Raw genomic sequence first — 121,896 nt, 5'->3', positions numbered from 1 at the left:
GGATCGTGTCTGCATTTTCCATGCAGGACATTTCTTTGTGGTCTCTGCAGTTGAGACAGCGGCTACTATTCAATCAGATACTTAAGGAAAAGAGCAAAAGCTTTCTGAAGAAGTGAAAGTAAATATTTCAACATCATATTCTAGTTAAAACTTACCAGGTACGTGATATTGTGGTTCTGTGAGAACTGCAAGACAGGTGTACATACAAAACTGCTGCTGTAGACGTTTCTAGACAGACCTGAGGCTGATACAGAAGCAAGCAGGAAAGTTAAGCAGGGTCTCATTTTGAGATGAGCTTCTGCTCAGAGTCAGGGGCGTTTTAAATATTAGCCTGATAGTGACAAGCGCTTGAGGATGGCTCAGTTCTGAGGAAGGACAGCGCTCTGCTTTTGGTCCACACAGAATGCTCAGCTCTGCAAGTGCTACCAAACTGATGTTAATTCAGGATAAATCCCTTCATTCGCTAAGCCATGCTCATGCCAGGTGCTTTTCCTTCAGATTTTGACATGCTGTATCATCTCCAAGCCTTAGCAGACTGCATTAAGCTGCAGTTTCTTTACCTTGAGCCATGATAACTATCACCTGAACTCAAACAGTTTAGGCGAGATGAAGTGGAAATCTAACTCCCTCATACTGATGCATGAGCCTATTTCCAACACCTAACACTACAACGTCTATTTAACATTCCCGAGGTAGATGAAAAGCTACCAAACTCTGTTTAACTTTTGTTTTTAAACACAGCTCCTACATCCGCTGCCAGACGGCCTTTCACACAACTAAGCAGGTCTCCTTTCTGTACAGTAACTTTATTTAAACCAGGTTAACCTTGTTTGTACACTAACGCCTCAGTGCATCCTTTAAAAGGAGAGGAAGTCTTCGTTAAAAAGTGTTTGTACATAAGACAACAAATCATAGAAATTAACACGGTAACATCAACAGTCCCTAAAACATGCACAATTGTACACTGAGCTGTAGGTGGTTGTAAAGATCAGGAGGAGGAGAAGGGCTCTCCTTCACATCCACTTCCAGGTAGGACAGAGTCTTTCTCTGCCTTACAGTGGATTAACACAGGGTACAAGCAGACTGCAGTGCTGATCAGTTGGCCCTTTCTGGATATCAAGGTTTAATTACCATTGGTTTTAAGCCTCCAAGTCACATCCAAATAACCATGCAAGCTTATGGGAAAACTTTATCTGACAGCTGCTGGACAGTGTAACACACCAGAAAAGTCATATGAAGGAGCAGCCGCTGAATGTCACCACCCTGCCCAGCAAGCCTGTGTTGCATGACTCAGGGAACCCATGGCACCAAGTGCTGGAGTTTAATCACCAAATTGAACCTGTTTCCTGTACCTGCACAGCTTTCACTCACCATCAGAAGTCGCTTCCCCAAGTGGTGGGGTGCAGCTTCCTTATCAGACCATCTGATATTTGTACCAGATTTCAGCTCTTCCCAGTCTGCTGGCACTTCCAGCCACTGTGCTGCCCTACACTCTTGCTGTGCAGCCCCTTCCTGAGGGTGGCCTGATGGGACAGAAACATGGTAATTGCAGCTTCCAGCACCAGGCACAGTAGGCCCTGTATATACCTATATACCAGAGTTGATAATAAGCCTTGGAGTTTTGGTGTTGTTTTTTGTGTTGTTTCTTTTTCCCCCCAGCATTTTCTGCTTCAGACTATAGAGAAAGTAACAACCTATTTAACTTCAACCTTCTGTCCTCATTTTAGCACAAACCTTCAGAGTAAAAGCACAAGCAGCCAATATATGACACCTTTTCAAGCCTGATTAATAACATCAGCCTCGATCGGCTCCCATTTTCACTTTATCAAGTGGTAATGTTAGTATTCGTTTTAGTCCACCCTCAGAAGAACAGGAGAAATAACATGACAAAGGATAAGCATTACTGCAACCTTAACTATACAGAACCATCTCCTTTACTGTATTGTTTTAGCCACAAATTAAAGGGGAGGAAGGAGAAAGAAATGATGGTCAAGAGGAGGCCGTTTGGAAATGCTGAGGTGACCTATCACCCTCCTACCAACTGCTGAAAGACCACCAGGAAAAGGGAGATTTCATACAGAAGCAACGCCTACATCTTACAGTGCATAAAGCCCCAGCCCCAAAGCCGTTCTTTTTATTACCACCAATATTGCACTTGCAACCCCTACATGTTGAGCCACTACAAGAGGCCAGATGTGCAGGGAGGGGCACCTGATCTCCATGGTCTGTGGAGAATGGAAATACTCACACCCATCTTGTGTCTCTTCCATTAGTTTGGCTCAGCCCACCCCAAACTATCCTCCAGTGTCATCCTCATGGGTAGGACAGTTGCTAGCAGAGCTGTTCTCCACTTGCACACTCACATAAAAGTGCAAAGCTGCATGGACACATGGACAAGCATGCGCGTACCCTCCAGAGCTGGCGGTACCAGCTTGCTGAGAAGGTTGTAGGTGGGACAGAAAACAAAAAAAATCCCTTCAAGTAATTTAAAACAGCCCATTCTTGAGGTTACAGCTGCACGGAAGCAGCGACCGGCTGGGCCTGTTTGGGGTGATAAGGCAAAAAGTCTGAAGTCCTGGAGGGATGAAGAATGAGAAGGTGTCAGTAGTGAAAGATTAAGAGTTATTCTGTAGGTTGCTTCTTCACACTGCTGTGATTCTCATCTCCAACTGACCAGCACCAGCTGTCTCTGGTTACTTCTGCACACAGCTTGGCCACGCAAGCCCACCGCAGGCAGCAGAAACGATGATATAGATGATAACCTGGGGAAAGAAAACAAGTTTCAATGGAGAATTCTGTCCTTCAGAAGTCAACTGGTGACATGGCCTGCTATCAAAACACAAGTCTGAGAACCACAGGTTATAAACACCCTAAATCTTTCTCCATGTCCATCCAGCAACACAGGATGAGAATTTTCCTCCAGCAAAGGCTTCAGTGGTGATAAAGTACTTCAGCATCCTCATGTTAGTGCTGTTCATATTCATTAGAGGCTGGAGGTATGACCATTCCAAGGTAAGTAACAAATACCAGAAGGAATAAGGCCTAGAAAGCCAATGCAGGTAGAAGAGCTATAAGCTCAGTGCCTTAACTTCTAAGGAGTTAGCAAGGCAGCTGTCTACAGAAAGCATTTGTGAGCTAGACAAAATCATCAAGAAAACTTTTGCTATCACCTTGACAAGAAAAACTGCCTGGCACGAAGCTCCTTTCTTCATACCTCACAAAAGACCTTAAAAACTCTTGTTTTAGAGCTAAGACCTTAACAAGTGTGAGTTAGTGCGAGTCTGATGACAGCAATACACTATTAGCATCTTCCAGTAGTTAAGCTGGGCATAAGAGCTGAAGGTTATTATGCTCCATACTTACAATTGATACAATGATGATAATGATGGTAAGCTTGAGGTTCTTCATACACATGGCTCTAGCAAGGTTCCTGCTGGTAGTTTTGAAAGTGACCGACTAGAAGAGAAAGTAAAACAGCTGTTTTATTCCGTGATCTACTGCAGAGAAAGCTGCATCCCAAGAAGCCAGATGAAGAGGCACATACCCATACCACCCTACTTCCCTAATAAGCCAAGCAGCTGCAGTTATCTCCTCCAGATCCATTTAACTCCTGCAGTTACAATAATGCAAAGCTAACTTGGCATCAAAGAAAAGTGATCTCCTATGCTACTTTAAGGGCAAGATTAATAAAACCCAAATAACAGAAGTAATACTGAATCCAGAACCAGCACATTAGCACAACTCTCCCCTCCACTTACCCCTTCCCCAAACACTTTCCCTGAGCAGCTCATGCAAAGAGATGCCTGCACAGAGAAAGGCTGCAGCGTCCAGACTGAGCCAACTCAGCAGCACACCCTGCTGGTTATTTTCAGGTTTTCCCCACAAAGCACCTCCCAGACTTTTCAAGTGAGGCCACATGAAGCAGAACTGCATCCCTATTAATGTAACTTTGACTCAACGCTGATTTCCATGCTAAGTTACCATCTGAACTTTGGAAACATTTCTCTCACTCAGCTGCAGTTTCTAGGTATGGAAACAGATTATTGGCTACTGATAACTGTCCTGGTGCAGACACTGCAGCAACATCCCTCAGCCCAGCCCAGTTCTCCAGAGGACAGGACTGCTCTGAGTACAGGCTTCTTCAGACCTCCCTGCCAAAAGGAAGCCCTTGCTGCTGCTGGAAAGAATCCAATGCACTTTGGTTTATGTACACTGCTCTGGTAGTGAAGACTCATGTGGGAGCGATAAACTGGTTCACTTCACTGCTCTTGAAAACTTCAACCCTGAATTTCCAAGGACTCTCTCACCACTGAGCTGTAAAACATTCAAACTGGCACCACATTCCAATCATTCATTCTCTGAATTGTTTCCAACAACAAACATTCACAGTGAGCTCATGTGACTTCAGACTAACTGAAGAAGGAATTCCAGTCCTTTTGTCTGAGGCATTACCTGAGCTTAGACCGCTTACTGCCACCACCTGAAGAAGTAATAAGGTTCACCTCAGTGCAGGAAGACAGTATTCCCAGCTGGGCAACTGCAAGCATCCCTATCTCATTTCTCTAAAGCATGACAACATTTCTGCCAGCTCTGAGATGTCTACATATCCACAAGATCCCATACAGGACACACAGGAACTCTATAGGGTTGAAGAGTGAATCTGAGGGCAGCAAAGGAATTAGGCCCCAAGCAAGGACCCTGAAGATGTTGAATCAGGTCTAGGGATTTCCAGGGATAGTCAGGAAAACTTCCCAACTATATGTAGGCCACTTGTCTAGACAGCATATGCTTTACAGTTACATTCAATGTGACAACTTAGTCATTTCTCACTTACTTTACCCCTTCATCCTGTTAAGGAGCTGCATGTAGCTGGCTAACAGCCATACAGAGGGGGGCAGTAAGACAGGACTTGTTTCTACCACAAGGAAACGTTTACTCTGAGATGCTTTATTGTCTGTTTCAAGGTTGCTTTAGATGCTGCTGTTTGCCTCCCCTGCTCTTTAATGAGCACAACAGCTGCAGAACCATCAATTCCCCATTTTAAAGTTCTTCCCCAAACTTACAGAATCCACGAGATTCTCTGTTTTATCGATCAGCAGCTCCAGCTTCTCTCCTCTCTGTGCCACGAGGTCTGGAGAAAGAGAAAAATCCCAGTCTGTAAGTAGAATCCCAGTGTGAAAAGCTGCTTCTAATACCCAAAGCTCAGCTGGAAGCCACAACGAGCTCCTGGCAGTGGTTTCTGAGACAATAAGTAGCCCTCAGCCTTTCTGAGATTACGAAGCAGTGGCACTTAAGGAGCAATCTCAAATTTGGGGACTAAATCAACTCAATTTCAGTCAGTTCCAGATCTAGGTCTTTATTTTGCCATCAGATTTGTCCTGAGCAAAGGACTGGACAAAATGCTGAGAAGCAATTTCCTCATAGCAGCTGCAGGAAGGCAGCAGTGGCAGGGACAAAACCCAGAGCACGCTGCACCTCAGTGCAAGCTCTACAAGTTCCCACCAAGCTGTGCTCCCACCATGTCCAACACAATGGACTGCAAACTCAGAGCTCCCCAGCCCCTTTAACCATCATCAGTTCTGTCAGGAGTGGACAGCCCACCACCAGCTCCACTCTCAGTATCTCTCCCTGCAGGCCCACCATTCTGGCTAAATAGAATGCTGCATGCGTGGCACAAGAACAAGCAAGATACCTATGTTTCGAACCATGATTCCTTTAAGTTCATCGACTTGGGCTTGTGTCTCTGCTACCTGGTCAGTGCCCTTGCTCTCCGAGTGGTATTTCTGTAACAAATGAACAGTCAGTGAGAACAAGGATCCTCAACGTAGCACTTCACAGAAAAAGGGAATCTCCTGTTCCATACTAAGCAGAGCAGAGGGCATACACAGAATGTGTCTGTATCTATAAGTGAGCATCAAGGGTGAAGGGTGTCCAGCAAGGGTGAAGAGGGACTGCAGAATGGAAGAACCACATGAGGCGTTTAAGATGGTCAGTCTGAGTTGCTCTTCCTGTAAAGACATAAGCAGCTTTTGGGATCACAAGTGAACCTGTGGTAACTATCTGACTGACTCAGGCTGGTAGGTGGGAGAAACGCTAACCAGCATCCCCGGATTAAAAGGAGTCTCACAATGGTTTCAGAATCAAAGGAGGGGAATTGAGGTGAAGTCAGTATCGTGTATCTCAGTTCTGCTATTCTGGGACTAAGTCTGCTATCTTCAGAGGTCCTATGAAGTCAAGCATCACCAGCCACAGCTCCAACTGTCCTGCTCCCTGCATCACCTCCCCCAAGGAACAAGTCTCTCTCACAAAACTCACGGATGAACTTTTGTCTTGCTTTAAACTTGTAGCCACCACACTTGTACCTGAGGGCTTCACAAATTACCTCCTAAAAAGAAGCCATCCAAACAGACTTGCTGACAGCCGTGTCCAGGACTAGATTGTCTCTGCTGTACTTTGTTACAACCCACATGGCTTCTTAAACCCCAATCTTCTCCTAAATAAGCGTTCACTTTGCATAAATTTCTGACCACATGGGAAGCAAAAGCATAGTGCTCTAACAGCATTCACATACTCATGTCATAATTGATGGATATAGCACTGGAAGTAACAGTTCCTTTAAAAAAATGCAAAACAAATTCATTTGGTTTTAGGAGAAGCTGCAGAACTGGCACAATACCTGAGCTGGTCACTGGTTGTACTGGAAGCAAAGCCTCCCTTTTCAGTGTTATCTGGGTGATGTGCTTAAGTAACAGCACAATCTCTGAACTGCCACATGATCTCTACACTCAGCATCACACCAGTTAAACTCCTTCAGTTACATCTGTAACCACCTTGATAACAATCCTGTTCTCCCACTACACGAAGCATTCGATCGTTAGGGCTCTAATCTTCAGAAGCTGGAGGAGCAGCTTTTCTGCCATCGTTTAACTTCTGTTAAGAATTATTAGATGCCTGGATTTCATCGATATGCAAAAGCTAAAGTAAGCAGCTCTACTTTATGCTTTAGAGAAATGGAAATGCTGGGATTTTTAGAGGAATAACACCACCAGGGCTCTGAAAACCGCCTGGCTCTTCTGATAAGGCAGAGCATTAAGCTGATTCCAGCCAAAAACTGCTTACATTCTGATGAATCATCACTTTGTGTAGTTTCAGTCTCCACACATCAAGGGCTGGTAGAGGAAAAAGCCAACTTCCTATCTGTGATGAGACTGAATCTAATTTATTATGCACGATCCATTGAGCTTTTCTGAAGACATGCTGGCTTTATTATTCATTGCTTTCTGCCTACAGCATAAGTTGAAGAAGAGTTTTTGCAGTGAAGTATGTGCAACCTCACAAGCTATGAATCATCTCTGTTCACCATCGAGGATACCAGCACAATTGATTCCTCTCACAACATCCAGTACAACCTTCAGGAAGCAACAGCACAAGCGCGCACCCTCCCTTCACCTTCCCCCAGCTCCGCCCTGCACCCCAAAACACAGCTGTTAATGCTGGTGAGCATTAGAAGTTTGCCTAGTTTCTGCCCTTACACCAGTTGTGCTGCCAGGTGGCCAAAGGACCCTCCCTCCTGCATCCAAACCTGGCATCTTTAGTAGATGAATAGGAAAAAAGGAAAGCTTTGAGGGCAGCAGCCTCAGTGCTTACACACTCATCGGCCACAGCAAAGCAGACTGAGAGCCTCCTACACATCTTGTGTACAGTGCCAACTGTAGCTGTCCCAGATACAGTCTGCAAACAAGCTCTGAAAACCGAGGTTCCAAGGCCATCTTCCTTTTAATTTAAGGCAGGTCTCAAAAAATAGCACCACTTGAGTTATGAAATTGTTGTCAATTAAGGACTCTTAAAAAATGTGATGAATTTTAAACAGAAGATTCTAAACACTCTATCCTCTTCTTTTTTTTAAAGCTACTGTCTGTGTGGATGCAGCAAGGACTTCCATTCCCAAGTGACTCTGTACACAGAACCTGCCCGTAACCCAGGCTCAGTGTTCTGGCCTCATGAAAATGAAACAGCACCGTAAACAAATACCCTACCACACCCCAGCAGCGTGGCCACAGATATCCATGAAGTAAGAAGGAGAGAAGTGAGGGGTAGTTTGGAATTACTAGATACTCAAATTTTGAAGTTTAGTTCAATTGAAAGAGTAGCATCTGTTTATCTTGCTTGTAACAACGGTGAAGTTATCTTGGAATGGAGAGCCAACTGGAGCTAGCTTTGAGATTTCAAATGCTACCTTTAAGATCTAATCTCAAGTGCAGCTCTGCAGTGCAAATAATGAACACCTCACTATTAACCCCAGAAGCAGTAAAGCAACTCAGCTGTAGAGAACATACACGGAAAAGCAGTAAATTCCTCTGCCGTCATATCCAGACTTAGTGTGGTACATCAGGTACAAATGAAAAACAGAAAGACCCTGCAGGGAGAAGTTTAACTTGCCAAAACAATCCCATTTAGCAACAGAACTCACCAGCTGTGCAGCTAAGACACTCGAGAACTCGCTGTTCATTGCATAGGGAAGGGCCGTCTGTGCTCTTGAGCCATATGTGGTCTGAAACCTCTTCTTGATTTCATTCAGGAAGTTGAAGGCTCTGGAACGTTCAAAGTCCTAAGAGAGAATGATCAGACCACATCCAGAGCCAGTCAGATCATGGAGTGTATGTAGCACACAGCCAGTCCAAAACCCACAAATACCCATTTTTAGATGGGCATGTTGAGCATTACAGGACTCGGCTGGTTATCCTGGGTTTTTAGCAGCCAGATGCCAGACATATTCCTGGACATCAGCTGGAAGCAGATATTACTGAAGCATATGTAGATCTCATTCTGTGCCTAGTATCTTTTCCTGCCAGGGAGATGATTTTGCTTTAAATAGGAACTTAACCTTAGAGATACTTATTCACATGCATTTGAGCTTTAGACTTCAGAACCGTGTTCTCACTACCATCAGTTATAAGCTCCAATGGAATAAAAACCATCTGCAATTAGCACCCATTATTGATTTCTTGTTGACATACACACAGAAGAAGCTAGAACTCATAAAAAGCCAGTATGTGCAATAGATGTAACCAAAATACTTACGTCATCTGTGATGCAGAGGTATATAATCCTGTCTTGGCAGATGTAATGAAACAGATAACTGCAAAGAGGGGAAAAAACAAGTCATTAGAAGCTGCCACAAGACATCCTCTGCCAGGAGAAGAGAGATGATGGAGAAGATGCTACTGCCTGCAGTGAATTCAGGGGCTACAAAAAGTAGAAGAGCAAATTCCAGTCAGAATCATAGAATGGCCTGGGTTGAAAAGGACCACAATGCTCATTTAGCTTCAACCCCCCTGCTGTGTGCAGGGCCACCAACCACCAGACCAGGCTGCCCAGAGCCACTTTCAGCCTGGCCTTGAATGCATCCAGGGATGGAGCATCCATAGCCTCCTTGGGCAACCCTGCTGTCTGCACATGAGCACCCACATACAGTGAACATGTGAAGTTCTGCAGTTGATTGGAGTGACAAGGAAGTTAATGCTTCAGTGAACCTCACTGGTACATTGACTTGCTTCTTTAGCCATGTTTGTATGAACACTAAGCTGCACTGCTTTGGACTACAGAACAAAAGCAGCCACATAAGAAAATGAATTTAAGAGAACAATCAGGCTAAACAGGCTCCAAGCACGTGCTTGCATTCTCTTGTTCACATAAAGATGCTTTGAGAGGTGCTGAGCAAACAGATGTTTGTTAAATGCAGCTCTCAGTAACCTGAAAGACAGTGCAAACCAGTTCGAAGCCAGATCTTCCTCTCAAAGTAAAAACCAAGCCGTTATTTCCAGTTGCCTTCTGCAGCCTTAAGGGCAGAACACAGAAGCTTTACAACTAAGTGTGAAGCTGCTCCTTATCTACAGCTGCTGTTCCTTTTCCTGAAGGGAGAAGTAAAGCTTATTCCAGCACTGACTTTAAGTCTCCCCAGGGTAGAAGAATCTAAAGGGCAGAGACAGAAGAACCCCAAGTACAACTTATGCTAGAAAGCTGACTTTTCTTGGAGATTACCTGAAAGGCCCAGAAGTTCTCAAAAATAAAACAACACCAAAAAAAAGACAGATTCTGACCAAAGAGACTGTTCTTCAAATGCACAGCAAAGCAATGTCAACAGAAAACCTGTCAGATGAGACTTCAGCAGTGGAAACTCTGACACCAAGCTCAATGCCCAAAGCTGCAGAATGGCACCTACTGACTTTTAACAACGCAATGCAATGCAATGCAATGCAAAACAATCACGGTACAAAATGCAGTGATCTTCTGCCATGTATTTGTAGCAGAAATGCTGTCATAGCCTGAACCAGTGATTGAACACCTGGCGGAAAGGCAGGGCCAACCCAGGGGAGCTCAGGTGCATGCAATGTACCTGAATGACCAGATGGGATGGAGCCAGGATCCACCCCTTCCCAGACCTCATTTAAGGGTTGGCAGTGGAGGTAATGGCACCTTCCTTGAGATTTCTTCCTATCTGAGGCCTTCAAAGGTAAGAAAGCATTTTTCTTTTGTTTCTGTGTTTACAACTGCTGTATTTGGGCTTGTCCTCATTTGCTGTAGCCACGGACTTCACCACCCCACTATTATTGCTATGTTTTTCATCACTTTATAGTATTACAGTGTTGAATTCTCATTAAGTCCTTAAAACCAAGCAAAAGACAATCCACTTCACAGCATGCTTTGCAAACATAAATGCAGTGATTAATTACCTGTCAGTGTTCCTACTAGTGAACCTCTATCACAATTCAAGTTTTCAGCTGTAAGAACACTGTGGCACTCCTGCAGCTCAATTTTGTAAGTGGCTGAACAGCACTCAAGGTGAAGGTAAAACAAAAGGAAATGACTTTGCCCTTAAAAATGATTCAGTATGCAAAGTATTTTAAAGAACAGGCAGCTTCCTCTGAAAGCTCTTCCCTGGGGTCTCTTAGTGCTTGCAAGCATGCAAGAAGACTACCTAAATTGTTATCTTTTGAATCTTCAGACAGCTAAAATGGCTTTAACACAACAGCATGGACAACACTGACTGAGAATCCAGTCACAATGCAACTCAAAAGAGAGCTGGAATAGCACAGAACACTGCTAAATCAGCGTTCTCTGCAGTTCTGTTGTTAGCTTGCAGTGCATTAACTTCTGTATTCCACAAATGCAACACAGAAGCACGGTGCCATGAGATGTTGCATTCAAATGTTCTTTTTTAACAACCACTACTGAGGAAAGGTCAGAGATCTGCATAAGCCTGAGATAAAAGCTTCTCCCCCAGCAGCATTTGTGGTACCTCAGGATGACTCTAAAAGACACTGCCTGAAAGATTTATTTTCAAGCAATTGGGATACACAAATGATCTGAGGAAAAACTGAAGTTTGCTACATCCCTTTCCTCCTGTCCTCGTGCGTGTTAGCAAGTCTCTGCTCTGATACCCAGAAGAGCAACACATCACTCACTTTCCATGTGAATAGGTCAGTTTGTTGTTTTCAGAAGGTATCTTTGCCAGGATCTGCTCGGTCACCTCCAGGAAGTTTCCTCCACACCAGGCATGTTTGGCAAGGATGGTTGTGCCCCTCGCCACAACAGCAAAGAGAATAGCCATGGCTTCTCACTATCTGGAAATAAAAACATCATAAGAATTAGGTTTGTATTATTTATCAGAACATACTTAATCAGCTCAAGTATCATCACATTAATCTAATGACAGACTTAAGACTGAACATACGAAACCACATGTCACACCACAGCTGTGACATCTGCTTGGTTGATTCAGTATATCCATAAGCCTCTTTTCTACTTAGAGAAGACTTTTGACCCTACCAAGAAAAAAAACATGCCTCATTTTCCCCCTGCATCTGATTACCCTGATATTGCCTGATTTGTACTGTGTGAAAGATCACACACCAATTTCACTGCAAGCAAATAGCTCAGAGACTTCTCTAGAAATTAGATACAACAGATTTAGCTTCGGGATCCAAAGACTTCAGGCAGAAAGGCTGAATGTAGGCTATTGCCAAACTTTCTACCCCTCTGGTGTTAAAGGGAAGTGACTGCACTGAAAGATCTGTCTGCTTTCATTTGGACTGAAGCACAAGAGAGTACAGCAATAAGGGAAAAGATGGACCAAGAAATGCTGGGATGTTAACAAGATCGTGAAGTTAAGGTACAATCACTGCTGCACTGGGCTTACAGTTCTGCTGCTTGACAGACTCAGGCTTGAATGGCAACAGGTACCTGCAGGTATAAGAACTCAAGACTGGAGAGAAAAAGAAAATGAACTTGTGGACTGATTCAAGACATTCCTTGATTTTACTGTAGTCTTTAACCTAATCACCTGAGAGAACCTGCAAGTTCAGAACCAGCACCATCTATGGGGACAGAAGGCAAAGGATCAGTTTGACAAGAGAGCAAAGCAAGCAGGAAGCAGAGCAGTAAACTTCTTCAAAGAACACAGCTCCAGAGCATGGCACCCAGCAAAGTGCTTTCTAGAAAAACTGAGAATTTGTTGTGTCAATAAGGGTGAAGGAAGAACACACTGAAAGGCTCATGCTACATAAGACAAGTCTATGCAGATGATCTTCCTGACAGGCACCACAAAGAGACCAACAGCTGAAGCACCAGAGCACTGCAGAGGGGCTGCAGACCATCTCAAGCAGGTCTGCTTCTTTCACTTCCTCTTGGCTTGAGATTTGCACCTTTACCCATACCACATCAATTCTATCAGAGATACAGGGAAAGCCCCTTGGTCTGCTTTGCATGGCAAGTTTCTCATTTATTTCATCTCACAGCAAGCCCTATTTTCAGAACAAAGACAACTTGTTGCATTTACCTACCGTTCTTTCCAAGATCACTTCCTTCGCCCTTGCTGCACTGCATCCAAGTACTTGTACCCCACCTGTTTCCCCTCCCATCACCCTCACCTGAAGGTGGCTCAGGGATTTAAACCAGATTTATACCCAGCTGACGCACGAAGATTGTTAGGAAGGAAGAGGGTGAGGGGTGTTCATACCAGCAGTCCCTTTTTACTGCTGCTGAAGGAACTGTGTGTGAAAACAGCTGTTTGCCTGACTGATCACTATCCCCTCCAAGACAGAAAGACTTAAGAGTGCCAGTAGACAGAGGTGAAAAACAGCTGGGTTTGTGTTTTCTCCCTCAGTGGCAGCTAAACAAATGCCCTCTAACATCAAGTTTGCCAGCATTACATTAAATAAGTCATTATTTTATATCTAAGAAGCTCTGCAGATGATGACCTTTGAAGGCAGAAACAGATGGTGCTTATTATGGTCAGTCAGTGTCAGTATCCTCTTAAAACTCTTGAAGACAATCATAATACAGAAAAGCAATGCTGGCACAGTTCTTCCCTACTTCACCAAGTTCAACTGGAAAGCACATCATATGACAAGCAGAGAGCCACGTCATTTGCAAAGCCGTTGACAAACCTAACCACACTATTTCCTTCCAGCATCACTGAGCCAGCCTGCTGGATCTTATCTTGCCTAGAGTGCTTTAGGGCTTCCCCTGTAAAGAAAACCTGAACCTCTCTCCAGAAAACTGCACCTAGAAGAGCCTAGAGAGTGCTGAACACACAAAAACACCAATGCAAAATACCTGAGGGCACACCCAGCACTGAGATCTCTGACTTCCTGCCACAAAAGATGGAAGGTACCAGATCAGAACATCATCTCTTCAGGCCTCAGCCACACAGAGAATGACAAGTAGCCACAAATTTCAGTGACGTTTTGCTGACCTTGGCCTCCAAAAGCTTCTCAGCACATTGCTACAGACACACAAATCAGAGGGACAAAGTGACAGCAGGTCAAGACTCACCTATGTGTAACTAAGCACAAACTGAGTGAGTTACTGACCACAAGTTTCCCACCCCTCCTGCAAATTTGGAGGCTTTGCTATTACTTGTGTAAGATAAGAACTGAACTGAATAGAAAGGGGGATTACTCAGAGCTAAGGCACAAAGGAATAAGTAACTTCTGGGAAGCTTTCTGCAGGAGCCACCACCTCTATCAGAGAATACTGAAGCAGAAGAGAGGACAAGCCACAAAACATAACTAATGAGTTTATAGATGGGGATGAAAAAACTAAACCTTTGATACCTCCAATTAAGTGCTTATCCCATCAGAGACAAGAGCAGCCACACGACTGATCCTGATCTTGCAAAAAGAAATGATTAACTGCCATGTAGCTGTTCTTTGTTTCTCCTGATTAAAGGAACAGCAGCTCATTACCTTCTGACAGGGCCGTGGAGAAGGAACACAAACATTTTCCTAGGAAAATACTCTTTGGCAGCTACCACAAATCAAACGATTTGTGAGCAGCACAATGATCTGCAACAACAATAGCTAAAACAAGAGGAGTTCATATAACCATGCCTGATGATACCCACCAGCATACACAGACACCTGCAATACTTCATCCAGTTCAACAAGAGAACCAAGACTGTGCTGGTATGTGGAAGAACAGCCGGTCACAGGCAGGGCCAAACAAACACAGCTAAGCCTCTTGAGCAATCAGGTGACTGACAAAAAATAATCTAGAAACAAATCTGTTTACAGCAAAGCCACTCAATGAACAGGACGAATACAAAGGAGCAGTTGCAAAACCCCCTGAATTCACAGCTCTCTACCTGACTTAGGAGTCAGTAACTACCTGCTTTGTAAGTCACGTTTCCTCAGCTTTCAGCACAGTGTTTTGCTTAAACAGATTAGCGGTGAGCATATATTTTTCTCTCCAGTGTCACATCCAATCCTATAGAAACTATCCATTACTTCTGTTATTAATAGAAATCCATTGCGATGCCAGAAAACAGCTTTTCTTAACAGTTACAAGAGAGTCAGGAATCAAATCCATTAGAACACAATTTCTTTTGGCCCTTCATACAGCCTCAACTGGTTTCTAGCAGAGAGATGGTTGGAAATAACTAAACCTTCCTAAAGGAAGGAATCAAACTCACTCAGGGATACCAGGGAGGCATTGCATGGAAGGGCTCCAAAATAGGAAGGAGAGGAGAAGGAGGCTGCATTCCTCAGCCAGAAAACATCACAGACCCAAAGAGCTGCTTAAGCTGCTCCAAAAGCATCAGGCTGACAGTGGAGATGTACAAAGGTGAGATGAGTGTCTCACTCATATCCCAATGACTACTGAAGCATTGCAAGTCATGCTGCAAGCTGCTGCTTATGAGTTTTCTCTCCTAACATTTGACATAAAGGCAAGAAATTCCTGTAATATCTTACAGAATGATAATTACGCAGCTTCAATCCTCAATGCAACGTTTAACATTTCAGCAGCGAGGCCCATGAGCACAGCAGGTGACGTGTTATTTTCAAGCGAGATGGAAACGACTTGTCTGCTGCTCTGACCTCATGGAAGATGTGGAATAAGCTATTGGATGCAGTCAAAAAGTCAAGGGAGAGAAATGGTGCCCAGCCTCCATCACCCAGCAATACTGCCCTTACCAAGGGGAACCGCCAGTCCTTCTTCTTACACAACACATTCACAGCCTGAGCTCTCAGAGGGATGGAGGAGGTGACTGTCTGTACGTCCAGGAATGCTCTGTATAGAAAACAAGGGGCAGCGCGTTACTACCGCCTTTCAATGTGAAAGTTCCTACCGCCTTACAAACGGTAGGTGTTGTAATTCTGAAAGCTGCAATAAAAAGATCGTTTAAAGCCCGGTGAATTGAGCAGAAAGCAGCTGGAGCTTCCCTTTAACCCATTCCTGGCTTCTTACGTGTTATTTCTTTATCTCAACCGGCATTCGAAGCCTGAGGAGCACCAAGTTCAAGCAGTGCTGAGGTAGTTCAGCTCCCTTTTGGAACATGCAGCTTATTAGTGAGTTATTAGGGTTGGAACTACATGATCCTTGAGGTCCCTTCCAACCCGGCTCATTCTATGACACCTCGGTGCAAACACAGCGCTGGGTGAGGATAACCCCGCTTCAATCCCAGCCCTACTGGAAGGCAATAGGGCTAAAGCAGCGACTACAGCACTATAACCAGCCCTGTAACCCCAAGAACAGCCATTTACCCCTCAGCACCCAACCACTACAGCCCCCCACCGTCCTCTGCCCGTCCTCAGGGCCTCACACAGCCGGGCCGGAGCTCAGCCCTGCCCCAACGTTCCTCCCCGCCCCCTCCCGGCCGTACCCTGTGCTGGGGGCTCCTCACCGGGCCTCACTCCGTCATAGCGGCCTCCATAGCAGGAACTCAACGCGGACCGGAGCCCACCGCCCACCGCCCACCGCCAGGTACTTCCGGCGCATCGCCTTGATGCCTGCTGGGAGTTGTAGTTTCTCGCGGGGGTGTGATGGGAGTTGTAGGCCGGCACGCATGGCGGAGGGCAGCGAGAGGAAGGCCGCGCTGGAGATGGTGAGGGCAGAAAGGGCGGCGGGGAGAGGGGTCGGGGCATGAGGAGACGGCATGGAGCTGAGACAGGGGGGATATTATCCCCCTGATAGTGCTGCTAGCCAGCACTAAGGGCTGGGTGAGCCGAGCAGGCCCTTCAGCTCGGGGTGTTCGCTGGTTGTACGGCCGCACTGCGCGCAACAGCCGCTAGGGGGCGCTGTACGTCACGGTAATGGGCTGCAGGGGCCTATTACAGAGTCACAGAGTGACCCGGGTTGGAAGGGACCTCAAGGATCATGTAGTTCCAACCCCCCTGCCTGGCAGGGCCACCAAACATACACATTTACTAGATCAGGTTGCCCAGGGCCCCGTCCAACCTGGCCTTGAACACCTCCAAGGACGGGGCATCCACAACCTCCCTGGGCAGCCTGTTCCAGGGCCTAACCACTCTCCTAGTCTTCACTTATTACAGTGACTCTATGTTAAGTCCTCCCCAAGCTCTCGGTTTGCAGCCTCTGAACTTCTAGCAGCAGGAGGACAAGTTGTTTTGATGCCGCTTGTGTACCTCAGTTGTAAAGATTTGCTCTCAGCCAGCAGAAACATCTTTTTGTTTTCATGTATGCACGCTTACACCTGAGCTAAGGTGCAGCTGAACGCAGGGAACCTGGGGAAATATCAGGGGATCAGCAGCTCTTTGGTAGCTGAGCAATTAATTAGGTGGCTCACTGGCTTTAGAGGGGATCCCAAACTGGGATTCTTAGGAAACACTGCCTAGTTTCATGCTTTTTGTGTGCCTGAAACATCAGAATGAGGGGATTGCTGCTAGTGTTAAAGGTTTCTAGTAATGACTCTTATAGCATCCCCCAGAGGCAGCCCTTGCACAGGGAAACAAACACAGTTCTTTCAGCCTCTTATAACTCAGAATCAGCCCGATTCTTCACTAGCATCCTGGTGTTTATTAGCACAGCAAACATTATGGCATTTCTTTGCTTTCAATTTGTGGCAGGTCCAGGCAGATGGGACAGATGGAAACTGCGTCACTTTTGTCATGCATGATGAGGACCACACGCTTGGCAACTCCCTCCGATACATGGTCATGAAAAAGTAAGTAACGCTCCTACAGTGTCTGGTGCTGCCGAGAGCACTTGTCTCCTATCCTAGCCATCTCTTTATTACCCATACCTCAGTGGGTGTTAGAATGAAACACGTAATCAGAAGTCATCTCCTTATACGTTAGGGTCTCATAATATCAAAGATTCCTTACCTATGACTTCTGTTCCCAAAATCAGCTGCTTTTTTCTTTTTTCTTTTTTCTTCTTATTATCAGCACCCAGAGGGCACTTGTAAGCCTTAAGGAGCCTGACAGGTCTCACCTGGAATCTCCATACCCTGCCCATTGGTTCAGGAGCCTCATTTGAGCTCACAGCTTCCACTTGTTGCCTGTATGATAGGAGCATTAATTCCTAGCTTAGCAGTAGTATTGCTTGTACTTGGCTACAGACTTTACAGACCTGGTCACCGTCCTTTCTTATCATTATAGGCCTATCTAGTGATCACTCAGTTGTGTTTAACTTGGGTTTCTTTCACTTGGCCTTTGGATTGACTTTTTGACCTGACCTTGGATCTGTTTTACCCCCTGCAGACTTACCTGATGACCTTTAGTTGATCTTGGCTCCCATCTCTAGGGCTACCTTATTCTACCACTTGAGTGCCATAGGAGGGGGCTGGCTGATGAGATGACTGGTCTGTTGGCTGTCTTAACCTTCTTGGCTTCCAGCTTTCCATCTCTTAGGTAGCAGCTAGTCCTTACTGCTCCTTCGTGGTTAATTGTGGAAGAAATTTTGTGTCTGAAATGCAGAGAATGTTGTAGTTTCTCTGGCCTGCCACTGGACAGTTGGTGGTGCCAGGAGCTTGCCAGACATATCGTACCTTTGCAAAGCTGCAGTTCAAAGGTGGAGAATGTGAATAAAGTTATTCAGGCTGTTTCCCTTCAGCATATCCCTCCTGGGAGCCCCTTGATGATTGCAGAAGAATCCTGAGCCCCAGCAGGTCTGAGATGGTCTGGAATTCTGGTCTGAGCTTCCACTGCTCTTTTTCTCTCTCTCCCCACCACAGCCCTGATGTGGAATTTTGTGGCTACTGCATCACGCACCCATCTGAAAGCAAGATCAACTTCCGCATTCAGACCAGAGGTATGGATGTGCATGTTCCCTTTGTGTCTGGGCTATTTCTGTGGGGTTCACCTTGCTTGTGTCAGGTTTCAGCCATGGGTTGTTCAAACAAAGAAAAGCACTTTTCTCTCTCTTCTCTGTTAGCCATCTGCAACTTCTGTGCCCTGTTGCTTCATTGGGCTGCTCCGAGCTTTGTGCTGTAGCTCTTCTGTTTCCCAGCTGTAGGGCTGAGCAGCATCTGCCAGCTGAGGCCTGAGGATCCCATGGCCTTGCCTGGTCCCAGGTGTCCGAGTTGGCTGGCAGCAGGCCCTGAACTGTAGTGCTGGGGGTAGAATAGCTCCACTGTTCACTGTCAGAGCTGATCTGCCCTTAAGTCAGTGTGGTGTTTGGTAACTGTGCTGACACACCTAACTGCAACGAGATAGTTCATTTTTCTTTCAACTACTCAGCTGTTTTGCAGCTTTGGACCTGAGGCTGTCTTGAAAAGCCTCATCCCACTGGCTCCGTGTGCTGACCCAATGACTTCCCTCCTGAAGAGGACTTTGTCCCCTGACAATAGGTAGCACTGACAGCACTGAGCCTCTTGCAGTCACCCATTCCTCCCAACACACCTGGTCCTGTGTGCTCTGCAGCTTTGTCTGGTGCCTAGAGAGATGCTGTTACTACATTCCTTCCCCACGGGGCTGATCCCTTGAGCATCAGATATGTAGAAGTCAGTTCCTGGAAGCAAGTTGCTTCCTTATGCTTGCTGACTCTTTAACTTTGTAAAAATAATTGCTGCTCAGCCTTTTGGCTTTGCCAATGTGAGACTAACTGCAGGGTAAGTAGCTGCTGCTCCTGGGCCATAGCTTAGAGCACTTCACTGATCTCTGGGCTTGGGCTGTTAGTTTTAGGCTGGCAGGAGCCCACATATTGCTGTGTGTCCTGTGAGAGCCTCTACCCATTGTGGGGACAGCCATGCTGGCTTGCAGTGGTGAGGGAAAGGTCCCCAGCCACCTCCCATTTCACTAATGCATCTGCTTTTCTGAAGGGTCCCTTCCTGCTGTCGAACCATTCCGCAAAGGGCTGAACGACCTGATGGGTGTTTGCCAACATGTACTCGATACCTTTGAGGTGAGACTGTTGCCTGAAGAACTCAGGGGCCTTCTTGGTCAAGAGGGACTGAGAACTTTTGACATGGAAAGCCCAATAGCTTTTTCAGGCATTCTTTGCCTGACTTTGGTTTGTTTGTGGTTTTCCAAGTCCTAAATCACTACTTCAGCCATTGGGGTTGGGAAGAGGAGAGGACAGTCTGTCCTGTTGGTCAGTCTTTCAGAGCCCCATGTGTCCTCCAGTGGAAGGTACCACTTGAGATCCAAAAGAGCTTCTGAATGTCCCATGAATGTTTCTGCCTCTATTTTTGCTATTGCTGGAGCATTAAGGAGCAGAAATTCCTGCAGATAATGGAGGAAGGAGTTCTCAGACTTTCTATCCTTTAACTTAAATGGGAATACCTCTGAACTTGCTTCCACGTGAGAAGTGCCAAAACACTCACTAAAGGTTTTGCCTGAGCTGTAGGTTCCCTTCTATGTCCTGTAGCCAGTCTGTGGGCTGCCCAGCTCTGAGTGCTGTCTCTAAGCTGTACATTTCAGCTTTGCATTTCAAATGCAGCTGGACACAGCAGCATTGTATTTGTACTGTGGTGACTAAAGGCTCAGTCTCTTCTGGAAGTGCTTGGAGCTCTGTCAGAGCATTTTGTGGTTCCCTCAGCTGTTTCAGGATTCGGATGGGGAAATCACAGCACAAACTGATGTGATGATACTGGTGTGTGAATTGCTCAGAAATGTTACTGTTAACATTTGTCCTTTGCTCTTGCTTGCAGAAGAGCATGAGGAAATACAGGGCCCAGAGGGAGGAAGAGATGCAGTAGCATTTGGGAATGGTGGTCCTCATGGACGTTTGTAATGTTCGTGTGTTGAATTCCCCGTGTCAAGAGTTTTTTGGTTTTGGGGTTTTTTTTATAACTACTTTCATGCAAATGTGTATTTTCTCTGATAATAAAGCATATGAAGTTTGATGCTGCAGAGGTGTTGCTGCGTTCAGCTCATGCAGGTACAGAAAACGACAGCTGCAAGGCAGCTCTTTTCACACTTCCATTTTATTTCATCCCCTCTCCAAACATCACTGTTTTCTGCCCAAGATGTTCAGATTAGGTTCACCAGTTATGCTGGTGAAGGTAGTGTGGTGTACAGAGCTGTAAAATCAGGCTTTGAGAGAGGTTATAGCCTCCCCGATCTAAATCCTTCTGTTACTGGCCCCAAGGCCAAATGCCTATTGAATAGTGACAGTCATGGGGCATCAGCCACCTTGCTAGTGGGCCTATTTCAGTATTTCTTCATATCCAGTCTGAAACTTCCCTGAGACACCTTTCTGTCATTTCTCTGCATTCTGTCATTGATTACCAAGGACTTGTGCATCGTTCCTCATTTCTCAGAAGAAGCAGAGAGTAATGTGGCTGCCTCAAGGCCTCCTGACTGGACTGCCCAGGTGTCTTCAGGCTCTCCTTGCAGAACAAGTCTTCAAGCCCTTTCACCAACTTTGTTGCCCTCTGGATGCATTCAAGTTAAATAATCAGCCTTCATTATTTCATAATCATTTCACGGTGAGATAATTGGAAAAAAAAAAAACAACAAACAACCAACAAAGCTTGTCTTATTTCACCCCCCTGAAGAATGCAGACAGCCACAAGCCCAGACCACTCCTTGTGAGCATATCTAGAGAGCAGCACAATACTGGCACCCCCCGGTATTGTTCAGATGTGCTGGCGGTTAGCCAAGGGAAAGCCTTTCATTGAGTGTAATGTGGCATGAAGTAACAGGAGTTCTTTCTGCTCCGTGCTGGGTGCAGGAGTGTGAACCTTCCCAGTTTGCTCTGCCCAGGGGGAGCACCTTTGTCTTTTCGATGGAGGTCTGCAGTTACCAAAAGAACCTGCTGGCACTCAATTAAGTATTTAGCAGACTTTGCAGACCCCCTGCTGCTTAATAAGAAACACCCAGAGACTTTCCTTTCAAACACCAACATGTTTTATTAACATACAGAGGAATAAGAGGATGTAAAATGTCAGGTTTTCTCAATAAAATTGTTCTTTCAAATACAAATTGACAGACTTGGTTTCTGGCAGGCTGGCAGTGGGTTTGTGTTCACAGGCATTAGGTCCCGAAGCCATCTGAACCCTGCATTTCATAATAAGGCTCTTTTGCTTCAGATTGCTGCAATGGATTCATCTTGCCCATGCCAATGGGTTCCCACATCTCTACAGGTGGCTGCGGCGGCTTTGATTTTTGGCTGATCCTGTCTGGCTTGGCTGAAGGGAAAAGGGGCAAATAAACAAGAACCTGACTGATACACCTGGGCTCAGTCCTGTGACTGTTAAGCCCCAGCGGCACGGAGAGTAACTTTAAAAAGATCTTGGAAGGGGGGAGCTGTGTTTCTATTTGCAATTCCATGAGCAGCTAAAACCTGGCTGCATGTGCTCTCCATTTCTGATGCTCTTTGCTTTCTCTTTGAGCTGAAATGTGTTTGTCCTGGTCTTGGTTGTAGCCTAACAGAGACCTTTGGGAGCTAGGAAGGTGCCAGGTGAATGCCACCACTGTGTAATAGTTTTAAAAGGATACTGTTTGCAGCTGGTAGCTCTCTTCCTCCTCTCTCACACTTAGTCAAATTTTATTATGGTGGTTTTAATAGGAGACACACGGGAGGAAAACACAAGGGGAAAGAAAGCAAAGGAGGCTGAAGTCAGTGTTAAGCAGCTGTGCAGCAAGTTGTAGCAACGTCCAGAGTTGGGATGAATTCATGGCAGTCTGTTGCAATATTAATCATGTGCAGATCTGAGACTGGTTTTGAACCATTTAAGGTGAAAAAGTTGATCTGAGTGTAGCTAATGCAGGAATGATTAAATTTGCTGTGGAGCATAAGGAGGGATGTTAGCTATTAGGGGTCTGGGAATTTAAGCAAGGTAAAAAGATTCCCCTGTCTGCCTGTAATTGCTGTCTGTCTTGTGAGTATGAACAGGTCGTGGCTGTCCTTAGGAGACAATCACAGATCTTAAACATTTGGGGGCACTGCTCCTTATGCTATTACCAGGGGTCACAGCTGGGGAATCACTCAGATGCTTCAGTCTTCACTGAGTTGAATGGGAACTGTGTGTTTAAATCTGCTAGTCCCCATGCAGTGTGCAGGTAAGAGAACAATCATTGCCCAGCTGGTGGCAGGCAGCACTCGGCTGTTCCTATTGCTGGTTTGGATAGAGCTGGAGGAAGCCAGGCTTTCTATGAAGGAAGCAAGACACAACTGAGGCTGTCCTGAATGGAAGAGGACCTTTGAATGCTTGTTTCAACGTTATAAAGGTTGACCCTTTACAGAAACATGTACAATCCAGATTACTGTTGTTCTAATGAGCACAATTGTTTAAAAGCCCTTCCACTAAGATGGAGCATTTCATTGCTATCAGTTTTCTCCAATGACTTTTGTCTTCCAGTGAAACACAGCCAGCTCAGAGCCATCAGTGCTCTGAGACACATACAGACAAATCTACTCTAGTGGGTAGGTAAGATTATGTAAAACTTGCTGGTCTGGGTATCCCTCAGTCCTTCTGTTTAGATTTGAAGCCTAATTGTTCTTTCAAAAATATGATTTGTTTCTAAAATATTTCTTTCTAGCTTTGCTTTCACTAAAATACAGTGTCACCTGGAAAGGGTTCCGCTTTATTTACAAGCCTTTTCTCCCTCTTTTTTTATCTTTTTTTTTCCCCCATGACAAGGTAAAGGGGAAAGAGGAAAGGAAAAAGGGGCATAAGAGAGAAGAAAAATACAACAGGAAAATTATCAAAAACCTGGTAAATAACACGTTCTCATGCAGATTTTCTTGAGGTTTTGGCAAGGGGTGCAAGCATGATTGTTAGAAAGTCATGCTGAAGAAGGCATTTGGGGTCTAATCACTTTAAATTGTAAATTTGTGAGGGCTCTTTGCCATATTCTGGTTAATTTCAGCAGCAACTTCAGCTGAGGGCAGGTCTTCCCCATTGTATTTTCCACCTTAGCTTGACCCTGAGGGTCAGAATCTGCATCCTCCTTACAAATAGCCTGAACCTTGGTGTCACGGAGCTGTGGCCAAGAAGTGCTGGGGTTCCAGGAACTGGGGAGGGGGAATTTGGAGCAGGTGGTTTGGCTGGATGCTGCCACTGGCTTCTGCCGAGGATACCTGGACTCCTAAGCTGTGCTGTCCCATGCATTCAGTCACCTTCTTGTGCCATAGACAGGCAGGTTGAATGCCATCCCTGAGTGGAGAGCCTGGAGCAAATTTCCTGAGAACAGGCAAAGAGGAGAGGACTTTCAGGGCTTCCCAGGTCAGGTTGATTGTATTGTGATGCTGGGTTGCTGCCCATCCCTCCATACCATCGCTGGGGGAGATTTCAGGTCACTGATTGTCTAGAAGACCTACTTGATACCTGGGTCTTATCGTGGTGCTCTGCCCAGGGACAAACTGTCCCAGCAGAGGGAGCTCATAAGGGACAATGCTTTGTTTTTTTTCAGCTGGAAATTGTTGCTTGGGTTCCTTGCCCTCTCCTCCCTGTCCCACATCCATCTTCAAACGACCACATTTCAACTTTCCTTTTCTCACCCATATCCTCACCCCGTGCTTCTACACAAGGCAAATGACCATAAGTCACTTGGCTATCCTGCAAGGAACAGAAAAAATCCTACAAGGAGCTGGATCCCATTCTTTTTCCTGCAGAGGTGACTTGGACTGAAGGATGGACAAGCAAAGCCCTGGGGCTGTGTTCAGAGCTAGTCCTGGGGCCAGTGAAATGCTACAGCTCTTACCCAGGTGGGTTATAATATGAAGGTTAAAACAATTTGAGCCCAGCCAGGAAATAGCTGTGCAAGGGAATCTAAGTTGTCCTACCATCTTGTCACAGTGTCTTCTCCTCTCTGCTTTAGGAAGAGCTGTACTTGTTGCTCAAGCGGGAGCTGCTCCGGTCCAGTCCAAGCTCCTGCCCATTGGCTTTCCACTTCCCCACAGAGCCCTTCTCATCTGTTGGTGTGATGCTCAGAGCAGGTCTCTGGCACCAGCAGCACAAGCAGGACTGCAAGGAGACAAAGAGGGTCAAGGCACAAATGTTGTATGTGTGGGATATGAAGGAAGCGTTGGCAGGTCAACCTATGCGGTGCCAGGTTATGCACTGAGCCAAGCTCTCCTACAGATTTGATGGGAATAGGTTTGTCAAGATAGGGCTCCAAGTTTATAGCAGCCCCACTTCCTGATTTAAAGGCATGTGGAGTTGATTCTGTTTCAGAACAACAGACTTCTCTGGGGCTTGTCAGAGGCCTTGCACTGGGAAAAGCAAGGCAGGAAGCTCTATTGTGCTTGAAGCTGGGAAGACAGACACTTAGCAGGGTGAAAATTTAGGAAGAGGATTACAATGAGCAAATATGGGCATCCTGTGGGCTGTTGGCAGGCCCCACGTGTACCTGATGTCTGCTTTTCCCCTCATTCGAAGCCTATGGCAATGGGGGAACCATCCCTACCTGGAAGCAGTTCTTGAATTTTCGGCTGACAAAGTAGAGAGCCACAGGATTGATGCAGGAGTTGAGAGAGGCCATGTTGATCCCAAAGTAATCCATTACGAGGAGGAAACTGTGGCAAGAGGGGAGAGAAGGGGCTGGTAGCTCGCTGAGTGGACAGCTGAAGGAGTTTCCAAACTTCCAAATGTTTCTCTGCCCAGAAGACATCTTTAACTCATTAATAGCCTGCCTACAGAGCAATGCCATCTAGGAGAGGATTTGGAAGCTGTTTGGAAGGCAGCTCCCTCAGCCTGTTCTGAGCCCAGTGAGCCTCTGCAGGTGCTCATTGGGGCTTATGGCACAGTGCCCTTCTGCTGTTGCTCTTACCTGAGCAGCTCACATCTGTTGGGGTCTGTCTGATCATAGATGGTCTTTTTGAGGATGCGGCTGAGGTGGAGCGGCAGCCAGCAGAGTGCGAAGATCACCACGAGGCAGAAGACAGTCTTGGCCACCTCCCGACGCTGCAAGGAGAGGGTGGGCAGGGGAGGTGTACTCTGGTTGAGTGTCTGAGACTAAGCACCCTCTCCTCATTCTGATCAATGGCCCTTTCTGTCCTTTCCATAACTTGAGGAGGGCTGGGCACCCTTTTGAGTCCAAAGCACAGCCTACCAGTCCCAGTTCCTACATAATGAGGATGACTTGTGAGATCCAGGCTGCAGAAAGCAGTAAGGTAGCAGTAATGCAATGTGGACCAGGGTAGAGACTCCTTCTCCCTATCCTACTATCATTTCTAGTCACTTCGCTGATGTGACCTCATCCATCTGCCCTTCCTGCTGTGTTATTGGAGCAACCAGTAGGTCACCCAGATATGGGAGAGAACAAAGGCAGATATAAATGACCACAGGAATTGAAAAGCAAGCTGGTCCATAGTCATAATGCTAGTTGTTTGAGTTGTCCCTGAAGTGGAAGACTGTAGAGGGGAGAGCCCTTCTTCCTATTTAATCCACGTATCTGCATCCACCTGTCAAGAAGCCATTGACTGCTGTGAAGCTATGTCCTTTAGAGGAACTCATGTTCTCCCATTCTATATCGTTACCCTTTGTTTAGAGAATGAGGTTTCTGCCCTCCTGGTTTTCTTACCCGTTTCATGTGGTCATTCAGAGCAATTCTCATGCCATTTCTCTTGCTCAGCATTTCACATGACATGAGGGTGTAGAAGATGCCAGTGCATACCAAGGGGAGGCAGAAGTAGAAGCCAAAAAGCCACCAGTCCTTCACATCACGGTAGAACTGTATGCAAAACAGAGAGGAACTGAAAACAGGGAAGAACAAAGGTAGCGGATGCATTGCTCCCTGACACCAATGCTGTCACTTATCAGACCACTCTGACACTTCTGAGGTATGAAAGTCTAACAGCCCCTGGGCTAAGTGTACATGGGATCATCGTCCCCTCAGGGCTTACCCCAAAGTGGGGAAGTCTGGTTTACACCTGGCTGCCAGTCTAGCAAGACAGTACAATAAATGGCAGCAGGATACTTGTTTAGACAGACTTGGGGTGAGAGGCAAGTTGTGATGCTTTACAAAGACCTTCATCTCCTTGCTCACCCTTGGCTGGCTTTGTGCAGTCTGGTTTTGGAGATGCTCCTTGGCGTGTTTTGACAGCCTGGCAGCTTCTTGAGGCTTCCCAAGATTGGTCATGACTTTTTGATGCAGGCAATGAGGATGCAACATAGCTAAAAGACATTCTGCGTGTTTCCAGGCCTCACATTCAAAGCAACTTTACCCCATGTTGGTATTTCCTGCATAGTCTGTGCTTTGTCTAATTTCTCCCCACATTCTCCCTGTGGGCTGGAAGTCATATATGGTTGCATCTAACCCTCTAATCAAGGAGAAGCTAAGCCCTGTTTGCCTGTGTCTTCCTCTTCCATGCACTGCAGCTGGGATGGGTCAGAGTACGTACCATCATGAAGCTGGATTTCTGTTCGGAGGCAAGCATGCACACCCACAGGTCTCGGTCCCAGTAGTTGATCTCTACCATGTCAAAGGCTATGGCTTCAGGGACTGCAAGCACAATGGCCACTGCCCAGATCAGTGTCACCTCCACTGCTTTCCACATGGGGATTCCTATGCCCTGGATCCGACTCCAGGAGGCCACTGCTCGATACCTGCCCAGTGCACAGGATTACAACAAAAGTGGAGAGGAGTAAGAAAAGCCACTATCAGAAAAAAAGCTAAGAAGGTAAGTATTAGAATTATCTCCAGAGTCCCTTTCCCTCCCTCCTTCCTTCACCATTGCTTTGCCTGCTCCTTCAGCAGAATGGGAAGGATCAGCAACAGGGCCTCAAGGGATAAATGTGAAGGGAGATGACCCTGACCAGTATGTCTACCTCCTGGTGGCAGAGGTGCCATCCTTCCCCACCAGCCTAACAGTTATTCCTGCATGTTATGCCCCTCATGCTCCTCCTGTCTTCCAGCACAATTTACACTTCATCACAGAGAACAGCTGGTTCCCATTGGTTTTTAACTCTACATAAAAGCTCCCGCTCCCCTTCTCTGAATTTGGCCTGGAACCAAGTCACTCTACAGTCTTCTAATTGTAGGCAACAGAAGGATATACTGTGGTTAAATATGGGCCAGGTTGGGCAGGGCACCTGTGGAAGTTGTTTCTCACCTGTCGATGCTGAGGGCACAAAGGCTGAGGACTGTGATGCCCACTGAAGCCTTCTGGATGAAGGGGACCAGCTTGCACACCTGCACACCGAAGGGCCAGTCCTTTGCCAAGAGCTGGGGAAGAACCTCAGGGTTAACAGACTGCTTCAGGAAGGCATGCCTGGCTTCCTGCAATAGCAGGTGGTTACCCACAAGGTGCAAGAAGCCCACAAAGAGCAGCTGAAAGCACTCTGAGGTTACCTCCACTGGGATGGCATGGTGTGTGCTCTCCGGTGCTTTGGGTTGTGTTGGGAACCACTCATTTCCCCAAGGGCTCATTGTGAGATGAGTTTACACATACACATGGAGAGATGGTTCAGACACTAAGTCCTGAATCCTAAATCAGAATCCCGAAAGCCACAAAGGGCTTTGGGATGCTTTCAGAAGGAAAGTGGATATCATTCTCTGAAATAGCCAAAATCCAGCAAGGACAGCTTCTTTCAGATAGCTTTCACAGCCATGTAGACTTATGTTCTCCCCATACTCAGCCCTTCTACCACGTTTAGATTCCTTGGTGCAAATTCTCCTCAAAACTCTTCTCACCTCCAAAATTAGATCTGATCTGTTGTTCCCTTTAAAGCCAGTACCTGCTTGTGGCCCTAAGCTCAAATGAGGCAAGCAGAGGATATCAGTGAGGCAATATGAGACAGGAAAAAGAGAGCTCTGATAGATGGCCGAGTGTGTCTTGAAGCCAAAGCTTGTGTTAGAATGGTCTGTCTTGTGGGTGAGGCCTTTGGTATAAGCCTTGAACTCTATACAGCCCTCACTGCCATCAGTACTTACCTGACCAGGACATAGAGCTGGGTATTTAGCCTCTGACAGGCTCATCTGCCAACTTCCTTCAATAAGGTTGTTCCTACAGTCTCCATCTGGTCCCACATGCCCCTTTTTATGATGTGTAAGACCTTAGGACATACAGACTTGTGCAATAGGACAGAACCAGGCAAACATACCACGGAGAAGGGGCTATCAGACCTATGTACCCACAGCCCAGTTACATGAGTGCATCTGAGGGCCAAGTCCTTGACCTCTCTGTAACCCTTCTGGACCCTTCCTATAAACCTCTTACTCCAGACCACCAAAACCTGTCCCAGCATGATCACCCTCCCCCAGTCCTTGCCAAAAATGGAGCCTATGATAGAGATTTAGGATAGAAGATAGATAGAAGATAGATAGCAGGGCATGAAGGCAGGTGGCAGTAGACGCCATTCCTGCACTGATATTCCTGTTATACAGAGCCTACCTTATACACATTGATGGGCAGAGCAATGAGAATGTAGAGAAGGTCTCCAAGTGCCAAGCTAGCAATGAGAACATTCGGCCCATTCCTCATGCACTTGTTCTTGTAAATGATCCTGAGGAGTGTGGAGTTCCCAATGATCCCTACTATGAAGATGGTGCAGGACACAATGGTGTTGATGTACTTGAAGATGTGCCTGATATCTGCAGGCTTCGCACAGACGGGCAGCAGAGGTGGCTCCGAACCGCTGCTCTTGGGAAGACTTTCTGAGTAGTTGGGTGCTTTGGCATCCTGGAACAGGCTGGGCTGCACCAGGCTGTAAGCCTGCTCCTGGCTGAGTGCCTCAAAGGGGATGGAGCTCACCTGGAAGGTGTCTGGGGTCTGGCCACGTGCCCCAGAGAAGAGGCAAGTCAGGAGAATGGCCAGAGTGGTTGGAGTTGGGATTCTTGCCATTGAGAACTGAAGGGCAAAGCTGGCTGCAGGATGTAGTACTTTTGGGATGTCTTTGCTTGGGTCTTGGTCTGATCTGAAGATGGAGAAAGGGACAAGGGAGAGAGGTGGGTTAGCAGAGGAAGGGGCCTGATAGAGCTTAAGGAGATGGCAGAGAGGTATTTTGTCAGCGAAGCAAAAGTAGTTTTGGGGCACCTGCTCCATTGATACCTGCACAGCAGGATGATTCTGCAAACCCTACATCATCCATAGGAACAAAGCAGCTTTTCTTCCACTTTGTGCCATAGGAAAAGAGGAGCAGCATGAACATCAGCAGATCCCATATGCCATCTTTCATTGCAAAGGGACAAAACTCAGCACAGTATCCTGAGAACTGTGCTGGGAAAATACCATGAGGGCTTTTCCAGAAATGCTCTATTGATACCTGCCATCTTATTCCAATTTATGTGCAAGCAGAACAACTCCTCCTTCCCCATCCTTAATCGCTGTTAATTGAACCGCTTCCTTTCCAAATCCACCATGCTGTTCCGCTCAATACCTGGGGACATAAATCACCCTGTGTTGTTTGCAGCGTTGACTGCTGAGCACAGTAAAAGGTCTCTCAAGCTGACCAAGGCTGAAGCACTGCTAATAAATATCATTGGAGTGGGTTCTGTTCTGCAGAGCTCAGCCAGTATTCTCAGGCAGGGCTGGTTGAGCAGCAATCCCATGCAGCTTATGGGACAGCTGAGAATACTGCAGAACTGTACTGGTATGAATGTGGGGAAGGGGCATCAGTGCTGTGTGTACAGTGGGACCATGCTGTTGTTCTCTGGAAAGCCAACCCCCAGTTCCTACCAAGCACAGCCACAGATCCTCCAGGTACAGCTGCTTTCTGTGTCAGCTCTGCAGGAACACCTGTGCCTTGCAGCTTGTTCGGGAGTCTCCGAGCATGATTGGTAAGAAGCTGGATGTTTTCCCAACAAACCAGCCTAACCTGACCTACCCTTTTCTCAGTTTCATCCTGCTGCTTCTGCCAGGAAATCTCTCTGACCCTTCAGCCAGGTTTCTTAGTGAATTAAGCTGCAAACAGGCAGTGTGAGTAGGGAACCTGACATTTATTCTCAGTTACATGTCAAACAGAGGCAATAAAATAACCACGGACCTTCAATCACAGTTCAGACCTCATGAACTCAAGCGATGAGTTTTCAGTTCTGTTAAAACAACTACTTTTTAAAGACGTTTCCTTTCTAGTTTGACCCTTACATTGTGATGGCACCTTAGATACACTTTTAGCACAGGAGAGTTAAAGATCCCATTCCTTTCTTTCCAGCTCACTGTCAGCATACTTCTATCTGCTGAAATATTCATGCCTGGTGCGTAGCAATTCTGCATGTTCACCATGCCTTTTATCTCTGCAGGCTTGAGCAGCTTTGCAAACTTATCTTGTTGATAAGCCACATCAATGTGAACCAGAATGGCCACCATGAAGTTATCTGCCCATGTCTGGCTGCGGAAAGAAAAAAGCCTCTCCATATGATGGTTGGGAGTTGACCCATATCTGTTCTGAGAGCACCCAGCTTACATAGTATCCTAGCACTGAGGGATACCTGCAGGTATATCCTGCTACTCCTAAGCACAAAGAAATATGCACGTGAGGGTATCCCTCATCTCACACAATCTCTTCTGCATGGGTAGAGCTAATTCCCTCAGGAAGGCATGGTGGATACCAGCTTTTCACCTAGTGACCATTGTAAAATGCTATGGGGAGAACCTTGGTGATAACTCTGAAGGTCCTGGCACCTCTACTGGTCCAGCACATCCCTTAAGAACTGATTGCCCAACCTGAGTTTTTGTGATGAAAGAAGATTCTTCTACATCCCCTTCCTTTTGCTATTTACCTAAGCACCTGCTTAGGCACTAAAGCATCCCTGGAGAGCTGTGTGCTGGGCAGCAGTGGGCTCCTCCTCTCTGCTCTCCCTGGTGAAGGACTCAGAGCTTGGTGCTGTTGTGCCCCCAGGGCTTTGGCAGAGGAGCTCATGTGAGTAAGAATCACAGGACACGTCTGGCTGGATCCTGCCCATCCCTTCCACACTACTGAAAAGAAGTGCTTTTCCCCCTCTTCCCTTAATATACAACAATTTAATAAAAAGGGAACATTGTTTTCTCCTGCTCAACAGCACCCTGACTTATTGCCCTCCTTGTTCCCTCAGCTCAGAGTGCTTGCAAGTATAACTTGTTCTCCCTTACTGGCAGAATCATAGCACAGAAAGCTAAGAGGCTTATTGAGTGCCCAGCGGGTGGAAGCCAAATCCAGCATCACTTTACTCCAAATCCTCTGAGCCCTGTTCACATCTCCGATCACCTGGGGAGGTGCCTGGTGGTCCCGTCCCATCTGCACAGCGGAGGGTGCAAATAAACATCTTTTGCAGTAAGAATGCCATAGATGGGAGGAAGAAGGAAGTAAGGCATGCATGAGCACACATCCCCAGCTGCTTCCCTCTCCTGAACCCAACCCAGTCCCCAGAGTGGTGGACCTTCCCCTAAGAGGTGTGTAGCACCTGTTAGATCCAGTTGGGAAAGCAATCCCTCCAACATCTTCATTAGACCATGACATTGAAAATCATCTAAAAACTCACCCAGATGCAGGAAATCATTTTGTTTGCAAATCAGTGCATGAAACAGCAAAGGTTTTCATCAGAGTTAGGTTACCTTCCTTGAGACCACGAACTCTGGATGCTCTTGAGATCAGTTTTTCTCTCTCTCACGGCCCCTTGCCCGTCCTACAGATCCCAGAAGGGTGGCAGCATTGTAGACTCTGGAGTTTACTTTTGTGTTCCTTGCCTCTCGTGACTTGCTGAGGTTTCTCTGAACAGAGCACTTAGTTATATAGAAAATCGCTGGGCTGCTCCCAAATGCAGCTGCTGCGACCAATAAGTGCAAGGCAGGACAGGGATGGAGGAGGAGGGTGAGACAGGCAGGGATGAAAATCATAAACAAATCCCTCTGAGTGGGGGGAGAGAGCTGGGGGCAGCTGCTGACACCAGCACAGGGCTGTGCTTTGGCAAATGGACCCCAGCCAGCTCTGGGGAAAGAATTCTGGGAGACATCAGAGCCTTTTGTGCCCAGAGTGCACACACAGCAGCAGGGGTGTGCTGTTTCCCATCTGGCACAGTAAGTTCTTACTGAGGTGATGGAGGTGGATAGACTCTGCTTTGCCCTCCCTGAGCCTCTGTCTGTGTAAATCAGGCTGAGGTGAGAGCTCAGACCACACTCCATCTTCAAGGAGGTGCTTTTTCATGTGCCAGCTCTGCTTGAATTTTGCTCTTGAGATATAGGGCAGAGCCCTTTCTGGCTGAGAAGTCAGTGCTGTCATAGAGTCCCAGCAGCCTCCCTCATGCATCTGGTCTGGTCTCTAGAGATTGTCTGGTCTGAGATTCCCCTCTGAGTTTCACCTGCCCCTGAGCAGAAGAACTCAAACAGCTCTTCCATGAGACCCCTTATACCTACCCCCTGAACCTCTTCTGCACAGCCTCAGGGACAAAGCCCCAAGGAAAAAGACTCCCAGCCTCCTTGGCTTATCTACTTACAGAGGAAAGATTTTATTCCTCACTATGCTCTGAAGCCGGCTCTGCTCAGGAATTGGGGTTTTATTTGGTACGGAGCAGGTTGTTTTTAGCAAAATAAAGAGAAAGGAATAGCCAGATCATTTTGTTTGAGTGTCCTTGATGACTCAGGAAGGTGTGCTGGCTGTGCTGTGTCTCTTCTCCCATCTGAACAAGCACAGCTCCTTCCACCTGTCTTCATAGGAGAGGTGCTCCAGCAGAGAAGACCTTCTAGAGTGGCAATTAGGCTTTCTAGGTGGCATTTCCAAGCAATAAGATACCTATGGGAGAGCTGCAGAAGTTCAGAACTGAATGCTTTTGTATATATATGCTGTTACAGCCTTTTTTTCTGAGTGGATCCAAACAAGAATGGATTAGACTTGGAAGGAAATTCCCTTCCATCTGGAGATTTGGCTAAAGATGCCACTGAGAATTTGACCAGGCTCACTTTGCTCCGTGGTCAAGAACTGCAATTAGGGTAGAGATAATCTACATTTGTTGTTGGGGAACTTTATTCTTTTTTGGTATGGAAACAAATTATCTGTGTTTTCTCCACTGAATCATTTCCACGATTCCTTGAAGCTTTGATGAATCAGAGCTGTGGATAATCCATAGAAAAGTTAATGTCTTTATTTACTGCTTACTCTGATCCATCAGAGTTGGCTCCTCCTCAGAAGAGAGAACAAAACTTCCATTTAGATTCTCCTCTCTTCATCCTGTTAAGCATCCCAAATTGGAGAATCTATCACCCACCATCTCTCTGTGGCTTCTCAAGTCTTGGCACTGCTTGCTTTGCAGAGATGACATGTCTCCTGGTCTCATCAGCTTTGATCTCACCAGCTCAGATATCAGAAGCAACAGAGATTACGTGTCGAAGGATCTATTTTACTTGCTTATCTTTTGGTTTGAAGTTGAATGTTTTACTTAAAACCACTTTATACCATTGCAGGGGGTCGAGGCTCTTTCTGGAGTCCGCCTGAGGATCCTGCTTCTCACTTTCTCTGCTGACACTGCCATATAGTTACTAGATTAAGACATTTTTCTTTCTTATCTCCAGCTTCATTCTTCCTTACTCATTTCATCTTATTCCTCACTGAGACATTCGTTCTCCCAGACAGACCACACAGAAATGTAAGGTAAATCCAGTGGTCTGTGCTGATGGGTGACACAGAAATGTAAGGTAAATCCAGTAATCTGTGCTGATGGGTGCAGTCCAGCCCTGGCCTTACTTTGGAGACAGACATCTGGTACTATCCTCTTTTGGACCATAATGCTCCTTGGTGTCTCCAGCTTGACAACCTGTGGTCTCAGTGAAGTATTTCTATACCCTGTCAGATGTCCCTGACACAAAAGTTGGCCCTTCTGTCTTGGCCAGTGTAGGAGAAAAAGTTTCCCTGCCTGCTGGTGACCTTGTGGTGACCTCCATCATTCCCTGAGTAAATCTGTCCCATGAGGAGCACATTTGTGCTCTTTGGGCAGATCAGAAAATATACACCTCAAATAGTTCGTCTCAGCCTAGGGCAGAAGTCATGGCACGTCAGTTCCATCAACTTTTTTGCCTCTTTGGAGGGCTGCAGCATTTCCTCTTCTCAGAATATATAAGTCCACGTGGCTCCTCTCCTCTCAATCCCACTGGGGTGGTATCCTGCAGCCCTATTCTGGGATAGTCATGTTTTGGCATGTGACAGAAGGATGAATGGGACTTTCTGTTCTGCTGGAAACAAAGGATGTATCCAGACCCCCTTGGAGACCCCCAGGAAAACAGCACTCTTCTTGTACAGTCAACTGGTGTCCTTGAGACAAAATTCATTTTAAAGGCTAATGGTAAGTGTCATTTAAATGACCAGAATGAAGATACTACTGAACAAAGCCATGATACCACTTAGCAGCAAGCAGCAATGTAGCATCATGCAGGCTTCATGCTCGGCACAAACTGCTCTTCCATTTTAAAGGTGATATATTGAGTGTAATTAATTTTAATAAGTGTAACCAAAAGCAAGCTACTATGATAGAAGAGGTCAGTCCAAGATTAAATGAATGGCAGTCAACTTTCAGGATATCAAATTGGAAGCATCCCTGAATAGTAACATTAAGGCCAACATTCACTGCTTGAGGTACTGTGGAAATGTATTGGTGACTTTCTAATCAAAGCCATTAGAAAGACAGTCCTTAAGGCATTGGCGAGTAAAAATAATCGCTTCTGTTTGAAGATTCAATCACTGGATTTAACCTGCAGGTAGAATAATCTTGGAACTGTTCTCTAAAATTGTGCTGTTTCTGTGTGATCTTACATTAGAGGAATCAGATCATATAAATATGGTTGTAGAGTTGAGAAATAGCTGCAAGAATCATTGGAGAGCTTCAACTTACAGTCCTTAATACAGGATTGCATACAAACATATTGATCCACCTCCAAAATGAATGTAGTTAGGTATCCTAACATGCATTCAGGCTTGGTCTGGAGGCAGTAGTTGGTCTTTATAACCCTGCAGATTCTGCCCTCCTGTTCCACCTCCACCATGTCCTCACCTGCTCTAATGGAAAGCTCCAAAAGAGATTTGATGAAGAGTTAACTTGCCCATGGGAAACAATATCCCATGGGAAACAATATAGTTCAGTCAATATCACTTTAAAACTGATGGTAATTAATCCTGGTAATCAGCTATAGACCTCTTATCTGCTTTTTATCCTTTCCACGGTGGTATTATATGAAAGTGAGAGTCTGCATTATCCCTGGATGCCAGGAGTGTACTGCAGATAGTAATGAGCAACAGTATGCCTGGAGGAGAGGATATACCTGCAAGTGTCATGTATGCTGGGGTTCTGCAGGGACTTGAATAACAGAGCTCAGAAACACTGCATCAGGAATATAAAAAGGTAAAACCTTCAGGAGAGGAGAATGTGTGGGACCTGCACGAACAAATCCTTTGGGAATACTCTTCCCTAGGGATGTGAGAGACAAATCTTCCTGCTTTTGTGAGGCCCCTTCTCATCTGATTTACAAACATTGTGTGTTTTTGTTCAGTGCTCCTCCAGGAAGGTTTGTGTTAGGAACACTGATGTCTGTTTGGGAATCGGTTTCTGAGCTGTTGACATTTTCAGGGTTACTACTGGAAAAAAGAAAATAAGAAAAAAGTCGTGTCTTCATTGCTGACTGTTTTCTTTCTTACTGCCAATACTTGCTTTGCTGTCTCCTTTTACCCTGGGAGATTTGGAGTCCTGGAACACAGCTCTGGCACTTCCCAGGGGTGCTTCTGTGAATGTTTTCATTCTTTCAGGGTGCTCTGGTGCTAATGATCTCTGATCTTTGTCATATTCTTTACCCTCTCCAGGCTGATATCATCTGTCCTTAACCCTCAATACAATCACTGTAGCGATGGACAGTAAAGAAAGCAAATGGTGGTGGCAGCAGCACCTGTCCTATAGACTGCTTACTTCCCTTCTTCTGGAAGAGATGCCCCATTGGCTTGGGATGGCTTTGAAGCAGTGGGATAAAAGCCCCATTTCCCCAAATCTTTGTCAGTGATCCCCATCCCCGATGTACAACAGCTCAAGGAGCTGCATGAGGTCCACCTCATGTGGACCCCACCCTACAAAACCTCCAACAGTTCCAGGCTGGTTCCCACCAAACTCTGCATTGTGCTCCATTGCAGAGGGATGAAAAGCAGTAACTGAGTTCTTGCATCTGCCCGTGTGCTTGCAGACATGTCCCTTTCCATCCATCAGGATGGGTGTGAGAAGGAATAGCCTTATTTAAAGCACATAGGGTGCTGGGGTTTTTCCTTCCTGTTGGAGGAGGGGATGCCTCAAAAAGCATCTCCGTGCTGCAGAGCCAGATCGCTGCTGTTCCCACGAGCCTGCACTGACCCTGCACTTTGATGCTGTTTTTTTCTTTCTCTTGTTGCTTGTAATGTTCTTATCAGCTGGGGCCAGCTGAAGTCAAGCGGGCTGGGGATGACAGGGGGTTTGCAGCTCTGACTTCTGAGTCACCAGGAGTTTCATGACAGTGGCCATGAGGAGCAAGAGTTGCTTGCCAGCTGCTTGTCTTTGAAGGCTGGCTATTATGGTCTAGTGTCACAGCTGAGACTGTGTGTATGTGTGACTTCCTGCCTGGTTTTGGATGAACTGGGATGTGCAGCGTGCACAACATACTCATCTTCAGGTGCCTTAAAGTAAGTCCCTGATTAACAGCCACTGAGCTTGGGGATAACTGTGTACTGCTAAAGCATCACTGAAACCGATGTGATTGGATAATGATGATACCAACCTTGATGGAGAGGGGACTTCTATCACACACAAAAAGCCACCTGATAGAAGTTTTCAGTCAATAAAAGTGACTGTTTCAGTTTTTCTTTTCCATGGGAAGGTGGAGAGGAACTTGCAGCCCATTTTGTATGCGATTGGTGTTATGAAAATATATATATATATTTTAACCCTGAAAATCTTCATACATTCAGAATGCAGCCCACAGCAGCCTCTTCTCTGGGCACCCCCAAAGCTGTGCTCCCTGCTGAGTTTGATCTTGGGGGTGAGTAGAACTGAGGAGGCTGAAGTACTCTTCAAAAGATTATGTAGCATGTTTTGACGCTAATAGAAGGGGGAAAAAGTTTCTATAGATGGATGAAAAAGAACATTTTAGGTCCCCATGGTGAGACGGTGTGGATGCACAAATGTGGCTTTACCCTTTAGGATCTGCAATTGAAATGGGAGATGATTTGAGCTTACAAAATATCCCCCTGGAGTTCTGGTGCTGCACTATTCAAGCTTTTGGCAGAAAAATCTTCATTACCCAAGGTAAGCGTGGAACTGCTTTTCCTGTAGTGGTTCATAGACTGGTCTGTAACTGATCCCAGAGTCTGTAAATGAGTGTGACGTGGGTACCAAGGATGTTATTTTTGCTGGTAATTTTCATCTGAACTTTGAATGTCACAAGGTGTTTTCCTGAGTGGTTTTGGGAAGGTCTCAAGAACCTCCATTGGAAGCAGCTAACAATGGTGTGAAAAGGTGGGCTACCATGCTGACAAGGCTAAGGTGTAAATAATGTATTCATTCCCTTTGACCAGTTCTTTAGCTAATTCTGGATATTCCGCTTAAAGCTGACAATATCATCGGAGCTTGTTGGCTTTATCAGGACAGTGCCAGCAGAAGAGCAATGGCAGCTGCAGCATGCAAAACTCAGTAGTAATTTCTTTGGAGTATTTCCCAGTTTCTCTTAGCTTCTTTCCATTAACGTTGCTTAACAAACTTCTGAGAAAAGTTTGGATAACTGGTTATTGCCCCTGAAATAACTGCAGTTAATTACATGAAGATTGATGGCCTCTTCTTCAAGAGCCATCAGAACAGCCTTCATCTTCCTGGAGTAGTGATGACCTTTCCAGGAAATGGGAATGAGGAAATGCAGTGGGAGATTGTTTGGGTAAACAAAATGTAATTTAGAATCCATAAAATTATGGGGAGAGCAAGACTGATGTGTTTCCCTACATACCATCCTCCTTGCTGCAGCTTGCAGATAGACAGTGTTAGCTGGTAGCTTACCCATGATGAAAATGGGGAAGATGAAGCACAAAAAGGACCCATAGTCAGCAAGAGGCTGGCTATGGGACTAGCAGAAGGCAGAGGAAAGCACAAGTTGATGTCACCTTCCCTTAACATCTGATGGAGGCTGTTTTCTTGTAGTCAGAGCTTTGGTTCTCACTGTTGGATGTGAATCAAAACCAAAGGTGTTGCAAAGAGCCTAAGGCCTTCACTTTTGATGTTGTTGAAATTACAACAAGCTCATGAATGCTATTAAAGAACACTGAGTGACCTCTGCCCTTGGAAATCTCCGCTGTTAGAAGATTCATTTGTTGAGCTGACCATTAATAGACATGCCTGCAGTACATGGCAACAGAGATGTGGAGGAGGCTTTGTGTGATTCCACCTGTGTTTATTGCCCTGAGCTCTGCTGGTGGAAGAACCATCCTAGGGTGACCATTGGATTTGGGATGGAAAACATGCTTAGGTGCTTGTAAGGGAGTCATGCTATTGGGAAATCTTTGACTTCCAGATAGGCAGCCCCACACTGTGCTGTGTGGTGGTTATCTTTGGGCCAGGCACTGTGTACTTGAAAATGGTATCTTCAAAATGGACCAAGACAGCAGAAAGTTGGTTCAAATCATTTTGTACCCATGATTAATTGCTTGCTGCTACAAGGTAATTCTGGAAGAACTGAAAAAAATCTTATAAAATACATGCACAAAACTAGCTTTACAAATTGCCAGTTAAAAAGCTGTTCATCCAGTAGAGTCTATTTAAATGTTCTATAGTAAACCCAAGGTCCTCTTCAGTTCATTAGCAAATGCCAATCTTGAGTTCCATCCCTGAAGCTCATGTCACTAGCCACCAGGTCCCCGTGGTATCTCACACAGCTTTATAGCTGGCATAGAGATGCCTCATGTGGGAGGGGATGTGTTGGGAGAGGCAACATGATATTTGCCTGCAGACCTGGGAGAGCGAGTCAAGTGACGTGGGTATATGGAGGACTGCAAAAGGGGGAGTTCATCCTGTTGGAGTAGTGCTGGGATAATGTTAATAATGGGAAGGGAAAGTAAGACACAAAAGGAGATGCCTTGTAAATCGAGGATGGCCTCGAGACAAAAGCCAGTCATGTGTGTTGGGAGTGACTTGTTTCATGTGAGGTTTCTCAATAGCCTCTCTGTGTGGAGGAGACACTGGGGCTCTGTGGAGGGCTGCACGTCCCATAGGGATGCTGGGTCACAAGCAGTGCATGTGACTGCAGAGCATTACCCCAGTATGGGGCCTCGCCATGGCTCATCCAGCTTGGTGGCAGAGGACACTCTGGGGACATCCTCTCTTGGGAAGCCTGTCTGTGCTCCTTTAACTTTCACAAGAAGGAGAAGTGGAGAAGGAAATCGTTTTCTTTTCTTTGGAAGGCTCCATGTTTCTCACTACTGTGATGAGGAGAAGGCTTTTCTCGTGGATGCTTTTCATTTGACACATAAATATCTGAGATTTGAGACAGGACAGTAACTACCATCAGTAGTTGATTACCTCTGTTAATATGCCTAGCACATGGTGACCATTTATGCTGCCTCTTAGTGCACCATGGGCCCTGAAAACACTAGTCTGCTGGCAGGTGAGAGCTACGTGCGCTCTGTTAGAATCATAGAATCATCAAGGTTGGAAAAGGCCTCTAAGATCATCTTAGTCCAGCCATCAGCCTATGCCCATGACCCCTCTGAACCATGCCCATCAGTGACACACCAACCCTTTTCTTGAACACCTCCAGGGACAGTGACTCCACCACCTCCCTGGGCAGTCCATGCCAATCCCTCACCACTCTTTCAGAGGTCTTTTTCCTAATAACCATCCTGAACCTCCCCTGGTGCAACTTAAGGACATTACCTCTTGTCCAGTCATTGTTACCTGGGAGAAGAGGCCAACACCCATCTCACTACAGCATCCTTTCAGGGATCTGACAGCCTACACAAGGGAGCACACAGCAGGGAGACTAGAGCTCAGTGATCCTTAATGTCCCTTCTAACCTAAGCCCTTCTATGATATCTTTGTTGCTGATGTCGCTTAACTTTCAGTGTCTCAGATCCCAACCTTGCTCCCTAAGGGGTGAATTGCAGCCCACAGACTCTAGATGGCCCACAGACCAACAATTTCAGGTGCTTGAAACAAAGTCATGGGAGCCCTTTATCTGCCTGCAACCATCCTATTTCTTGACATCCTACACCATCCATGCTGCAAGATACAGGATATCTTCTTGGTGGAGGCTCTCTGGGCTGAGAAGAACTCCTGGCTATTCCTATTTCAGGAGTAGGAAGCAAGTGTAGAATAAGGATTTGAATGAAAACCTGGGAGCCTAACTCACCCTTGCAGACTACGAGTGGTGGCATTGTGCCAAGCATAAGCTGGGTCCTTCCTGTTTATTTTTGTATCTGAAGGCCACCACGATAATGCCAGTTACTTAAAAGAAAAGTTTGTCTCCCCGTCCTGCTAATTAACAGCCTCTGAGAGGCACCCAGAACCCATCTCTGGGGCCTGGAGTGCTGCAAAAGCATGGAAAGGTTAATTGAAGGCAATGGGAAAACAAGAATTCAAACTTTAACCTTCTTGGTCTGCCCTTGTTATGCTAACAGCATGGTGCAGGCAGACTTAATGACTGCTCATTACCCTGCTACCTAATTAACCTTCTGCTCTAAAACACAGAGAGCCCAAACAGGGATCTTGCTGCCCAGAGCCCTTTCTGTCGGCATCCCCACGGGTTAGGGAAGATATGGCGAAGTTCAGATCTGCTTGGTCAGTGTCTCTTCAGCTTTTGTTATAAGAATTAAGTGGTTTTTCATGATACCACATTCTGCAGTAGTGCACCTGAACACCTTGTTTTGCATCAGCTCTCTTTTAGGAGCAGCTGGGAGCTTTGGGGCAAAATAAGCGAATGAGACAAAGCATCTCAGTGGGCCACAGCCATGTGATAGGAAGGAAAAATACCAAAGCCAGAGTATAAGTGAAATAATGTCACCCCAAGCCCTCCTTGAAAGTGCAGTGGTCTGTAAGGCTTATCTCAGCTTTGTTGGCAGGGCATGACATCTTGCTTTGATGTGTCAATGAACTTGGAGAGAAGAAAGGACTTTTTGGAATGCATTAATTCATTCTCCAGAACACTTACCCTGAGTTTAACTTCTTTCAGAGCCGCTGCTTTGCTCATATCCTGCCTTGTCTGTGCAGAGAGATATGAGGTCATTGGCACAGATGGATTTGGACTGCTCTAAGTCCTGGTGTCTGTACGGTATGTTGGTATGTGGTGTGCTGGGATAGTGTCCACACTTTGGGTATGAGTAGTTGTGGAATAATGTTACAGCTCTGTTTGACTTTCTTCTCTTTCCCTTCCTAGAAGCTGCTTTTCTCTGGTGTCCTGTCATGGCATGGATGTCTCTTGTATCACATAATAATTGAGACTGGAAGAGATCTCTGGAGGCAACCTGGTCCAAGCTCATGCTCATCCAGGGTCTTCTGGGTGGCTGCCCACAACCCGATCTTAGCTGTGAGTACTTGGCCTTTCTGCTCATGCCTTTCTCTCCCTGACTTGTGAATGTGATAAAGCAGTAGTAGGCTCCTCAGACCCGCAAACCATGACCAGGCATAACCAAAGAAGTTGATGGAGGTTTAAAAAAAACCCACAAAAACATGGCTTTGTAGCAAAGCCAAAACAGGTTGTGGTCAGGATTTCCAAAGAGAAGAACCAGTCTAGCACCTGTGACAGCTGGGACTGGGATTAAGGGGGCCCTTAGGAGCCTTCACCTGCAATCAGCTGCTGCTCCAAAGTGACAGCTGTTTAATTCAAGCATGGTTTCCCCTGCATGGGGGTGGTAAGAAACTCAAAGTGGTTGCTGCCATTGCCTTATATCATCCACTATGTCTGCACCAACTTGATATTTATGCTGGGGATCCACCAAGAAACTGGCAGAAGACCCTCATAGGGATGTCCTTGGTGAGGTGATGAGGCTGGGAGGAAGGGCTGATGGTAAAGTCTTCTGAATGTAACACTGAGCTGAATAACAGCAGGTCCAGAAGGTGCACAGCGAATGATTGGGCTCCATGGGTATCAACTGCTGTGGCAGGAACACCAGGCACTAAGTCAAAGGACAGAATGTGGGATAACTCCTGCTTTCCCTTTCCCATGAAGCCAGAAAAACTCCTCCATGGTGGGAACTGGAGCGATGGATGAACAAGGAGGCCTTCCCTCCCCTTCAGAATGTGGGTTGCCGACAGAGCTATTTGGAGATTGTCACTGCTTGTTTTGGCCCTGACTTGAGTGCTTTGGTCACCACCTTGCTCAGGTGGCTATTTTTGGTCTTGCCAGGAATGGACTTCCTGAAGGGTAAAATGATGGAGGGGAGAAAATAAACTTCATGTTTTCTGAGCTGTAAATAAATAGGAGTTTTTCTTGGCCTTTCCCAGGGTTAGTGGTGAATAAAGGCAGGAGGTGGAAAGAGGGTCCTTGTGTCCCATGTCACTGGGTGGCACTGGTGACAGAGAAGGTCCCTGTAAGGGAAACTGTTGATCACAGCTTGAACCCCTGATTAACCAGCTGAGGCAAGTAACAAGTCAGCTGTGGAAACACAGGTGAAGGTAATTCAGCTGTGCTCCCAGAAGGAGTGGAGCCTGGCTCCACATCTCTTAGATCCCATTTAAGGGCTGACCACCACTAAGGTAGCATCTCTTTTTGGAGGTTGCTCCTTTGTGGAGTTTTTGTGGTGAGCCCCAACATTGGTGAGCATCCATCTCAACTGAAAGCCTCAGCACTGGTGAGTCTTTTCTTAGATACCCTCTGGCTATTTACTCTGTAATTACAACTATACGCTTGTATTATTCCAACTATACAATCCCTATGGTCAGACCTGCCTGATTCATGAGGATAAAGAGTGAAAAATCATGGTCTTATGGTGTGGAGGAGTAAGGGATGGTCAGCCTGCCTCTGTGGGGTTTAAGAAGAATGAGGCCAGCAGTTTCATTTGACAACCAGCTTCTTCCTTGGCTCTTGGCCTCTTGCTCACCCTTGCCACGTGTATCTCAAACAGCGATAATGGGGAGGAAATGGCTGCTAATTGCACAGTTAATCACAGATGCTAATGCTAATTTGCATCCTTGCTCAGATCCTTGCCAACTTTCTGGCTTGAAAGAGCTGTGTGGCAGAGATGCAGCAAACCCATGGTGATTATAGCCCTGTGTGCAGGTGGGAAGGAAGATCCCATGGGGATTTGCTTCAGGAGACAGCAGGATACAGGAAAACTTATTGAAAGTGGGGAGGGAACGGGTATACCTTGGGGGAAAATCAGAGGGGCAAAGCGGATTTTTCTAATTAGGAGGTTTGGAAAGCAAAAATTAAGTCAAACTAGCTGTTCTGTTGGCAGCTTAAACCTGGAGCTGGTCTCTTGGGTTGTACTGGGATTTGTTCAGAGTGGCTCTAAGAGAGCAGGAAAACGTCAGGGCTGGGATGCTGCTTGCTGGCTGCTGCCACCTCCTGGGGACTGACTTTGTGGCCACGTGGAGCTTTGGAGCTGCTGCCACTGAGACCATCCCAGGGAAAAGGAGAGGCTTCTACCCAAGAAGAGAGAAGGAGCTTTTCCCTTTGGAAGCATTTTCACTGCCTGTTTCTTTAATAAGCACGATGGTGAGATAAAAGCATGGATGAAGGGCTGTCTGGGGAGGGGTTAGGGATATTGCATAGCTGCCTTGCGATATCTGGTGTTGGGGCCATGTGGCCTGAAAGCAGAGCTTGCAAATAACAGGAGCGCTGTTGTGACTCAGAAGCAGCTACTCATGCAACAGACCTGACCCATGATTTCATTCGGCTTCTGCTGTTGACAATGTGTCCTATGGCCAAGTATTCTGGGCATCCTGGCTAGCTTCCCGAGGACTCCTCCCAGCATTACCAGGATGGGGTATCTAGACCACAGAGCTGCAAATTTAAATGGCAGCTTGGGGTTATGACGGTAAGAGGCTCTGCTCTGCACTGCGGCTGATTGCTGTGACCTCGATGCTGTTGGGAACTGGCTACACAATTCCCTGTGTGTTCTACCAAAGCCACCAGGAGCCCATTCATTCTTGCAGCCTCCAGCTGCCCGTACCCAGCCTCAGGGCGAGGGGCTGGTGTCGGCCAGAAGATGGTGCTGGTAGGAAAGTGATTAAAGACGTCGCTCCGTTTCTGCCAGCAGAGTTTGGAATTCTTTCCCCCCACCCCCCCTTTCTCCTATACGAGATGCTGTAAAAATAACTCAACATGTTTAATGGTCCCGAATCTACCACCAGAGTTATTTATTACATCCAGTAGGTTACTGAGAGCTAAACTGCAGTAACTCGATACCTGCGAGGCGAAGGCTGCTTCTGGGTAGAGGATTCTCTGGGTCACTAATGGAAGCATAACCCTGATTGATAATGGTTTTAAGCTTATTTATTTTTCCCCAGGATCCTTCTCATAGCATCCTCCTGCCTGGCTTGACCAGACTGCCCCTCGTTGGGGTAACTCTGGGGATTCCCCAAGAAGAAGCAAATAGTGAGCTGGGCCCCACTTCTGGGAAGGTGTTTTATTTTGGGGTAGGTGGGATCCCACTTCTGATGGCAGTAGAAATGCAGAGCTGCATCTTTCTGTTTGGCATGCCTATGCAGCACTGCTTTCCTGGGGCATTATTGCTTCTGTGATGGGTAATGAAGCCGTAACAGCATTTCTGGTCCTTCTGGATGCTGCTTCTCACTGTGGTCATGCTGATTCTCCTGCATGCAGTGATCCTAGTTCCTAGCACAGTGCATAACCTGCCCTTGTCCCAAGGTAGGAAGTGGTAAAGCCATTGACTACCTCAATATATACTCCTCACATCTATGCACCAGGAGGCTTGTAGGTGACAAGGCAAACCTAAGCACACTAAGCCCTGCTCCCTAGGGCCAGAATGTGTTGCTCCAATTCCAACAAGACTGATGGGACCAATATAGTCTATATGCTTCTGTTGGTGACTGAGAGCAGCTTTCCAGTATTAGCTTTCCCTTGGCGTCCCTACCTTCATGTGAAGCTGCTGAGGGTCAGGCAACAAGACCAGAGCTGAATCCTGCCTTTGTGTCCTGGGCTTTTTATTGAAGAAAACCCTGTTCTGACAAGCTGCAGATCTCTGACTGTGAGGTGATGTGCTGAGCTCTTTGAGCTGTCCCTGAGCCCTTCAAGCATCGCTTCTGGAGATGATGACACCATTTGGCTGGGTTCCTCTGCTGGGACCAAGTCAGTGTAGAGGCAGCTTAGGAATGTATCCCTCTTCCAAGAGATGCTGAGACTGGCTGCTTTTCCATGTTCTCTTCCAAATCTGGCACCATCCAAATCCATCCAAATCAATCCAGGGAAGCCCTATTACCCCTTTATATACACACTGGGTTTGAGGGCTTAATCCTGGACCAAGCCTGCTATTTGAGAGCAGCTGGCAGCACCTTCTCCTCAACTTGTCTAGCTCACATCTGCCTGGCTTCTGCAGTCCTCTGGCTTCTCCAAGACAGCACAGCAATCAGGGCTGTACAGCATCATTTAGTGGGGCCAATCCTACAGTTACTGTGTTTGGGGAAACAAATCAAACCCTGTAGGTTTTTGTGCGTGGATTAATATCATCTATTATTCCTGAAGGTTGGTACTTACTCCTTGGGTGTCTTTCCTCTGTAGAATTGTAGGATAGGGTATAAAGGAAGAGGGTGAGATGGTCTATGGGGTCTCCAAAGCTAGTAAATGCTGGCGTTGGTTCTTCATGTAGTTTGGCCTTTGATCTTGATCATCCATCCATGTGCCGATGGCTTTGAGCAGTGACTCAGGATGAGCTGGAAAGGTTCCAGCATGACCTGAATGACATCCAGACTTTTCCAAGAGTCGAAATGGGATCTGCACCCACAAATCAGCAGGGAAAGGGAATGTGGCAGCTGAAGCGAGTTGTAATCCTCCTGAAAGGGTGTTATGGTGAGGTGATGGGTCCGAGCTTATCAGAGAATTAAATCACTATCCTCTAGGATAAGTGCACGGCTATGGTCCCAAGGCCCCCTGGACCACATCAGATAAGTAGGTGTGAGTCAGTCCCAGGTGCTGAGCAGTGTCAAAGGGAGAGAGGCTTGTTCTTGTATATTGGTACTGGGGATACAGGACTACTGTCCCCCCTGGAGTAGGGGATCCTCAGTTTGGACATTCTTTCTACTGCAAACCATCTCCACTGGGATCCCTGGGCCTATTATAGCCTGATTAAATATTAAAACAATTCATTTTGTACTTAAACTGTTTTGAAGGTTCCTGCTGATGATGACTTTGAAGTCTGTGGCAAAAGGGTTTGCTCTCATTTTTAACTCCCCCCCACCTTTACCTCCATCCCTACCTTTCACCAGGCAGGAAGAGGAGGGTAGTTCTCTTCTGCCATTAGCCCTCATCCAAACCACATGGCTCTGCACCAGAAGAAGATGCATGAAAGGCACCCAGTCACTGGGATATCCATGACAGGTGGGGTGGCTTATAGGGGCGAGCTCAGAGATTGTCTGTCTCTGCACTGCCTGGAGTCTATCTGTGACCACTTCTCCCTTTTCCATGTTGCAGCAAGGAGAGGCCAACTCCAAGGATACCAGGACTTGATCCGAGCCTCCTGGGGGGAAAGACCTGGGTGGGATCATAGCACTGAAGGGATGTTTGAACATCTAGTGGGCTCAGAGCCTAAATTTCAGGTTGTACCCTATTTGCTTTTCACCATCCAGTCCCATGAGATCTGACACCTCTCCTGTGTCTGTTATAGATGAAGGAAAAGGTGCCAAATATTTAGTCTCTGTTGAAGCAGCCTTCCTTCCTTCTCATGCTTTCCCTCCCCCTCCTCTAGCCCCATCTTTTACATCTGTTGTATGTGAAATCCAGCAAACTCTCAGCAGAGCTCATTACTCACGGCCCACTGCTCTGAAGAGGGCTGAAAGGTCCTGCACGTAATGATTTGGAGGTGATTTGTATTTAAGATGCTTGGTTTTCAGATGCTGGGGGAGGAGGAGGGAAATTAAATAATTGAAAGCTGGTGGGGAAGGGATGCAGAGAGTCCTGGATAGAGGGAGAGGGCAGCAGCTTCTCCTGATCCAGAAGTGTTTGAGTTAATAGTTATCAGTTACACAGATGCTGGGTTAAAACCTGAGAGTGGAGGAAAGTTACAGAATCAGTTGGGAGGGACCCTTAATGGCCATCACTCCAACTCACAATGAGCAGGGACACCCACTGCTCCTTCAGGTGCTTGGAGCTCCATCCTGGCTGACCTCGAGTGTCTCCGGGGCTGGGGCACCCACTGCCTCTGGGCAAAGCCTTCCTTGTACCCATGTAGGATGAGAGCATGCCTCAGGTGTGGGGAAATTGGTCTGTGTGAGATGAAACTGACTGCCATAGCAGTCTTGGTGGGATGTGGTCATGTTTTAAGCAAGAAAGCCAATTTGCCTTCTCACACCTTTGGGAGATCTTGGTGGTGGTCCCAAGTGGTTGACAAAATGCCACCAAAAGGAATGAGTAAGGCTGGAGAGTAGTACCCATGCAGGGCAGGCCTGGTGGTCCTGAGCCGTACAAAGAATGTGGTTTGCTAATACAAAATGTGCAGTGTGAGCCTCAAGGGTCGGTTCTCAAGGTCCCAAAGCAAAGGGAGAACCCATGAGTGCAACACATTTTGGGTGCAGAAACTGAAGCACTGAGGGTGGGAATTAATTGCTTAGGAAAAGAGCTGGTCATCTGAATGCCATTTGCCTGAAAGTTCAGCAAACTTGGCTATAGGGCTGGACTTGGTCTAAAACAGCTGTATTCTGCTGAAGTTCCATTCAGCCTATTTCCTTTTCTTTTGTATAAATGAACAAAAACCTTTGTCTGATTCCTCATGGTGGGTGCTGGCAGGACTCGTTGGCTTCTGGATGCCAAGGGACACATCCAGGGTCCATTCTGCCCTTGAACTTGAAGGCTTCACTTCCAAAGCCTGCCTTTAACCCTGACCTGAACTTGTGCCTGGGAGGAACCTGTTCTTCACACTGGCAAACCTGCGGGTACAGATTTCCTTCCCAACAAGCTGCCAGCAATCCCCTGGTCCCCAGAGGCATGCAGATATCCTATTAGGGCTGGGGAGGCCACTCTTATTCAAATCCTCCAGCCTCAGATCTGAGAATCAAGTCAGATTAAGCTGCCTGATCCGAAGCTAACGAGTCAGGGAATGAAAGGCAGAAATCAATAGCTTGGGAAGATCTAATGCTTTTACACGTGCTGTCTGTGTATTTACTGGCTCTGTACAAGGAATGGGTAAGTCTGAGGAGCCATCCCTTTAATTCTAGTGTTTAAACCCATGAAGATTCTCCCCCTGATGTGGTTTTATCTCCCCAGGCATGGATGCTGGAAGCTGGTTTTTTGCCTGCATCTTCTCTGAGCATCACACTTTCTCTGGAAAATACAGCGCTGGAGCTATGAGCCTGGCCCTGATAGAAATAACTCTAAAAAAACTAGTTTTTCTTAATCTGCTTGAATACCTCAAAAAGCCTTTTCTGCCCATTTCTGGGGCGAGGACAAACAGCACTTTTGTTCTCCCTCCCCCCCAGCGCTCCCAGGCTGTGCAGCTGGTGCCCTGCTCTGCCCGCAGCGGGAGGCTCTGTCTGTCCGTCCCTTCATTGCTGTGTCCAGCAGTTGGAGCGGGTGCTGGCAGATGGCTGGGGAAGAGCAGGGCTTTCTCTTTGGAGGCTGTGATTAAAAGCGCTCCAGTGATGCTCGTGTGGTGCGGGGTTGTCACTCCCAGCAGTCGGTCAGGCTCCGTTGGGGAGTTAAAAGGGGAGATGTTAGTGTAGCGATGGAAGATGCTGTTGGAGCCCAGATCAGATCTCAGGCTCAGCAGCTCAGTCACAGTGCTTGTTGCAAGCAGTGATGTCCAGCAGACATAGCCCAAGCCCTGGCTTAGGGTGATGCTGAAAAGGGTGAATCACTTCTATTTCTGCAATAGGAAAGCATGTATTTAGAAACACCATTCTGATGTTTTTCTAGCTTCCAGCAACAGAGCATTTAGGGTGTCCCATATCAGCAGGTTAACTTGTTGCCCTAAACATCCTAGAAAACATATTACATTGCACATAAAGAATAAACAGAATAAAGACAAGGGATGTCCAAAGTATGGCACTGGTTGAAATGTTTTCCTGGAAAACAAAAATCAATGGTAAATAGTGTATTGCAGAGCTGCACATGAACAGCTGGAATGAGCCCTAAATATTTATTATTAATACCAAAGCTGTTTATTTTTTTGACATATTAAATAGGTCATATCTCATCTAATAAAACCTCCGTGTAAAGTGCTGGCTCTGTTGGGCTGGGAAAAGATTTTGCTTTTGAGATCTGAACAGAGTGAGAATGTAGGAGTTCTTACATTACTCAGAAAATGAAAATTAAAGCCTTTGGTGCTGTTTGCTCGAGTTGGTAAGATTCTCCTTCCCAGAAGTGTGCTCAGAGTAGGGCATATGGGTTCAAGTCTTGTCTCATCCAGGGATTCCTTGTGTCAGGATGGATAAACCACTTAACCTAGACTGGGTTTCATTCTAGAAATGGAACTGCACCAGTGTACCCACAGGGATGATGAAAGTGATGGGAGGCACACAGTGATAGTGAGTACTCTTCCCCATCTTAGGAGACATCATTAAGCAAATATCTATAAAGCTGCCCCAGCTTCAGAAGGTGAAAGCTCTAAGTTAGCTGGATGCTTAAGGGCATTAGGACCTAGTTGCTGCCAAGTCTAAGTGTTGGGGGTGGAAGCAGTGTTGTACAAAGCCCCCTGCATCTTAAAATCCCCATCCAGTGATATTAACCTCACATCAGTCTGCCTAAGTCTTCTAGGAGCTCAGGAAAGCTGAGTATCCTCACAGAATTTCTTTCCAAATGCAGTGAAGTCTCTATTCCTAGCCTCTCAGCAATGGCACTGAGATGGAGAGTTGGAGAGTTGACTCTCCTTTAGCCACCAAGTGGTAGTGAACCCATACCCACCCTTCCTTTCTCAGTTTCCCTACCTTCCAAACGACAAATTTCCTCTTGCTACAAGAGTCTAATATAATTGTATTAACAATCCATGTCCTTAGAATCACAGAATATTACAGATTGGAAAAGATCACCAAGATCATTGAGTCCAACCATCAACCTATCCCCACTAAACCATGTCCTTCAGTGCCACATTTCCAATGAATGCCTCCACCACTTGTCTGGGCAGCCTGTGCCACTTCATTACTTCTCTATCTGAGAAGAAATTTTTCCTAATATCCAACCTGAGCCTACCTTGGTACAACTTTCCCTCTCATCCTATTAATAGTTACCTGCCATTATATATATATAGGAGAGCAGAGCTGGGAAGCATATAGGGGACATAAGTGAAATACAGGGGCTTGAACAAGTCTTGCAGGGTTGTGATAGGCATTTGAATTTAGTTTGCTGCCTTCCGACAGGTGGTGGTGGTGCTTCTGAAAGACAGCTGTTTCCAATAGGTCTGAGACATTTTTGTTCTTCAGAGCTGTAAGCAGCATTGGTTGAGTACATTTTTCCCTGCTGCATCTTTGTGAATGCCCAGGCTCGTCATCTCTGGTTCCACCATCCTCTTATGGAAATCATAAGGTCTCCAACCCTCTGCACATTCTCTTCTTTATTTCTTGTTTTGTTTTCTGGCAAATCCTGACCTCAGTACAAGAGCCAGCCCTGGACTATCTGAATGAAGCATCCCCCACTGGCTGGGCTCATTATCCTATCTTGGTGGACACTCTGAGTTTTCAGCCAATTCAATTTGTACCTAAGTCAGCCTATGCATATGTTAGCACACTCACTGTCCTGGCTTGGCTTTGTGTGTGTGTCTGTCTCTTACAAGATAGGTCCCAAGTAGGATTCAGGGCGGGTTTAATCAGGGCAGACTCAAGCATCTTTATTTTCATAGAATCATTAAGGTTGGAAAGACCTCTATGATCATCTAGACCAGCCACCAGCCCATCATCACCATGCCCTGTAACCATGCCCCTCAGTGCCACATCTCCACATTTCTTGAATCTGTTCCACACCATTCTTTTCCTAGACTAGAAATCTTCCAAGGCTAGAAATCCCATTATTCCCATTGACTTCTGGAATTAAACTTACTTGCTCCCCCCAAAAGTCATTGAACTTCTTCTAGAGGAGCGCGTGGGTTTTTGTAAAGCAAAAGGAAAAAAAAAAAAGGAAAAGGGAAAAAAAAAGCTTCTGCCACACAGATCCCTCCTCTGGATTCTTGACATTGGCTAATCTATGTGTAAATTCACCCTGTGCTGGTTAACTCCTGTGCTAGGGCTGAGCTCTTTTCAATGCACCACATAAATGCTGCTCACCGTGTATTTACATTGAAACGTTGCCCCACTGTACATTAACATTTAAAACAAAATCGCCAGCCCCATCACAAGCATCACTCTGAGGGAAGGCAGCACAGCATAGACATCGTGTAAGTAATTTGTTCAACACTGGTGATAATAAGCTACGCGGAGCAATAAGAACATAAACACGGGGCTTTGTGTGAGCGTGTGTGTTTATTTTTTTCTCCCTTTTTCTTCTTTTTCTTTTTTTTTTTTTTTAAGGAACCTCTGAGGGGAAAAAAAAAGAAAGAAAAAAAAAGCCATGAATGATTCATAGATGCAAGGGGGGAAAAAGACGAAGAGAGAGAGGGAGAGAAAGAGAGATTAAGAGAGAGAAGCTTCAAAGTGACTGGAGTGGATTTGAAGTCCTGAGCGTTCCTGTGCTGGGCAGGCCAGCAATTCACCAGAGAGACCCCGTCAAGCTCCCCCCATCCTTCGCCCCGGCCTCATCCCTGCTGCCTCCTCCTCCTCCTCCTCACTGCCAACGCAGCCTCCCAGTCGCAGGTTCAAAGTTCAGCAGCATCTAATGAAGGGAAGGCCTCCCAAACCCTCTGTGAGTGGCATCTGTTTATAGGCATGGCCCTTCCCTGGTGGTTTAGCCTGGCTTAAAATAAAATAAAGTAAAGTAAAAGAGGGGGAGGAAGAGTGGAACAAGATGCAGGGTTCTTTAAAAAAAAAAAAAAAAAAAGTATAAAAAAATCTACTGGTGATGAAGTGCCTTTGATTCTGAATATTAAAAAAGCCCATTAGATTTAAATGTAGTGAGAATATTAACGCTACTGCCTTGATTTGTATTCACTGACTAACATGGGTACGCTTTGGGAGCGTGAAAGAAAAATATGGCTCATGCCTGGGTGGGATGCTGGATTTCCCAGCAAGGTGCAACCAAGGGGACAGAGGGACAGGTTGTCCTCTCTCCATTCCATGCTCCTGGCCATCAGAGGAATGGGGACTTCCAAAGTCATGACTGATGGGATCACTGCCTGCACGATAAAAACTCATTATTCTTTTGCTGAAAAATTCAGGCACTTCAAAAGTTGTTTTTGCTGTGCCCGGAATAAAGGAGTGCCCTCTTCCAGGCAGTCCAACTCTCAACATTATTTTTTCCTTAGTTTTATCTAATATAACTAAATATTTGCTTCTTCGGTTTAATGATATAATTGAATTAAATGCATGAGCTATCATGGCAGACATGCAGAGGAAGTGAATGAAGTCTAGGGCAAATCCTGTAAGACCTGTTATTGTTTATATGTCACAAAATAAATGACACAACAATGAATGGCTAATACTCTAATTAGCATTACACGCTGACTTTATTTTATTAATCAAAGGCAGTAACAGTCAGTGGTCTAATGAAACAGCTTGATGTTTTAATACTTCCAAAAGAGAAAAAGAGAGAAGGGCTCAGCGCTAATTAGAGTAACAGCTGATTTCTAGAAAAAAAAAAAGTCTGAAATTGTTGCCTGGCAAAAACAAGGATATCAAACACTGCAAATATTCTAATCTACAAAATGAAAAGAACAAAAGATAAAACCAGAAGCTTTTACGAACAGAAGAAATAATAGGTAGCTGTACTGTCATATCAGAACACGTCCTGACTTGTCATTAGTACTACCAAGTGTTGGGATATGAGGAGTTCCAAAAGAAATAGAATATTCAGTTCTTGGCATGTTAAATCTGGACAACCACTTTGTCTGGTTGTGAGCTTCACCCACTTTGCCTGCTGGACTTGCTGTGGACACATGTCACTCAGTGTGATGTCTACACTTTCCTTGAACACCTCCAGAGATGGGGACTCCAACACCTCTCTGTGCATCCTTCTGATCATCTGCAGAAATTACTGACCATTGTGTCTGGATCTCTAGAGTAACTACACAGCAGGCAGGGCAAGTTTGCAGAGCAGATGGTCTGAGACATTCTTGGTCTTGAGAGAAGTCTGACGAGAGGGATCAAGCATAACTGTTCCGAATTTGTTAGTAGTGCCTTGAAAATCCCATGTCTGTGTGACAAACAATATATAAGAACTGGTGTAAAGTGGATTGTATCACCTCCCAGCTCCTTGCTTTCAATGTTTGAGCTGAAGTTGCATTCTTTTGGCCAAAGCTTATGAAGTGGTTGAACTCAGTGATGTCGGACCAGCTTGTACTAGCAGAGCCTGTGTGGGTACGTTGCCATTGCAGAGTGTAATGTGATTTCCCCCAGAGGAAAATTCCTGTTGCAATGCACAGGCATATAAGGAAGCACAATTAACTTCTCTGGAGGAGCCTAAAGCCTGCTTTCCTTGAGTGTTGTGTAATTAAAACCTCAGTCTTGTTAATACATTAGTGAAATGTTTGCATATAATTCATCAAATGTTTATGAAAATGCGTAACAAATAATCTTGACAAACAAGTTGCTTAATTGAGATAAGGGATGGGAAGCCTTGTGAATTTTTAATAAAAAGGGGGAAAGAAAGCACGCTACGTTAATCAGATGAGGTTATCTCATTCAATATTTTCAAGTGACTTCTCCAGTGCACATTTTATTTAATATATTATACAAGAGGCATAACTTGATCCCCCAATGAGATCTGTGTAGAAAATCCTCTCTTGCAACAAACACAGCATTGGCTTAAGGCATTCCCGAGCTATTGATCAAAATCCTATTTTTTGTTCTTGACAGATAAGAGCACTGAAATTTGCCTGGGATTTGCACTTTCTCTAGCTGGAAGAGGAATGACTAATGCCTGGCCAAAGCCTGAGTGTCTTTCTCCAAGTGGGTAGGTAACTGAACTGTCGTACTGAATCAACAGTGGCATCGATATACACACACACCATGGTTAAGCTTTGGGAAGAAGAGAGGTTTCATTCAGATTAAAAGCTTCTCACCCAGTTGATCAAGTGAGAACAGAGGTATCCCACCATGACCACCTCCTCCATAGCTAATGCCCTCCCCACTGTGCTTTTTTATGTTAGTTTGTTCAGTTCATTAACACAACAAAGTTCAATTAGGCATGTTTATTTTTGGCCTGAACTTTGCTTGATAATTCCCATTTCTATTTCAGTCTTGAAAAAGTGCTTTTGAGTCCTACAGCCTCCTTGTCTTGCCCAAAGGTGTCAGGCTCTTTTTTTTTTTTAAACTAGTTTGCTATGGCTTGGAGCAAGAGTGCGTGGATCTGTTTCTATTAGAGCACCAGTCTAAGAAATCTCCATCTACTAGATAGATGCCTATGTGCTCCACAGGGAGAGACAGTCAGGACCTAGATTAGCTTGTTTTTTTTTTCCCCCCACCTTGTTAAAATTACAGTGGAATCTTAGAAATATTTAAACTTGAATCCAATGGGAAGAGGTAATGGACTAGGTGGTTCCCTCTCCTCTTCCTTCTTGTCCTGTTGTGTAGGGTACAAAGAATAAATCCCACTTTTCTCCTTGGTCCTACACCTTGACCAGCTCCATGGGAAGCATGACTGGGTTGTAATGAAATGGATGGAACAAATGACTTTGGTACCATCTTGGGTGGGGATTTGAGCAACCTGGTATAAAGATGTCCCTGCACATAGCAGGGGTTGGAGAAGATGACTTTTAAGGTCATTTCCAACACAAACCATTCTGTAATTCACAGAATCATAGAATCCCAGAATAGCAGGGGATGGAAGGGACCTCTGGAGTCCAAGTCCATCTGCCTGCTCAAGCATGTTTGATTATTCTATGAATACCCATGGAGGATCTAGGAGGAACAGTGGAATAAAGTCCTCATCATCATCCATGGTAGAGTTTGCTGATCATGCTGACAATTCCTCCTCTTCACAAATATCACTGTCACTGTCACACTTCTGAGCTGACATTTCGGTATCTGTTTGACTAAAGACTTCCAACCTTGCTCTCTTGACATTTACTCTGGGACTGAGTATTTATTTATTACCATGCTTACGGAAGGCAAGTTTCATTTTGAACCACAAAAACCTGCTGTTCAGTAGAAGTCCAGGGTCAATTATACTAATTCTCATCCCAAACACCACTACCACCATTGGCATTAGATCAGAAATGCCCATGTCTTGGGTGAATACAGGGTTAAATCTGACCCATCAGGTCTGGATTAGAGCACCAACACATCAGCTTTCAATCACTTTGTATTTTCATACTGGGTCCTTCTGTCTCCTGCACAATCCTTCTCTCATCCCAGTTCCTGCTGTCATATTGTCCAGTTGCAGCCATCCAAGCGCACCCATGTAGGCTTCTGTTGGTGGCCAGAAGCAGGCAAGAGAAAGCTGCAATTAGAAGCTTGAGGTGAAAATTGCTCAGACTCAACAAAGCTCACCCTGGCACGTATGATTGCACTCCAAAAGTACTTGCACAGAGCAAGCCAGTGATGAAGAAACATAGACTACGTAGTTTAAAAAGCTCCCAGCCCAGAGTCAGCATTTCTACCCTGACCTGCCTCATGTATTATTTAGCACGGACTTGTTGATGCGCACTTATATTTTTTTCCCAGTGGAGTTGATGATCTTCCTTCCCTTTAACAGCCTTGCCATTCTCTCTCTGCACGGACGCCATGATCAGTGGGCTATGGATGGACCAGGGCTGGGCTAGTGCTCAACACTGGGATTAAAGAATGCAGAGTTAGAGGATAGGCAGCATGGCCATACTGGCACTGGCAATGGTAGGGGAATGAAATGTGGGGCAGAGATGGGAGTGGGGTCTATGGGAGAAAGAAAAGTGGGAGAAGTGCAGTTGGAAGTGAGTGGTGTTAATGAAATATTCAGCAGTGGTGGGCCTAGACGCATTGCCGAAATTGCAGAAGCAGAGATGATTAATATTTAACAGGGTAAGCTGCCACTTGGCTGCTTTCTGCACATAGATTCCACCCCCACGTACACACACACCGGCTCCCTCCTACTTCCCACCCTCTGGCTCCCCCAAACTCTGTCCTCTGCCACTCTACTCTGAGTCAAGACAATGGCTCCCACCACCATGCTCTGCTTGGGGAGGATGGGGTGGTTCTCAGACCCTCCATGAGGTCTGCCCGAGGGAGATCAGGTCCAAGGGCTGCCTGGTGGGAAAAGTGCCAGGACAGGGGGGGGGGAAGGTAGTCAAGAGAAAGCACATCATTTATTTTTCATGTGGACGGGAGAGCAGGTTGTCCTATTTAGTCACATTAGATGCTCTGTTAACACAACAGGAAGAAAAAAAAAAGAAATAGAAAGGATGAATTAATGCTTGCAGCAGAAGGACGCTGCTCTCTGGTTCTCCGGGCAAACAGGAACTGGTCTTTCAGGGGGTTAAGTGTTTTGGCTCCAGTTGTGCCTCCCATGGGGTGACCCACGTAGGTGATGGACAGCTGAGAAAGGGAATGTGCAAGGCTCTTCATAAGCTGGTTTGGTGCAGGTGGAATGTACACTGGCTCTGTACGAATTACAGCTTATTTAAGAGCAAAGGATGTTGTGGAAAAGCTGGTCTTATACAGCCCTGTCCATGAAATCAAGGAGGAGTGTCCCACTAGGAAAGAAACCAGGAGGTTTCAGTGTATGTTGGAAAGCTAATGAAAACTAAATGAGGATATGAGGAAAATCACTATACATATTTTCTTTCTCCCCATATCTTGGTCTGTATTTGAAATGTTAGAAACACTGAAGCACCATCTTGAAGCCTTCTACTTGGCTTCAGTTCCTGGACCAGCTTGCAGGTATTTGAGCCAATTAAGCATCATCATCTAGTCCATTGCCTTCACTTCACAGCTGAAGGCAGAGCAGCAGCATAGTGGAGGAGCTCTGGCATGCTTCAGTGAAATGACTGCCTTTTACCATGCATGTCGGGATGTGACCCAAAGGAGAGGATGGAAGGTGCCCTGGGGATCCAGGTAGCAGCTCCAAAAATGGAAGCAAGGATTGTTCATATCTTACAGGTACGGAATCAACCACTGGACAGAAAGGAAATAATAGACAGCATGTCTACTCAACTAAATATATAGTTTAAAGGATGAGGAGTCAAGGCTGTTGAGGAAGTAGGATAAGATGGCCATTTGCTTGATGTTCCCCTTGCCTCATGGCTGTAGCCCACTCATCCCTTCTGCTGCCATGCCATGACGAGGGTTAATGGGGATGGATGTGGAATGTGAAAACCAGGTGCAGGCAGAAGCTGGGCCATCTGTGACAGGAGGAGGAACCCCCGTTGAATGTCCCAGAACTAGCAGGAACAGACAACTTGATTTCTATTGTGTAAGTGGGGATTTGTCCGCAATGGTATAGTAACAACTAGAATTAGAAAGGAAGAAAGAGTGAATTCTTCCTTCATCCCAAGTGTGTTCCCTCCAAGGCAAAGGTCAAATGCATTGTGTGGCCGTGTTTGGATTCAGAATAAAATAAGTGACAAAGGCGAAAACCCGGGGCATGCACAGGGACTGAATAAAGAGAAGTGTGGGCTAGACACCAGAAACCATTCTCTCACCCTAGGGGTCATTAACATGTGCAATAGGTGACCTCATGACATGGTAAGGGGCAATAGAGACACTAATGTGAGTCATTTATATGCTGGCTTGAGTGTATTCAGCTATCGATAACAGCATTTTTCTGAGCATAGTGACCAACTCCTTTGATGAAATGGAGATGGTCCCACTTGCTTATGTACTATGCCAGCAGTTACTTTCAGTGTTCAGCTGTCTTCTCTACTTCTCCATGGTGGGGGGGGGGAAAGGCAATCCACAGACCGTCTCCCCATCTCGTATGTATTCCATAGACAGAGTGTATTCTGTCTATGGAATTCTCCTCCTAGAGAAAATGCTAGACAAAGGCTTCAGCATAAAGCATGAAATGCTGATGGAAGAGAAATTTGTCCGAAGCTTTTTTAGTGAGAGAATTTACTGACCTAATAAAACTCTGGTAAATGGAGCAGGATGGAGGCCTCAGAAAGCTCATCCTTTGTTTTGAAGGTTGTAAACCCCTTGCAGGTAAATGTCTGTCTTACTGTTCCTCAGCATCTCCCTTGCCCACCTCCTGTGACCTGACTAGCTCAATGCTGGCTGATTCACCCTTTGCTTGTTGCCCAACTTGATACTGAAGTAGGATGCTGCGCTGTACTGACCTCACTTTCTTGGCTAAGGAGTAGTTGAGGTGGCTCCTGGAATAATGTAAACAGTTGTGGAAGAGGAGAGGGGAGGTATAGTTTAATTCAGGAGAGAGTTTCAGGTTGCACTACATATGGAATAAGTCCTAGAAACTCTACAGTGTAACTGTTGCCTGCACCATGGTGCCTTCTCTGTGTGCATGCACATCTCCCTGCTCCACCACAGTAACAGCTAATCCTACAGGCCAACTTAACAGATTTGGCAGGAACATGCAGATCTCAGTGATACTGTGATCCTGCACATTTTATGGAAAATAGAAGCCATATAAAGAAACTGATCACATGAACTTATTGAATGAAGGTCTGTTCTCTCAGGCCAGCGCTCATCAGGCACCTGAAAATCTTCCCAGTTGAGGCCCTGAGTACCCCAAGTGCCTGCCTCTTAATTATGTATAAGAGACTCCTGACACACAATACAAACTCACTGCGGAGCAATATTCGTTTAGCTGGTGGCCCAAGCGTTTGGTGTTCCTCCAGGATGAAGCACTTGTCCTGTGTACAGATTCAGTACAAAATTGTCTTCTCCTCTTCTTGCTAAGAAGAAGATGAATGAGTGAAGGAAAATATTGTGATGGTGAATAGAAGAGCAACTGTTTTCTGTCCTATCCTGAGTCTTAGTGCTTAGGGTGAATTTTCACTACCATAAAGTATAGTGAAGATCTTCTCTAGTACTATGACACAGCTTCAGGCTTGACCAAAAGAGTTCCTTATACTACTGACTGATTTCACTTATTTATTTATCAGCCAAGGGCTCCTTTGAGGTCCTATCATCTCTTGCTCAACTGAATTTCAGATAACCTTTCTTCGAGCTCAGACTCTTTGTAGCTGGCCAGTTTTAAAGATAGGTTTGAGCTACAGACTTCAGATTTTGAAGCTGGATCTGGGTTTGGGATTTTGATTCTGACCTATTTCATTCTGTGATACAGCTGCTCTCAAAAGACTTGGGATGTTCTTGGGAAAGTTAATTTAAAAATTATAGGAAGAAATGATGTCAGGTGGCTTTACCCACTTGCTTTGATTCTCCATGAATACTAGATCTCTGGACTGTTGAGTCTGGGTTGAAGAAGATAAAATTCTGCCCAGCAGTTTCATCTTTGATGGTTATGATAGAAGTGCGGCCCCAAAGGAGCTTGATCTTTGCCCTGATATCAAGTTTTTTTCACTGTCCATTGAAAAAGGCTTCTTGGAGGTCTTGATAGAAACTGTGGAGAAAAGCTATCAAGAATCGCTGTACTAAGTCACCCGGCCTCAGCAAAGGTGCTGCAGGGTGAAATGTTTGGAAACAATTAACATGCTCTTATACCAACATGACCTTTGAGAGTGCCAAGCATCTTCTACGGGGCCTGTAACTCAAGCATTAATAATGGATTACCAAAATCAACCAGCTGCAAGGGAACCACTTCTCCCTGCTTAGATAATTCTCCTCCCAGAGAAGAGCTATTGATTTTGATACTGATTCCTTCCTCCCTCGTGGAAGGGCTACACCCCACCATTGCTATCTGCGACAGAGAGCTTTCCTCATCTGCGCACACCATACACACCAGCCACATTTCTCTCATTTGTCATTGTGGTGTTTGCATGTGTCACTTATCTTTACACCCAGTGATGTATGAACTTGTTGGCCACCTTCAACTATTTTTAACTGTGGTTGGTAGAAGTGGTCTAAAAGATTAAATGAAATAAAGCAATTGGATGTAGCACCACAAGCCCATGAACAGACTGAGATAAGGCAAGCCGGCAGCACATGTTCAGCCTTAATGAGACACAGGAGAATCCAGCTGCTGGGAAAGCTCTGGGTGTGGGGCAGCTTCAAGTCTGAGTTCACACTGCTCCAGACATTAGAGAAGCCAACTACAAGAGGCAAACCTGAGAGGAATTGAGCTTCATTAGTACCTCTGCTTGTGGAGTACCTTGTTTTCTTGGAGTATCTGTCATCTCTTTTCAGACATGAGTGGTAGAAACAAGGGGCTGGATTCATGACAGGGCTTAGAGTGCTGCTACAGTACGGTGGGAGCAAGGATCCTTTTTCAGACAGCATGCTGGGATCCAGCAGGGATGGGATCTGAGCCGTGATTGTGTGGATGGGTGCTGAGCCCTCAGGCTGAGGGATGGAGGTGGCACTCAGACTGGATAGGAAGAGGAGGCTTGTGAACCCTCTTATACCAGAAACCTCAAAATGAGATGATGAGAGCATATTTCTGATTAGAAGGGACCAAAATGAGCAGTTGAAATAAGTCAGTGTTGCAGGTAGGAAAGAAGCCTTGGAATTTGCTGTTCTAAGATACAAAAACTATTTTGACAAAATTAATATCCCACACCCCTCCACAATCTTTGCTGCTGCGATCATTTTGTCTCCTGGTAGACCTGTCCTCCACAGACGTGTCTTCAAAAATGAATTATATTCAGTTCACTATGAATTTTCATTATGACAGTACTGTAAATAGACCATAAAGCAACAAATCTGTGACCCTAAATTCCAGAATCTGCAAAAACTGCTCTTATTTGGCTCTCATCCATCTATTGAAGTGCCCAGCCACGGGCTCGCCATGCAGCAGCAGCAGCAACATGCAGAGAGCCAGCTCACATCTGAAATCCTTGCTCAGAGTCAGATGGTAAGATGGGAAATCCAATCATTTTATACCGGCCAGTGAGTGAGCATTGCTGAGCATATGGGTAAGTCAATAATTGGCTTTAATTAAGTAAAAGTTCTTTCATTAATATCTTTTTAAATGGATACTCTACAAAATCTGCCTGGGGGAAATCTCAGGGTTAGAAAAACCTTATGGTATATATTACTGCAATATAACTGAGTAAGGTTGAGATACCAGCAAGGTGAGCATAGGGAGGAATGGGCGGAGTGTTTGGAAAGTCATCATGGACAGAGACTCATTAGCTGCTCTGGACTGAAAGGAACATGAGTATTAGCTTAACCTAAACCTGAGCAAGCCAAAAAGATTTTTTTTGAAGGTAAAAGTACAGTCTGTGGAAGTCTTTCAGCCAAACCAGATACTGATTATTTCTGCTATCCATTTTACATCACTCGTTGTGTCCTGCAGATGGTGGAAGCACAGTTGAACCACAACATTCCCACCAAGCTTGATTCAAAGCACCTTATCCCACCCATGAGTTTCACCACGATCCATGGGCTTACCACTGGCATCTATCATTTGAGGCCCAGCTATCATGCTTTGGAGGGTGCTGAGCTCATAAATGCGTTTTCTTCTGACTCAAGGCAAGATTTTGGTCCCATATCAGCAAGTTGACATGTGATCCTGAGTGTCAGCATCAAACCCAACAGCAAGTACCACCCAATCACACATCTTGAGCATGCATCAGTGGCATTTTTGGTCCAGTTCCACATGAAGCATAGACACAAGAAGAATAAACATGTTGGTTTCTCCAGGTGTAAAGACAAGCACTGGAAGGAGGGACCCTATCCCCAAAATGAGCTCATACACAGGAAGGTGCTAAGGGTTTGTGTATTTATATGAGCAATGTCTCCTGGTTTCAGGCTTCATTTCCCTTCATATCCAAGTGGTAAAGGCTGCATAATCTTCAGACTGAAGCTTTTTGTGTTTTAAAGTGAATGGTGTTAAAAAGTGTTGGCAGTCTCTTCCTCAGTATTGGCTGTGACAGTCCAGGAGTGGAAGGCTTCTGATTAACACATTGTGCACGTAACCTGACATGTTGCCCAGTTTTAATATGCTCTTTTATCAGGTCATGCTGTCCCTTTGAAGGTTCTTTGCATATTGCCAGAGCACAATATCTACAAACAACTCCTGCTTCTTCCCTTCTCAGTTACTTACACCCTTGTTGACAATTTAAATACTGCATCACCCGATCGCCCATGAGTTTCTCTTTTGACTTGTCTTCTCAAATTAAAAGCAAAACAAAGTTAACAGGAGGGTTTTTCAATGAGACTTACAACTATGGAAACCGTGACCAACCAAAATGATAAATCTGGCATCTCCTCCTTCATGAGCTGACTTTTACTTGCCTGAAACATACTGATGCTAGGCTGGTGCTCACTGCAATTTGCATTACTGTAAGTAACCAAAATTCTTGCTTCAACCCATTTGTTTAGTGCAATTTCAAAAATATGAATTTAAATAAACCAGGAATCTTTATTCCCAAATGAGACTTTGCATAGAGCAAAATAAGAGTAATAGTTTGAGCAGCAATTGGGGCAACTGTATGCCCCACTCAAGGACCTCTGTGGCAGTAGATCTTTCCTGCTTTTGAGGGGTGACCATACAGAGTTGTTTATCTCTGTATCTCTACATTTTTATCTCTATACAACAGTGTGAACTTGTCTTTTCTTGATAAAACCCTGAAGGCTAATTTTCGCTGAATATTATGGATCGAGGAATATTCTATTTATGAACATTTTGCTTCAGCCAAATACAAACTGTTGAACTCAGTTCCCAATGAGCCTCCTGGTCTGCAGTGTAGAAAATATTAACGTATCTTCCAATTTTAGCCTTGTGGAGGTGAGAATTCTGGGTTTTCATTGCAACTGATGAAAAAGAACAGTCCCTTTGGCAGGCAGCTGTTTTCATCCATCCTGCGTATCTGACTCAGGGTGGGTGAAGCAGCTTTGGCAGCACACTCTACTGGTCCAGGAGGATGCTGGAATTATTGTCCTGAGTCACACCCAGTACCCGTTTCTCATGCCAACTCCCTTCAACCTCCTTTAAAATCCAGCTGTCTCTCACAACGCTGTTTTTCTTCTGTCATTCTTTTTAATCTCACACTATTGTCTGTCACATCCCGCTGCTCCTCGTGCCAGGACTGGCACTTCCTCTCATCTTGGTCAGCTGGTGCAACCAAAGGCTGAGGTCTTATCAGTGGCCAAGTCACCTGCCTACGATCCTAATGCAAATGCTCTGGAAAACACAGCTGGAGGGTTAATGAATTGGCCAAGCCCCATGTCAGAGCACACGAGGCTAGATGTAGTTTGTACTGGTTTTCATCTCTCTTCTTCCTGGTGCTGCAAGGGAAGACAAGGCAGATCCTTTGCATGCTCTTTGCCTCTCCAAGGATTCCCCAGCAAATCTCAATGGGTCCCTGCATACTCCCACCTCGGGGAGAAGTGGAAGCCATCATCCTGACTCAACGCATCCAAAAAGGAGCAATACTACAGCCAACGACACCCTCTCTTTCCACCCCTGCCTAGGGCTGACCCCATAGCATTGACTACCTCTTCTGTTGAAAGCAGCTAGATTTTGGCCTGCTCCTGTAAAGTAAAGGAAACCCTTTTTTCTTTTCCTCTTCTTCTTCTCCTGCATTTTGATGGGGCTGGAGATCTCTCTGAGGAAGATGCTCTTCCCTTTTTATCAATTAGGAGCACACACACGCTCTCTCGCTCCCTCTCCCACCCCTACTCTGCTTTCCTCCCAGCTCCCCTTGGCTGCCGATTTCAGACAAAGATGTGTGAGTTCTTTGATCTGCCTGGCAGCCACCGCTGGGGGATTGGCTTGGAGGTTAATTACACACAGGCCGTCTCCAGCTGTGGCAGGAGCCATTCGGCTGGAGAGGGAGCTGTCCCTTCTCCCCCCTCCAGCTACAAACTTCAAGGGGACAGGAGGGCAAGGAAGGTACCACTGAAACCCCTTTTGATATGACAAACGGGCTCCTTGCTTGCCTCTCTGGTTCTTGTTTTGTTTGTCTAACTGGTACTTGAAATATGGATGAGCTCTCAGTCCTTGAGGGCCCAGCCACTGTCTTAAAACCTCGCCTGCTTTCCCCACCCCAACTGGAGTTTCGCTCTCCTGTCTCTCTCTGTCTGTCCACGTGTCCTTGTCCAGCAGCCCTATGCCCACATGCCCATGACTAAGCCCAGCTCTTAAGGAAAAGCAAAACTTGGACCCTGTGTTTGAGCAGTTGTGCAGAGATGAGGAGCCTCATATGCTGGAGGAAAGACGAGCTGGTGGCTGGTGCCTGGGAGGTTTGCATTCTGTCAGTCCCTCTATCTGTGCCTGAAATACTCAGAGATTTTCTTCTATTTATTCTTCTCTTAAAGCCACTTAAATCCCTCTGTGCCTTGGTTTTCCAATATTCATAATAAAAGCAAGATACATTTATCTGCTCCTCAGGGTTGGATTGAGGCTGATTGATTCGCTTGTCAAACATCCCAAACTAAATAGTGTGGCACAAGAGAGCTGTTGGTGTAATCCCTCTGCATTAGCAAAATCCCTCTCAAAAGGAGCTTACACAGATGCTTCAAGGCAGGTAGAGATGGATTTCAGATGCTTTTCAGTGGCTCCTAGGCATCTCCCTTGGTCTCTGAACTCTCATATGATATTTAAGTGTGGGGCTGGGGTCCCCGTGCAGTGACATCTGCAGCTGACAACAATCTGCATCCTAAGGACATCACACAACCTAGACCAGACCTATTCAGGAGTGCAATCTGGTACTTAGATCTGCACTCTCTTCTGCTCATATGTAGGGCAAAATTCAAGTTTCTCAGCCTATGTCTTTGTTGCTCTGCTGTCACTGCTGTGCTTTCCTTCACACTGTGAAGTCCTACATTCATCCCTATGGCCTTTATATTACTGAGATGATGGGGCTGCTGTCTTGCGCAGATAGCAATGTTGTGTCTAGTACTGATATCCTGGTTAAATAAAGAGCTGTAGCTCAGCTTCCCCTTCTATTCCTGCTTTCTCCCTTTCCTCCATACGCTACTGGGTGAAAGAGAAGCAACTGAACTGCTGTCACCTTGCATCTCCAGAACAACTCATGGGTGCTAAGGGGCTGGGAGTGGCACCCAGGGGTGTTTGTGCTCTGGTGGGAAGAGACTGTACATCTCATGGAATGAGGCATGTGAGGTCATACCCAGCTCTGCTCTCCATGTTGAGGAGTTGCTTTGTGCTTCAGGGCTTTTCATGGGTTTATGATTAGTAGGGACACCACTGACATTTTACAAAATGCTCTCTTTCCCTGGGAGACAGACAGAACTTACACTTTGATACTGCTCAACAGCTTCAGGGAATGAGGCTAGCAGGAGGAGACAGGCACACAGCCCCTAGCTTCAGGCAGGAAGGAGCTGATGTCAGTCAGAGTCAAGTACTACTCAGGGCTGATGGCACTGGGTATGCATGGGTGAAACACAGACTGACATTCCCTCATGTCCATGGCATGGTAATTAGTGACAATCAGCTGTCCCTGTTCGCGCTGTCCAAACCTTCTTAATGTGTTGCATAGGTGACAATCTGTTGCAATGACCCCCCCTGTTGACAAAGCTGCTGGGTGGACAGGGGACTGGTGTTTGAAGTCTCTTTGGAGACAGCACTGAGGGGTAGCATCCACCTCCTTGGGGTCCTCTCAGAAGGCTGAAAGGCAGATGTCTGGATGAACCAAGTGTCTTCAGACCCACTCCTCAAACTATTTCAGTGTTTCTCTTGGTCTTCTGGAAGGATTTTCCCATTTCTCACTATGTAGCTTGACTTCTGGGTGGCTATTCTGTGTGTTGCTCTAGCCCTTTAAGACTTAAGGGGTTTTTTTGGCACATTAAAGACCCCAAAATCATGTCAGGCACACATGGATACAGGCACTATGAAGTAGTTGTGTTGGGAATGAACAGTGGATGAACAAACTCAGCCCTATGAGAGCACTTCTCCCCAACACACAATGTGTGATTCAATCTCACGTTAAATCTAGAAGATGACTCTTCTGCAAATCAAAAACACCTATTGCAGCCCAACAGTGTTGTCCAGCAGAGATAACTACAGAAACTACATATCCTTGGCTTGCAGATCTATGGATGACAGGTGAATATCTAGGAAACTTTTGCCTATAAATCCATTTTTATAGAGCAAAGAACATACTTACAACTATTAATTCCCCACTGTGAATTCAATTTCATTGAGTGTTTCTCCTCAATCTGTCTGCAAACGAATGTACTCAACATCTCTAAAAAGACTTCTTGGTTTTTATCTGGCTGAGGGACCTCTGTGACTGTAGGGCAACTGATTGGGAAGGATTCAAGGAGGCAGGTCTGCTTGGAGGATTTATACATGCAATGAGCTGTATGGAAGCAGCTCTCCAGCAATGTATAGGAAGGTGTGGGTATAGAATTGGTCTTGCCTGGGGTTATGGAGGTCAACAGTGCCCATAAGAGCATCATGCTGGGGCAGAAAGTAGGGTGCAAGCTCCTCTGGTATGAAGTCAGAAAGCTCTAACTGGATCTGCCTTCCTCCTGCCAATCTATGTAAGCACCTCTTCCCTGCACTTTCCCTTAAGTCACATCTCTCAGCTTGTGCTAGGTGACACATCTTGCTGCTTGTAAGCACTGCTGCATCTGTTTGCTCTGAAGTAAGGGGAGCCCTGAGAACAAATCCCCCCCAGGGAGGGAATGGTTAATCTCCTGAAGCTATGAACTCTGGTGGGCCTTTTCTTTTCTGCAATAATGAGAAGTGGAGTGTGCACATTGCAGTGTGATTATTACCTGTTTATTTTTTCATGAGGCTTCTCCACTGTATGTCACTCTAGTGTCATCATCTGTAAACACATTGATTTAACCATTACTTTGGAACAGCACTCGCCTGCTCTGCAGACTGGATACCTGTCCCCTGAGGGCACCAGGAGTGACAGAGCAGGCAGAGAGCTCATCCTTGGGCTCTGTTTCACTCTCTACAGTACTCATCTCTTCTCTCTTTCCACTCTTCCTCTTCTTTGCCCTCTCATCCACCTCCTCTTCCAATTCAGCTTTCTGCTCCCTCTGTTTTGGCCACCAACCCCATCTGCTGTCCCAGCCTCATGCTTTGAAGATGCAGCATCAGCTTGGGATGTCCCACCTGTACGCCTGCAGACATCCCATGAGGAACAGCACCGGGTGGTCTTCACTTCCCCTCCTCTGAAGGTGTGTGAGCAATCCAACCTGTTCCTTCTCCATCACAGAACAGGCTGCCCAGGGAGGTGGTGGAGTCACTGTCCCTGGAGGCATTCAAGAAAAGGGTAAATGTAGCACTGTGGGACATGGTATGGTGGTGATGGGCTGATGGTTGGACTACGTGATCTTAGTGGTCCTTTTCAGCCTTAATGACCCTAAGATTTAGGGAAAGCATGGCTGCTTCATGGAACATCCTGAAAGGGTAAACCAGGGAGGTCCCTGAGCTGCTTCTGTCTGGATAACAAGGGAACTGACCAGCTCATTTCTAGACTATTAACCATTAACATAATTAACCACTCGAGGTCTGAAGCTACCTTGGGGACATGCTATACCACTCACATCTGCAGGCAGTGATATATGGAGCACTTGGGCACTACTCTGTCCTCAGTTAGCCTGAGCTGGGAATTAGGTGTAATTATAAGGCTAAAATCCATCTGCTATGGACTGGAAGAGTTGGGAGCAGCTCTCAGAAACTAGGCAAGCACTGATGCCTAGTTTCTTTGTAGGGTTATATCTACCTTAAGCCATGAGTGAGACTTTTCCTCTCTTGTCCTGCCCACAGACTGTGTGCAAATCAGATATGTATTGAGGCAGAAGGCTGGTGGAACTGTCATATTGTACATGATGCCATGTGTACTATAAAGGACCTGATTCAGACCTTTGTTCTGTAAATGAGTACAAGGGGCTTAATGTACAAGGCTGTGAAGCAGTCAAAACTGCTGAAGAGCAGTGGCACTGTGAGTCATGTTTCATTCTTTGAGTGGCACCAAGGTCACCAGGAGGCATGCCCAAGTGATGTTAACCATCAGAGGGATGAGGTCTGCCAAGGTGGTCTTGGCTGCATCTCCACGTGTGTGATGCCAGCTGAAGTGTCATCATGCTGAGTGATGCTACCCTGAGTCACATCAAGACGCTGCTCTTGAACTCTGCTTTGCTCTAGAAGTTATTCAGTGTTGTGAGCTGCTTCTTTCCTTGCTCAGAGCAGCTCCTACTCCACCTCTGCAGTGCTACGCACATGAATCCATTAAAGCCTCTGCAGTGCTCCAGAGCTGAAAGACCTATCAGTACTGTTCTAAAATGGCTTTGCTAATCCCTAGTGTTCAAGAGGGAATAAGCAACAGTCCCTGAGGGACCCTTTTGTTCTGCTGTCAAGGCCCTGGGCTTCTTAGCTGAGTATAACAACTCTGAATGCTTTCGCAGGAGCGCTCAGTGTGCATTATTTATCATTGTCAGGATTGTTACACTTCAGAGTCACATTCACCTGCCCATTGCATCCTGCAGGTACTGTGGGGTGATGCAATGCCTTCATGATTACAGTAGCACTGGTGCATGGCCTCATCCTGTGGCAGTATGGGGTTAGTATGAGCATGGCAAGGTCGTGACAGATCCAGGCTTTTCCCTACCAAAGAAAGAGTCCAATTGCCCACAGAAGTAAGGGATGCTGCAGGCAGTTTTGTGTTAGACAAAAAGTCAGGGAGGTGTTCAATGAGGCAGGAGGATGAAGGGGAGACAGTGAGGAGGGCTTGTGGGAGGAAGGAAAGGTTTCTCCTAGCATCTTCAGCAGCATGGCAGAAAATTCTGTGTCTGAAGGCTAGCAGGGGAATTCCCATTTCCACAGCAGGCAAATGGAATAAGAATAGAGATGGGTGTAATGGTTCACTTGTGGAAAAACTAAAGAATTTCAAGACCCGTGACCTCCTTCTTATGAAGATTTTAAGGTTGAACTCTGCTAGCGAACTCCTTCTAGGGACCTCCTTGCTTACAGGGGATCAGGGCTGGAGGTATAACAAGCCCACAGATGTCTTTCAGAACTGCACGGCCTTATGGCAGGTTTAGGAGATGTCTTTTTCATCTTCGGCATCACTGGGACTAGGATCTGGTCCTGGAGACTGCTCCCTTTGTGGGTTGGAGCTGAAAACTTGGGAAGTCCTTTGAGAATTAGATCATAGGATGGCTTGGATTGGAAGGGGCATCAAAGACCATGTAGTTCTAAACCCTCTGCAGTGGAGAGAGCTGCCTCCAAGCATGGACCATCCACGACCTCTCTAGGCAGTTTAGTGCCTGGCATGGGTGCCCATGACTCTGGTTTTGTGGAGTAGGGGTTTCCTTGCTCACAACTACCTCCAGCCAGATGGGGGACATCCTACAGAGGACAGCAGGAGCAGAATGTGGGTGAGGAAGAGGGTGCACAAAAGAAGAGGAAAATAAAAATCCAGTCTAGAAAGCGGGGAGCAAAGCAAGAATACACGCCGGCATCTTGAATTAAGAATTCCTTCCTGAAAGCTGCCCAGTTTTAGCAAAGTCCTTTTTCTGTCTTTAATGAATTCTGGCTCCCTTCCCCCGCCGACCCCAGAGAAGATGGAACATTTCCAAGAGAAGGAGGGAGGGAGTGATGAGAGAGGAGCTTGGAAATAAAATTTAAGAAAAGAAAAAGGAAAAAGAAAAATAGGAGGGAAAAAAAAAAAAAAAAAAAAGACTCCTCTTTAAAAGTCACTTTGCATCCCCTCCCTGAGAGGGAAGGGAGCACGGGTCATGTCAGAGCCCTCCGCCGATGTGCCTTGCCTTTGCCGTTTTGCTAATGACACTGGAAATATGCTAAGGAGCTGGCTGCGAGGGGGCTTTTCTAATGCGGTCACTTCCTGGGACCTCAAAGAGGCTTTAATTGCAGGGCCGTGGGGATGGCAGGTGTGCTTGTCATCTCTAATCAGCGAGCTGGGTGCACTGGGCTGCCTGTGCCGAGAAAGCGGGTTTCTGGAGCTCCTCCTCCTGACTTGCGGAATCGCTCACTCTTCACTCCCATCCTCGCCCTCATACCCCCCAACTTTTCAACCATTGCACACCTGTCAAAATGATTATGGGAATGAGACTCCATCATGGGCAGAAAGAGCAGATTTGAAGGAAATCCTCTTTCTCCCTCACTCTCGCTTTTTTTCCCCCCCCCTCTGTCTGTATTTTCTTTTTTATTCTTTCTCTCACATTTGCTCGGCTCAAGGGAGATTAAGGGGGGGGGGGGGGGGGAATTCCCCTGGTAAATGGGTCCTAAACTTGTATTGTTGTCAGCAGGGCTTTACCCTGATACATTCTGGACTTATAGCAAGATTTCCATGCTGATAGCTCACGGATAAAGCTGTAACGTAGCAAATGAGAGGCAGTCTCTGTGAGAAGCAGCAGCCGCCTTGCACGCCGCATTGCTTACTTGCCCACAAATACCCGCAGCACAGAAGCTCAGCACTCACCGACACACAAAACAGAATGCACAGTTGAAACCGGTCATGCTTCTTTCTTTGTCTATCTTGGGAAGCAGTACCCAAAGGCACAAACATGCATGCAATTGCATGCATCCCAAATGCGCCAGCACGTGTGGATAAAAGAAAACCACTAAATTCACGTGCATTTCCCCAAGTACAAGGGCAAACATCAAATCCCATGTTAATTTTCACCAAATCAGTCTTTTCCTGCCCACCCCATAGGACAGACTGAGAGACAGCAGCTGGGATGCAGCCATCTAGAAAGATGCCCACCTGCTGCAGACAGACAGCTGTCTCTGCAGGTGGATGGAAAAGTGTCGAGCTCTTTGACGTGCTTGAAAAGCCCTCTGGAAGCCTCTATCAGCTCTGGAGGTGGTCACCAAACTGCTAATAAGGGGCAACGTTTGGGCTTCCCAGGTGACGGGACCTTCTTCTAGAAGTGTAAATAAATAAACCCTGCTGGGACCTGAAGTTCAGGTTCAGAGGAGAAGCAGAACTTGTTGTGCAAGCTGCAACGTGGTACTAAGTAAGGTGGGGGAGCTGCACTATATGTATATTTTATAATACATGGGAAGTGACTTTTAAAGGATCTCAGGTGATGTTGTGATGACAAGTGGACCCAAAACTGCTCTGAAACTCAGTCACTGCTATCTGGTGTTGTTTGGAGGTGAAGAAAATGAGTAGAGGGTTTTTGATGAGAAGCTGTCACTATGGCTATAGGCAATGTCTGGGGTTTGTCCTGGTTGACTTCTATGAGTGTCCAAGTGCACAGGGCTGCAGGGTCCAACTTATAATGTAAGCAGAGCACAAGGGCAGGTTACAAAGAAAGGGAGAGACCCATAGAGATGAGCAAAGTCCGTTCCCTGGTTCAGATGGACAGCTTTGACCCAGCAAGGGTGAGTGGAAGCCCACATTTCAGTGCTTGGTGTAGCAGCAAGTCTTAAATACACTTTCAGGCCTCTATTTAAACCCCCACCTCTTATCAAACCTGGGAGCATGAAAAAAAGAGGAAAAGCAGAATATCTTCGTATGGGAGGCACTGCTGCAAAGGCAGATCTGGGGGGAAAAGAAAGAGAAAACGAGTGAATGAGTGAGGACAGAAAAGCTCATTTTTGTCTATTGAAAAGATTCTGTTTAATAAAAAATTGATGACATTTTAGTCGCTGAGATAGGCCTGTTCCCTTTTAACATGAATCCCATCATTCTATTTTTCATCTCACTTAGCTCCTTTCTGATTATCAATCAGGCCTTTTTCTCCATCTCCCCAAACTGTGGGATCCACCGGAGACTCTCCCACACGTGGCCCCTTTTGAAATGGGCTCTGCTCAATGCAGGAGGGAAAAGAAAGTTTAGTCCTAAATAAGTAAACAAACTAACTAACTAAACCTCTTTTGTTGTTGCTTGAGTTGTTGGTTTCTTGGGTTGTTTTTTGTTTTTCCTATAAAGAATAATGTAAAAGGTTTCAAAGAAGAGGAGGAAGGATCGTTAAGGCATGGAGAACAAACAGTTCAAGCTTCATCCTGTGTGCAAAGGCACTTCAGAAGTTAACATGGGTGCTCACCATCTCTCCTGAGAGGAATATGGAGCCTTTGGACAAAAATGAGAGGATGTCATAATTCTTGTAACTGGGAGAAGTTGGCCTCAGCGTGATTCTCATGATAGAGGTTTGTGTGGGTTCAGGAGGTGATCAGTCAAACTATAGAATAGAGAACCACTGGGAAGTGATAGTATAAAGGTGTTATTTCTTCCCAAGGAAATATCCAAGCCAAATGGTACTCGACACTGGAAAAGTTCCATGGGAATGTACGGTGAGATGGAGAATCCCCTAGTTCCTGTGACTTCTCGGATACCTTTCAAACTGGAACTGGAGTCACGTTAGGCATTGGGATGAAAGAGACACTCGAGAGTGACAACTGATTTTCTCTCCTGGCAAGACTCTATCAAATACAGCACTGACTTCTACAGATAGAGCAGAGAAAAGAATAACTTCTGGCCAAAATAACTTGTGCTTTGTATTTCCTACAGTAGGGTTGTGCTTGTGGGTGAGGAAAGGGAAAAGCACAGTCTCTCCCATCTGCATGTGGGAGCACCAACATCACCAGCCATCTAGCTGGCACTGAGATCTCTGGGAAGTTCTGCCCTCATTCCCTGCAGTAAAAACTGAACTGAGTAATACCGGCCGTGTCCATCAGAGCTCATCAGGTGCTTCAGACCCTCCTCTTTTCAGTCAGGGACACCTGATTTTCTCTCAGAGTGGTCAGGCACTGGAATGGCTGCCCAGGGAGGTGGTGGAGTTGTTGTCCCTGGCGGTGTTCAAGAGGCATCTGGATGAAGAGCTACAAGATATGGTTTAGTGGTTTGCTGTAGCAATGCTAATAGGAGGATGGTTGAACCAGATGATCCTGTAGGTCCTTTCCAACCTTGTGATTCTATGAGTCTATGATTTATTTAAAGATACTTCGGGAAAGATATTTAACAGATGCATTTTCCCAAGCCATCTTTCTCAGCCATTCAACTGCATGGTAGAGTAGATCCTGAATGTTCTTCTTTCTTTAAGACTTTGTCACTATTAGAAACCAAGAGTTTGGAGGAAAAAAAAACAACAAAACAACATAATCATCTCCAGTTCCTACCTCTAGTTAATCTGATCTGATGCTGGGGATGTCTTTTCCAAATAGTATTACTAAAATGCCAAAATTCTGGGAAAGGGCATTTTGTAAAGCATGAAGAACTATGGGAATATATCCCTTACTTTGACACTGCTCTGCTGGGAGCAGCTTCAGCCTTCAGAGAGCTCAGCCTGTCTCTTACGGACAAATCAGGGGGTGAGAGGACCTCACTCTGATCAGTTGGGCATCCTGAAAGTGGGGATTTGTAGCAGAAAAAAATGTTCATAGGGGAGCCCATAGGCAAAGGAGAGAGACTGCAGCAACCTGTTTCTTGATTGCAATAGGGAGCCTACTTCTCTACCACCAGCTTATGGGTCTGTTAGAGATGCTGAGAGCAGCTGGAGTCATGGGCAGGGCTTGTCAAGTACTGGAGACCTCGTGATGTTTAAGTTAAACCAAGAAATAACCTGGCTCATAAACTTCAATTCTGCCTACCCTTAGCAATGTGTGTATCTCCCAGACTGTTATCAGATCTGTGGGCACAAGCTCTATGGGAAGCTCCACTGTCACTGCTTCCCAACTCAAGGTCTGGACCATTTCAGAAGGAAAAAGTGCCATGGAAGAACTTTCTGTCTGCTCTGAGACCAAGAGTAGGAGCATGGCTCAGAGAAAAGTCCAGGCACAACTGAGAAGACAGGATGGTCTGCAAGAGCAAGACCTGATTTTTGCACCAAAAAATGATTCTGCAAGCTTAGCCTGATTGCACAGAGGTGTTGGCAGAGTGTCAGTGCTGTAGAAAATCAGGAGAGGTTAAGATCTTGTTAATTTGTACACACACAAGGGGATCAGGGAGGAGTGGAAGCCAGGGAGGGAGAGAGGGTGGGCGAATGAAAAGAGGAGGAGGAGGGAGAGGACTTGCACATGAAAATGTAGGGTTTATGTGTGTGGGGGGGTCCATTTCCAAAGCAAGAATACAAATGATCCCAACAAAGCCCAAGCTGTCCTGAAACCCTGTAGCCAATTAGTGCACATCAATATTTAATCAGATCTCGCTATTGTGCAGCCTGGACTGTGCTACCCCAGCCCCTGCCACACTCACTCTTTCCCATCACAGACACACTGTTATGACACATAATGATATTGTCAATGAATAATTTAGAGCAGTTTTTCTTTTCTTCTCTCTCTGTCTCTCTCTCCCTGTGCCCTTATTAGCAGAAAATGTGGAGCAACTTCTGGGAGGAGAAGAAGGAGCTTCGTCTGTCATGATGATCAGGGCTGGCCTGTCCTCCTGCCCTCCTTGGGCAGCTGTAATCCAAGGATTCCTGCTGTCAGAATGGGCTGGAGATGGCCTCTCTTTAGTGGAGAGACTGGACAAGGAAATTGGTATGAAGGTGGTCTTGGAAAAGCTATGTAACTCCTTGGACCAAGACACCTGAAGTGGTAGGGCTCAGGAACAAGTGATAGAGATAGGAGATTTTCCAAGAAACCTGATGCAAAGTCTTCTCTGCTTGCACCTTCCCTGCAGCACTATAAGGAAGCAGGGTCCATTCGAGGATGCAGTGGGCAGCACTGGCAAAGGTCAGCCTTCAGTAGAACAATTCATAACCCATCACACAAACACACGTGAAAACTAATGCTGATTCTTTCAACATTATCATCCATTTGCATTTGGAGGAAGCATAAAACATGTCCACCCCCTGTTTATGTATGACACTTGCCTGTCATACATAAGTTTGACAGTTTTTCTGACAGCTTTTCTTTCCTATACAATCCCGTTGATAGCTTTTTTATGATCCCATCCTCCTTGCTCAAGCCCCACAACGAGCTATTTCACATATACCTTTTAATCTCATGTTGAGCAGGCTCTGCCTTTTTCATTAGTAATTTCCAAACCTGTTGGCTCATGTCAGCACACTGGGGTGAGAAATCTCATACATACAATGTTCCTACAAATTCTGTGGGTATAGAAGATAGGGATTAAATTGTTGGTTTGATGGTTGCAGTGATGGGTTGATTGTTGTTCTAGATTATCTTAATGGTCTTTTCTAACTGTAGTGGAAATGCTAAGTCACAGCTTGAAGCAGTGATTGAGCACCTGGTGGGAAGGCAGGGCCAACTCAGGGGAGCTCAGGTGCATGCAATGCACTGAGTGACTGGAAGGGGTGGAACCAGGATTCCAGACCTCATTTAAGGGTTGGCAATAGAGGTGAGGGTTCCTTACTGGAGTTTCCTGCCTGCTGCAGGCTTTCTGAAGGTAACTAATTTCTGTATTTTCTATGCTTGTAGCTGTTGCATTTGAGCAAACCTTTGCTTGCTGCAACCTCAGTCCTTGCTGCTCTGCTCTCGTTGCTGTGCTTTCCTTTGTGCTATGCCAACCTTGCTGACTCTTTTGGTTCCATGAAGTTAACTCCCACATCATAAGGAAGGGTGGGCTCACTTCTCTTTGTAAAGTCTGATATGGCTCACTAGGGCAGAAATAACTATCAGTATTTCTCCTGATCTAGAGAGGAAATCTTTTCCCCGCATCTTTCTCATCAAAGAGAGGCTCTATTTAGCTGAAACTGTTCTGGAGGGAAAAAAAAACAACAAAACTTGTCCTGATTTCAAGTTCTAAAGCACAGGAAATTCACTTGTCCTCTCACTTGGGTTTCTGATGTAGTGGCCAATTGTCTGTAGTTCCTACTTACACCTGCAGTACTTATCTGCTTCTTTTCTTTATTATGCCTCTGCAAGCTCCAGTTCACTGCTCTGTCTGGAAGGGATGAGCAGGAGTCCAACATACCTTGTGTGTTTGTTCTTCTGGCCTGTGAAGTCAGCATAGGAACCATGTGATGGAAATGAGTTCTGGAGCATCTTTGCAGGCAAAGCATTGATGGAAGTGGGGAGTGGTGTCTCTTGCTGTCCTGACAAGCATATGGCACCTGAGTCTTGTCTCAGGCACTTACTTGTATTTAATTTGCACGCTCTAAGCTATGTCTGGTTATAACCCCAGGCTTTATCTCCCTCTCAATTTGCATGCAGAGCTGTAACAAAGCTAGCAACTTTCTGTCCACCCATCCACGTCACCAGCACAGCATCAAAGATCCTGTGTCCTGTCTTGAAATCATTACTATTGGCAAAATAATTGCAACAACAAATCTACTAAAAGCCCTGTTTGCACTCCTTTCATCTCGGCTCAGCCAGGATCTAGCCAGCCTTCATAACGCATACTTTTAAAAGGGAAGAGAGGAAGAAGGGAGAAGAAATCTTATCCCTATCCTCATCTTTAGCAGGGCATCATTGGCTATTCTCATGCCATAAAGCACAACATTATTTGAGTTTAGAAGGACTTTTTGTGTTTGTTTCTGAAGCAATGAGTGTCAAAGTTGATTATTGATTGAGACTGGGGGATCTGAGGACTGCATGAGGAAAAGTGCCTGATTATTCAAACCCTTCTCTCTCTTCTTTTCCTTTCTTTCCTTTGCACCGCGATTGGATTGATCGACCCCATCTTCATTATCTCCCCTTCTCCTTTCTCTCTTCTGGCCCCTACTGGGGATTCCTGACTAAACTATGGCAGGGCTCAATTGATCCTCTGCAATTCACTCGCTCCTCGCGAGGAGGAAAAACTGCACCGCTGCATAATTCAGAAAGCAAACACAGAGAGGAGAGGGTGAGAGGAAAAATCAATACGGCTACAACTGATCCTGCAGATAAATGAAGCGGCGAGTGCTGGCGAGGGGGAGGATCCCTGGCAGCAGCAGGAGCGAGCGTGGAGAAAGTTCAGCAACTTGAAGAGGGATGTAGAAGTTAGATGGGCTCAAAGCACTTTTGGAGAGGGTCAGGAAGGAAAAGGAGCTGTGGTCTAGCACTGAAAATGCCCTGAGGCACGGGAGATTCGCAGGAAAAGCTTCTGAGTTAAGGGTGGTGATGTATAGGAACAGGCTGCCCAGGGAGGTGGAGTCACCATCCCTGGAGGTGTTCAAGAAATGTGGAGATGTGGCACTGAGTGACATGGTTAGTGGGCACGGTGGGGTGGGTTGATGATCTTAGTTGTCCTTTCCAACCTAATAGCTCTATGATCCTACATGCAGGAGGGACTGTGTGTGTATCACTATGCCATGTTCACAACTGCCTCCTCTCTCCTTACTGGGAGATTATTTTACCTAGATGGATAGAAAAGCAGTCTTCCTCCTCTTCATTCTCATCTTTCAAGGCTGCTTTCCAGCCCAAGCTGGGCTAATCCCATGCTGTGCCCCACAGCCTCAGCAGTTCCCAAATATCTCCATAAATAGCATATTTTCTTGCCTGGATCCTGCTCTACCTTTCAAGTAGGGAAGAAAATGAAAAGAGCTCCAGGCTGTGCAGTACTGAGCCCTAGGGCAAAGCATCACTGCCCATGGACCACCTGTTGCAGAGCCCTGGCTCCCAGGAGGGTGAGAGTCTTGCAGGCTTGTCCTGTGGAATATAAACCTGCCAGGTACAGGGCAGAAAAGCAATCAGGAATGGGGGATATGGGCTGCCTGCAGGGCTAGATGGTGGCCTGAAGGGGAAGCAGCAACCCTTTTTCTGTTTATCTGAGTGATGAGTTGACAAAGGGAGCGCACAGCTCTGTAAGGGCTAGGCAGGTGAGCACTGGTGTTTCTGTTGCACCAGGAGCAGTCTCACCCTTCCTTCATATCCAAGGTAGCAGGAATGGGGATAAGGGGTCAGGAAATAATGAAATGCCATCTTTTGGATTGTCTTGAAGGGTCTGACAAATGGCAAGGAGTATCATTCTCAACTGGGTTGATTGTAGTTATGCTCCCTCCCTGTTCACACCCAACAACAAGCCTGCCAAAACTATGCCAAGAGATATGCAAAAACCTTCTATTTCTTTTTAGATGGCTGAACTTAGGATCAACCTCCATTACTGGGAGGGGAGGATGACTCTCATGAGGAGGAGTATGCTACCTTCTGGCTATTGGAGCTGCTAAGTGGGCTGAAAACATCTGATTTTTGACAAAGGTAAATAGAATTAACAACCCTGTGTAGTGGAGCTGCCCCTTAAGTCTTCCCAGTTTCTCCATTTCATCACCTTTTTTTCCTCTATCTGAGATGATGCAGCAATGATAAAGTTTGAGTACTGAATTATCTGGTTTTGAAATCAAATTTGGGGTGAGGACAGCAAGCTAAAGGACATTGTAGCCAGAGCTCTGCCTGAGCAACCGGGTGCATGAATTTTTGTAGCCAAGCCATCTATTGCTGCCCTTAAGCAACTCAGAAAATACAAAGTACTGCCTCTAGTACAGAGAACTAATAGATTAAATCCTATATAAAAAAAAGACTCTGGGCCATGTAGACAGTCCCATTGAGTGCCTAGAAATGACGTAGTGTGAAGATCCTTGCCCGTGGCAGTGCACTGTCATTGTCAGGCAGCGCTCAGCCCTTTCTGGCTGGTAATGGATCCCCGGAATGCCCTGAGCTGGTGTCTCCAAGTGTGGTAAGATCTGCAGAGCTGCACTGAGGTTTCCTGAAGCCGGGAGAGAGAGAGAGAGAGAGAGAGAAGGCTTTTAAGACAATGTTGCCCTGTATTTTAAAATGATTTAAGAACCCAAAGTATAGACCAGCACTGGGTTTGCCAGCAGAGGGGATGGATTATTGTCTTAAAAGCTTTTAAATGTGTGCAATAGAAAGGGGAAATACAGCTGCCTCACTGAAAGATATTGCTGTGGTACCGGCTTCCAAGCTGCCAAGCACCACTTTAATTCTTATTTGCAGCTCAAAGACAATTCTGCTCCATGATAGCATCATTAAGGATCTTAATTCAGACACCCCGGAGAGGGGTTTCAAATGACTTGGGGTGATAAGAGAGGATGTGAAGATTTTTAGGGCTCTTTGGTTGCCCTCATGCCTGAGTGAGTCCTCTTCAAATGTTAGGGCTATTTGGAGCTCAGTTCCCTTGTGCAAGTCTTGCCTTTTCTAGTGTCCACAGATGAATTTCAGTATCTAAAGGGGGGCGGGGGTAAATGTAAGGAGGAAAAAAAAAGGGGGGGGGGGGTAGACTCTTCATCAGGATCTGTTGTGAATAGGACAAGGGAAATGGTTTCAAATCAAGAAAGGGGAGACTAGGATTGGATATAAAGTAGTTTTTTACAATAAAGGTGGTGAGGCACTGGCACAGGTTGCCCTCAGAGGTGGTGGTGCCCCATCCCTGGAGACACTGAAGGTCAAGCTGGATGGGGCTCTGAGCACCTGATGGAGCTGTGGGTGTCCCTGCTCATTGAAGGGGGGTGGACTGATGGCCTTCAGGGGTCCCTCCCAACTCAAAGGACTCTGATCCTGTGATTGTGGGGTGACTTTCCTTTCTGGAGCAGAAACACAGAGACACTTGTGCAGCAGACTGCACCCAAGACATGAATGGGAAATGGAGGATGGCACAGAGAGCCTTGTGCAGCAGGTCTTGGACAGCTGCAGAGCTCAGACATTGCTTCTCCTTGCTCATCCCTTTGCTCTCAGAGCACTCACAGCTGTGGAAGCTCTGAATCAACACCTCTGAGACTACTTTCTTCCACTGTTTTCCTCCACTGCTGCAGAGAAGTGCTTGCATGCGTCTGTCCCCCAGCACTAAAATGCTGAGGGCTGTACTATGTGCCCGGGGCTCTGACTCCAGATGTACTGTCTTGGTGCAGTCTGCAATGCTACCCCAAACCATATTCCCAGTTATTCCCCTCTGTGCCAAGCACTTTGCACTGAACAGTGTCCAATTTTCTGCTCTGCTAAAACTCGTAGCACAGATCAAGGCTCCTCCATTTGGTTTTCCCCTGCGTTGCTGGAAAACTTGTGCACATCCCAGCTGTTCACTCACATTGGAGCCAGCTGCCTCTCAGCTGCTGTTGGCTTTCAGACCTTTTGCACTTCTATTCCAAGCAAGATAGCACTTGTCCTGAACGTTCTGCTCTTAGAAACTGTTGGATCTGCAGGAAGTGACAGGTATAAGAGGGTAAGAAGCTGTAGAGCTGGAGACAAGATCCAAATTCCCACAATTATTTGTGTTGCTGTGTGCTGCTTGGCCACCTGCCCACCTGGTGGTGGTGCCAGGGTCTGGAGCATAAAAGGCTCTGAGTAAATTCTGGTCAAATCTCTGCGAGCCATTAGCCTACATTATCCAGGCAGGAGCACGTCCTTTAAATGAAAGCGATCCTGGTGGCTTTCCCCACATTAAATTCCTTGTATGCTGTGTGCTCCCCCTGTCTTTCTGCCCTCCAGGGATGGCTTTTGTCTTCTGCTGCCGTGCTACACGTCTCAACTTTTGTCATCCCTCAGATTGCCTGAGGCAGTGGAGGTGACCTTGTTGCTGAGCTTTCGTTTCCCTTTTACATGGGAAGATTCTTCCTCCTTTGAGCCGCTCGTCACAGTGCTGTGAAGCTCGTTTTCCTCTCTTGTCATAACAAGTCTAGCTCAAGCAGGATTTGGCCATGAAAGACACCAAAGAGAGGGTGTTGTATCTTGTGTGAGCAGCATCCAGTCTGCCTGCTCTCTAGCCATCCTGCAGTTGCAGAAGGTCATGGTGAGCTGTGTCTGAGCACAGGACATACAACCCCTTCCCAGACATGCCTGCTTCTCACTGGATACTTTCTGCCCCTAAAAAGCCTTGAGATGGGCTACAGTTGCTTAAGTGGCTGCTGAGGATGAGTTGTTGCATTGGGAATGGGTGTAAAGTCTTGGATGTTTGCAGAAGTGTGGGAGCTTTGATGGCCAACCTATGCCAAATTACCCAAGCTGATAGAAGAAGCACAGCAGCATATCTCCTCTAAAGTGGAAACCATTGTGTACCTCTGGCCACTTATGTTTCCTGTCTGCCTTTGTTGTAGTTCTCAAATAGGACCTAGAAGAAGGGGCAGTAAAGTTGCATCAAAGTTTTGATAGGCAGACCAGCCATCATGAGCTTAAGGTGCAGCCTTTCATGGTATTCACTACTTCTGTATGTGTTGATGCATGTGAGCTCAGGCCCATCCTAAGACTATGCCAAGATGGATGGCTTGTGGTCAGCCATGTAAAACAACCCAGAACAGATAGATGGATTGTCTCAACTATGCTTTTGAATGAGAGGAATTCATTTTTTTTCTGCCATGGGCAATATGGGCTGCATCTTATTCTGAACCTGTTCTGAGGAGTAAAGTGAGAGCCACGTGCAGTTCAGCCCAAATTTTGGGGCCTGGCTCAGGAGTAAAATCAGGCTTTCCAAGCCTGTAGCATGTGTTGGGCCAGTGCATCTTGCTAAAGAGAGGAGAGGATAGTCCTGGTTTGGAAACAGCAATATTTAATGATCCCATGTAATTGAGTCATGGCTACCACCTATTCTTTGGCACTGATGTGAAGGTTTTTAGATGCGTATGAGTGCAGAACAGAGTATGCTGGTGAACAGAAAGGGCAATGAGGCTTTGAACTCTGTAAGCCCTCAGTGCTGCTTGCTGCACTCTGTTGGGTCACGCTGGTCCTGTAGATCCATCTCTCCAGTGCACCCACTGGAGGGTTTTCACTGACCACCTCTCAAGATCCAGATGCTCTTAGAAAGCAAGGGGCTTTTCTCCACCCTGGCAAATCTCCATGTGAATGTCCTGTTCCGCTCCCTGCCTGTGGACTAACATTTCTCTGATAATTGACAGTGAGAGCAAAAGGTGGATGTTCTACATAGGCTCCCAGTGCTATTTACCCATTGGGATTTGTTTGCTAATAGTGACAGATGAGAGAAAAGGCAAAGTGGGCTCTGTGTTCAGATAATTAATACTTCTTTCCAAAGCATTGAGCTTAGTTTCCAACGCTTTTCTTATGTGGGAAGAATGTCAACACCTGAAATTCAGCAAAACAACCGTAAGGGCTCTTCCTCCTCCAGCCGGAGCCCGGCAATTCAGAAGTGCGTGGTCCGAAGGACTCTTCAGCTATTCTTTTTGATCCGGCAGCCAGGAGAGGGAGCTCGGCATCCTAGTCCCAGGCTCCACTCGCCCAGTATCACTGAAGACAATGTTGATGATTCTTTTGTTCAACAAATAAAAGAAGTGGCTCCCGCGAGGGAGCCGTGTTGGCAGCTGCTTTATGCGGGCTTAAGGGAATTGTGGAAAATCGATGCTTGCCGAAGGCAAAATGGACAGTGGCAGTGGAAGAAAACAAAAGTAACTTTCAGTCTGCTAAGAGATTATTGTATGCAGAGGGACCGGGTTTGGGAGTCTGGAGTGTCTTCAGTCCCTACAGCCACCAATGGGAGCATCAAGCATTCAGGACCAGTGGAAGAGCGTGAGGCTTCAACTCGGTGCCTTGGGCTTCCATCACCAAGAGCCTGAGGAAAGTCTTCTTGGTAAAGTTCCTGGGTTCCCTCCATGAGCACTGGGGACTCCAAGTCCTACTTGAGCTCAGCAAGGGCAGTTGGATATTCAGTGATTTTTATATTTCAGTGTTTAAGCATGAGGATAGTCACCTAGCTTTTGGTGTCAGGAAATTGAACATTCAGAGCATCAGAATGGGAACAGATTCCCAAATGTACTGAACATTGGAGGAAAGAAAGCACTTTATAAAGGGATAATTATTCAGTACCTGTCTGCCAGGAGTTCAGGAAGATTTCAAGTGAGACATTCGTGTAGATAAAAATAATCTTTAAAATGAGTCCCTTACTCCTAGCGCAAAACTTTGAGTTTGGTGATGTTGTTTTAATTGGTTCTGACTATTAACAGTGCTGTGGTTCCTGGGTTTCCTTTTCATTTCCTTTGGATGCCTAAGATCCTGGGAAGAGAAAATTGTGAGCTTGGCTTGGCTGGTCAGTTGAAGAGTTTAAGATATCACCCTATGTGTTCCTTAGTGCTGTTTCAGAAGGCCCCACAAACCTATAACCATTCAATTTCAATACAAGGAGTGCTGTTGTAACCCCTGCATCCAGAGATGCTGGCTCATCAGCAGCCACTGGTCCTGGGGTGCCCTTCCCTGATGTAATTCTAGTTCTGCTTCTCCTGTAAATGTATTTGTGTACACTGACCCTTGGCCATGGACTTCTTCCATCAGCCATTCCCAGAGCTGGTGTAACAACACAGACAAATACATGTTCCAAATACATTTTCCTCCAAATCTAGTTTGGGTAAGGACAGAGCCTGGGACAGCCAGTCTAATCCCAACAGATATGTATTTTCCCTGGGGCCAGGGTGAAGAAAAGTTATTAGGTGAGTGCCAGATGGGCTATGGAAACATCCTAACAATACCTGCCATTAACATATCCAGTGCTCCTTCACCTAAGAACTTTCAGGCTGACTCACACCCACCCTATAGTTCCCTGCACAGTCAGGTGCTGCCTAAGCTGGATGGGGAAAAGGATGCAGGCACCCTTATTGGAGACAACTCAGAGCAGAGTACCAGTGTCTGGGGGTGTTAGGTTTGTTTTTGGCTGAGCCAATCCCCTTGTTCTCCGTGAAATCTCAGTGCAGGGTGAGAACATGCCCCATTAGCTTCCCAGTGTGCAGAACATGGTGATGTCAAAAAACAGAGCCTCTTTCCTAAGATCCTTCTGTCTGGCAGATGTTTTCCATGGGGCTTTTATATTCAGCACCAGTAAAGTGAATAAGGAGTTGTGTATGAGTATATTTAAGATATTACACAGAATCATTTGAGTTAGAAAACACCCCTGAAGGCCACCATTCCAACCCCCCTGCAATGAGCAGGGACACTCACAGCTCCATCAGGTGCTCAGGGCCCATCCAGCCTGACCTTGAGTGTCTCCAGAGATGGGGCACCACCACCTCTGTGGGCAACCTGTACCAGTGCTTCATCACCCTGACTGTAAAAATGTTCTTTCTTAGACATGATCAGGGTTTATTCACCAACTTTCACCTCTTTTCCCATGCTTGAGGAAAGGTGTACAACCTCCTTGCTTGCCATTTGTGGCCATGCTCATTAGCAGCTCTTCACCCCATCATGAATATTGAGATTGGAGCTCATTTGCAATTGGTTGGCTGTATCATGTGGTCGGTCTCTGTCTCCTGGTTGGAAGGATGCCCATTCAAATAGAAGCATGTTTTCTTGGACCGCTCACGTATTGACTTTGAAATTTGTTTCCCACAAACATTTGTCCTCACAACCCAATTGCTTCGACGGTGGAAGAAAGCAGGCATAAAAGAAACATGGGCATTTATAATTAAAAGGGAAAGTCCTTAGCTTTGTTGAATCTCCTACCGGAGGTGCCAATTAGAGCCTGCTGGATCCTGGATAGAGACACCTACCTGCTTCTCTCAGCTCACTGCAGAGAGGTGAGCAGCAGGCACCACACCTGCAGCCCATCAGCAGGACATGCACAAGCCCAGCTCTCCTGTCCTGCAGCCAGCCAGGCCCCAGAACTTTTACAAACTGAAAGGCTGAATGAAAACATCAAATACCAAGACAGTTTTGCAGGAATATCAGCTGGAAAAGAAAAGCACACGCACATACACAACTCTACCAATACCATCACTGGGCACAGACAGCTCCAGATTTTGTAGCTTCCAGACAAAGTCAGCAGCAACCGTCAGAATCTGTGTTTCAAGTCCGACCTTCTGCTTTTATCTATATTTTAAACCCCACACAAGGTATACAAGGCGAATGTTGCTGTTACAGTCAGAAAGGCCTAAATAATGGATGAAGAACAGAGGCTGCAAAGGGGGGGGGGGGGGGGTTTAAAAAAAAAAAGGAGAGAAAAAGAGAAAAAAGATGAGAAAAGCTTGGGGAGAAAAAGAAAGAAAGAAAAAAGGAAGGAGGAAAATAAGAGAGAAAGGAAGAAAAGAAAGAAAACAAGAGGAAGAAGGGGAAGAGCACTCCAAATTATCTGGAGAGGTTGACACTGTCCATGGAACACACTGCTGTGTCACAGGACACAGAGTATCAATCTGGGATGTTGTGGGAATCGCCACTCTCCATCCAGAACCAAAATGGAGCATCCTCTCTGCTGCCTTTAGCGTAGCCCAAGCTCATCCTCCAAAGGAAACACAAGTAGGAAGGAGAGATCTGACTTTAAGCATGGTGAGCATAGGTTGGACAGGGTTGTGTGGTGCTTGTAAGTGCTAAATGCCAGCAGCATATACACTCTCTAGCACTGAGATAGGAATTTGTGGGAAAGAGTTTTCCATCATACAAGTATAGACAGGGAACAGCCCAGACTCGCATGCTCCTCCAGGCTAAAGTAAAGACCCTTTTTTGGGGTTGTCTAAGGATGGTTTTTGCCTTGCTTTCTTTAATGATACATATCTTTTGCTGTTAGTGATTAAGAGGAATAAAGCAAGACTTGGAGTATGGAGGTGGTATTTGCCTATGACAGTGTTTAGCTTCAACTTAACCCTCCTAAAGACAATTTATGTCTATTGCCATAGTGCACAGCAGAACTCAGTCCAGTGAAGAGAACGGTGTTTGGATGAGTTACATATGTGGAGTAGCTTGGAAGGCCCCCCTTCCGGCCTCACCAGCCAACAGAGGGATGCTGGCCCTGGCACACAGGAGCCGAGAGCCTTACAAAACACATTGCAGCCATCAAGGCTTGGCGCGGAGGCAAACTGCACTTCCATTCCCTGCAAAGTGCACAGTCACTTGCCTGCAACTCCCTCCTGGCTTGTTTTAAGTGGATTCTGGTATTCTCTCTATCCCTGCTTGTTTTCCAGGTGCTCGTTGTTTCCAGCATCTCTTTGCCAATCAACCTGTATCCTTTCTCATCTTTCACCTCTGGAAAGGTGCCCAGGAGCAGGTTCTTAGCAACTCATCTATGCCAGTGGTCATGGTTTGTAACACAAAAGTGACTGCCTGACTCCAACCTCCACCATGATGTGCCATGGTCTGTCCCCAGCCACCAAACATTTGTGTCATTGGTGCTTAGAAAAGATGTTTAGGCCCAACACTCTGTTAAGCAAGAGATTTTCTTGGCTGTAGAAAGAGCAAGGAAACAGCAAGCTGGCAAAAACTGAAGGCATGAAAGTTGGTCTGGAAGGACATTGATCCATCAGAAAAGAGACAGAGATGTTCCCTCATTCATGAGCAGCATAGTAAGCCATGTCGATACGATACATTAGTAATAAATGGTGGGAGAATAGGAAGAAATAGCACATCCAAAGAGGATACTCAAGTACAAGTTCTAATTGTTTCTTCTACCAGAACTGTGTCAATCATCTTCTTTAATGAGGCTTCAAAGAAAGACTGTCTGGAGCATCTGAAAGCCACTGTAGCTGTAGCAGCAAAGGCGGTACAGGTGAGGGCTCATTTCTGTGCTGCTAAATTGATTCAGCCCTGTAGTAATTCCTCCTCTTGCCGAGGATCTGCAAGCACTATCATGTAATGATAGTAATATCTTGGGAGATACGATGCAGATGGGCATGGTAGATGTAAGCCTTAGAAAGATGTCACCTCTGGGACCAAAGGTGACACTGACACCTGCTACTTCATTGAAGGCTTGGGATGCCCTTATGGTCCTCCACCTCATAGCACTCCCTGTTCCATAGCTGGGAACACAGTATGGTTTATTGGAATATCCATGGGAAAATCCAAGGCCTCGGGAACCCCATGAGATTTGCTGTGGGGTGGAACCTGTGGAAAATCCAATGCTTTGCATTCACCTGCTGCTTATAGTCAGGTGGTCAAGCTGAACAGAGACAAACATTCAGCATGTGAGAATTGAGTGCAGCGTAGGGGTTAGAGGAAGAGACTTATTTCTGTTAAGCTCTCATTTAACAATACTCAGAACGAGAAAAGCAGAGTTAAAGCCCACTGTGAGCCTAGCTGCTGAATTTATTTGTGTCCCCATAGGCTTTCCTGAGAGCAGAGGGAGCACTTGTGTAAGACCCAGGTTGTGGGAGGATTGATGCAGGGTGCATTCACCCAGCCATCTTGAGAAGAATTTGTGGCTTTGGCTCCTTTCCAGGCAGAGAGCTGGAAGAGCACAGTCTAACCCATTGGCAAGCATGCAGGACAGAGCTCCATTAACAAATGCGCCAAGCAAGACACCCTGTGAGTGGCTCCTTAACTGTTTGCTGGGAAGCACTTGGTTGGAGGATGGTGAAATCCAGCACATCTGTGAGTGAAGGAGGGAGAAGATAATGTGTGAAAAAAATGTCCCAACTTGGGTTGGATACTAGGAAAAAACACTGTCCCTGGAGGTATTCAAGAAATGCATGGATGTAGCACTGACAGACATGGTTAGTGGGCATGTGGGGAAGGGTTGACGGTTGGACTTGGTGACCTTAGAGGTCTTTTCCAACCTTAATGATTCTATGATTCTGAAATAAAATGACCTAAACTGGGAGTGTAAAAGCACTGGGAGTCAATCTCACAAAGACTCAGCCTGTTTAGCTTAGATATTTGTTTGGGGAAGAAAGGTCAAGCCAAGAGGAAATCCCATTCCATCATCCAACAGAGCATTCACCAGGGGCTCTGCTTAGCCTGCCCAGCCAGGGCTCAGAAATCTCTACACTCCCATGATTTCAGCAATTGAAGGCCATAGACAGAGGCCATATTTCCTAATCTCTAATTGAACCTTTGCTCTAAGCACAGCACAAAGAACAAAGCCCTGTAGAGGGAGCTTTAAGGTTTCCTTAATTTAACCAAAATATCCTGCAGCTCACTTAACAGCACATTATGAAGTTTTATCATAAATAATTAACACTGAACTACAACTGACATCACAAAGCATGTGGCTGGCTCAGCGAGTACCTCCCAGCAGTCAGTTGTTCAGCAGGGAGGGGGTGCACAGCCACCATGGCGAACATCAGCCCCTTCCAGCAGCAAGAGGAGAGGCTTAGTGCAGCTGCTCCTGGTGCTCAGCACAGCAGATGTTTAATGGCACCATTCCAGACAAGGAACAAAGGTAAAGGATTGCTTCTAATCTGATAACAGGGTTGATCCGGGGAGGACTATGGGCAGGATTTGGGATTGGGTATGTTATGGTGGTAAGCTCGTAGCTGTGCCCTCCCAGGCTGGTGCAGCATCTTGTTTTGATGGGACACCAGCTCTCATGTGAAAGGCCAGCTGGCTTTTCTGTTCCTTTATAGTCACTTCTGGCAAATTCTGTAGGATGTCAAGAGGGGAGGTCCATTCTCAGTGGTCTAAGATAGTCCCCACGCCCTGCCTGGCACAAGGAACCTGCTCTGTCCAAGCTGCTGCCCTATGGGGTACTGCAGAATCAGCTTCCAGCAGTGGCAGTGCCACTTGGAAAGATGGTCTTCATTCCAACAGAGCTGACATTAAATTTTCAGAGGGAAAACGTCCTGTACCAAAAAACCAACCATCCACCCACGCAACCAACAAAAAACCACCACCAAACCAGCCAAATGATAAACAATAATAATAATAAAAAGATAAAGCCCACACCAGGAAAGCCCAATGAACACGTCTCACGTGTCACAAATAGCCAGAGCACCTTTCATCCTGTCTGCCTGTCTCACAGCAGAGCTAGGCTGGTCTATGAGCTATGGCAAACACAGCTCAGCATTCCATCAGCCTGCCCTCTGTATCCCCTGGTGCTGCTTTGCACCCCTAGGGGTTGTGTCCTTGCCTCCCCACCTGCCTTCACACCTGCAGCACAAGGATGGCAAGCAGAGTGGCTGCACTTGGAGATAAATTAGTGATGGGCAGCGAACTGACCCTGCATCCTGCTGGCAGGACTGCACAGCTGCTGCAGGCTGCAAACAGTTGCAGGGCAGAAAATTCCCATGGTTTTGAATGCAGAGAGTATCTAGATCTGATCTACTTTCCACCCCCCTCCTTAAGCCGTGTCTTTTAATAAAGATGTAGAAGCAGCATGCTTGAACAGCTCGCTTAGTTCTGAACCAAACAGCACAGCTAAGGTAAGGGAAAATTGCATGCGAGAACCCAGAGGTTGTCAGCACTCCCTTATGCTGGCTGCAGGAGAACAGTGCAATGCTAAGCCTGGGCATGGCAGGCACCAAGTACAGCTGTCTGCAAGGGAGAAACTCAAGCAAAGACTATTGAAACATCTCCAGGAAGAGCCATCAGGAGCCATTAGGCCATACAGAGGAGGCTGTGCTGCTTTCACATCTCCCAGCTGGGAGCCTTCGATCTCTGGTGGGAGAGGCTGGAGCCGGGGACTCATTCTGCTGTTGGTTCAGCCCCAGCCTGTCTGCATGAGCAGACCCATGGGATAGATAAACCCTGAGGCTCAGAGCATGTGGTTAGCCTGTTCCCAGAGGAGTTTCCCAAGGGGCTGCAAAAGGTGAGGCTCATCATCCCCACATCCCAACCTGTCCTAACCTGCAGGGGTGAGAAGCCTGAAGAGCCACCCCTGATCCTGCTGAAGGACCTGTTCTAGACAATGCCAGAGCACCAACCCTTTGGCAGTACCAAAAGGACACTTCCTTAGCAGAGTCTTGCACAAAGAGTGGTCTGTTTTGTCCTGAAATAAAATGAGAGGTGAGTAGAGCATTTAACTTCGGAGCTGTCTGATAATGGGAGAATGCAGGTGAGGACAATGCAGTGAGAGCTCTGAGAACACCTCAGTGGCATTGATTTATGATTTCCAGTGCATCTCCTTCCCCATGTGCTTTACAGCACTGAAACCTCCCTGTGTCTACAGAATCCCCACCCCTCTGTACAGAAAGGTCACCAGACGTCTTCTCCTTCAGTTGGAGCTTCATTTGATGTAGGTTTGCATCTCCATTTAACCAATAGATACATGCAGAGAGGAAAGGATGTGCTTTCCTGGAGCTGGTGATGAATGAGGCAGAGGTTCGGCTATGAAGGTTCAGGCAGGTGTTGCTGCATTGCTGAGAACACGCTCTGCAAATCAAGCTCTGATTCATGTGCAGCACTCGGGCAGTCACAGAACGGTTAAGCAAGGTTTTGTACAAATACATATGCTCTGCTTTTTCTTCTGTAAAACTAAATCCTGCCTTGCCTGGTATAAATAAAACATGGTTCTTAGTTGACATTTTCATATTTCTCAGAAAACACTCATTTACCTCAGGCTGCTGGAAACTTGGGTGAGGTGCTGCTGGTGAAATAGCCATTTCAGCTCTGATCTCTCCATCTCCAGGATCCCGATGTTTCTGAAGTCCTGTGTGAGCTCACTGCTCTCTGAGCCACAAAGGGACGTGAAGTCAGATCCCACTGCCCTTCCTGAGAGATTACGGCTGAAAATAAGGGGACGTGAGCAGACCCCAACCCTGGGACTCATCCTGAAGGCCTTCAGTAGAACTGTTGGTAAGCAGAGCACTATTCTTCTGTGTGATGTGAGACCAAGACCCTGGTGTCTGCATGGGTAAAAAGCATCATGTTAAATTTCTGGAGGCTTTTATTCAACGTTAAAAAAGATATATGTACATTTATTGTTGAAAGAATGAGAGTGTAAAGCATGGAGTTGTGTTACTGTGTTTTTGGGCATGTTTTGGCTCTGGTCTTGCTAGAGTTAATTGTTAGAGCTGCTTGTGGCTTGTAGGGAGACTGAGCACCCACAAGGACCCAGCTCATGATTTTGGTAGCAAGAGGAGGAACATCAGGATTTGGCTATTGGAAAGGCAGCCCAGGAGATGCCTCAAGGCTGAGTCACCCGGCTGCTTGCTGCTCCCCGGAGTTCCCATCTTCTGAGCTGAAAGGTGGAAAGGGACCCGATTTCTGCAGTGAAAAGGGACTCAAGTGGACAAAAGCTGAGGTTTGAATATCCTGGGGAAACATCTAGACTGGGAATGGGGTTTGTTCCTCCTACCTGTATTGCCCTGCCCCAAATCTTCCCAAAGGCAGCTAATTGCTAATCTTCCTGGGCTCCAGCCTGGCTGTCCTCCTGCTTGCTTGGGCCCCTATGAAGCCTGTAATTACTGCTTTACTCCTTTTTCCCCTGTAGTGGAACAGAGACTACTTCAAGCACCGGCCTCTTTAAAAATACATCTGCTCTGCTCTGCACTAAAACACATAGAATAATAGAAGAGAGTCCGTCAGCAGGGGCATCCTTTACCTGTATGGCTTTCAAAGGCAGGAATCTTTTAAAGAACATGGAGCATTTTCTCTCCTCCAGACCCAAAGCTGAGTGCAAAGCTGTGACGTGCTGGCAATATCTGAACGAAGGGGTTGATGGTGTTAGTGATCACCTTGCTGATCCCCCATGTTCTTTAAAGGTCTGTGTGGGGTCCAACCACACGGAGAGATGGGGCTCAGCAACTTGTCTTGCCCCGGTTCCCTTCCCAGAGGGACAGCCAGCACTTTGGCAGTGTGATTTGGTGCAACCCTGCACCAAATTCCTCTATTCTAAGAAACAAATGAGGGACACTGCTTCCCTCAGATGTCTTCAAACACAGCATTTGCCTGGAGCTAGCAGGCTCAGTCCAGCAGAGCATATATAACCTTCAGTTGTTACCTCTATGCTCCAAGAAGTTTGGTGCCTAAATTTTCTGTGGGATTTGACTTTTATGGCAAACAAATGCAACAGTGAACGTGGCGTGGAGCTCAACAGCATGAAAGTATGGCAAAATGATCCATCTCCCAGGGCTCGCTGGGCTCACAGATGTCTGAGAGCTTCAGCAGCCATGAACCTGTGGGAATCTTTCCTCAGGAAGCCCTTGAAGCCATTTCTCCATTTGGAGGTGTCTCCATGTGTCTTGGTCATACCTCATCTCTATTGTGAGTGTGCTGCCTGTATAGTACCATTCACAGTCACATGGAGATGAACTGCTATGTGAACACCTTAGTTCCTTTCAGTGGACAATGCATATTCACCTGTGCACTTTATAGTCCCAACTGTATCAATGCCCCAGTCCTTTCCTTGGATCTGTGTGAGCTGGGTAAGATGTTTCTGAGTCCCAAGAGTGAGCTGTGTTCCAGCTGCCCCACCCCATCCCCATCCATCCCATTGGATTGGTGGTAAACTAGGGACCAGGTCTCCAGTGTGGCCTTCACCATTCCTCTGACCTCAGTGCCAGCAGCAGTGGTGGGTGAGGATGCACTCTTAGGGATGGACTGGCTGCCAAAGCCACAGCTTTGATGAGCCAGCTCGTATGTTAAACCCCACAAGAAGAAGAAAATAGTAAATAAGAGAGAGAGAGAGAGATGTATGTCCAGCCCAATCAATATTCCTTTCCTTCAATGCTATTTTGGCTTTAGGGTCACTGTGCAGGGGCTTCCTTTCCACTCCAGGAACAAGGAGTGTGTATGTGCCATGCCACCTGTGTGTGAGATCCTATTCCTTCTTGAACAGCTCTACCTCCTTTCCCTGCTCTGGACTTTCCCCCTAAACTCTCCCTACACTGAGTGCACTGCAGAGAGACAGTGTTAGAAGGTTTGGGGATCCACTCTTGAGACCCCTATGTGCCATCCCAGAATAAACCCACTCACAACACCCCACAGGGAACAGGATCCTCTCACTTTACATGCATTCACATCAGGGAAATGCCCAGTTTAGGACTGCAGGTGAGGAAAATCGCACTGCTCACAAACTTTGAAGAGGGGACAGAGCAGCACCTGTGAGCTTGGGGCAGCAATCCCAGGCCTGCAATGGAGGTTCTGTTTTTGGATCTGAGGGTCCCAGTTTTGGGATAGAGGGTCTCTGGGAAGGCTGTGAGACAGGAGCAGAGCGGAGCGTGTTATGGCTGTGAGGGAGCAGAGGGAGGGATGCGAATGGGGCGCTGCTAATGCTGCACGGAGCTGATTCTCCAAGGCCCCCCCGGGCAGCACTCAGCATCCAGCCTTCATTAAAATTTCATTGCCAGCACTTGGCCAAGGTCTATTTATGAAAATGCGCTTTTCGCTTCATGGGAAAAAAAAAAAAAAAAAAAGAAGAAGAAGAAGAAGAAGAAGAAGAGGAAGAAGAAAAGAAAGAAGAAAGGAAAGAAGGAGAAAGAACGGAGGGAAGGAACAAAGGATGGGATGGGGTTTGTTAAACCCTTGCGGGCCGGGAGGGCTGCAAAGTGCAGTGCTCAGTCCGGGAAGCATCTCCTCATCCAGCGTTCCCTGAGCGGCTCTTTCGGATGTTTTTCCATCATTTTTTGCGGGTTCCGGAGCTGCGCTGCCACTTGTCGTCCCCCCCCCCAATCATTTCCCCCAGACAGACAGAGCCCGGCCGCTGGGGGTGCAGCACCGCCCCGCGATGCTGGCAGTTGCGTTCGCTTTTGTTTCTCCTGCAACATAAAAAGTTACAAAACAAAAGCACGAGGATCCGTCACCCAGTCGGTGTGTCCTGTGCCCCCCACCCGCTGCCAGCTCCTCCCGGCCCCCCAGCCCGGCGGCGGGGCAGCTGCGGTGCGTTTTTCATTGCGGTTTCGATGCGAGCGGAGTGACTCCTCCGTCTCATCGGCACCTCGACCGCTGAGCGTGCCCGGTTCCGTCCCCAAATCTGCGTGTGGGGCTTCGCTGCGAGCATGGCTTGAGAGGGTCTAAATCACCCTCGGGCTCTGAACGCGGTTTATCCCTATTTTCGATGCTTTTCGCCTTATTTCGTTGCTCCCCGGCCTGGAGGAGGAAGGACGGAGAGACGCGGTGGGGTCCCGCGGCGTCGCCGGCGTCACCCCCGGGCTCAGTAAGTGCAGGAGGCAGGAGGGGAGGGTGAGGTAAAACGTGCATGGTTTATTTGTAATGCTGCAGCGTACACAGACACCAAATTTCATTCAGCACACACACAGCGAAACGAAATCTCGTTGAAATAATAATAATCAGAAGTAAAAAATAATAATAATTTAAAAAAAAAAACCAACAACAACGAAGGATTCGGAGGCAAATTTCTCTATTAAATATGCAAAGAAAACAACAACAACAACAACAAAAAAAGAGTATTCTTGCCTTAGAAAGTGCAGAGTTCGGTACTGTCGGGGACGCCGTGCACCGCTGCCCCGGGCCGCCCCCGGGAGCCCCACTGGTTTGATTGTCGAAGCGTAGGATACGTTACAGTGAAACCATACGGGCAATAAACCAAAGCAAAATACTTTTCCTTTTTTCTTTCGTCCCCCCCGCCCACCCCGAATAAATCGTGACTTCCAGGGAAGTGCCAAAAAACACCTTTTTTTTCTTTTTTTTTTTTTCTTTTTAACTTTTTTTCTTTCTTTTTTTTTTTTTTTTTTCTTTTAATTGAGCCGATGAGGTAGAAACAGAAACATTATTGCAAAAATGCGAGGGGACAGCGAACAAAACCATGCAAGTGCGTGTGTGTGTGTGTGCGCGCAGGGACCGGGCAGCGAGAGCGGCAGGGAGGGGGGCGAGGGGGTACGGGTCGGCGCCTTCGTATTTACAGCCGTCGGGGCGGCTTCAGCTCGTTCCCTTTCTTTTCTATTTCTTTTTTTTTATTAAGTTCTTTTTTCCTTTTAGATTTTAAAAAGAAGATGACGGGACGCTGAGAACGGAGCTGTGCCCCATTCCCCTTTGCCCACACAAGCCAGGAAGAGGTTGCGACAAAAGCCCTGTCAGACCCCTCACCGCCGCTGCCCTGGCTCTGAGCACCCCCATATCTCCCCCCTCCCCACCCTCCCCATTCGGACCTTTCATTTCAGCTTCTCCATTATTTTCTCCCCTTTTCTTCCCCCCCCCCCCCCCCCCCCCCTCCAGTTTTGTCTACAAAAGCAGTCTGTACCAGTCATGATAGCAGGGCCGCTTTGCCCGCAGGGGTGAGAAGCGGGCACTGAGCTGTTCGCATCTCTTTGGGCGGGTTTCCTTTTTTAGGTTTGTTTTCTCCTTTTTTCTTTTCCTTTTTTCCCCCCCTCTTTTCAATTTTTGTAAACAAAACAAAAAATCAACCCAAACCCTGCCCATTTCTGGGGGGGAATATTGGCTGGGGGAGAGGGTGGCCATATTAGCTGGGGGACCAGGCACTGTCCCCGCTGCCTTCCCAGCCCCTTCTTCAGTAAGTGGCAGAAAATTTCATCCTTTTCTGCTTCTGTCTCTGATTGCAAAACCAGACCCGCACCACGTTCTTCTTCAAGTCTAACTTCTCGGCAATGGCGGCGATTTTCTCCGAGGAGGGCCGTGGCTGCACGGCAAAGTAAGCCTCCAGTGAGCGCTTTTCGGGGGCAGCGATGGAGGTGCGCTTGCGTTTCTTATCGCCTCCCGTGTAGATCTCTGGTTTGGTCATTTTCTCCCTCTGGGCCCGCTCGGCCTCCTCCAGCCAGGCTTCTAAGATGGGTTTGAGGGCCACCATGTTGTTGTGGGACAAGGTGAGGGACTCAAACCTACAGATTGTGCTTTGGCTAAGGCAGCCCACCCCTGGAATCTTCAGGTTGGCCAACGCAGACCCAACATCTGCCTGGGTCACTCCCAGCTTGATCCTCCGCTGCTTGAAGCGCTCGGCGAAGGACTCCAGCTCCCGCGGGTCCGTCTCTGTCTCGGGGCCCGAGATGACGGCGTGGGACGCCAGGCCGTGGGGGTGGGACATGTTCATAGGTTGGGAGTGATGGGCCATGTGGTTAATGGCCGACATGTGGGAATGAGGGTGGGACGGCGTGGAGCCCACGTCGGGACCCGGCACCCCTCCCAGGGGGAGGGCGGAGTTGAGGTGGTCCAGGAGCTCTCCCTCCAGGCCCTGTGTGGGCTGGTGGTGATGGTGGTGGGGGTGGTGGGTGGTCAGCACGGACGGGTGGTGCAGGTGCACGGAGGACGAGGTAGGAGTGCAGGACACGCTGCTCATGGTGTGGTAGGTGGCATCCGGCTTGAACGGGTGGGTTTTCTGTGATACTATATCCACAGCGGCCAGAGCCTCGGCGCCCCGCAGCAAGGTCTCATCAAAGCCCGCGAAAATGTTACCCTGGATCTGGATGTGGGGTTAGGGGGAAAAAGGAGGAGCAAAAAACAAACCAGAAGAATGGGAGAGGGTTAAAGGTAAGTGGCTTTACAGACATCTTGCTCCATCCCTGGGCCAGGTGAGCTGACCAAGCTTAGCCTCCCACCCCAGAAATGGAAACAGCACCCGGGCACCGACCCTCGTCCCCCAAAGAAAGCAGAGAGGATGGAGCTGATGGGAATCCCAAGGAATCTTCGAGTTGGGCAGCGGGACAGAGACACTCTGAGGACACCCGACCCTACCAGCCCCATCGCATCACATAAGAACCCCAACACAACCCCAAGCCAAATCCAAAGAAGACACGGACCCCAACGTGGGGGGCGCCTGGCTTACCTGGGGGGCGGGCAGGCAGGCTCTGCGGATGGCTTCTGAGCTGGTGTGCAGGTGGGGATACTTGGGCTCGTGCAGGATGGGGTGCATGCTGAAAGCCTGCTTGCTGTTCATAGACATCATGGTTGGGCTGGGAGCGGGGCAGGGGCGCTCCGGGCTGCCCGGCTCCGGGGGCGCGGTATTGTCTGCCTCTGCCGCCCGGCATCGAGGGCATTATAGCCCGGCCCCCCCGCCCCCCCTGAAGCTCATTGGATAAGCTTCGCCAGGCCCCTCCTTCCTCCCGCCCCGTGGCCACTCCGCTCACCCTCCGACTGGGCCCCCTCCGCTCTCCCAGAGGCGAAAAAGGCACCCGGGGATAAAACCAGAGAACAGAGAAATAAGGAAAAGTTTCTCCAACTTTATTTTTTTTTTTCTTTCTTTCTTTTTCTTTTTTCTTTTTCTTCTTTTTCCATTGCCTACCTCTGTGCATCCCTCTCTCCATCCCCTTCAGCACTTCTCCATCCATCCACACATGCACGCAGCATCACCTCGTAGCATCTCCTTCCCTCTGAGTGCCCCCACGCTCAGATCCTGTCATTGCTCACATGCGATGTTTGGTGCCTCTGTGTCTGCCACCCCTATGGCTGCTCCCAGCCCTGCAGAGGTGTGATGGGTGACAGAATTGCTGCCCTAGAGCAGGGAAACACCCCAAAATGCTGGACATGGAGGCTATGGGGTTGGTAGGAGGGTGCTTGGTTAATGCTCAGAGCAAACCCCCTCTCAAGGGAGCAGCATGCATTAATCCTAGCCAGAAAACCCACCCCCAGCACCTGAGAGGCTGAAATGCCCCCAAAGCACAGTACTTTAGATCTGGATCTGCATACAGAAAGATCAGATCCAACAAGAGGAGATGTGTGTGTCTTTCTAGATGCAGGCACAGCCACTGTGTGAGTTGCTTGCACACAAGGGCAGAGGGGCCTCATGGGGCAAAATCCTGAATCCTGCACCTTTGGTGCCACTAGAAAACCTCATTCCTGCTGGTCTGAAGGATGGCAGAGGGACAACGGGCAGTTCCCATACACCCCAGTCCAGCATACTTCCTTCTCATCTTCCGAGTGCCAGTGAAGCTCTGCCAACACGCTGATGTTCTGCCAATCCAGGAGCCGAGAAGCTTTTTTCCCCTCCTGCTTTCCACCAGCACAGCTCTGAGTCATGGTCTCCCCTCTGCTGCTTGCACGGAGATTGCAGCATCAGGTGATGGGTAGGATGCAGCTGCCAGAGCCATTTTCTGGGAGCTCTCTGCTTGGTGGAGACGTAGGCAGAATTATTGCGGAGGTAAATTGGCCCTCCTGGGTGCCTTGTGGTGAGCCTAGGCATTTCCAGCTGGCAGCTCCTGGGCTCATTCACTCTCTTTTGACACCAGAAGCTTTCCTGAGGGGGGTCTTATCCTTCTTTCACTGGGCTCTTTCTGGTGGTCACTCTATTGCCCTTCTCACTTTCTGCATTTCAGCAGCTCCTGGATGCAACTCCTCCCAAGGACACCAGCATCTCGCCAAGCTGCAAGGAATCGACTGCAGGCTCTGCCCAGAATGTGTCCAGAAGGTTGGGGGCAATGTGCTTTTCCAAGCACATAGGCCTCCACATTTTGAGTGTTGCCCTGTCTAGAGGACACAGCTCTCAGCACCTTGCCCTGGGTTTGCTCTACCTTGACTTTCTGGGTAAGAGTGACCCACAGTGGCATTCCCCATGACCTAATCCATGGATGAGCCTGTCCTGCTTCCACCTCCTGAATGGGTTTGTGGTTTGTGGTGTACCCCTGTGCTAGCCCAGGTAGGGAAGAGAACAGGTGCCCTTATAAACAGTCCCAAAGCTTCTGGATTTATCTGGGACTTACCAGCTCCTTGGGAAGAATGTACCTTACAATCAGGGTGTGCAAAAACGCAGCAAAACAACTAGGAATCCTTCTAAAGAAGTAGTAAGACAGCCCCATTGGCTTTGGAAATTCATCCTGATACAAACCCTTACACAGATGTGATGAGCCAGAAAGATCTTCAGTTCATTGCTGCTCCTCTTGAGGGTCAGATGTGACGGTTATCTGCTACATCATGCAGTTAGCAGAAAGAGTTGAGGACACTGTGGTACCATGACACCTACAGATGCTCTTGCTCATCATTTCCATAGGGAACCAATTGTCTCCAGCAAGCTCTGTGCCAAAGAAACTCCTTCTTCCTGCTGTTTTTCAAAGACAACTCATAATTTCTCCTTCTGTCTGTCTGCTTTTAGCCAATGAAACCTTGCAGTGCTCCTACTAATCCCCACGTTTTCAATCAAAGGACACCTCAATGCAGACTTTTCAGAGGATTGTCCTGCCTGCCATGTGGTTGGTGCCTCGGGGCAGTTGCCTGCAGACTCCAGCTGTTTTTATTACCTAAGTGGGTTTGATTGCTCCTTCATTTGTGCCTGAATGAGAGCATTTGGCACCCTCGTGGGCTTTAATGGGGTCTGTGTGCTCTAGCTACCAATTATACCCACTGGCAGCGATTAATAGGAACACAGAGCAGAGGGGACACAGCTTTCCAGGCCTCCAGGAGAGGATCCAGTGGAAAAGATGCATGAAGGACTTTCTGCAGAATGATGGATCAGAAGCCCTACAGCTGCCCCTAGGTGACCACTGCCACATCCTTCTCATCAGCTGTCTAGGCTCACTCTGTGCAAGCTCAGACACTATGGCCAACGGCGAGATGCTAAAGGTGGGTGTCATGGTGGGAAGCCAATGGGGATATACACACTGCCTTTTCCTCATGGTCTTTTCCATAGTCTTAGCAGGAGTTGAGCCAAAAATGGTGAACTGGTGAGGTGCTGGCACTGCAGCCTTGGGAGTGTGGGTGCCCCATCACTGGAGGTGCTCAAGGCCAGGTTGAATGGGCAGCCTTTGCTAGTGGAGGCAGCCAGCTCATAGCAGGGGGTTGGAATTACATGGGATTATGATCTCTTCCAACCCAAACATTCTATGATTCTATGATTGCACTGTAAATGTTAGGCTTATTCTTCAATCCAGCCCTGATTAAGTAAATTTCTTGCTCCCATCACCATCACAGCTCCTGCACAGGACGATGCCTCCAGCAGCATCCACTCCACCCCAGGCTGCTGAGAGCACGTCTCATCCCCACCATCTGTGGGGATCCCCGGGGAGGATCCATCCATCAGAATTAAGATGTTCAGGGATTAAATGCTTCGATCTCATCGGAATTGACGTTTTCTGATGGAAATTGGATTTGTCGGAAAATGTGTAAGAGGCTGTACCTGCATGGGTGATGGTTTAAATGGCTTGCTTGAGTGCAGGAGCAGAAAAATCAAGCCCCGAGCGCTTTTTAACAGATGCACTAAACTGTATAAGCTGTCTTGCTGCTGAGAGAGGCCAATGGCATCAAGGAGAGCATTTCACAAGGCACTCACACTGATTTAAATTAGGTGTGATGAAGAACAGGCCCAGGACAAGATAAAGTGATACCCCATTCACATCTGGAGAACATCTGGCAATGCAGAAGACTCATCAGAGCCAAATTCTGCATGCTTTCTTACCCCAAATTAGGAGAATTAGGAAAAAAATCATCAAGTTGCATCTCAAAATATCATGCTATCAAATCAGCTTTTCTAGGAGACTGGGAGAGGACTGTAGGGAGAGTTCCCAGTGATGACAACATGACTTTCTTAGCCCAAATACCAGAGCGTGTCTTACTGCACAGATCTAGCACTTGAGGTGTAAGAGGACAGCCTATCCATGCAGGCCAACGCTGCATGCCAGTTTGTAAAAATCCTTATTAAAACCCCACTGAGCCTAATCGTGAAAGATAGCATTTAATTAAAAAGTGCAACATTCAGCCAGGTTTTACAGAGAGATCGCTCTGACCCCGGGAGATGCCAACCAGCAATAGACCAGACTCCTTCCGGAGGGAGGGATTTTTCCCATCCCTTGCTGTTAGCTGGCAGGGAGCATCTCTGACTGTTTTAAATGGGCAACTTCACAAGTTTCCTGAGTGTGGTTTCTTCCATTAGGAAATGGGAATCCTTTAACAGCTCACCCAGGCAGCAAAATTCCTCCACTCCATCTATTGCATTAGGAGCCCAGAGTCCACGCTTCTCAACTCGGTGGAGCAGGGAGAGAGAGCAAGAGAAAAGAAAATCCAGATGGGGCAAAGTGTAGCTCGACTTTTTAATGCTAAATTATTTACAGTAAGTAAAATCGTGTGTGTCAATTGTGAAAAGAGTCCAATTTGTTTGATTTACATTGCAGGGGGGTGCCCTAGGGTAGGGGGTGTTTAACTATCTCCTCTAATGTAATTGCCTATGGCAGCCCGTTAAATATTTGATAGGCTGCCTGAGCAAAGTAAGGAACTTTGTCTGATACGCTCCTGCAACCCTTTCAGCGTATCGAATGTATCTGCAGCCAGAGAGTACCTGAGCCCTTTCTATTGTGTAACTGGTGTTAAGAGTGCTTATTTTAAGCCCAGGTGGACTGCAAAGGGAATGTTTTAGCCCATTTTGGGGTGTATGTTTAGGTAGTGAGGCAATATGTGCTTTCCACCAGAAAATGGGGCTTTTCTGCTGTACCAGTGGTTTTCTCATGCATAAGAAGCCCTTCAACCACAGGATGGTCTGTTCTTGGCTCACACTTTGGCTGCAGTTTGGTAGTTGGGATGAGGATATGTGAGATGTGGTTGGTCATTGGGATGATGGTATGTGAGCAGAAGGGTCTGTGGGCACCAACAGCAGAGGTGGACTGCAAAATATATTTCAGGGGTCCCAGACTGTGCAGCCCAGATCCAAATCAACCTCTTACTGCCTTTATATCATTAATATGCAAGGTGGACATGCTCAGAGTGATGTACGTGTGACGAAGGAGGAATAAAAGTTCTTAATCCTGCCCCATACACTTTTGCTGCATGCCTTCGTGGGAAGGGCATACTGGGTCTGTCCATCATGTCTGCATCCAACTCTCATCTCTATGTGTGGAAGGGCAGCTCATCCTAAAAACTAATTGTAAGAGCACTGCTCAGCTTCTTGATGTTTCTGCTTCAGCCTTTGCCACTCACAGCTCTGTTCTCAAGAAGGCAACTGTTCCTTAACTCATGAAAAGTAAAGTGTTTGACTAATCTGACCCTGCAAAGCCTGTTGCCTGCCTAGTGGATTTTCCCTAGATCAGCAGTTTGGTTAGGCTGAAAGACTGTGGGAGATGTGGACAAGACTTGTTTGGTTGTAAGGGAACTTCTCTGCTAATGCTCTCCACCACTGCAGGAGACGAATCCAGCTGCTTAATGAAATGCAGAAGGAGGGAGCAATTTTACTTCATGCGATAACTTTTAAGGACCATCTCAGTTCCAGGAACATTCACAGTTTTTCCTCTTTCTGTGTGTATTTGTAGCACAACTGATTTGGCAGAGCCTCTGAGAAAGGCAGTAATGCAAACACTGCATGGCCTATTCCTAAACCAGAAGAGTCTACAGTCTAGAAAGGATTATTGTCCTTGTTTTATGCACGGAGAACTACACCCTGGAAGTGATTTGCTCTGTACCACCAAGGGATGGACCTGGAGCTCATAGGAAGGGTAGCTTGAGATTCTGGGCAACAACAGGAACATCTGAATTTCAGTCCTGGTTGAACTGGGAGCAGATGAGAAACTTCAGGGCACAGCCTTCTAGAAGAGGACTCTCAGATATCGTCAGTGGCATATCCCAGCTCAAGGGACATTTCACTTCCTGCGCCCAAGTGGTGACTTCCTTCAGCCACCAGCCTAAAGAAGAAAGCAGCTTGGATCAGACATGAGGCTGAAGAGCTTCAGTTCTACTGTAGATAAGGATTGAGGTCAGCACCTGCATATTATAGAATCATGGAACTGCTTGGGTTGGAATGGACCTGAAAGATCATCTAGCTCTCAGGTTTCATACAGACACTGTAGGAGATAGAAGTGCCCCAAGTTACTCCTGGGGAGGATGCAGGTAGCTGGAAGACTCCACAGGAAGCCTTCACACCTCTCTGGTCAAACTTACCAGTCTCTGGGAATTCCTAGAGGGCAGGAAATATCATGTCACCAGCCTGGGGTGGTAAATATTTAACAAGGGGAAAAACCCTCCCTTCCTCCCTCCCCCTTCCACACATATTCAGTTCTTGCATCTCCTTCAGCTGATGGCTCTGCCCTTCAGCTTCCAGGCTTTTCCATCACAGTGCCATGGCAGAGCAGCAGCAGGGAAGGCTGAACCCCTTAACTGAGGTAGTCATAAATCAGTGACTACCATGACTGGCGTTCTTCATGAGATGTGCTTCATTCAAATGTCCATCAAAAAAGTGAGATAAGGCAGAGCTGCACTGCCTCCTGGAAACGACATCCTTATCACAACCACCAAGCCATGTCCCATAGTGGTGGGACATGGTCCTCCACTGTTTGGAGGGGTATAATGACCCAAAATTGGAAGAGATGGAAATGTCCAGCCTGCACCCTTTTTGATGCAGGTTGCTCATGGCGTTGCATGATGAAGTTTGAACATCTTCAGGGATGGAGATACTCTACTCTCTCAAGGGACCCTTCTTGGTAAGCAGGGAGAGGCCGTCAAGGATCTTAACCAACCAAAGCTTCCTAGAGGTGTTGCATTTACTTGATTTAGCATGCAAACTCTGCAGGGGGATGCAGATGAAAGGAGTAGGCTCAGCTAGAGCCAGAATCCTAGGCAGAGAGGAGAAAGTGAGACCCACACCAAACCATACTCTTGTCCTCGTGCGTACACTGGGGCTTCTAAGGGGGGTTCTGAAGTATTGTGACTTCTCAGAGGGTTCTTGGAGTGGTGATCAGTGGGAGGTAGGGATGGCTGATCTGGATGGGGTAAAATGAAGAGAATCAGATGAGGAGCAGGAGGAGAGACCTGGCGTGCTCCTGGGATGGAGACAGGTTTTGCAATACGTGGCCAAGCAGAGATCCAAGCTGATGCTCCTAGGCCCCTGGGGACTCCCAGCCTCCCGACACCAAGACTCTCTGTGGTTCTCCATCCTTTGCTGTTTGCTCCAGCTCTTACAGAAACCAGCTCTATTAATATCCCCATCTCTTCCTCTCGGCCCATTATTCTCCTGATAGCCCAAATTTCCAGTTAGCTCCTCTCCAAATTTAAACGATTGCTTCCCCCTCTACTCTCAGCACCCCCCCAACCTTTCCGAGAGATGATGTCACTGATGACCTATATTCTCCTTCCTCTCAAATGGATGGCGCCGGGGCTATTAGATCCCTGCTGCTGGGCTGTGATTGGCTGACAGCCAGTCCTAACCTCACAAATAACCACGACCATTCACTACCAAAGAGAAACTCGGGCACTGCTGGAAAGATTGGGGATAGGAAGGAAGGATGGAGCTGTCTAGATCTTACTCCCACACAGGAGGGATGTCAATGAGTGGAGGAAGGGGAGGAAGAGTTGGCAGCTTTGTCCAGAAGAAAGCAATCATGGGAGATGTAGAAATCATCTTCAGTGTTCCACTGAACATGTGAGGATGGAGTGGCTGAGACCCCATGGACCGCTGGCAGGACAGCTTCTCCTCTCACCTATCTTATTCCTAAAGCACTGAAGATACTGATGGAGATAGCACCATGACATATGTTTGCACACCCCATAGCTTCTACCCTAAAGCCTGTAATAGCCCAGAATGCCAATTCAACAGTCCCTTGATGGCTTAAGTGTTTTGTATTTCTTTGCTAGGCAAAGCACAGTATCAAAAGTTAGTGTGTTTTAGTGCTGTGACAAACTCTTCAAGTGCTTTCTTGTGTCATGATTCCATGGAGAATCTCAGCATCTACCTGCACAAAGTCATTAATCAAACAAGAGGCCAAAGCTCTATCAACATAAGGAAGAGGAGCCCATGAACGGCTGGCTAGAAGAGACCTTCCTGATGGTGAGAATAAACAGGATGTGTGCTGCCAATGACTCTAATCAGAGCATTCCATTCCTAAAGCCTTCTTAAGGCATCATCTCTGGCTCTTCTCAGGGCACAATAGTGTTTCATTCCCATCCAGACACAAGAAAGGGAAGAACTACCAGAGCCGATGCCTTTGGTACCACCTGGTGCTGATCAGCTGGAGATCATATTTCTGAGAGGGAGGGAGAGGAAGGGGAAAGGCAGCTATGAATAGAAGTAGGAATGGAGCCTCATACTACATTGCTGGGATGCTGCAACCCCAGCAGACTCCCTCATCCATAAGCATACTCTGTCGTTACCAACTTCCACAGATGGCAGGAGACTTACCTGAACAGGTGAAGGGCTCAGTCGTGCAAGAAAGACATCCTAAAGGCCAATTGTAACTTCCCGCTTCTCCTGAACAAATTACTTTTTCTAGAAGGGAGTTTTTGGCTGAACAGTCTACCACCTACCCACAATGACACTTCTATATCACCCATTCACAGGGTACAAATGCTCTTGAGACGCAGCCAAAGCAATACAGCAGCCACAGGGGACAATCCTGCAGACTATCTCTTTAGCCAAAGGAGATTCCTTCTGGGCCTCACCCTGGTTTGTTTAGCAAAGGGACTTCCCTAGATGACAATGTATTTTGGATTTCCAACCTGAGAGAGAAGGGGGGTGGGAAGAAGAAAGAAATGATAAGAAAAAACAGAAGAAGGAAAGAACAGGAATAAAATGAGAAGAGAAGAAAAATAAGGAAGGAAAGAAAGAGTCTTGGTTTTCTGAGTTAGAAGCAAAATTATCTTGATTTCCGCTTGAATAATTCATGTTTGCCACGGGCCATGTATTCCTGAGCTTGGGTGTCAAGTGTTTATTGAATATATCTCTTGACAGGGCACTTGTGTGATATTCAGCCATTGCCAGAGCATTAAAAAAATACACACAACAAATGGAGGGGGGGGGGGGGGGGAGAAAGGAAGGAAACACTGTAATGATGGCTTCCTCCACTTCAGTTTGAGAATAATTGGTCCAAATGAAGCCCCTTTCCTTTCAATGAAGTCTCCCCTGCCCCCACCCCTCTGTGGGGAGCTATCTGGGAGCCCAGCTCTGGGCTGGGACATTGTCCTTATTCCCTAAGGAAGAGGCTCTGTGATAATCCTAGAAAGTGGGCTTGGCTGGTGCTGGAGGAAGTGGAGCGTTTTTCACATCCTCAAGCTTTATCAGGCCATGAAAACCTGATCCAGAAGACCAGAAATGTCCCATCCCAAATGCTTCCACTTGTAGGGTTGGTTTCTGGATGTCTTTGTAAGGGATCCTCACCTCTGACAACGCTGTAGTCATTACATTATAACCATGCTGCACTCCTAACCACAGCTCTGAAGAGGACACGAAGACCACGCTTGTAGGCAATAATTCCTCTTCTCGTGGCAGTATTTTACCTGGAGGAAAAGCAGCTGCTGTGCTCACAACCTGCTGTTGTCTCCTCTCCTCCCTTAATGCACAGGGCAAACTTTGAAGACAAAAGGCTCTTTGTAGAGTGGGAAGGGGGACAGAGGATATGACATTTGTCAAGCTTTTCTGAAATGAAGGTGCTGAAAACTCACCCAGCCAGGACAAACAAGCTGACCTGAGAAGCAACATAAGGCTACTGGAGGACTTTGGCCATCTCACATGGCCTCTTCCATGTACTCCCTATGGAGGGCCATCACTTTAGCTATGTGGCCAGGGGAACATGTCTCCCCCACAGTGCTGTGCCATCTCGTGTCCTGCCTCAAGACCCCACAGCTGCCCTGTCAGGCACCCCGGCTACCCCACAGCACTTTGCATCCCACAGCAGACGGATGGGGGATGAGGAAGCAGCACTGGCAAAGGGGACAGAGGAAGGAGTGTGGTAGGGATGCTTAGTGTGAGACCAAGACCACTGCTCTCATGAACACCGGGACAGCAAACAAGACCTCCAAACTGCGTCATGTGAACAACTGCTGGGGAAAAGGGAGGCAGCCAGACAGGGAGACGGAGCCCCTGCCGCCTGCTTTCTCCCAGCACCCAGCTCACAGCTGGTGCACCAGCAGGGATCCCTGCCTGGCCATATGCTCTACGTGCTGCTTCAATTACCCCTGGAGGAGCAGGGGCTGGCAGGGCTCCTGGGAGAAGGAGGAGGGGTCATGGGGGGAAGGGGAGGGGGGATCCAGCCGCAGCCTCATCCAGCCGCAGCTCATGGATGGGCTGGATGTGGAAAATGGAGAAGGGCTGGTGGGTATATGTAAGAGCATCTTTACTGTGGTTCATGAGGGACACCCGCGGTGCACCCCCAGGGCTAGCCCCATGGGACACACATTTGTTATAAGGAAGAGCATTCCCTGTATGAAAGCTTCTCTTGGATTCAGATCAATCTGAGCACAAACTAGTTGAATATTAGGAAAAATGTATTTTCAGAAACAATGGTGAGGCATCAGAACAGGCTGCCCAGGGAGCAGGTGGAGTCACTGTCCCTGGAGGAGATCAAGAAAAGGGTAGACATAGCACTGAATGACATGGTCTAGAGCAGTCAGAGGCATGGGTTGATGGTTGGACTAGATGGTCTTAGTGGTCTTTCCAACATTAATAATTCTGTGATTCCCATGACAATCCCTCAGTCACTCCAGCGCCAACAGTTCCTTGACAATCATAGTATAGAAACCCAGTGCAGGAAGAGGTCGTGTCATCAAAACAGAGTAAAGTGAACACAACTAATCTGTGTCCTGGCAGGTGGACCACAATTATCTGCAGCTTTAATTGCAAGCATCACCCACTGCATTTCTTCTCAAGCTCTTCACACCCACACTCTGCTCTTGCCACCTTGACTACAGCCAGCAGCTGCTGACCCACACCAAACCATTGTCAGCATTCCTGAGACCACTTGGAACAGGAATGACAGCTTTTCATTTCCCTGAACACCACGGGCTGCAGATCCTAAGATGCCAGCATCACTAGCAGGAGCCTCAGCCTGTAACCAGAAATCTCCCACCAGGTGTCCATGGACATTTCAGTCACACGTCCATGACCACCTTCACTGCAGTAGTAGGCTCTTAGACCAGAACACACAGCAGAAACTTCCATTCAAATGGCAATAGCACTTAGGAGTCTAGAAGTCCCCGGGGGCTTTTACCCCTTGAGATGTTGTGTAAGTATCCAGCAAATCCCACAGGAGCGACTGTTTGTTGTTTTTTTTTTTTCAGAGAGGAGGAGGAGGGAAATGACAGGAGAAGTAATACAGGAAGATTATTTATTTCATCTTTGTGCATAAGTCTTTGTTGTCCTTTCTGACAGGCTGCATTCTTACAGGCAGGACCCAAGGGGGGAAAGGAAAGGATTAAGAGCTCTCCAGGCTGCTCCACAGCCCTTTCCTGCATTGTTCCTTTTCTTATCCCCTACCTCTGGAGAGATCAGCAGGGAGCAGATTAACCTGGTCTGTGCCTCACTAGCACTCTGGAGATGAAGGGTGTGGGAGAGAGAGGCTGATCTTTGAATTCCAAAATGATTGTATGTCCATGGTGCAGTGGGCTAGAAGGATGCACAAAGACTACAGAGAATAATAGCCAGACACATCTGCCTTTTGTTATAGGGGAGAGAGGTCTATCCCTTGGAACCTGTGCATTCCCAAAGGGGATTAGCACCTCAGAAGAAGAAAGGCCCCCTCGAGGAGGTGCAGAAGCTTCAGGTTTGGGATGGGAGTCATGAGGTGGACAAACCTGGTGGTGCACAAGGCAGTGAGGAGCTCAGCAACAGGCTGTCAGGTGGGGAAGCTGCTGCCCACAGAACAAGGAGGGCTCACATGAAGTCTGATGTGAGCTCTGGTCTTGCCCAGATGACATGAAATGGGCTGAACCTGCTGTGAACTATATCCTGTGAGTCCTCATTAATGCCCTCAGCAATACATTAGCATGGAGGGTGCAGCTGAGCCACAGTCCTGCCACAATAGCAGGGCTCTGCAGGTAGTGGCTGCTTGGCCGAACTGAGAAATCAGGGATGGAGAACAAAAAAGAGATTTTCAGAGTGATTTGATTTCAGATATTCTTGCAAAAAACCTGAAATTCCCCCACATCAAGAAAACCATTTGTATGGGAAATTGGTAATCACAGCCTGAACCTCTGATTAATCAGCTGAGGCAAGTGTTGGGTCAGCTGTGGGAGCACAGGTGAGACTAATTTAGCTGTGCTCCAGCAATGAGTGGATCTTGACTCCACCTCCTCTAGACCTCATTTAAGGGCTGACCACCACTAAGGCAGCATCTCTTGGAGATTGCTCCTTGGTGAAGATTGCTTCAGTAGTTCCCAGCAGACTGAAAGCTTCAATAAAGGTGAGTTTTTCCTATAAATAACCTTTTGGGTATTTACTACCATCTTTTCATTATTGTCACTGTGCACCATTATATCTGACCAAAGCAAATGAGCAAAGCACAAGAGTATGAATTGATGACAGGTACATGCTGCTCACCAGAGCAGAGATGAGAAAAGATTGCTTTTTTTCTGATGGGAAGTTTCAGTATCACATAGGAAGTCTTAAGCATGATTCTTATCTCTTCCCAAAGGAATATGAGAGAAAGTCACTGCTGTTGGAGCTGAATCCTAGTCTCAGGTCATACAGGGACTCAGACCTCTCCATGCCTGTGAAACAACATCCACTCTGTCAGGAACACTTCAGTGTCCACTCAGACCATGGGGTGATCATGACTTGAGTCTATTGATTATGATGTCTCAGCTTCACTCCTTACACTTGTGATTTCATAAGTGATTGATACAGAAGAAGGCAGCTTTCTGAGGGAAGTGCATCACCGTGATCTCCTGCAGCATAAAGGGAGACTTTGACTCAGCAGCTCCCATTGGCTGAGCAAGAACGTGGTGTTGATATCCCTACCCATTGTGGTTTATACCCAGAGTGGTTTATCTCCCTTCTCATCTCAAGGGAAGTCACAGCATGTACTGGGTTAGAAGGGATGTTAAAGATCATCTAGTACCATAGTGGGGGGTCTGCCTTGTATTGAAGGGAATCAATTCTCCAGTCCATTCTGTTTGGAGCCAGACCTGGGGAAATACCCAATCTTTCCCCAGTTTGTTTGTACTATCATAGAAGGCTGAAAGCCTTCCGCCTACACCAGCATTCCCAGTTCTCAAAGCCATGAGGTTACCACCAAAGATTGGTGTGAGACCTGATTCCCAGTCTGTAATTCAAATTTCTGCTGCTGAGAAGGGAAAAAAATGCCAATCTGGAATAAATCATCAAGAGTTACAGTTCATGCAACATCCTCCCAGTTTGACAACTGAATGAAATTTTACTGAATGAAATGTCAAGGGAAATGTTCCCCTGCAATTTGATTTTGCTTTCAAATCCAAGGAGAAATCTCCACAATGTCTCCTGGTTCAGACAACTCTCCCCCACGACTCAGCCAAAAAGCACTTGTGTTCCCATGGAGCTCATCCATTTCATTATGGGTTTCATCTACGCTCAGCCAGTCTGGAGGGAACCAGAGACAGAAAAGAGAAATCAATGGATGTGGAGCTGAATGAGCTGATACTGATGGGAGAAACTGTCGAGCTTCATATCTATCCATCAGATCTGGGCACCATTGCCACAGGTGTAAGTGCAGCTGAGCTGGCACTGGCATGAGGCTTTCAGAGGTATTTAGGAGAATACCCATGATGTGAATGGGGATAAAGCACACAAGCTGTCTGGGCCTGAGTTAGCCCAAGCAGAAGATGGGGCATAAACCTGCTGCTTGCTCAGTCCATGCAGAGCTGCTCTGAGGACAATTTATTACCCCAGAGGATAAAGAGGGAAGAGGAGAGTTATACATGGGCAGTGGATTACCTTGTGCTGCCCTAATTCTGAGCCGTGAGTATGATCTCAGCAATCTCTCACTTGTGAGAGAGCCCTTCACCCTCAAACCCAGCATCTCTTCTGCATCTCCATGTATTTAAACCAAAACCTTCTTTCATTGATCAAGGCCTGAAATCAATGGGCATCAGAGTGCTAAGACATCGTCCAAATAAAGATAATACAAACAGCAATAAAATAGCACCATTGATTTTAAAATACCCTATCAGAGGCTTTATAAAGTATTCATTAAATGTCTATTAGGATAAATTGAAAGCATTAGGAACATAGGTAACTGGTTATGCAGATTTGCGAGTGTTTTTGGTTAATTTATAAACTCTGCATGCACGTAGATAGAGAAGTAGAAACTGATATAATTATTCCAATCCGTTTTGTTATTCTCCTTATGGCTCTAAGTTGTGAATATCATGCTACCAGAACCAGAAAGGCAGTGGCTTCTTTCCCTCCTGTATTTGCAGGAGGTCAATAAGCTAAGAAAGGGGACTGAATTTTTCATCTGTTAAAAGGAACAAAGCCGCATTTAGCCAAGTCTTTGCATGGCTTGGGGAGAATGGCAGTGCTTCATTAGAAAGGCCCTGATGCTTGCTGATTACACGGTTGTTAATATGGTCGGGAGGGTCACAGTTTTCAAGCACATGGTGTGTTGTATCATTTTCATCTCTCGCAAAGGGAAGCTTCTTTGGTAACAGTGGGGTGCGTGTCGTGTATCTATTGGGCCATCAAGAAGAATGGTAACTCATGCTCATTTAATGGCTGTCAATCAACCGTGGGGAGCTGTGACGAATCCTCTCCTCAGCAGCCTCGGAGGGAGATGCAGCATTCACCTCCGAGATGTGGAGCTTGTGGATGGCCACGAATGGTGAAACATCTCTGCCTTGAAGACATTGCCAGATACAGCGAGAGGCTGGCCCATGGGATCACACCACCCTGCACAAATAAGCTGAAGCACAGAGAGATCATTGGTGCCCAGCTCCAGGAGGGGGGGGTGGGATCTCACGTGGCCAGCTGTGTGAAGCCACAGGCCATAACCCTTGAGGCACAGCTGTATACCTGGACTACCTGTGGTCTCCCAAAGTCCACTTCTGGGGAAGACTATGTCTCCCTGTGATTCGGTTTCCCCCCCTAGAAATCAGAGAGGAAATCTACCCTTTTCAGCATGGATGTACTGAAGATCATAGAATTATAGAATCGTAGAATCACAAAGGTTGGAAAAGACATCCCTAAGGTAATCTAATCTAACCATCCACCTACCGCCAATATTGTTCACTAAACCATATTTCTAAGTATCATATCTACCCTTCCCTTAAGCTCACCCGGTGACTCCACCATCTCCCTGGGCAGCCTGTTCCTATACCTCACATCTCCTTCTGGGAAGAAATTCTTCCTAATATCCAGCCTGAACATCCCCTGGTGCAAATGCTGAGAAATCCTTGAAGGAACAGTACCAAGCAGCCCATGATGCTTCATTTCTACTCAGCCCTTTCCCTCATCACTCTTGCCCCTGCTCGCCTCCCCTCTTCTCTGCTTCTCCTCTCACTGAATGCTCTGAAGATACCTGGTTCAGTTGCTTTGTGAATTATTAGAGGCATTTACTATAGGCCCTGTCATTAATTATTCACAGCTGTTTTGTTCTGGGGCTCAGATGTAATTAATGGCTCAATTAATATTTAAATATTAACTATTTTTAAAAACCCAAGACATCTCTGTTAAGCTTGTCCATTGAGAAATAACATACTGGGCAGGCAAGGCTTGAGCATGGAAGGTGAGAGGCGCAGTGAGGAGTGGACATCTCAGTCCTTGTGGAAATCCAGCCACAGAGAGGAGGCAGAGGGTGAGCCCATGAGTCCTGACAGGCAAGGAGAGAGAAACAGGAGGTTTGGGGAAGCAACAAGATTTTTTTGCTTTAGTTGTGCTGCTGGAGCCCCTCTCCTCCTGCTTTCTTATATTGTTGATATTTAGGACAGGTATACTGCAGACGTATTCCCTCCTTCTCTGCCCTGTTTTCCAATCACTTAACACCTTCAGGCCATCAGGAGGGAATGATCTCACCAGAAATTCTTGGCCCTGAAGTTCATCCCTCGGAATGGCTTTTTGCCCCCCATCCATCTGGTGGTCAGGAAGGTCAGACCCATTTCCCATCACCTGACCCCCAGTGAGAGGTTGCCCACATTTCTTGGGAAGATGCTGGTCTCACCACCCATCCCTCTGACGGGAATTCATGGGATGGGTTTTGCTCGTGCTATATAAAGCATTACTGGAGTCAGGCACCTCTGTGTGGTTTCCGCCAGCCGTCTGCTTGCATCCTGAGAACTCACAGAGGGTGATTTACAGCACCACCCCCCGTGCAGGCACTGACGCCCACCTCGTGGGTCAGCTCGGCTCTGTACGCCAACATATACGGTAGCACACGGCGGCTGAATAATAGATGGCTGGTGCTTTGTGAAGGCCCCGTAATCCGATCCTGGTGGCAGGGACACATGAACAGAAATGGAGCAGGGAAACCGCCCGATAATGTGAAGCACGGCCACCCGATACGCCTGCGAGGCCATCCCTCGAGCACGGTCTGGTGCCTGGCCAATAAACGTCTACTGAGGAGGAAACGAGAGCCTGGTTTCTTGGGGACAAGTTGATGTTCGCAGCTGTGATGCGCTCGTGCCCTGCCTGCTGCCATCCCCCCGGCCGTGGTCCCAGCGCACTCCAGCTGGAGGCTGGTGGGCTCCCTCCCCACCACATGGCACATCCTCAGCATCCTTCATGGGATATGGGCACCTAAACCTTCACAGAAGAACCATGATTGAGTCCAGAGCAATCATTCCTCTTCTGTTGCATCTCTGCCTGTTTTACCCAATTTATTCCAAAGAACTGAGTGGGACGCAACACTCCCCATACTATTGTATTGTATTGAATTCTATTCCCTGCACTCTACAGTTTTCTCTCATCATTCCCATGAGGATGAGAGTCTCAGAGAAGGCTTGTTCCTAAGCACTGCAATTGCTGCACTCTTTCCCCATCCCTGAGTGCTTGGGCACCACCAAAGAGTGCATCCAGATGGGAAAAGCTAAAGACCAGCAGATCCTCAGTGAGCTGAGGATCTTCAGACTGACAGATGGTGAAACAACTCAGCTGAGCATTCAGGACGTGAGGAAGGATGTCCCAGACCTACTCATGCCTGCTGCCTATGAAGTCTTCATGGCATGGGGCTGACCATTCCTCTCCCATGCCACTATAACTGACTATGTAATGGGAGCTACTCTTGGGAGCTACCCTGTATAACCCACACAGAACTCTGCCAAGCTGCAGATCTCAGAAGGCAAAAGAAGCTTGAAGTTTCCTTTTTTTTTGACACTCTCAGATGCTGTGCAGATGCCTTCTGGTATGGTGTCCCCTGTGGTCCATGTCATCACTGCATGGCTAAGGTATGACACCAGGTGGGCTTTGGGCATAACCCCTTTGCAAAATGCATCAGGTACTCAAGGGACCATGCAAGACGGCGATGTTCTCAGATATGACAGCACTGAGGGTTATTTCAGCACTGCAAGGACAAACAGACGTGGCTGGCACTGCATGCTGCTCATGTGCAAGGGATGCTCACCTCCAGACCCGCAGAGAGGATGGTTTGGTGAGACCAGAATAAAAATCAGCGTGGGTGGCTGAGAGGGGAAGAGCGAGGTCATCTCCCGTGGGAGATTCCTCTCGCTCAGTCCTGGCCCATCCCCAAACCCTCCCTCCCAGCACTTTAACCCGGGAGTCCTGCTCTCTTCATCTGCACGGATTTCCATCTGCCGCCTGGCTTGGGGGCTGCGCCGCTACCTGCCATGCTCACCATATTGCCGACAATTTCCAACTCGCCGTAATTACCGTGTAGAGCTATTCTCCCCGCCCCATACCCGACAGCCGGCAGCTTGCGTGCTCAGCCCGGGCTTGAAAGGAGCGTGGTAGGGCTGCCTTGCTGCGGGCGGTGGCTGCTCCCATCCATTGCACGTGTGCTGGTCCAGCGCCAGACGCAGGGCGAACAGCGGAGCGGGGACCCGTGGGGTCACCGGAGCCGGCGTCAGCTGTCAGGCAGGGCTGCTGGCGGCCAGGGGGCACAGGAGGGAGGTGGGGATGGAGAAGGGTGAGAGCGAAGCTGGAGCTCGGTTTATTTGATGGGATGCTGAGATGGGGAGGGAGAACCGGCTCCTGTGCATTCCCAAAACAGCTCCTGCACTGTTGTCCTTAATTTGTTTTCAGCTTGTCACTTCCCCGTTGAAGACTGATTTAAAATCGCACTGCTCTTGGAAAAGTGCCTCCTCCTAATCAATGCTTTAAAACAATTTCTAATAACTACCCCACTTTCTTACCATGAAATCTTCTCTTTTAACTTGATCTGGATTTCATGAATGAGTTTCAGTTCTATTTGGGTGAATAGATCTGAAAGTTGTTCCTCAAATGTGAATCAAGTCAAAACTTTATGTAACAGAGCGTTCTCCCACCCACATCCCATTCCTCCATCCTGCCCTTGACTGCCTGTACCTATTTTCTGGTTCTTGTCCAGCTTTGCAGCGCAGTATCACCCTTTTCATTTTCAAAGGTCTCATCTATAACTGCCATCGCCAGCAAGTGATGACAACAGACCCCTCAGTCACTAGTGTCAAACACTGGAAAGAAGGCACCAGCATGGAGAGGTGGCCAAAAGTGATGAGAACATGAACACTGCTTATGGATAAGCATAAATATCTGTGTTTCAGATAGACGGGAGGTGGGATGAAGATAGATGGAACTACATGGGGTATGGTATGCAAGTCATGGCTCACCTTTATGGAGGGTTCATAAAGGTGTGATGGGAGAAGCCAAGTGTGAGCAAGCCCACAGCTGATGGTCCATCAGTGGGAAAGAAGAGGAGGGGGGACTGGGCTGCAACAGGAAGGCTCCCAGGGCAGCTCTTATTGTCCACACAGTGTTCCCAGCTGCTCTCCTGCCCATCTCCATAACGGGAGCTGACATGGCTGCTGTGCGCAGACATGGGATCGAAAACCCAGCCTTCAAGCCCTCTAATTGAAGTTAACTTCTGCCCTGGGATGGACCCCATTACCAGGAAACCCCATGGAGGGGTAGTGGCAAATTGGGGTTTGATGGCCCCAGATGGAAGTCGTCCCCCAAAACACCTCTACTGCTTCACAGCAGACTTTCTCCCATCCCTTCCCCTCTCACCAACCTCTTTCTTCTTCTCCTGATCAGCTGCTCACTGGGTAGAAAAATATTGACACCCCATGCAGATCCACAAATCAATTAGAGACACATTTAGCTGAAACACCACTCCTCCAAGTCCATCACCTTGATGGATACAGCCAGAGGGAATAAAAGGAACAAGCTGGAGCCCCAGTGTCCCACCCTTATGGACACAAACAGTTTTTAATGACCCTTTAAATCAGTTCTGCTTGAGGGATATGGATCAAAGCCATTATCCTGTGACACTTATGACCAGGCCTTACTGACCATTCTGTCCTTCAAGCCTGCTGGGTTTGCCCAGTAGGAAACGGGTAATCCTTGTCTTCTCTAAACATCAGCCACCATAGCTGGGAGACATGGAGGACACCAACTGAACCAGCTATCTGTGAGGGAAGGAGAAGGAGGCAGAGATTTTCCCATCTGCCCAGGGAAGTGGTGGAGTCACCATCCAGCTTTGCACCCATGTGCAGTAGCTGGGGGAGAGGCGACAGCATCTCAGACACAGGTTGCAGAGCTCCCATCCAAACAGGATGCAGAATGAGCGACAGAGCTCCCATGCCTCTTCCAATTTGTCGGTGCACCAGCACTTCCCATGAAGACTGCAGAGATTTTTTGCAATAACGAAAGAAAGAAACATAGATATAAATAAAGATGTGTCTCAAAGAGTCAAAGAACGCAGGGCTCCTCATTTCTCTGGGCTGAGCAAAGGCACTTCGGTGTTTTTGGGACAGGGAATGGGAAGTTCCCTTTCGAGCCACGCGGCTCCGGGGCTGCAGCAGCTGCTGCATCGCCCCATCTAGCGGCAAAGGGCGGCCAGAAGGGATGGCTGCGGCCCCATTAACGCAGAGGAGGATCAATGAACGGTTGCCCCTCTCGGAGTATTTTTAGTGTGCAGATGTTTCATGCTGTAATATATATCCCCTGGTTGAGGATGGAACATGGATCCATTTCCTCCCGGCATTACGAGGATGCCGCTGCAGCCAGACTGATAAGAGACAGGTTTCAATTATCACACGAGGAACCACATCTACGGGGCTGGTCCTTAAGGCGCTGCGTGGAGAGCTCAGGCATGCTGGTAGTTCCAGTAAAGGTACAATGGTTTAAGTGGAAATGACTGGTATTGATCTTGGCAGGCAGAGACCAGCAGAAGTAAAAATAAGCTGCTCTCAATTAACCTGCATTGATCTGAATTAAAAGAAAAATGGATCAGCCCTGAATAAAATACTAGCTTCTCAAATAGGACAGACTAGTGGCGGATGGGTTTTTTAGCAGAAACAGGTGTTTGGACTCACAAAGGAAATGCCTGGTTTTAAAGTGCAGTTCTGGTTAGAGAAACAATGGTTCAAGACTGGATGTTCCTCTTATACCCCACTCTGGATGTCTTCTGATCTAAGATGATCTTAGAGGTCTTTTCCAACCTTAATGATGATTATGTGATCCAAGAGAGGAGTGATGGATCTTCTTCCCTATAGGCAAAGGAGCTTTTTGAGTACAAACAATGTAGAAAGAGCAGAAGGGAGATGCTCAAGACCTTGCCCGTTCTCTCAGGGCAGTATTTTGGCTGTAAGCAATCTAGTTCTTGCACTAGACATCTCGTCCTGTTCTCCCAGATCCCAGGCTCTGTGCTACCAGTGCTAAAAGCTCATTTGCATCAGTCTAATCAGAGAGCTGTCTTAAAGGCTCATGAGAAAGGCAGAGCTGACACACGAGCTGTGAAAGACTACATTATCTTCCCCCATGGATTTTATAACACACAACAGAACAATTCCTGAAGGGCTGTGAGCTGCCAGCAACCCCATCCCTGCTTTATTTCAGGGCCAGCAAGTGAGAAGAGGGAGGGAGGAAGGCTTTGGGTGGGAGGGAATCATCTGCCTACCCTGGGCTTGAGCTTATCTGCAGTTTCAACCTTGCTGCTCTCTGCAGGGAAATTCACAGCACCATGAGGATAAAACACTTTTCTTCCCCTTCCCCAAACTCTGTTCTTTCCCTATAATCTGCAGTCTCATCCACCCCGTCTTCCACTGATCTGTCTACTGATTCTGGAAATAGCTCACTGAGAGATTCAGACTCAACTTCAGGGGAGCATCCATGTGAGTGTCCATTAGTGGGAATAGATGGAGAGGTCTGGAACAAGCAGTTGTAAGGAACAATCAAACAGATTCTCCTTCAGTCCTCCTGGAAACCAGGAAGCCTTAAAGAAGACACGCTTGAAGGAGCCCTCAGGGTTAGGAAAGGAGAGGCGCAGTGAAAGCACTGTCATACACATCTTCTGGTTTAGTGAGAACTATTGGTGATCAGTGGATGGTTGGACTGGATGATGTTGTAGGTCTTTTCCAACCTTGATGATTCTGTGATTCTGCAATTCTGCAAGGGAAAGCCATTGTGTGCATTGGATCCAAAGCATCCCATTGCAGCCTCATGTTGCAGTGCTGCACATGGGTGGACAAAGCACATCCAAAAATAAGCCTGCATTACAGAGATTGCTTTTCCTCAAGTACAGAGATTTAAACAATGTTCTGGCAGCTCTTTGGAGCAAGGCAGGGTGGCAACAGTGGACAATTCCACTTTTTGGCAATGACAAATAATCTCTGACAAATAGTCTATGAAAGACATGGCCTGAAGGTTTCTCTGTTAGCATGAGCAGATTAAGGATCTACTGAGGACTGTAAAACTTTTGGTCCATGCTCAGCTTGGTTTCCAGTCAGTGCCTATGAGAAGTTATAATATCTACCAGTTACAAAGAGACATAGAGTCTAACTTGCATCTTGGCACCTTACTCTCATTGATTTCAGATAGGAAGTAGGTGCCAGAAGAAGAGCAAGGAGACGCACCACCTGGCTTAGGGCAGAAATACTGCCACTTCCCCAAATCATTGCTCCCACACCATCCAGTCTGCATCTATTTCAGGCACTAATTGTGTTCTCAGACACATACCAGCTGCTGGGAAAAGAGTGGCCCAACAGTCTGGAGGTAAGACTGGGATTCAAAAGGCCTGGCTTCTAAATACAGGGAACAGATGGAGAGCAAGGCTGTGAACAAGTCACCACACCTCTTAGAATACAAGTTTCCTTATGTTGGAAAAATAGGGAGAAGAATTTCCCAAGCAACTTCCCAAGTTTACTTGCTGCTAACTCAAATTCTGGTGTAAACCTGTGTCTTCATCCACATAACTGAGTCCTGGAAGAACCTAGCGGAGGAAGGGAACAGATACAGATGTCCCCCAAGTGCCAGCCTTAGACAGCACTGTTCTCTGGCTTCAGAGCATTGTCTTTCCCCTACACTGGCTGCTTGATTTGGGTGCTTGGTGTAGGTTTGGATTATTAGTTATTTATTTTTTTTAGGAGAGCACTTTTATTAGGGAAGCCCTTTAATTTTTCCATTTTGGAAGAACCCCAAATGGGCTTCCCGGCAAAACTAATGTGCAGGCACTCGGCATTAAGCACTGAGTAATCCTGGAAGTACAGACCTGATGTCTCTACAGGCAGCAATAAAGTTTTCAGCACAATACTGTAACCTCAACTCTTCCTCCTTTTAATGGCTTTTCTCCATGCCATTAGCATTGCTGCAGAAGTTTCTGTGCATGGCACACACGCACAGATGCATATCTGCACACTCAGGTGCAGGGTCTCAGGAATAAGGGCTCAGGTGCAGCCATTTCTTCAGCATCCTTGGGTTGGGATTGCAGACTTCAGGGCAAAACACACAAAAATGCCAGGCTGGGTTTGAGTGCTTCCTGCCTTTGCTCTCTTCAGGAAATGGCCATAAGTTGTGCCAGGGGATGTTCAGGTTGGATATCCAGCCATGGTAGCCCCAGGTCGGGTTATGTCCTAGGACTCGACCCCATGTATGGGAATTACTAAGTCATGGCCTGAACCAATGATTGAGCACCTGGTAGAGTAACACAGCCAGCTCTGGGAGCACAGGTGAAAGCAATTCACCAATGCAACCAGAAGGGGTGGAACCTGGATCCCCTCCCTCCTAAGCCTTATTTGAGGGCTGGCTGCCCCTGGGTAAGGATCTCTACCTGAGGATCTCTCCTTTGGGTTGTTTGGCTGGCTCTGATCCTTGGGATAGGTAAGCAAATCTTTTTCTTTGACTGGATTGTGATTACCACTCCTTTTTTTAGGATAAATTAGTACTAGTTTTCTGCCACTGCCTTTCCCTTCACCCCAGTACAGCAAGAAGCTCTTGCATCACTTCTGAGCCTCATCTCCTTGAGGAAACATCTGTGAGATCAGGGAAAGGCACTGTAAGCTCAACCAAGGGCTAAGGGTTATGAGTGAGCTTCTTAGCTCTTGGAGGTCTTTATGGTTGGGTGCGTGGCAAGTCCATGCATCACCATCTCTTGACTTCTGTAAGCAGCTTCCCATTTCAAGTTTGGGACCTGAAATGAACAAGGAAGGTTGGTGTAACTTCAGGAATGTAAAAGAGACCTTGCTGCCTCTAGTCATTTAAAATGCCCTATGGGTTGGCCTGGAGGACAAGCCAGCAACTGAGCCATGAGCAAATTAATGCAAGGAGGAAGGGGAGTTCTCTGCCACTCGGCAGCCTGTGCAGCCCTGACATAAACCAAACTCTAAGGGGCGTGGAGCTGAGACCTGCTCTGCTTGTTTCTAATTGAATTGTATTATATAAGAACAAGTGGAATGAAAGATGTAACATTCTCCTCTGAAAGGAGAGAAAGTTTTGTGGTTTTGCTATAAAGGAAGACATCCTACGTTTTTGGGGAAGAACAAAAATCAGATTTTCTTCTGAAATAAATTGTCACACCCAGTTAGTAATATCCCAGATTGTGCAGGACAGTAGATACCTTCAGACCCTCCAGAAGAGGGCCAACAATATAACATCTGTGTTTCTGCATCAAAAATAGAGGTACAATGAGTCTCCTCTGCCTGGTATGGGATCTGACCCTTCATCTGGTTCCCAGGTTTTATGTCACAGTGAAACTCAGAGCATCAAAACTTAACTCAAATCCTCCTTGGGGTATTGCACCACAATGATGGACAGGTCATGGTTTTCTGTCTCGGAGGGAGCTCAGCAAAAATAAAGAAGGATGTGGTCAAGGACGTAACACACGGGCAGCACTAAGTGCATGAGTGCGGCTCTAGCAAAGTAGGTCATGTCAACAAGAGGCTGGCTGAGCGAAACGGGATGCGCTGGTGTTCCATTAACATTAGCATTGACATTAACATGATGAGTCGCTCGCTCCTCCCATGGGGTCCCCATGGACGTGGCTGCTCCCTCCCTTTGCTGGTGAAGCTCTGAAGAAGGAGAATGGTCTTGGGAAGAGATGCTGAGAGCCTAAGCCCTGTAGTGTGTGTGGAGAGGGGGGTTCTGGAGACAGACAGAGCCTTTTGCCCACAGGATATGGGTGCTGGAGAGAGGGAGGAAAGAGGGGAGAGGAGGGTTTTTCTAGCCCAGGGAGGGAGAGAGGAGACTGGTAGGCCAGCACCAGTGCTCAGCATTGCCAGTCCTCCTTGCAGGTATCACATATAAATTTAAAGCATCTATTCATGGCTTGGGTTATCTTGTCAGATCTCTACTGTGCTCATCCCAATCTTTTCCCCTCTGCTACTTGATTCAGCCTGGGCAGAGGTATAGCAAGACCCCATGGCTGTGACCACCTATGCTGGTGTTTTTTTTTACTCTGGGCTGGAGCAAATAAATAAATAAGTCATCCTCAAAGGTGCCATTAAGGAGCAGAGAGTTAGTGATTAGTGGCAACAGGAAAGGGGGAAAGATTATAAACAAAGAAGTCATCGTCTTGTCCGTGGGGAGAGCACTTCTAAAAAATCCTTTAACAGGGCTCGTTAAATATTCATGGGCTCTGTGGCTGGCTATACATCCTGATTAGCCCATGGCTTCAGCTCATTGTGTCCAGGGTGTTTCTGCTCCTCACCGAGGAAATAAAAGCTGATGGTCCATCCTACACAACCACTGGATCTGTGTATTGGCACAGTTTGATATCAGCCCAGGAGCCCCCCTGACCTTCCTGCTGATGAATATGTTGCAATGGGTGTGAAATGGGGCCACCTTAGTGA

General features: G+C 46.9%; 4 protein-coding genes and 2 long non-coding RNA genes across 8 annotated transcripts; 3 read left to right on the top strand and 3 right to left on the bottom strand.

The window, feature by feature from the left end:
* Nucleotides 1-787: 787 nt before the first annotated feature.
* Nucleotides 788-16,237, bottom strand: VAMP7 (vesicle associated membrane protein 7). Of its 2 annotated transcripts, none has more exons than XM_015860606.2 (9): nt 16,166-16,237; nt 15,477-15,573; nt 11,466-11,624; nt 9,082-9,139; nt 8,471-8,608; nt 5,693-5,783; nt 5,064-5,131; nt 3,364-3,456; nt 788-2,762 (listed from the first exon to the last, which is right to left on the bottom strand). In XM_015860606.2, the coding sequence occupies exons 3-9, from the start codon at nt 11,609-11,611 to the stop codon at nt 2,694-2,696; spliced, it is 663 nt and encodes a 220-aa protein (XP_015716092.1). In that variant the 5' UTR covers nt 11,612-11,624; nt 15,477-15,573; nt 16,166-16,237; the 3' UTR covers nt 788-2,693. The 2 variants fall into 2 exon arrangements, with proteins under 2 accessions (XP_015716092.1, XP_015716093.1); XM_015860607.2 differs by having other exon boundaries at nt 16,187-16,237.
* A 90-nt stretch (nt 16,238-16,327) lies between these two features.
* LOC107312833 (DNA-directed RNA polymerases I and III subunit RPAC2-like) lies at nt 16,328-20,597 on the top strand. The gene is made up of 5 exons (XM_015860608.3): nt 16,328-16,387; nt 17,370-17,467; nt 18,479-18,555; nt 19,565-19,647; nt 20,396-20,597. The coding sequence occupies exons 1-5, from the start codon at nt 16,349-16,351 to the stop codon at nt 20,441-20,443; spliced, it is 345 nt and encodes a 114-aa protein (XP_015716094.2). The 5' UTR covers nt 16,328-16,348; the 3' UTR covers nt 20,444-20,597.
* Nucleotides 20,598-21,578: 981 nt separating this feature from the next.
* On the bottom strand, nt 21,579-32,363 carry LOC107312830 (endothelin B receptor-like). Of its 2 annotated transcripts, XM_015860605.3 has the most exons (9): nt 32,167-32,363; nt 29,029-29,551; nt 27,748-27,860; nt 27,037-27,241; nt 26,217-26,366; nt 25,464-25,597; nt 25,101-25,209; nt 24,478-24,658; nt 21,579-23,875 (listed from the first exon to the last, which is right to left on the bottom strand). In XM_015860605.3, the coding sequence occupies exons 2-8, from the start codon at nt 29,476-29,478 to the stop codon at nt 24,509-24,511; spliced, it is 1,311 nt and encodes a 436-aa protein (XP_015716091.1). In that variant the 5' UTR covers nt 29,479-29,551; nt 32,167-32,363; the 3' UTR covers nt 21,579-23,875; nt 24,478-24,508.
* Nucleotides 32,364-37,015: 4,652 nt separating this feature from the next.
* Nucleotides 37,016-42,956, top strand: LOC146760973 (uncharacterized). The gene is made up of 3 exons (XR_014945202.1): nt 37,016-37,231; nt 37,749-37,853; nt 41,962-42,956. It is a non-coding gene; the product is annotated as an uncharacterized LOC146760973 (long non-coding RNA).
* A 9,237-nt stretch (nt 42,957-52,193) lies between these two features.
* LOC107312886 (uncharacterized) lies at nt 52,194-95,204 on the top strand. The gene is made up of 5 exons (XR_004307176.2): nt 52,194-52,524; nt 54,633-54,729; nt 78,678-78,801; nt 90,815-90,981; nt 95,065-95,204. It is a non-coding gene; the product is annotated as an uncharacterized LOC107312886 (long non-coding RNA).
* Nucleotides 95,205-95,593: 389 nt separating this feature from the next.
* LOC107312758 (brain-specific homeobox/POU domain protein 3) lies at nt 95,594-96,997 on the bottom strand. Its single transcript, XM_015860434.3, has 2 exons — nt 96,863-96,997; nt 95,594-96,499 (listed from the first exon to the last, which is right to left on the bottom strand). Exons 1-2 carry the CDS (start codon nt 96,980-96,982, stop codon nt 95,594-95,596), a joined length of 1,026 nt encoding a protein of 341 aa, XP_015715920.2. The 5' UTR covers nt 96,983-96,997.
* Nucleotides 96,998-121,896: the final 24,899 nt, after the last annotated feature.

The sequence above is a fragment of the Coturnix japonica genome, chromosome 4 (assembly GCF_054131305.1).
Source record: "Coturnix japonica strain WE chromosome 4, WE-NBRP24, whole genome shotgun sequence".
Lineage (NCBI taxonomy): Eukaryota > Metazoa > Chordata > Aves > Galliformes > Phasianidae > Coturnix > Coturnix japonica.
This window is presented reverse-complemented; position numbering and strand designations above follow the sequence as displayed.

Bases quoted from the DNA above. Each gene is read 5' to 3' on its own strand.
- VAMP7 (XM_015860606.2), bottom strand. From the start codon at position 11,611: ATGGCTATTCTCTTTGCTGTTGTGGCGAGGGGCACAACCATCCTTGCC. The intron at 3,457-5,063 runs GTAAGTTTGGGG...TTTCTCTTCTAG, and splicing joins CAGAGAATCTCGTGGATTCT to TCGGTCACTTTCAAAACTAC. The intron at 2,763-3,363 runs GTAAGTATGGAG...TTCTTTCCCCAG, and splicing joins TTATCATCATTGTATCAATT to GTTATCATCTATATCATCGT.
- LOC107312830 (XM_015860605.3), bottom strand. From the start codon at position 29,478: ATGGCAAGAATCCCAACTCCAACCACTCTGGCCATTCTCCTGACTTGC. The intron at 27,861-29,028 runs GTAGGCTCTGTA...GTTCTTCCCCAG, and splicing joins TGCCCATCAATGTGTATAAG to CTCTTGGCAAAGGACTGGCC. The intron at 27,242-27,747 runs GTGAGAAACAAC...TGCACTGGGCAG, and splicing joins TGTGCCCTCAGCATCGACAG to GTATCGAGCAGTGGCCTCCT.
- LOC107312833 (XM_015860608.3), top strand. From the start codon at position 16,349: ATGGCGGAGGGCAGCGAGAGGAAGGCCGCGCTGGAGATG. The intron at 17,468-18,478 runs GTAAGTAACGCT...TCCCCACCACAG, and splicing joins CGATACATGGTCATGAAAAA to CCCTGATGTGGAATTTTGTG. The intron at 19,648-20,395 runs GTGAGACTGTTG...TCTTGCTTGCAG, and splicing joins ATGTACTCGATACCTTTGAG to AAGAGCATGAGGAAATACAG.
- LOC107312758 (XM_015860434.3), bottom strand. From the start codon at position 96,982: ATGATGTCTATGAACAGCAAGCAGGCTTTCAGCATGCACCCCATCCTG. The intron at 96,500-96,862 runs GTAAGCCAGGCG...CCCCACATCCAG, and splicing joins CCTGCCTGCCCGCCCCCCAG to ATCCAGGGTAACATTTTCGC.